Source organism: Tasmannia lanceolata, unplaced genomic scaffold, assembly GCF_043159265.1.
Source record: "Tasmannia lanceolata isolate RefF3 unplaced genomic scaffold, GAP_Taslan_0.1 ptg000018l, whole genome shotgun sequence".
NCBI lineage: Eukaryota > Viridiplantae > Streptophyta > Magnoliopsida > Canellales > Winteraceae > Tasmannia > Tasmannia lanceolata.
Window position 1 is genome coordinate 20645948 of NW_027518695.1, and position 141416 is coordinate 20787363.

Here is a 141416-nt window from a genome sequence, read left to right on the forward strand (position 1 = left end):
CGTAGGATGGGTGCAATGAATTATTCACGCACTGAACGTGATGATATTCTAGAATAGCATGTGGATAGAAAACAAGGATAAGGATATTCTACCCAGATAGGTCCCTACATATGCCCTTATACCTGAGGGGTCATATTGGTCTGTAGGCCTGATTGAATGCAAACCAAATGCCATTGGGTTGCATGCCCAAACCCCAAAAAATCATAGTTGTGAGGCATTCAATCGGTGAGCTAGGTGGGACAACCAATTTTCCTAAAGTGGAAGCGCATTTGAAATATTAGTGATCAAAGGGAAATGTCTCATAGGAAGATTATAAAATCACAACTAATAACATGATCGCAATTAATAACATGGAGCAGAGTTCATGGGAAAACAGAACTGTTATTTCTTGAAGCACATGCTTAAGCTCTTCAACATGGGGTAGGGCAGGTGAAGTGGCTAAAAATCAGGAAACAAAAATGAGGAAACTAGTGTCTCCATGTGTTAGACCGTGTCACACCACTTGTTCTTTTGATAAGAAGTCTTTCTTCCACCCACACGTACCGACGACATTCCCACTTGATGCTATATATTTTCTCCAAAAAAACAGAAGAACGAGTCATCCATGCTACATGTTTCAACGCAGAACAATGCAGTCCATTTATTTGGGGTGAAGTAGACTGAAGCGGGCGTAGTCTTCGTTGTTGTTTGCTGCATGCTTTACTGAAAAACTTTTAAGCCTTTCTGTTCAATTGAAGGGAAGCTTGGTAGTCACATTTGGTTGAGTTCAAAGGAAAATCTTTTAGCGAGCAGTGACAGCCTATTGTAGGACAAGGGATGAATTCAAGAAATCATATTGCAACCAGTTGTTTCTACAACTTGTGGAAGGTCAGACAAGGTTAGATTTTGCCAAATCTGTACCTTCACTTACGTAAGCATGTTTTCCAAGAAGGGAAGTGGATTGGCCATGAAGAGGATGACTTTGAGCATGATCTTACACCTAGATCAGTCCCTAGACACTCTTCATGCACATACAATGATAGATGGTTGGAGATCCCTGAGTTTCATTGGAGAATGTGAGCCATAGAGATCGTTGATTTGATGAGCACAGTTTAATGGGTGTTCAACATCAAGAAGGTCATTCTACAAAGACAGTACCTTTAGCTGCGTCTAGATTTTGAGGCAAGTCCCGTAATTGGTGGCGTACTTTGACACATTGGTGGCGATGGATCGGCGAGCCTTTAATTCAGACATGGGAGGAAATGAAAAAGGTACTTCCGTGGGAATTGATCCCACTTTACTACCATCATCTGGCATGACAAAGGTCCAAGAGCCATGTGCCTATTCCATCACCACCATCGCTAATTAGATACGCCACTACGTCTACTACTCTCAGTGTAGCTTGTCCACCTCCACCTATTACTACTACTATTGTTGACGACGACAGGCAACCAGAGTGTCAGGATACAGTGGAGGAGGTTGTTCTTTTAGAGCCAGACACGGATGGAGAAGAGCTTGGCACTAGGGAGATGACGATGCTAGTGATGGGCCAGATGTTCTTAGTAATGAGGCTGACATTGAAGAACTATTGTTGAGTGGATTGAGTCGGAGCCATTCACAGTGGCAGAGATTGTAGAGATCTATGATGCAGTTGATTCCGTGCAATTGAGTTGCGACCGTTGCAGTTGAGCCTACTCCTCTTATAGTCGCAGGGGTGATACTAGCCGATATGCCTCATGTTGAGACGATCCTGCCCAGTCATTGTAGACGAGACCATTGATGCCTATGGCAGTCCACTACGTCCCCGCCATTGTCAGTCGATCTTTGGTTTGAAGGATTTGGAGGGAAAACTTATTCAAAAGAGGATTTTCTCATGTAATTTTAGACGAAGGGAGAAATTGAGCTCGGAAATCAAAGTCCTCCATGGAATTTCATCATCTTCTACCTTGAAATTCAAGATCTCTTCAATCTTTACCAAAATTCAGCATCCCCTTGTTGAATTTCAAGTTTTTTCACAAAGAAACCGTCAAGGAGATCTTACAAATTCAACATTTTGCCATATAAGTTTCAAAGTTGCTGGAAATTCCAAACTTTCGGCCCATTTCTCTGTTACTAGAGGGTATGTACGGTTTGTGAGAGAGAAAGTTGTGAGGGTGTATATGATCTAGACCTGGCAAACGGGTGGGTCGGGCCAGGTCAACCCGGGGTGATGCGGGTGCGGGTCACACGGGTCGGGTCAGGAGATGACCCTCATTTTTGCGGGTCAGAATTTAGGTGACCTGCGCGGCCCGCGGGTGGGCCGGGTCAACCCGCCGGTCACCCGCAAATTCAAACAGTTGTTTATTATCACTGGATTTTGATGAGGGGGGTATGGCCGGCACCGTGGGATGATCCAAACCGTCCATTAGATGGCCCACAGCCTAAATAGGTTGTGCCCCAAAAATCATTTCAATAGGTTGATCCTAACCCTCTGATCTACAGAGGGTTAGGATCAAGTGATCAACCCTCTAACATTCAAATCGGAGGGTTGGGATCAACCTATGGTGCTAGCCACAACCTATTTATATTCTATGGTGCCGGCCATAACCTATTCAGGCATCAAACACTTAAAAAATAGATTAGCATGACAAAATCACCATCCTTTACATTAGAAAAAAAAAGCCATCTAACTAGATTAGCATAACAAAATCACCACCCTTAAAAAAGTCAAGTGACTTGCGGGTGCCCGCGGGTTGACCCGACCCGACCCGTGTTTTTGCGGGTTGGGTCACCCGTGGGTTAGTTTTGACGGGTCACTAAAACTCAGACCCGTGCCCGCAAATTTGCGGGTGGGTCCGGTCGACCCGCGGGCACGGGTCGCTTTTGCGAGGTCTAATATGATCAGAGAGAGAGAGAGAGAGAGAGAGAGAGAGAGAGAGAGAGAGAGAGAGAGAGAGTTGTTGGGGCTTCAGAAGTGGTTAAAAGTGTAAACAGGGGGTGAATTTATCTTAGTAGGGGGAGAATTTATCTCCGCCCGTTGGCTTTTTGTGAATTTAGTGATATGCGTGTAATTGGGTGGGTCACATTAAAAGGGTTGGCTATTGCTCACTTCATATACGTGTAAGGAAAGTTTTTGGCACAAGCATGTTTTTTTTATATTGGCTCTAGTTCTTCATTGTACACTTTTTAAACCACATGTCAAAGGCTATATGAAAGGAATAGTAAGTTTTTTTTTTTCAAACTCTTATATGCCTTCATTTTTTATACCTTTTTTATAAGCATTTTCAAGCATTTTTAATCGTCCCGTGTGAGGCTGACTTGTGAAATGATTTTATTTCGTCAGGTTCTTTTTAGGAAGCAACACTAACACCATCAAATTAATTCTGATGATAGCTCCCTAGTTAACTTCAGGCCATCCAGCATGAATGTTAGTGGGTGGGTGGTATGTTTATGGGGGAGAATAAAACCATTTTGTACTCCTTCTCAAGACATATATGATGTTTGATTCAAATGAGGTGGAAATCAGGCCTTTCCTTATCTTGAGAATTTATATGGTGGCCGACCGTCAAACAACAAGGGCAGAGAGAAAAAAAACTCTCTCCTTGATTTTTGATTCAGGTCAAATCCCCTCTTTTGACTTTCCCTTTGATAAAAAATCAAGATGGTTGATATTTTCTCTCTCCGCCCTTTGTATGTGAAGGGCGGCCACCATATAATTTCTCCCTTATCAAAACAAGGATATTCAAAAGAACATTTAATGCAACCTTCATCGTTGACGAGTATTTGTCCAATGCAATTTCTTCAGCTAATGGAAGGAGTACGAGAAACTCGAATTTTGCATTTTTATCGATAAAATTGTGAAAAATTGTTGAGGATTAGTTGTATCTTTCAACAACTTTGTACTCCTCAAGCCCTATTTGAAGATTTGATTCAAAGGATGTGAAAATTAGGGCCCTCCTAACCGAAATGAGATGTTCAAAAGAAATATTAACGGACCTCTTATCATTGACGGGTAGTTGTCCAATGCAATTTCTGAGGCTAATGAAAGGACTACAAGACAATGGAAATTTGCATTTTTTATTAAAAAAAAACATGGATAATTGTAGAGGATTTGTTGTATCTTTTTCCTGTATCCCCTACCCGGTTTGCAATCTACATTTGGTGTGTATTGATAAACAATGTATGAGGGGTAACCTATACCGCTCATTGTAAATTTTTCTTTAAATATCAATTATCTTCTTCTCTTGATTATTCAAGGGTGACTTACATTATCTACGTAATGTAACTCTTAATTGATGAACGTTGGCATATTGAAGTTCTTTGTTTTTGTTTCTAGTAATTTGTTTAGGGAAATGTTATCAGCACTACAATGTTTTGATATTTCTGCGGAAGCATCTAAAAGACAAGAAGCTTCTGCGAAAATATCAAAACATTGCAACGCTGATATTATTTCCCTTTGTTTGTTAGTCCAACTATGAGGATAATATCGTCGGGATCAATCTTAACAATCGACCTTTGGGTCATGCATAAGGACATGTATTTGAAATTGTGACAGTTGATCTTGTAGAATATCATGAGGCAACCGATATGTTTCTGGTTCCGTGATGAAAGGACATCCTACTCATAAGGTCCTATGTATTTTGGATTGTGACATCCTATTGTTAGCCCCAAACCGATTATTGGACTAAAAACTAAACGGTTTGAGAGTCGAAATGAACAGTTTGGGGCTCACAATTGGTTGCCACTATCCAAAACGAACAGGTCCCAAGTCCCAAGTTTATACTGCAAAAAAATTATTGAGTCGAATAATCAATTTTAGACTCACAATCGATTCTCAAAATTCAAAACGAACGGGGCCTCGGCTTTTTATGGCAGAACCCTAAACGAGGCTTAATGCATCAACTGCCAGGATCATCCCATCAAGGTCGGGCCCATGATAATGGGCCATACTTATTGCGAATGAACTACATCCAAGGACTAAGTAATCAAAGCCCATAACATATTCTTTTTGGGTCTGAGGAGCTGACCCAATAAAAAAAGAAGGCCCGAGTCCGGTAATCAGAAACCTACTTTCGTCATTAGCATCAGCTAGGTCAAGAACCCAAACAGTCAGCACCAACAAACAATCACATCCACTCATCTCATAAACCAACGGTTCCAAAAGTGATTCTTTAACTAATCAGCGATAGCCGCACGATAAATATCAAATGATGGAAACAGGTTCTTCGATTCTATAAGTAGAGCCATTCCATTCCTCTCCGAACTCGTCAAAATTTAGGGTCTGCTTTGCAATCCTTCGATTTTAGGATTTTAGGGTTAGGGTTTGTCATTCTTCTGCTGAAGAGATTAGTTTCTTAGGATTACGGGTTATTTTTCATCTTCCTTCAGTTTTTAGGTTTTTGGCATTGCTTTTCTTCTTTCATTTTAGCTCTAGGTCTAGTTTTTTTCTGGCTTCGGCGTTAGTTTTCCCTTGTTGCGGCTATAGAAATCGCGTAAGATTTCGGTTATTAGGGTTTATTAGGGTTATTAGGGTTTTTTTTAGGGTTATTAGGAAAGGTAGTTGTAAAATAATAGAAAATTAAATTTCACTAATCTTGAATGCTTACAGAGAGAATCCATTGGTGCTTTTATAGAGCACTTTCATAATAAACATAGAAATAAATCAAGACAAGTATGGAAAGAGATAACACTAGAATATTCTAATCTAACCTAATCAAATCTACTTTCCTAATCTCTCTTGCTTGCCTCTTCTAATCCACTTGGCTAATTTATCTAGTTGCTTCATTTAGCAAACTTACCCAATCTACCTCCAAGATGATATAACGGTGAGATCTTAACCCAATCCAACCGTTGGATCCCACATATTCTAGTAATAGTAGAGAAGGCTACGGGAGGAAGAAACGAGGATGAAAATGGAAATCTTCATTTTTTTTCCCGGCAATTGTGATTTAGATTGGGATTGCGACGATTGGGAACGTTAAGAGAGAAGGCTACGGGATACCTATAGCAATTGTTTTAAACCCTTTTAATCTGGTCCCTCAAAATGATCGGACTGTTCTTAAATGGGCGACGAATGTAATTGCTCTCCGTTGCGATGCATATGAATCGAACTCTTGGTTATGTGGCATAGACTTTTTAGAATAGGGAATAAGTAGTGGGGTTGTCATTACATATAGAGAGTGAGAGTACTCTTTCCATGAAATTTCAAACAAATTTTTAATTAGGTTCTTTTCTTTCCTCTCTCTTCATCTCTTCTCCATTCCTACGTTCTTTTCTATCTCTACTTTTTCGCTGCTTTTGTGATGAATGCAAGTTTTTGAATAGTATTTTTTTAATAGTTTTTTAATGCATTACTTTATTTCAAATTTGACTGTTATTTTTAGATGACTAGCAGGTTTAGGATCGCAGTGGAATGGTATTTGCGTGTAGGACATCATTTCAAGAATTGAAGAGTCAGATAGTCGTGGTTTGTCTAGTTTATCTAAGGCTTGGAAGTTATTTATTTTATTTCATATGGGATAATGTGACGAATTTGTTTAAGAACTTGATGACCTTTTATTATTTTAGATGTGGGTGTTATATGCGGCTAGCGTGTTTGTGGGTCAAACCATAGGCGTGCGGTACTGCGTCCTCATTTCGCATGCTTCCGGGTTGAGGCGCAACAATTTGTCACACTGTTTCCATCACTGAGTAATACATTGTGACTTAAACAACTAAGAATTCTGCAATTTGGCAAAACTATCACATGGATTCTACTAGAATATGGTTGGGTAAAAATAAATCCGCTGAATGTTCAATGCCAGTCCTGGAGCTTCGGGAATAAGCAATTTAGTTTTAGATAGCAATGAAAAATTTTACATTTGGATTCAGATTTTCATGGATTATGGTAATTGAAATATAGCTGGGCCAACACCTTTAAGATAGGCCTTTGACAGCACAAAAGAGTTGGATATGGAGATAGAAGTATGAAAGGTGAGTACCTGCTACCGATACAAATCCTCAATGAAGGGTTGTAAGAAAGAATTCATACCCCAAGGTTTTGTGATCTCCTTGTGCAAAAGACTAAAAACAATTCATACACATGAAGTAGCCAATCAAGCGATAACTATCCATTAAAGCATTGCTTGCCAAATTTCATTTGCCTTCAGTGGATTGATAAACCTCCCCAAGAACTTTATTCAATTCTTGATCGAGGAAGGCGGAAGAGTAAGTCAACACAAATTTTAGAACCAGTACGTATTTAATCTATTTTACGTATTTTCCAACTCAAGAATGCATTTTCAGAAAATGGGGAAAATCATATATTCTAGTCAGTAGCATCTAAGATCCATCAAACATATAATACTTATAAAAAGAGTAAGCTTTTTGGGGATACTGAAATTCAACATAAACCTCATCATCCTCAAGCCCATAACTCTATCTCAGTTCTTTTGGTCGGGTTCTCAAAAACAATTACGAAAGACACATTATTCATTGTTCTAAAGATCAAACAAGGCAACACATAAACAAATTCTGATAGTGATGCCAAAGAAGCACCCTCCTCATACCCATTTTATGCATCAGTATGACTAGAATGTAGGAGGCATGGCAGTGACTGGACGAGATTTAAGGTAAGAACCATTAGCCGAGAGCTCATATTCATAGCCTTGTAGACCTGGAGTTGTGATTCCCTACAAACAGTAATTTGCTATTTAGGGTTTTCAATGTAAAGTAATTGTTAAATAATTTCAAATAAGAGCTCCATGGAAACATTATTGTTTTAAGATTTCGTTTTTGTGCCTTTTTGTGTGTGTGTGTGCGCCTGCGCGCCTGTGAATGGGGGGAGAGAGAGAGAGAGAGAGAGGGAGAGAGAGAGAGAGAGAGAGAGAGAGAGAGAGAGAGAGAGAGAGAGAGAGAGAGAGAGAGAGAGAGAGAGAGAGAGTTACTTGTGGTAAAGAATAGTGGATTGAAGCAAGTCCACTACCATTGCCTGCATAATGTTCAGACCACTGAGATAGATTCACATTGGCATGTCCGAATTCCTGTGGGTGGACAATGTTCTCCTTCACCCCATTGCTTGTGTTGCATCCATTCACATGAAACCCATTTCCATGAAGAAATGTCGGGGAGGCAATTGAGTTTGGGGGTAAGTATTCAGCGAAGGATTGTGTTTGCTCCCTACAGTGCACAGATAGTTCTATATTTAGCTTTTAATTTTTAATTATACAAATCAATTTTTCTTGCTATCATTTCTATCATTGCAATAAGCACCTCAATGGAAGTAAGCCATTTGAATCTGGAAAATCCATGATATGACTTGAATCATTTGTGAGGATCCCATTACCATTTCCATTTCGCGACAGCAGATATGCCTGTTCACCAAACGGGAAAAAAATTGAGCTTCTTTTGGGTAGATACCAAATACAGTTTTGCAACAACAACAAAAAAACGTCAACGTATTTTCTAAGAGTTCTGATCTTAGTTGAATATTATATGGCTTAATTAGTATCATCTTAACAAAATCAGGTCTAAGCAGACTACCAATAAACAACTTTATAACTTTCAAGATAGAGAAAATTTGTGTAAGATTTGAAATGAAAACAATGCATATAGATCTTGCCTTGCGCCTACGAATACGAATCAAGGTTTCTTCCAAGACCTGTTCATGGTGCTGAGCCTCACGCAATGATGTTATCTTCATAGGATCTCCTTCGAAAATGCTAGAAATCAAGCAAAAGTAAGTTTAGTCCTTGATCTCTTATACAGGAAGGAAAGTTCGATTTTTTGGATAGATAAAAAGATGAGTCCTTGATCTCTTATACAGGAAAAGGACTTCACAAGTTAGGGTTTTGTTGCTAGATAAAAGGATGGTGATTGTTACTTCAGTTGTTTCTCCACTTCCTCCAATTGGCATTGACAATGATTAATTTCTTTTAGCAAATCCTGAAATCAAGGAATGATGAGTCTCAATTGAATCCCGACATGGACAAAAGAACATTTCCACACAAGAAGTTGATTTATTTTTGTGTAAATACCTCCATCTGGGAATTAACATTTCCTGGGCTGCTGTTACTACCGTCATAAAAGAATAAAAATAATAAGAAAAGGTGACCGAATAAATGCAAAAACTAGTTATAGAAGAATATAATCAAAGGACAAATGGAAGAAGCCCTTAGGACCTGTTCAACTGAGAAACTAGATCACTCTCACACTTCAACTTTAGCAGGATCCTTTGGAGATACTGTGAAAAAGAAAACCCTTTTATTATAATGCAAAAAAAACATCTCAACAGAAAGATTTGGATGAAGGGGTGTTTGTTTACCTCTTGATTGTTCAGCCTTTTAAATTTCATGACCCCAAACACGAGCAGAAAAGGGAAATGCAAATCGAAAACATGTCAAAAGGAAAAAGGAGAAATTAATTAATCTTCCTCATCAAGGAATAGAGATAAAATGATATATATATCTAAAATCAGAATATGATATTTTTACCTTCCTCTTTCATGCTCTGGGAGATTGACATAGCGAGTAAGAACATCTTCAATCCTGTGAAAAATAATAATAATAAAAATATTCATGCAATGTTTTGGTCATGCGGCCGATCACATCTCACCTCCTCTCTTTTTTACTGGTAAGAATTATATTAATACAATGAAGAAACACGGGGAGAACCCCTGGATCGAGATGATTAAAGGAAGACAAAAACAAATATGAAAATAAGATAACCAAAGTTAACACGCGTCGAAGAACACGCGTCAAAGGGGGAGGAAAATCAAATACTTCCAATTCTGCTCTTGAGGAACCTTCCCTAATTAAACCATCAGCCTCCCTATTTGCCGATCTTCTTGCATGATCAAAAGATATGGAGGTTCCCGCCACTTGTTCAAATATTTCATCAATCCAACGAGCAAACCGCCAAGGATCACATCTCACCTCTTAAATAGTAAGGAAGCAAAAACAGAAAAGAAGGAAAAAAAACGGAGGTAATGTATTTAGAAAATCAAAACTTTTCTTCCCAGAGAACTGGCTAAGTCTTCCAGAAGTAGAGAACATGATGAGAGCGACATCGGTATCACAAAGAATAGAAAGCTCGTAGGCTTTTTTGATAAGCCCATTCCTCCTTTTGGAGAAAGTGACCTGCCTATTTGTGGTGTTCTCGATTTTCTTAATTTCAAGCTTAACTCTCCCCATCTCTTAAAAGAAAGAAAATAAAAGCAACAACCAGAGATGGAAAAAAGAGATTTCACTAATCTTTCAAATATCTAATCCATATCACAAAAATTGAAAGCTGATATAGATGGAAAGAAGCTGAAGAAAAAAAAACAAATGAAAGAAGAAGAAGAAGAAGGGGTTTTAATAGTTTTGTCTTTATTAGGCGTTTGACAGAAGATGACGACAGAGGGAAAACAAAGGCTGTGTGAATAGGTTTGATTATTAGGTGAACTTTTTACTCTTCCAATGGCCTCACAACACGCCTCCTATTTTTTCTCTCATTACATGCAGAATTGCAGACTACTGTTTCTTTACATATCTTTCCCCGCCTTTGTTGGTCTTATACACTCATCTCATTAAATGTTGCCCTAGAAAAACCCCCGGATCGAGATGATTAAAGGAAGACAAAAACAAATAAGAAAATAAGATAACCAAAGTTAACATGCGTCGAAGAACACGCGTCAAAAGGGGAAGAAAATCATATACTTCCAATTCTGCTCTTGAGGAACCTTCCCTAATTAAACCATCGGCCTCCCTATTTGCAGATCTTCTTGCATGATGAAAAGATATGGAGGTTCCCTCCACTCGTTCAAATATTTCATCAATCCAATGAGCAAACCGCCAAGGATCACATCTCACCTCCTAAATAGTAAGGAAGCAAAAATAGAAAAGAAGGGAAAAAAAGGGAGGTATCGTATTTAGAAAATCAAACCTTTTCTTCCCAGAGAACTGGCTAAGTCTTCCAGAAGTAGAGAACGTGATGAGAGCGACATCGGTATCACAAAGAATAGAAAGCTCGTAGGCTTTTTTGATAAGCCCATTCCTCCTTTTGGAGAAAGTGACCTGCCTATTTGTGGTGTTCTCGATTTTCTTAATTTCAAGCTTAACTCTCCCCATCTCTTAAAAGAAAGAAAATAAAAGCAACAACCAGAGATGGAAAAAAGAGATTTCACTAATCTTTCAAATATCTAATCCATATCACAAAAATTGAAAGCTGATATAGATGGAAAGAAGCTGAAGCAAAAAACAGATGAAAGAAGAAGAAGAAGAAGGGGGTTTTAATAGTTTTGTCTTTATTAGGCGTTTGACAGAAGATGATGACAGAGGGAAAACAAAGGCTGTGTGAATAGGTTTGATTTTTAGGTGAACTTTTTACTCTTCCAATGGCCTCACAACACGCCTCCTATTTTTTCTCTCATTACATGCAGAATTGCAGACTACTGTTTCTTTACATATCTTTCCCCGCCTTGTTGGTCTTATACACTCATCTCATTAAATGTTGCCCTAGAAAATCTGTTCACCAAACTTTCATTGATTTCAAAATTATTAAATAAAAAAAATAAAGGTTCGTAGCTTCTAATTCATTTTTACTCAGTTGTTTTTTACATTTCTAAGCAAAAATGAAAAATGAAATCTGGTTTAGAAAGAAACAAGATGGTAGAAACACAAACGTTAAGAGATTGATCAAGATTAATAGTGTTAGATTTCTATCTGTGGAAAGAACTGTAAAACATTAAGATGACGGTCTCTCTCTCTCATGTACGACATTGAGGGACTTAACTTAACCAACCAGGTAAGCATACATTTACCCTGGCTTTTATATTTGGTAAGAAATCATTGAGCCTACCGTAAAACATGTCGCTTGGCACAAAAACCACGGCTCCGTTTGAATGCCGACGGCATCTTAGCGCATGTTCTTTAACCCTTCTTTTGAGCCCTTCTTTGTTTTTTCCAGTTTGCACAGTATGAAAAATTCGGAGAATGGTGTTCTTTGCCACCGGCCGTTCTATTTATTTCTCTAAATCACCGACTAAATGTAGCTAAAAATAGAGTTTGACGAGGAATACTGAGTCGCTCTGCACAATTCTGCTCCACCTGTTTCACCCGCTCTGACATAAATTTACATTTCTGCTCTGCCCATTTCACCCACTCTGACATAAAGTAACAATTCTGCTCCGTTCGTTTTGCCTGCTCTAACAAAAATTATTCAATGAACCCAAATTATTCAATGATAGAAATCATCAATTTATTGTCCCCCGACGTAAGTAGGTTATTCCTCGAAACTCATCTCCATGGGACAATCACAATGTACTAATTTATAAAGGTTTCTATAACCTGGCCTGCTACAAATAGGTTGGTAATCATCCTGTAGAGATAATTTTTTTTCGGGGCATGACCTATTAAAGTTGGGCCTGAAGAATAAATGTTTTGAGTCATTGAATCATGTGGGCCTTGTTAGACTATATGCCCTTAAAGCCAGTCATGATGTAGTGCATAAGGTTGATTGATGAACTTCATGACAATTATTGGGAACATAAAAGGAATATGTTACGTGTTTTATTACATTGACACATATTTGTCCTTAGGTAGCATCGTAGGAATATCATGCTCATAGATTCACAGATCCCAATGGGATGGAAGATATGACATTCTAGTTCTCTACAGACCTAAAAGATTCCTGGTTGGAGTTGAGACTGAACATTTCTTCCTGTACATAGCCAGCATCAGACCTTGCCTTCATCACTCATTGGGGTGGCTTATCTCGGTCACTAGGTAGTGGACCCTAACTACGTAGGATGGGTGCAATGAATTATTCACGCACTGAACGTGATGATATTCTAGAATACCGCGTGGATAGAAAACAAGGATAAGGATATTCTACCCAGATAGGTCCCTACATATGCCCTTATACCTGAGGGGTCATATTGGTCTGTAGGCCCGATTGAATGCAAACCAAATGCCATTGGGTTGCATGCCCAAACCCCAAAAAATCATAGTTGTGAGGCATTCAATCGGTGAGCTAGGTGGGACAACCAATTTTCCTAAAGTGGAAGCGCATTTGAAATATTAGTGATCAAAGGGAAATGTCTCATAGGAAGATTATAAAATCACAACTAATAACCTGATCACAATTAATAACATGGAGCAGAGTTCATGTGAAAACAGAACTGTTATTTCTTGAAGCACATGCTTAAGCTCTTCAACATGGTGATCCAGGCCATCAAAAACCTCAACGTTACATCTTGTCGTAGTGAGACGCAGACTGACACAATAAAATATAGGTTCAACTATGTATCACTATTTCAGTGATGATCATCATTTGTTATGCTTCTTCGAATGATACTTTATCTCAAAAAAGATATTTCTGGTGAGCCTGCCATGTATTTTATCTGGCAAATGCCACACTAAGGGCATGTTCGGCTACCATGAATTTTTATTTTTCACAGTAAACTATTATCTCCAAGTGGTGAGAAAGGGGTAGGGCAGGTGAAGTGGCTAAAAATCAGGAAACAAAAATGAGGAAACTAGTGTCTCCATGTGTTAGACCGTGTCACACCACTTGTTCTTTTGATAAGAAGTCTTTCTTCCACCCACAGGTACTGACGACATTCCCACTTGAAGCTATATATTTTCTCAGAAAAAACAGAAGAACGAGTCATCCATGCTACATGTTTCAACGCAGAACAATGCAGTCCATTTATTTGGGGTGAAGTAGACTGAAGCGGGCGTAGTCTTCGTTGTTGTTTGCTGCATGCTTTACTGAAAAACTTTTAAGCCTTTCTGTTCAATTGAAGGTAAGCTTGGTAGTCACATTTGGTTGAGTTCAAAGGAAAATCTTTTAGCGAGCAGTGACAGCCTATTGTAAGACAAGGGATGAATTCAAGAAATCATATTGCAAACAGTTGTTTCTACAACCTGTGGAAGGTCAGATAAGGTTAGATTTTGAACTCCAAGGTTTGCATCGAAGGCGGGAATGACCCAATTCCGTGCCAAATCTGTACCTTCACTTACGTAAGTATGTTTTCCAAGAAGGGAAGTGGATTGGCCATGAAGAGGATGACTTTGAGCATGATCTTACACGTAGATCAGTCCCTAGACACTCTTCATGCACATGCGATGATAGATGGTTGGATATCCCTGAGTTTCATTGGAGAATGTGAGCCAAAGAGATCGTTGATTTGATGAGCACAATTTAATGGGTGCTCCAACATCAAGAAGGTCATTCTACAAAGACAGTACCTTTAGCTGCGTCTAGATTTCGAGGCAAGTCCCGTAATTGGTGGAGTACTTTGACACATCAGCGATGATGGATCGGCGAGCCTTTAATTCAGGCATGGGAGGAAATGAAAAAGGTACTTGCGCGGGAATTGATCCCACTTTACTACCATCGTCTGTCAGTGTAGCTTGTCCACCTCCACCTATTACTACTACTACTATTGTTGACGACGACAGGCAACCAGAGTGTCAGGATACAGTGGAGGAGGTTGTTCTTTTAGAGCCAGACACGGATGGAGGAGAGCTTGGCACTAGGGAGATTGATGATGCTAGTGATGGGTCAGATGTTCTTAGTAATGAGGCTGACATTGAAGAACAACCAGTGGGAGAGATTTTAGAGATCTATGATGCAGTTGATTCCGTGCAATTGAGTTGCGACCGTTGCACTTGAGTCTACTCCTCTTATAGTCGCAGGGGTTACTAGCCGATATGCCTCATGTTGAGACGATCCTGCCCATAGTCATTGTAGACGAGACCATTGATGCCTATGGCATTCCACTACGTCCCCACCATTGTCAGTCGATCTTTGGTTTGAAGGATTTGGAGGGAAAACTTATTCAAAAGAGGATTTTCTTATGTAATTTTAGACGAAGGGAGAAATTGAGTTCGTAAATCAAAGTCCTCCATGGAATTTCATCATCTTCTACCTTGAAATTCAAGATCTCTTCAATCTTTACCAAAATTCAGCATCCCCTTGTTGAATTTCAAGTTTTTTCACAAAGAAACTGTCAAGGAGATCTTACAAATTCAAGATTTTGCCATATAAGTTTCAAAGTTGCTGGAAATTCCAAACTTTCGGCCCATTTCTCTGTTACTAGAGGGTATGTACGGTTTGTGAGAGAGAAAGTTGTGAGGGTGTATATGATCTAGACCTGGCAAACGGGTGGGTCGGGCCGGGTCACCCCGGGGTGATGCGGGTGCGGGTCAGACGGGTCGGGTCAGGAGATGACCCTCATTTTTGCGGGTCAGAATTTAGGTGACCCGCGCGGCCCGCGGGTGGGCCGGGTCAACCCGCCGGTCACCCGCAAATTCAAACAGTTGTTTATTTTTTAAAATGTTATCACTGGATTTTGATGAGGGGGGTATGGCCGGCACCGTGGGATGATCCAAACCGTCCATTAGATGGCCCACAGCCTAAATAGGTTGTGCCCCAAAAATCATTTCAATAGGTTGATCCTAACCCTCTGATCTACAGAGGGTGTAGAGGGTTAGGATCAAGAGAGAGAGAGAGAGAGAGAGAGAGAGTTGTTGGGGCTTCAGAAGTGGTTAAAAGTGTAAACAGGGTGTGAATTTGTCTTAGTAGGGGGAGAATTTATCCCCCCCCCCCCCCCCCCCCCCCGTTGGCTTTTTGTGAATTTAGTGATAGCGTGTAATTGGGTGGGTCCCATTAAAAGGGTTGGCTATTGCTCACTTCATATACGTGTAAGGAAAGTTTTTGGCAGAAGCATGTTTTTTTTATATTGGCTCTAGTTCTTCATTGTACACTTTTTAAACCACCTGTCAAAGGCTATATGAAAGGAATAGTAAGTTTTTTTTTTTTCAAACTCTTATATGCCTTCATCTTTTATACCTTTTTTATAAGCATTTTCAAGCATTTTTAATCGTCCCGTGTGAGGCTGACTTGTGAAATGATTTTATTTCGTCAGGTTCTTTTTAGGAAGCAACACTAACACCATCAAATTAATTCTGATGATAGATCCTTAGTTAACTTCAGGCCATCCAACATGAAGGTTAGTGGGTGGGTGGTATGTTTATGGGGGAGAATAAAACCATTTTGTACTCCTTCTCAAGACATATATGATGTTTGATTCAAATGAGATGGAAATCAGGCCTTTCCTTATCTTGAGAATTTATATGGTGGCCGACCGTCAAACAACAAGGGCAGAGGGAGAAAAAACTCTCTCCTTGATTTTTGATTCAGGTCAAATCCCCTTTTTTGACTTTCCCCTTGATAAAAAATCAAGATGGTTGATATTTTCTCTCTCTGCCCTTTGTATGTGAAGGGCGGCCACCATATAATTTCTCCCTTATCAAAACAAGGATATTCAAAAGAACATTTAATGCAACCTTCATCATTGACGAGTATTTGTCCAATGCAATTTCTTCAGCTAATGGAAGGAGTACGAGAAACTCGAATTTTGCATTTTTATCGATAAAATTGTGAAAAATTGTTGAGGATTAGTTGTATCTTTCAACAACTTTGTACTCCTCAAGCCCTATTTGAAGATTTGATTCAAAGGATGTGAAAATTAGGGCCGTCCTAACCGAAATGAGATGTTCAAAAGAAATATTAACGGACCTCTTATCATTGACGGGTAGTTGTCCAATGCAATTTCTGAGGCTAATGAAAGGACTACAAGACAATGGAAATTTGCATTTTTTATTAAAACAAAAACATGGATAATTGTGGAGGATTAGTTGTATCTTTCTCCTGTATCCCCTACGCGGTTTGCAATCTACATTTGGTGTGTATCGATAAACAATGTATGAGGGGTAACCTATACCGCTCATTGTAAATTTTTCTTTAAATATCAATTATCTTCTTCTCTTGATTATTCAAGGGTGACTTACATTATCTACGTAATGTAACTCTTAATTGATGAACGTTGGCATATTGAAGTTCTTTGTTTTTGTTTCTAGTAATTTGTTTAGGGAAATGTTATCAGCACTACAATGTTTTGATATTTCTGCGGAAGCATCTAAAAGACAAGAAGCTTCTGCGAAAATATCAAAACATTGCAATGCTGATATTATTTCCCTTTGTTTGTTAGTCCAACTATGAGGATAATATCGTCGGGATCAATCTTAACAATCGACCTTTGGGTCATGCATAAGGACATGTATGTGAAATTGTGACAGTTGATCTTGTAGAATATCATGAGGCAACCGATATGTTTCTGGTTCCGTGATGAAAGGACATCCTACTCATAAGGTCCTATGTATTTTGGATTGTGACATCCTATTGTTAGCCCCAAACCGATTAGTGGACTAAAAACTAAACGGTTTGAGAGTCCAAATGAACAGTTTGGGGCTCACAATTGGTTGCCACTATCCAAAACGAACAGGTCCCAAGTCCCAAGTTTATACTGCAAAAATATTATTGAGTCGAATAATCAATTTTAGACTCACAATCGATTCTCAAAATTCAAAACGAACGGGGCCTCGGGTTTTTATGGCAGAACCCTAAACGAGGCTTAATGCATCAACTGCCAGGATCATCCCATCAAGGTCGGGCCCATGATAATGGGCCATACTTATTGCGAATGAACTACATCCAAGGACTAAGTAATCAAAGCCCATAACATATTCTTTTTGGGTCTGAGGAGCTGACCCAATAAAAAAAGAAGGCCCGAGTCCGGTAATCAGAAACCTACTTTCGTCATTAGCATCAGCTAGGTCAAGAACCCAAACAGTCGGCACCAACAAACAATCACATCCACTCATCTCATAAACCAACGGTTCCAAAAGTGATTCTTTAACTAATCAGCGATAGCCGCACGATAAATATCAAATGATGGAAACAGGTTCTTCGATTCTATAAGTAGAGCCATTCCATTCCTCTCCGAACTCGTCAAAATTTAGGGTCTGCTTTGCAATCCTTCGATTTTAGGATTTTAGGGTTAGGGTTTGTTCATTCTTCTGCTGAAGAGATTAGTTTCTTAGGATTACGGGTTATTTTTCATCTTCCTTCGGTTTTTAGGTTTTTGGCATTGCTTTTCTTCTTTCATTTTAGCTCTAGGTCTAGTTTTTTTCTGGCTTCGGCGTTAGTTTTCCCTTGTTGCGGCTATAGAAATCGAGTAAGATTTCGGTTATTAGGGTTTATTAGGGTTATTAGGGTTTTTTTTAGGGTTATTAGGAAAGGTAGTTGTAAAATAATAGAAAATTAAATTTCACTAATCTTGAATGCTTACAGAGAGAATCCATTGGTGCTTTTACAGAGCACTTTCATAATAAACATAGAAATAAATCAAGACAAGTATGGAAAGAGATAACACTAGAATATTCTAATCTAACCTAATCAAATCTACTTTCCTAATCTCTCTTGCTTGCCTCTTCTAATCCACTTGGCTAATTTATCTAGTTGCTTCATTTAGCAAACTTACCCAATCTACCTCCAAGATGATATGACGGTGAGATCTTAACCCAATCCAACCGTTGGATCCCACATATTCTAGTAATAGTAGAGAAGGCTACGGGAGGAAGAAACGAGGATGAAAATGGAAATCTTCATTTTTTTTCCCGGCAATTGTGATTTAGATTGGGATTGCGACGATTGGGAACGTTGAGAGAGAAGGCTACGGGATACCTATAGCAATTGTTTTAAACCCTTTTAATCTGGTCCCTCAAAATGATCGGACTGTTCTTAAATGGGCGACGAATGTAATTCCTCTCCGTTGCGATGCATATGAATCGAACTCTTGGTTATGTGGCATAGACTTTTTAGAATAGGGAATAAGTAGTGGGGTTGTCATTACATATAGAGAGTGAGAGTACTCTTTCCATGAAATTTCAAACAAATTTTTAATTAGGTTCTTTTCTTTCCTCTCTCTTCATCTCTTCTCCATTCCTACGTTCTTCTCTATCTCTACTTTTTCGCTGCTTTTGTGATGAATGCAAGTTTTTGTATAGTATTTTTTTAATAGTTTTTTAATGCATTACTTTATTTCAAATTTGACTGTTATTTTTAGATGACTAGCAGGTTTAGGATCGCAGTGGAATGGTATTGCGTGTAGGACATCATTTCAAGAATTGAAGAGGCAGATAGTCGTGGTTTGTCTAGTTTATCTAAGGCTTGGAAGTTATTTATTTTATTTCATATGGGATAATGTGAAGAATTTGTTTAAGAACTTGATGACCTTTTATTATTTTAGATGTGGGTGTTATATGCGGCCTAGCGTGTTTGTGGGTCAAACCATAGGCTTGCGGTACTGCGTCCTCATTTCACATGCTTCCGGGTTGAGGCGCAACAATTTGTCACACTGTTTCCATCACTGAGTAATACATTGTGACTTAAACAACTAAGAATTCTGCAATTTGGCAAAACTATCACATGGATTCTACTAGAATATGGTTGGGTAAAAATAAATCCGCTAAATGTTCAATGCCAGTCCTGGAGCTTCGGGAATAAGCAATTTGGTTTTAGATAGCAATGAAAAATTTTACATTTGGATTCAGATTTTCATGGATTATGGTAATTGAAATATAGCTGGGCCAACACCTTTAAGAGAGGCCTTTGACAGCACAAAAGAGTTGGATATGGAGATAGAAGTATGAAAGGTGAGTACCTGCTACCGATAGAAATCCTCAATGAAGGGTAGTAAGAAAGAATTCATACCTCAAGGTTTTGTGATCTCCTTGTGCAAAAGACTAAAAACAATTCATACACACGAAGTAGCCAATCAAGCGATAACTATCCATTAAAGCATTGCTTGCAAAATTTCATTTGCCTTCAGTGGATTGATAAACCTCCCCAAGAACTTTATTCAATTCTTGATCGAGGAAGGCGGAAGAGTAAGTCAACACAAATTTTTAAACCAGTACGTATTTAATCTATTTTATGTATTTTCCAACTCAAGAATGCATTTTCAGAAAATGGGGAAAATCATATATTCTAGTCAGTAGCATCTAAGATCCATCAAACATATAATACTTATAAAAAGAGTAAGCTTTTTGGGGATACTGAAATTCAACATAAACCTCATCATCCTCAAGCCCATAACTCTATCTCAGTTCTTTTGGTTGGGTTCTCAAAAACAATTACGAAAGACACATTATTCATTGTTCTAAAGATCAAACAAGGCAACACATAAACAAATTCTGATAGTGATGCCAAAGAAGCACCCTCCTCATACCCATTTTATGCATCAGTATGACTAGAATGTAGGAGGCATGGCAGTGACCGGACGAGATTTAAGGTAAGAACCATTAGGCGAGAGCTCATATTCATAGCCTTGTAGACCTGGAGTTGTGATTCCCTACAAACAGTAATTTGCTATTTAGGGTTTTCAAAGTAAAGTAATTGTTAAATAATTTCAAATAAGAGCTCCATGGAAACATTATTGTTTTAAGATTTCGTTTTTGTGCCTTTTTGTGTGTGTGTGTGCGCCTGCGCGCCTGCGAATGGGGAGAGAGAGAGAGAGAGAGAGAGAGAGAGAGAGAGAGAGAGAGAGAGAGAGAGAGAGAGAGAGTTACTTGTGGTAAAGAATAGTGGATTGAAGCAAGTCCACTACCATTGCCTGCATAATGTTCAGACCACTGAGATAGGTTCACATTGGCATGTCCGAATTCCTGTGGGTGGACAATGTTCTCCTTCACCCCATTGCTTGTGTTGCATCCATTCACATGAAACCCATTTCCATGAAGAAATGTCGGGGAGGCAATTGAGTTTGGGGGTAAGTATTCAGCGAAGGATTGTGTTTGCTCCCTACAGTGCACAGATAGTTCTATATTTAGCTTTTAATTTTTAATTATACAAATCAATTTTTCTTGCTATCATTGCTATCATTGCAATAAGCACCTCAATGGAAGTAAGCCATTTGAATCTGGAAAATCCATGATATGACTTGAATCATTTGTGAGGATCCCATTACCATTTCCATTTCGCGACAGCAGATATGCCTGTTCACCAAACGGGAAAAAAATTGAGCTTCTTTTGGGTAGATACCAAATACAGTTTTGCAACAACAACAAAAAAACGTCAACCTATTTTCTAAGAGTTGTGATCTTAGTTGAATATTATATGGCTTAATTAGTATCATCTTAACAATATCAGGTCTAAGCAGACTACCATTAAACAACTTTATAACTTTCAAGATAGAGAAAATTTGTGTAAGATTTGAAATGAAAACAATGCATATAGATCTTGCCTTGCGCCTACGAATACGAATCAAGGTTTCTTCCAAGACCTGTTCATGGTGCTGAGCCTCACGCAATGATGTTATCTTCATAGGATCTCCTTCGAAAATGCTAGAAATCAAGCAAAAGTAAGTTTAGTCCTTGATCTCTTATACAGGAAGGAAAGTTCGATATTTTGGATAGATAAAAAGATGAGTCCTTGATCTCTTATACAGGAAAAGGACTTCACAAGTTAGGGTTTTGTTGCTAGATAAAAGGATGGTGATTGTTACTTCAGTTGTTTCTCCACTTCCTCCAATTGGCATTGACAACGATTAATTTCTTTTAGCAAATCCTGAAATCAAGGAATGATGAGTCTCAATTGAATCCCGACATGGACAAAAGAACATTTCCACACAAGAAGTTGATTTATTTTTGTGTAAATACCTCCATCTGGGAATTAACATTTCCTGGGCTGCTGTTACTACCGTCATAAAAGAATAAAAATAATAAGAAAAGGTGACCGAATAAATGCAAAAACTAGTTATAGAAGAATATAATCAAAGGACAAATGGAAGAAGCCCTTAGGACCTGTTCAACTGAGAAACTAGATCACTCTCACACTTCAACTTTAGCAGGATCCTTTGGAGATACTGTGAAAAAGAAAACCCTTTTATTATAATGCAAAAAAAACATCTCAACAGAAAGATTTGGATGAAGGGGTGTTTGTTTACCTCTTGATTGTTCAGCCTTTTAAATTTCATGACCCCAAACACGCGCAGAAAAGGGAAATGCAAATCGAAAACATGTCAAAAGGAAAAAGGAGAAATTAATTAATCTTCCTCATCAAGGAATAGAGATAAAATGATATATATATCTAAAATCAAAATATGATATTTTTACCTTCCTCTTTCATGCTCTGGGAGATTGACATAGCGAGTAAGAACATCTTCAATCCTGTGAAAAATAATAATAATAAAAATATTCATGCAATGTTTTGGTCATGCGGCCGATCACATCTCACCTCCTCTCTTTTTTACTGGTAAGAATTATATTAATACAATGAAGAAACACGGGGAGAACCCCTGGATCGAGATGATTAAAGGAAGACAAAAACAAATAAGAAAATAAGATAACCAAAGTTAACACGCGTCGAAGAACACGCGTCAAAGGGGGAGGAAAATCAAATACTTCCAATTCTGCTCTTGAGGAACCTTCCCTAATTAAACCATCAGCCTCCCTATTTGCCGATCTTCTTGCATGATCAAAAGATATGGAGGTTCCCGCCACTTGTTCAAATATTTCATCAATCCAACGAGCAAACCGCCAAGGATCACATCTCACCTCCTAAATAGTAAGGAAGCAAAAACAGAAAAGAAGGGAAAAAAACGGAGGTAATGTATTTAGAAAATCAAAACTTTTCTTCCCAGAGAACTGGCTAAGTCTTCCAGAAGTAGAGAACATGATGAGAGCGACATCGGTATCACAAAGAATAGAAAGCTCGTAGGCTTTTTTGATAAGCCCATTCCTCCTTTTGGAGAAAGTGACCTGCCTATTTGTGGTGTTCTCGATTTTCTTAATTTCAAGCTTAACTCTCCCCATCTCTTAAAAGAAAGAAAATAAAAGCAACAACCAGAGATGGAAAAAAGAGATTTCACTAATCTTTCAAATATCTAATCCATATCACAAAAATTGAAAGCTGATATAGATGGAAAGAAGCTGAAGAAAAAAAACAAATGAAAGAAGAAGAAGAAGAAGGGGTTTTAATAGTTTTGTCTTTATTAGGCGTTTGACAGAAGATGACGACAGAGGGAAAACAAAGGCTGTGTGAATAGGTTTGATTATTAGGTGAACTTTTTACTCTTCCAATGGCCTCACAACACGCCTCCTATTTTTTCTCTCATTACATGCAGAATTGCAGACTACTGTTTCTTTACATATCTTTCCCCGCCTTTGTTGGTCTTATACACTCATCTCATTAAATGTTGCCCTAGAAAAACCCCCGGATCGAGATGATTAAAGGAAGACAAAAACAAATAAGAAAATAAGATAACCAAAGTTAACATGCGTCGAAGAACACGCGTCAAAAGGGGAAGAAAATCATATACTTCCAATTCTGCTCTTGAGGAACCTTCCCTAATTAAACCGTCGGCCTCCCTATTTGCAGATCTTCTTGCATGATGAAAAGATATGGAGGTTCCCTCCACTCGTTCAAATATTTCATCAATCCAATGAGCAAACCGCCAAGGATCACATCTCACCTCCTAAATAGTAAGGAAGCAAAAATAGAAAAGAAGGGAAAAAAAGGGAGGTATCGTATTTAGAAAATCAAACCTTTTCTTCCCAGAGAACTGGCTAAGTCTTCCAGAAGTAGAGAACGTGATGAGAGCGACATCGGTATCACAAAGAATAGAAAGCTCGTAGGCTTTTTTGATAAGCCCATTCCTCCTTTTGGAGAAAGTGACCTGCCTATTTGTGGTGTTCTCGATTTTCTTAATTTCAAGCTTAACTCTCCCCATCTCTTAAAAGAAAGAAAATAAAAGCAACAACCAGAGATGGAAAAAAGAGATTTCACTAATCTTTCAAATATCTAATCCATATCACAAAAATTGAAAGCTGATATAGATGGAAAGAAGCTGAAGCAAAAAACAGATGAAAGAAGAAGAAGAAGAAGGGGGTTTTAATAGTTTTGTCTTTATTAGGCGTTTGACAGAAGATGATGACAGAGGGAAAACAAAGGCTGTGTGAATAGGTTTGATTTTTAGGTGAACTTTTTACTCTTCCAATGGCCTCACAACACGCCTCCTATTTTTTCTCTCATTACATGCAGAATTGCAGACTACTGTTTCTTTACATATCTTTCCCCGCCTTGTTGGTCTTATACACTCATCTCATTAAATGTTGCCCTAGAAAATCTGTTCACCAAACTTTCATTGATTTCAAAATTATTAAATAAAAAAAAAAAGGTTCGTAGCTTCTAATTCATTTTTACTCAGTTGTTTTTTACATTTCTAAGCAAAAATGAAAAATGAAATCTGGTTTAGAAAGAAACAAGATGGTAGAAACACAAACGTTAAGAGATTGATCAAGATTAATAGTGTTAGATTTCTATCTATGGAAAGAACTGTAAAACATTAAGATGACGGTCTCTCTCTCTCATGTACGACATTGAGGGACTTAACTTAACCAACCAGGTAAGCATACATTTACCCTGGCTTTTATATTTGGTAAGAAATCATTGAGCCTACCGTAAAACATGTCGCTTGGCACAAAAACCACGGCTCCGTTTGAATGCCGACGGCATCTTAGCGCATGTTCTTTAACCCTTCTTTTGAGCCCTTCTTTGTTTTTTCCAGTTTGCACAGTATGAAAAATTCGGAGAATGGTGTTCTTTGCCACCGGCCGTTCTATTTATTTCTCTAAATCACCGACTAAATGTAGCTAAAAATAGAGTTTGACGAGGAATACTGAGTCGCTCTGCACAATTCTGCTCCACCTGTTTCACCCGCTCTGACATAAATTTACATTTCTGCTCTGCCCATTTCACCCACTCTGACATAAAGTAACAATTCTGCTCCGTTCGTTTTGCCTGCTCTAACAAAAATTATTCAATGAACCCAAATTATTCAATGATAGAAATCATCAATTTATTGTCCCCCGACGTAAGTAGGTTATTCCTCGAAACTCATCTCCATGGGACAATCACAATGTACTAATTTATAAAGGTTTCTATAACCTGGCCTGCTACAAATAGGTTGGTAATCATCCTGTAGAGATAATTTTTTTTCGGGGCATGACCTATTAAAGTTGGGCCTGAAGAATAAATGTTTTGAGTCATTGAATCATGTGGGCCTTGTTAGACTATATGCCCTTCAAGCCAGTCATGATGTAGTGCATAAGGTTGATTGATGAACTTCATGACAATTATTGGGAACATAAAAGAAATATGTTACGTGTTTTATTACATTGACACATATTTGTCCTTAGGTAGCATCGTAGGAATATCATGCTCATAGATTCACAGATCCCAATGGGATGGAAGATATGACATTCTAGTTCTCTACAGACCTAAAAGATTCCTGGTTGGAGTTGAGACTGAACATTTCTTCCTGTACATAGCCAGCATCAGACCTTGCCTTCATCACTCATTGGGGTGGCTTATCTCGGTCACTAGGTAGTGGACCCTAACTACGTAGGATGGGTGCAATGAATTATTCACGCACTGAACGTGATGATATCCTAGAAGAGCACGTGGATAGAAAACAAGGATAAGGATATTCTACCCAGATAGGTCCCTACATATGCCCTTATACCTGAGGGGTCATATTGGTCTGTAGGCCCGATTGAATGCAAACCAAATGCCATTGGGTTGCATGCCCAAACCCCAAAAAATCATAGTTGTGAGGCATTCAATCGGTGAGCTAGGTGGGACAACCAATTTTCCTAAAGTGGAAGCGCATTTGAAATATTAGTGATCAAAGGGAAATGTCTCATAGGAAGATTATAAAATCACAACTAATAACCTGATCACAATTAATAACATGGAGCAGAGTTCATGTGAAAACAGAACTGTTATTTCTTGAAGCACATGCTTAAGCTCTTCAACATGGTGATCCAGGCCATCAAAAACCTCAACGTTACATCTTGTCGTAGTGAGACGCAGACTGACACAATAAAATATAGGTTCAACTATGTATCACTATTTCAGTGATGATCATCATTTGTTATGCTTCTTCGAATGATACTTTATCTCAAAAAAGATATATCTGGTGAGCCTGCCATGTATTTTATCTGGCAAATGCCACACTAAGGGCATGTTCGGCTACCATGAATTTTTATTTTTCACAGTAAACTATTATCTCCAAGTGGTGAGAAAGGGGTAGGGCAGGTGAAGTGGCTAAAAATCAGGAAACAAAAATGAGGAAACTAGTGTCTCCATGTGTTAGACCGTGTCACACCACTTGTTCTTTTGATAAGAAGTCTTTCTTCCACCCACAGGTACTGACGACATTCCCACTTGAAGCTATATATTTTCTCAGAAAAAACAGAAGAACGAGTCATCCATGCTACATGTTTCAACGCAGAACAATGCAGTCCATTTATTTGGGGTGAAGTAGACTGAAGCGGGCGTAGTCTTCGTTGTTGTTTGCTGCATGCTTTACTGAAAAACTTTTAAGCCTTTCTGTTCAATTGAAGGTAAGCTTGGTAGTCACATTTGGTTGAGTTCAAAGGAAAATCTTTTAGTGAGCAGTGACAGCCTATTGTAAGACAAGGGATGAATTCAAGAAATCATATTGCAAACAGTTGTTTCTACAACCTGTGGAAGGTCAGATAAGGTTAGATTTTGAACTCCAAGGTTTGCATCGAAGGTGGGAATGACCCAATTCCGTGCCAAATCTGTACCTTCACTTACTTAAGTATGTTTTCCAAGAAGGGAAGTGGATTGGCCATGAAGAGGATGACTTTGAGCATGATCTTACACGTAGATCAGTCCCTAGACACTCTTCATGCACATGCGATGATAGATGGTTGGATATCCCTGAGTTTCATTGGAGAATGTGAGCCAAAGAGATCGTTGATTTGATGAGCACAATTTAATGGGTGCTCCAACATCAAGAAGGTCATTCTACAAAGACAGTACCTTTAGCTGCGTCTAGATTTCGAGGCAAGTCCCGTAATTGGTGGCGTACTTTGACACATCAGCGATGATGGATCGGCGACCTTTAATTCAGGCATGGGAGGAAATGAAAAAGGTACTTGCGCGGGAATTGATCCCACTTTACTACCATCGTCTGGCATGACAAAGGTCCAAGAGCTATGTGCCTATTCCATGACCACCATCGCTAGTTAGATACGCCACTACGTCTACTACTGTCAGTGTAGCTTGTCCACCTCCACCTATTACTACTACTACTATTGTTGACGACGACAGGCAACCAGAGTGTCAGGATACAGTGGAGGAGGTTGTTCTTTTAGAGCCAGACACGGATGGAGGAGAGCTTGGCACTAGGGAGATTGATGATGCTAGTGATGGGTCAGATGTTCTTAGTAATGAGGCTGACATTGAAGAACAACCAGTGGGAGAGATTGTAGGGATCTATGATGCAGTTGATTCCGTGCAATTGAGTTGCGACCGTTGCAGTTGAGTCTACTCCTCTTATAGTCGCAGGGGTTACTAGCCGATATGCCTCATGTTGAGACGATCCTGCCCATAGTCATTGTAGACGAGACCATTGATGCCTATGGCAGTCCACTACGTCCCCACCATTGTCAGTCGATCTTTGGTTTGAAGGATTTGGAGGGAAAACTTATTCAAAAGAGGATTTTCTTATGTAATTTTAGACGAAGGGAGAAATTGAGTTCGTAAATCAAAGTCCTCCATGGAATTTCATCATCTTCTACCTTGAAATTCAAGATCTCTTCAATCTTTACCAAAATTCAGCATCCCCTTGTTGAATTTCAAGTTTTTTCACAAAGAAACTGTCGAGGAGATCTTACAAATTCAAGATTTTGCCATATAAGTTTCAAAGTTGCTGGAAATTCCAAACTTTCGGCCCATTTCTCTGTTACTAGAGGGTATGTACGGTTTGTGAGAGAGAAAGTTGTGAGGGTGTATATGATCTAGACCTGGCAAACGGGTGGGTCGGGCCGGGTCACCCCGGGGTGATGCGGGTGCGGGTCAGACGGGTCGGGTCAGGAGATGACCCTCATTTTTGCGGGTCAGAATTTAGGTGACCCGCGCGGCTAGCGGGTGGGCCGGGTCAACCCGCCGGTCACCCGCAAATTCAAACAGTTGTTTATTTTTTAAAATGTTATCACTGGATTTTGATGAGGGGGGTATGGCCGGCACCGTGGGATGATCCAAACCGTCCATTAGATGGCCCACAGCCTAAATAGGTTGTGCCCCAAAAATCATTGTAGACTGTTGATCCTAACCCTCTGATCTACAGAGGGTGTAGAGGGTTAGGATCAAGTGATCAACCCTCTAACATTCAAATCGGATGGTTGGGATCAACCTATGGTGCTAGCCACAACCTATTTATATTCTATGGTGCCGGTCATAACCTATTTAGGCATCAAACCCTTAAAAAATAGATTAGCATGACAAAATCACCATCCTTTACATTAGAAAAAAAAAGCCATCTAACTAGATTAGCATAACAAAATCACCACCCTTAAAAAAGTCAAGTGACTTGCGGGTGCCCGCGGGTTGACCCGACCCGACCTGTGTTTTTGCGGGTTGGGTCACCCGCGGGTTAGTTTTGACGGGTCACTAAAACTCAGACCCGTGCCCGCAAATTTGCGGGTGGGTCCTGTCGACCCGCGGGCACGGGTCGCTTTTGCGAGGTCTAATATGATCAGAGAGAGAGAGAGAGAGAGAGAGAGAGAGAGTTGTTGGGGCTTCAGAAGTGGTTAAAAGTGTAAACAGGGGGTGAATTTATCTTAGTAGGGGGAGAATTTATCTCCGCCCGTTGGCTTTTTGTGAATTTAGTGATATGCGTGTAATTGGGTGGGTCACATTAAAAGGGTTGGCTATTACTCACTTCATATACGTGTAAGGAAAGTTTTTGGCACAAGCATGTTTTTTTTATATTGGTTCTTCATTGTACACTTTTTAAACCACATGTCAAAGGCTATATGAAAGGAATAGTAAGTTTTTTTTTTTCAAACTCTTATATGCCATCATTTTTTATACCTTTTTTATAAGCATTTTCAAGCATTTTTAATCGTCCCGTGTGAGGCTGACTTGTGAAATGATTTTATTTCGTCAGGTTCTTTTTAGGAAGCAACACTAACACCATCAAATTAATTCTGATGATAGCTCCTTAGTTAACTTCAGGCCATCCAGCATGAAGGTTAGTGGGTGGGTGGTATGTTTATAGGGGAGAATAAAACCATTTTGCACTCCTTCTCAAGCCATATATGATGTTTGATTCAAATGAGGTGGAAATCAGGCCTTTCCTTATCTTGAGAATTTATATGGTGGCCGACCGTCAAACAACAAGGGCAGAGAGAAAAAAAACTCTCTCCTTGATTTTTGATTCAGGTCAAATCCCCTCTTTTGACTTTCCCTTTGATAAAAAATCAAGATGGTTGATATTTTCTCTCTCCGCCCTTTGTATGTGAAGGGCGGCCACCATATAATTTCTCCCTTATCAAAACAAGGATATTCAAAAGAACATTTAATGCAACCTTCATCATTGACGAGTATTTGTCCAATGCAATTTCTTCAGCTAATGGAAGGAGTACGAGAAACTCGAATTTTGCATTTTTATCGATAAAATTGTGAAAAATTGTTGAGGATTAGTTGTATCTTTCAACAACTTTGTACTCCTCAAGCCCTATTTGAAGATTTGATTCAAAGGATGTGAAAATTAGGGCCCTCCTAACCGAAATGAGATGTTCAAAAGAAATATTAACGGACCTCTTATCATTGACGGGTAGTTGTCCAATGCAATTTCTGAGGCTAATGAAAGGACTACAAGACAATGGAAATTTGCATTTTTTATAAAAAAAAAAACATGGATAATTGTAGAGGATTTGTTGTATCTTTTTCCTGTATCCCCTACCCGGTTTGCAATCTACATTTGGTGTGTATTGATAAACAATGTATGAGGGGTAACCTATACCGCTCATTGTAAATTTTTCTTTAAATATCAATTATCTTCTTCTCTTGATTATTCAAGGGTGACTTACATTATCTACGTAATGTAACTCTTAATTGATGAACGTTGGCATATTGAAGTTCTTTGTTTTTGTTTCTAGTAATTTGTTTAGGGAAATGTTATCAGCACTACAATGTTTTGATATTTCTGCGGAAGCATCTAAAAGACAAGAAGCTTCTGCGAAAATATCAAAACATTGCAACGCTGATATTATTTCCCTTTGTTTGTTAGTCCAACTATGAGGATAATATCGTCGGGATCAATCTTAACAATCGACCTTTGGGTCATGCATAAGGACATGTATTTGAAATTGTGACAGTTGATCTTGTAGAGTATCATGAGGCAACCGATATGTTTCTGGTTCCGTGATGAAAGGACATCCTACTCATAAGGTCCTATGTATTTTGGATTGTGACATCCTATTGTTAGCCCCAAACCGATTATTGGACTAAAAACTAAACGGTTTGAGAGTTCAAATGATCAGTTTGGGGCTCACAATTGGTTGCCACTATCCAAAACGAACAGGTCCCAAGTTTATACTGCAAAAAAATTATTGAGTCCAATAATCAATTTTAGACTCACAATCGATTCTCAAAATTCAAAACGAACGGGGCCTCGGCTTTTTATGGCAGAACCCTAAACGAGGCTTAATGCATCAACTGCCAGGATCATCCCATCAAGGTCGGGCCCATGATAATGGGCCATACTTATTGCGAATGAACTACATCCAAGGACTAAGTAATCAAAGCCCATAACATATTCGTTTTGGGTCTGAGGAGCTGACCCAATAAAAAAAGAAGGCCTGAGTCCGGTAATCAGAAACCTACTTTCGTCATTAGCATCAGCTAGGTCAAGAACCCAAACAGTCGGCACCAACAAACAATCACACCCACTCATCTCATAAACCAACGGTTCCAAAAGCATTTCTTTAACTAATCAGCGATAGCCGCACGATAAATATCAAATGATGGAAACAGGTTCTTCGATTCTATAAGTAGAGCCATCCCATTCCTCTCCGAACTCGTCAAAATTTAGGGTCTGCTTTGCAATCCTTCGATTTTAGGATTTTAGGGTTAGGGTTAGGGTTTGGGTTTGTTCATTCTTCTGCTGAAGAGATTAGTTTCTTAGGATTACGGGTTATTTTTCATCTTCCTTCGGTTTTTAGGTTTTTAGCATTGCTTTTCTTCTTTCCTTTTACCTCTAGGCCTAGTTTTTTTCTGGCTTCGGCGTTAGTTTCCCCTTGTTGCGGCTATAGAAATCACGTAAGATTTTGGTTATTAAGGTTTTTTAGGGTTATTAGGGTTATTAGGGTTTTTTAGGGTTATTAGGAAAGGTAGTTGTAAAATAATAGAAAATTAAATTTCACTAATCTTGGATGCTTACAGAGAGAATCCATTGGTGCTTTTATAGAGCACTTTCATAATAAACATAGAAATAAATCAAGACAACTATGGAAAGAGATAACACTAGAATATTCTAATCTAACCTAATCAAATCTACTTTCCTAATCTCTCTTGCTTGCCTCTTCTAATCCACTTGGCTAATTTATCTAGTTGCTTCATTTAGCAAACTTACCCAATCTACCTCCACGATGATATAACGGTGAGATCTTAACCCAATCCAACCGTTGGATCCCACATATTCTAATAATAGTAGAGAAGGCTACGGGAGGAAGAAACGAGGATGAAAATGGAAATCTTCATTTTTTTTCCCGGCAATTGTGATTTATATTGGGATTGCGACGATTGGGAACGTTGAGAGAGAAGGCTACGGGATACCTATAGCAATTGTTTTAAACCCTTTTAATCTGGTCCCTCAAAATGATCGGACTGTTCTTAAATGGGCGACGAATGTAATTGCCCTCCGTTGCGATGCATATGAATCGAACTCTTGGTTATGTGGCATAGACTTTTTAGAATAGGGAATAAGTAGTGGGGTTGTCATTACCGGATATAGAGAGAGTGAAACAAATTTCAAACAAATTTTTAGGTTCTTTTCTTTCCTCTCTCTTCATCTCTTTCTCCCAGTCCCTGCGTTCTTTTCTTTCTCTACTTTTTTGCTTCTTTTTTGTTGGTCATCAGAGAAATTATATGGTGCCCGATCGGGCATGTATAAAATCTCCACAAGTCATGGAAGATCATAATGAAAGTTTAATGTCCCTTTCTACAAAACGGATATCAAACGATTATAAGCTGCAATCGTCTGTCCGTCCAGGATGCGCAGGAAATTTGGTTGGCCTTTTTTTCAAATTTGACTGTTATTTTTAGATGACTAAGCAGGTTTAGGATTGTCGTGGAACGGCAGTTGCGCGTAGGCGATCATTTCAAGGATTGAAGGCAGATAGTCATGGTTTGTCTAGTTTATCTAAGTCTTGGAAGTTATTTATTTTATTTCATATGGGATAATGTGAAGAATTTGTTTAAGAACTTGATGACCTTTTATTATTTTAGATGTGGTGTTATATGAGGCCTAGCGTGTTTGTGGGTCAAACCATAGGTGTGCGGTACTGCGTCCTCATTTCGCATGCTTCCGGGTTGAGGCGCAACAATTTGTCACACTGTTTCCATCACTGAGTAATACATTGTGCCTTAAACAACTAAGAATTCTGCAATTTGGCAAATCTATCACATGGATTCTACTTGAATATGGTTGGGTAAAAATAAATCTGCTAAATGTTCAATGCCAATCCTGGAGCTTCTGGAATAAGCAATTTGGTTTTAGATAGCAATGAAAATTTTTACATTTGGATTCAGATTTTCATTGATTATGGCAATTGAAGCTGCAATATAGCTGGGTCAACACCTTTAAGAGCGGCCTTTGACAGCACAAAAGAGTTGGATATGGAGATAAAAGTATGAAAAGTGAGTACCTGCTACCGATACAAATCCTCAATGAAGGGTTGTAAGAAAGAATTCATACCTCAAGGTTTTGTGACCTCCTTGTGCAAAAGACTAAAAACAATTCATACACATGAAGTAGCCAATCAAGCGATAACTATGCATTAAAGCATTGCTTGCCAAATTTCATTTGCCTTCAGTGGATTGATAAACCTCCCCAAGAACTTTATTCAATTCTTGATCGAGGAAGGCAGAAGAGTAAATCAACACAAAGTTTAGAACCAGTATTTAATCTATTTTATGTATTTTCCAACTCAAGAATGCATTTTCAGAAAATGGGGAAAATCATATATTCTAGTCAGTAACATCTAAGATCCATCAAACATATAATACTTATAAAAAGAGTAAGCTTTTTGGGGATACTGAAATTCAACATAAACCTCATCATCCTCAAGCCCATAACACTATCTCAGTTCTTTTGGTTGGGTTCTCAGAAACAATTACGAAAGACACATTATTCATTGTTCTAAAGATCAAACAAGGCAACACATAAAAAAATTCTGATAGTGATGCCAAAGAAGCACCCTCCTCATACCCATTTTATGCATCAGTATCACTTGAATGTTGGAGGCATGGCAGTGACTGGGCGAGATTAAAGGTAAGAACCATTGGGCGAGAGCTCATCTTCATAGCCTTGTAGAACTGGAGTTGTGATTCCCTACAAACAGTAATTTGCTATTTAGGATTTTCAATGTAAAGTAATCGTTAAAAAATTTCAAATAAGAGCTCGATAGAAACATTATTGTTTTAGGATTTCATTTTTGTGTCTTTTTGTGTCTGTGTGTGTATGCGCCCCTGAATTTAGAGATGGGGGGGGGGGGGGGGGGGGGGGGAGAGAGAGAGAGAGAGAGAGAGAGAGTTACTTGTGGTAAAGAATAGTGGCTTGAAGCAAGTCCACTACCATTGCCTGCATAATGTTCAGACCACTGAGATAGGTTCACATTGGCATGTCCGAATTCCTGTGGGTGGACATTATTCTCCTTCACACCATTGCTTGCGTTGCATCCATTCACATGATACTCATTTCCATGAAGAAATGTCGGGGATGCAATTGAGTTTGGGGGTAAGTATTCAACGAAGGATTGTGTTTGCTCCCTACAGTGCACAGATAGTTTTATATTTAGCTTCTAATTTTTAATTATACAAATCAATTTTTCTTACTTTCATTGCTATCACTGCAATAAGCACCTCAATGGAAGTAAGCCATTTGAATCTAGAAAATTCGTGATTTCGGACTGTGTCTCTCTTTGTTGGAGCCAATCCATGATATGACTTGAATCATTTGTGAGGATCCCATTACCATTTCCATTTCGCGACAGTAGATATGCCTGTTCACCAAACGGGAAAAAAATTGAGCTTCTTTTGGGTAGACACTAAATACAGTTTTGCATCAACAACAAAAAACGTCAACCTATTTTCTAAGAGTTCTGATCTTAGTTGAATATTATATGGCTTTAGTATCATCTTAACAATATCAGGTCTAAGCAGACTACCATTAAACAACTTTATAACTTTCAAGATAGAGAAAATTTGTGTAAGATTTGAAATGAAAACAATGCATATAGATCTTGCCTTGCGCCTACGAATACGAATCAAGGTTTCTTCCAAGACCTGTTCATGGTGCTGAGCCTCACGCAATGATGTTATCTTCATAGGATCTCCTTCGAAAATGCTAGAAATTAAACGAAAGTAAGTTTAGTCCTTGATCTCTTATACAGGAAAGAAAGTTCGGTTTTTTGGATAGATAAAAAGATGAGTCCTTGATCTCTTATACAGGAAGAGGACTTCACAAGTTAGGGTTTTGTTGATAGATAAAAGGATAGTGATTGTTACTTCAGTTGTTTCTCCACTTCCTCCAATTGGCATTGACAACGATTAATTTCTTTTAGCAAATCCTGAAATCAAGGAATGATGAGTCTCATGGAATCCTGACATGAACAAAAGAACATTTCCACACAAGAAGTTGATTTATTTTTGTGTAAATACCTCCATCTGGGAATTAACATTTCCTGGGCTGCTGTTACTACCGTCATAAAAGAATAAAAAGTATCAGAAAAGGTTACCGAATAAACGCAAAAACTAGTGTTAGAAGAATATAATCAAAGGACAAATGGAAGAAGCCCTTAGGACCTGTTCAACTGAGAAACTAGATCACTCTCACACTTCAACTTTAGCAGGATCCTCTGGAGATACTATGAAAAAGAAAACCGTTTTATCATAATACAAAAAAAACATCTCAACTGAACGATTTGGATGAAGGGGTGTTGTCTACCTCTTGATTGTTCAGCCTTTTAAATTTCATGACCCCAAACACGTGCAGAAAAGGGAAATGCAAATCGAAAACATGTCAAAAGGAAAAAAGAGAAAATAATTAATCTTCCTCATCAAGGAATAGAGATAAAATGATATATATATATATATATATATATATATATATATATATATATATATAATCAAAATATGATATTTTTACCTCCCTCTTTCATGCTCTGGGAGATTGACATAGCGAGTAAGAACATCTTCAATCCTATAAAAAATAAAATAAAAAATTATTCATGCAATGTTTTGGTCATGCGGCCGATCACATCTCACCTCCTCTCTTTTTTACTGGTAAGAATTATATTAATACAATGAAGAAACACGGGGAGAACCCCCGGATCAAGATGATTAAAGGAAGACAAAAACAAATAAGAAAATAAGACAAGCAAAGTTAACACGCGTCGAAGAACACGCGTCAAAGGGGGAAGAAAATCAAATACTTCCAATTCTGCTCTTGAGGAACCTTCCCTAATTAAACCATCGGCCTCCCTATTTGCCGATCTTCTTGCATGATGAAAAGAAATGGAGGTTCCCGCCACTCGCTCAAATATTTCATCAATCCAACGAGCAAACCGACAAGGGTCACATCTCACCTCCTAAATAGTAAGGAAGCAAAACAGAAAAGAAGGGAAAAAAAGAGAGGTATTGTATTTAGAAAATCAAACCTTTTCTTCCCAGAGAACTGGCTGAGTCTTCCAGAAGTTGAGAACGCGATGAGAGCCACATCGGTATCACAAAGAGTAGAAAGCTCGTAGGCTTTTTTAATAAGCCCATTCCTCCTTTTGGAGAAAGTGACCTGCCTATTTGTGGTGTTCTCGATTTTCTTAATTTCAAGCTTAACTCTCCCCATCTATTAAAAGAAAGAAAATAAAAGCAACAACCAGAGATGGAAAAAAGTGATTTCACTAATCTTTCAAATATCTAATCCATATCACAAAATTGAAAGCTGGTATAGATGGAAAGAAGGTGAAGAAAAAAAAACAGATGAAATAAGAAGAAGAAGAAGGGGGTTTTAATAGCTTTGTCTTTATTAGGCGTTTGACAGAAGATGATGACAGAGGGAAAATGAAGGCGGTGTGAATAGGTTGGATTTTTGGGTGAACTTTTTACTCTTCCAATGGCCTCACAACACACCTCCTATTTTTTCTCTCATTACATGCAGAATTGCAGACTACTGTTTCTTTGCATATCTTTCCCCGCCTTTGTTGGTCTTATACACTCATCTCATTAAATGTTGCCCTAGAAAATCTGTTCACCAAACTTTCATTAAATTCAAAATCATTAAATAAAAAAAATAAAGGTTCGTAGCTTCTAATTCATTTTTACTCAGTTGTTTCTTACATTTCTAAGCAAAAATGAAAAATGAAATCTGGTTTAGAAAGAAACAAGACAGTAGAAACACCAACATTAAGAGATTGATCAAGATTAATAGTGTTAGATTTCTATCTATGGAAAGAACAGTAAAACATTGAGATGACGGTCTCTCTCTCTCTCTCTCTCTCTCTCTCTCTCTCTCTCTCTCTCTCTCACTGTACGACATTGAGGGACTTAACTTAACGAACCAGCTAAGCATGCATTTACCCTGGCTTTTATATTTTGTAAGAAATCATTGAACCTACCGTAAAACATGTCGCTTGGCACGCAAACCATGGCTCCGTTTTAACGCTGACGGCATCTTAGGGCGTGTTCTTTAACCCTTCTTTTGAGCCCTTCTTTGTTTTTTCCAGTTCGCACAGTAGGAAAAATTCGGAGAATGGTGTTCTTTGCCACCGGCCGTTCTATTTATTTCTCTAAATCACCGACTAAATGCAGCTAAAAATAGAGTTCGAAGAGGAATGCTGAGTCGCTCTACACAATTCTGCTACACCTGTTTGACCCGCTCTGACATAAAGTTACAATTCTGCTCCTCCCGTTTCACCCACTCTGACATAAAGTAACAATTCTGCTCCGTCCGTTTTGCCTGCTCTAACATAAATTATTCAATGAACCCAAATTATTCAATGATAGAAATCATCCATTTATTGTCCCCCGACGTAAGTAGGTTATTCCTCGAAAATCATCTCCATGGGACAATCACAATCTACTAATTTATAAAGGTTTCTATAACCTGGCCTGCTACAAATAGGTGGGTAATCATCCTATTGAGATGAATTTTTTTCGGGGCATGACCTATTAAAGTTGGGCCTGAGGAATAAATGTTTTAAGTCATTGAATCATGTGGGCGTTGTTAGACTATATGCCCTAAAAGCCAGTCATGATGTAGTGCATAAGGTTGATTGATGAACTTCATGACAATTACATAAAAGGAATATGTTACGTGCTTTATTACATTGACACATGTTTGTCCTTAGGTAGCATCGTAGGAATATCACGCTCATGGATTCACAGATCCCAATGGGATGGAAGATATGACATTCCAGTTCTCTGCAGACCTAAAAGATTCCTGGTTGGAGTTGAGGCTGAACATTTCTTCCTGTACATAACCAGCATCAGACCTTGCCTTCATCACTCATTGGGGTGGCTTATCTCGGTCACTAGGTAGTGGACCCTAAGTAGGTAGAATGGGTGCAATGAATTATTCACACATTGAACGCGATGATATTCTAGAATAGGGATAGATAACAAGGATAAGGATATTCCACCCAGATAGGTCCCTATATATGCCCTTATACCTGAGGGGTCATATTGGTCTGTAGGCCCACTTTATGGCTCTAGTCTGCCTAACAGTGGTTTTAGGATCACTTTAGGGTAGTATTGGGTCATAGGGTAACCCATGAGGTCAATACGGATGCCTTTCATGGAATCCTCCACCTCATATATAGAGGAATATCACTTACAGTTTCAATCACAGCATGGGCCTCTAAATTAGCATGGCAAGGCATTTGATAATTGTTTATCAAATGGTTTTCAACATATACATATTATACATTTTATGTTTTCAAAGGAATTTGCAAATGCATTTGCAGACCCAGGCTTGCAGTTCGAACGATATACCTTGGTACGGGCCAAAGGGGTAGTAGGTGTCCAGCCCCTATGGGGCCTAGCCCACCAGATTAGGATATGGAGGAAGCACGTACACTTTGGATGTGACTACGGGTATTAGGATGATCTGATAGTCATCTTCAGAGTAATGTCTTGGTGGGGCCAACTTACCTAAATGCGACCATAGTAGGACTAGAGAGCAAGGCCTTAGTGGGGCTCTCTTAGTCCTGAAGGATCGATCGTCGAATCCATGCAGTGATCCCACTCATTACTCGTTTGACCCTTGAGGTTTTTTGGATAATCCAGGTGTAGATACCCCCATTTTGCTACACTTTAACTTACAATATTCCTCAAATGATCCATAGAATTTTGCTAATTTTCACACTCCCAGAGTCTAAAATGTCCGACGAGCGATGAAATTTACCAGGTAAACTAGTTTGACCTGAAACATTAGTAAAAGGCCCTATTTATAATACTAAGTCATGCGAGACGCCTATTACCATATACTAATATACTTTGGGTCATCTGAACCATGATCCAGTCATACCAATCGCTAATTAGATCCAAAATTAGTTAGGGTATGTAGACATCCCATTTTGACCGAACCCCCAATGATCTGGTTCGATTAGAAATCCTTTAAAATCGATGAAGGTGTTAACCCAAGCCCTTCATTTAGGGGAGTTGTCGAGTCCCATTAGCATTTTCCTTTCTCTTTTAGGAGATTTTCTTAGTCTTTTAGACACTCTTAGATACTAGTTCTCTATCATTGCTAGGGCAATGAGAGAGACATCTAGTGCCCCCATTAGGAGACATACCTTGTCTCATGAGGCAATCATCTTTTGGAATCAAGCCTCGTTGTTTAGAGCCATCTTTGGGAGTATACCTTGGATTTAGTATAGAGTTAACTATTAGGAGACACACTCTGTCTTATCAAGGCGATTCTCCTTTCGAGACAAGCCTTGTCTTTTAGAGCAGATCCCTTAGGGAGGTTATCTTGATTTTGATAGATAGTGTACCCATAGGAGGCATGACTTGCCTCCTTTATAGAGTCCCTCTCTAAGTTGTACCCCAGCTTGTATCCTCTACTAGTTAGAGACCAACTTAGTCCGTTAGTTGCCTAATCCCTTACTTTATCATTGCAAGGCCGATGATATGGATACTTGGAGCCCACCTTTGTGTCTGTGAGACATGCTTTGCCTCATTTATAGAGCCCCTATTTGGAGACAAGCCTTGTCTCATTTAGAGAGTTTCCCCTTTAGGAGGCTTACTCAGCCTCATGTTAGAGTAATCCCTTCTTCTAGAGAGTCTTTGACTTTATTTGCCCTTATTTTGGTAGTGTTATTAGAGAGTCTTTGGCTCACTCGTCCTTTTGGTATTATTATTAGAGGGTCTTTGACTCATTCATTTTTTTAGTGGTATTATTAGAGAGTCTTTGACTCATTCGTCCTTTTGGTAGCATTACTAGATAGTCTTTGACTTGTTTGTTCATCTCCTTAGTGTTATCAGTTAGGAGTTTCTCCTTAGTGCTGTTATCACTTTTCTTTATTAGAGACTAGCACAGTCTTATTAGAGCTTTGCTTGTTTGGGATCTTAGATCATTTCCTTGAGTTTGACACTAACTTACCCAGTTTAGAGGTTTTTCCTGTTAGCCCTAGGGTTTGGCCCAAGATTTTGCTTTGTATATTCCCTAAGGTCTTTGACCAAAAGGGTGAAAACATTTAAAAATCCAAAAACATCTAAAACATTTAAAAATCCAAAGACATCTATCTAAAATATTTTGAAAATATCAAAAACATTGGAAAAGCTTTAAAATTCAAAAAACATTGGAATATTTGAAAACTCAAAAATATCAGAAATTTGAAACATCAAAAACATTTGAAAATATCAAAAACCTTAAGCCATTTGAAATGTTTGAAAGTTTTAGAGAGAGTTCGAGTTTCGAACTGCGTTGGCTTGATCCTCTTCCACGAGGTACGTAGTGGAGCTTGGGATCTTTATCCCAAGTCCAGCCAAACTTTGTAAATAGATTGCATAAAAATCTTTAAAACCTTGTTTTCAAAAAGATCTTCCTCTAGAGTTAGGATTTTGTCCTAGGTAGAGAGTTTTTTTTTTTAGAAATAGGGGTTTGTCCTTAATGTATTGTTTATTTGTTATGTGCTTGTTTTAGAGTTAGGGGTTTGTCCTAGAGTTATAGGAGCGCCTCCGTCCGGTCAGTTGGCGATCCACATCGCCGACTGATGACTAGAATAAGATGCGTTAGTCAGCCCTTTGTTTTCCTTAGGAAACACAGCCTAGTTACACATAGGTTGCAGGAACCACCTGCATTAGCTTAGGGCTAACCTGCATTTAGTTAGAGCATATAGGGTGTCCTAAAATCTACATTTCACTGGAATTTAAATAATCGATCATGAAGCTTTAATAACTAGTCTGGTATTTTAGATCGGGTTTAGGATAGAGGTCTAAGTGTTTTAGGCATCATAGTTTAGAATAGGAGCGAAAAACTATGTTGCTCTGATTCTCGTGGAGGCGGGGATACGTAGGCTTCTTTGGATGAACATCAGACCATCCAAGGACTAGGGCTAAATCGTTTAGAGTTTTAGGATTTGTTGTGTTATTTTGTTGTGTTCTCTTACTTTCTTGTGCAGACTTATACCTTTAGCTGTAACATGTATGTGTTTGTTCACCAGAACTTAGACACCAGTTAGGCATGTCACTCATAACCTAGTTGTCATTAGGTGACACATCTTTTATTTTATTTTGTGTGTGCTTATTATTTTATCCCCTGGTTATGCATGATTAGGTAGACGTCTTCTCGGGATATTTTGTTCCCATTTCACATTATTTTGCCCAAAATTCTTTGAAGTTAATGAAAATGGAATAAGAGACCAAGTGCTTGCACTCGGACGAATTGGGGGTGCTCTTCGGACCTTCTCCATTCGTAATCAGGCATGTGCCCATATATATTTCTGGTTATCCATTGCACATAGGATTTGATTTTGGGGTTCCATGGCCTATCCATAGATGACGGCTCTGAGTTTATTTTAGGTACCTCTTGGTTTAGGGATTTATCCTTAGATCAAGAGGTATCTCATTTATCGTCACTCGTGCTATGCTATGAAGGTGGCATCCGTTTCGAGAGTTCCTTGGCAGAGCTCTCATTTCATGTGGAGATCTTTGATGATGTAGGGACTCGTTTCCTCACCATCCTCGGATCGGGGTCCAGTGGGTCACTTCATAGTTCGAGCCGTAATTCCATTTCGAGACCTAAATTTTAGAAAATCATCAAATTGAGGGTTGAAATTAATTTGGGTGTTCTTACCTATAATTTAGGGTCATTTGATCAAAATTAAATCAATCAGGGTTAATCCCCAATCCCAATTAAGCATTGGAACAGTTAATTAAGCGAAAACCTTTGAAAACCCACGGATCAATGCGAAATTATGAAATCTAATAATTGATAACATGATTTTAAATACAGGTTTCAAAAACATAATTTAGTGGTTGGGATCATTAATCCAAAATTGACTAAGTAGAACGGTTCAATCAGATCGTCTATTTGATAGATTTTTGGGCAAATGGACTGCCGTTAAAAATCGACGGCTTACATAAATCCAAATAATTAAATACGATACCATCGTTTTAATACACTTTGCACTACGTTTCATGGTATTTAAGATCAAACAGACCTTCTAAGTGTCTTTGTCCTGCATCTATAAACCGTGTCTTGCTTAGTACCTGGTTCATTTTACCTACATCTATACACAATTCAACGAGTCCCACTCAACTACACTAATCGAACATAGAATAAGCTCAATGTTTAATCTTTTCTTCATATAGCTAGAGTATTCATACTTTTTCATGACCTTGGCTGCCTAGTGGAGAGTGGAACTGTGGACAATGTTGGATTAGTGTCTAATGATGTAAATATGAGATTTAGTGCGTGTTTGGCGTACCGTTTAAAACACCATTTGGCGTTTGAAATACCGTTTTGGGGCCAAACGGCTGTTTGGGAGTGTTTGGGTGCGCAGCCGCCATTTGAAACACCGTTTTGAACCCTCAAAACGGCATTTTGCAAACGGAGGGGGGAGGGGGAGGTCCGTTTGCAAAACGCCTTTTTGAATGGAGTTTTTGGGCTGTGGGTTTTTACGTGTTTGCCCTCACCAAAACCCATTTTTACGTATATGCGTGCGATTATATTATACGCGTTACGTCAAATACCAAAAAAGTGGGGGTGTTAATATCATTCTTGAGGACACAAATTTGTTAAATTGTTAATATTTAATTCAAAACAAGGGGCTGCTGATATCATTTTATGATCTCTTAATTTTGATTTTTTAAAGACAAAAGAATTAAAAGAAACCCTAGTTTCTTCCTTTCTTTATTTACTTCGCAAAGTTGCAAACCCTCTCACGCCTCACTGCCTCAGCGCTCCACTCGTCCGTCAAATCCGGCCGTTAAGAAGAAGAAGGAGAAGAACCCTAAAGGTATAGCCATTTTTTTTTGGCAACGATGTTTAATTTTAATAGTGTTTGAATGAGATCCTAATGACCTTTTAATATTAGGCCTAATGAGAGAGTAGTGGAGTTACATTGAGGCTAACCAAACAATGCCTTTTTTGGTCATTTTACCACTAAAACTCCGTTTTGAGGAATTTGCAACCAAACACACAATACCTCCGTTTGCCATTTAAAATGCCGTTTTGTTCTAGCGAACCAAACATGAAAATGTCGTTTGGCAAAACTCCATTTTGAACCAAAACGCCGTTTTAAATGCTATTTCAAACGGTATGCCAAACACACCCTTAGAATTGAGAAGGTTTTGTTGGCATTATTTTTCTCGGATACCAAGTTATGCGTATCAAAAGGAAGGTCTGGTTGGTTGCGCTGCATTAGTCAACAAGGAGACAAGCGTTGGATTTGCCCAGAATCACCTCAGAGAATGGTCGTAAGTAGAGTTTCGTTCCGCAGTATAGACTGGGTGTCATTACTGTTACAGAGAGAGAAGAGAGGGAGGGGAGAGCGCCATTTCCAAGATATTTTATACAAAAGTTTACATTGTTTTCTTCGTCTCTTCCTATCTTTCTCTTGGTCCTTACATTCTTTTCTTTCCTACGTTTTTTTTTTCCTTTTTCCAAGATGTTCAAAAGAACAATTAACGGACCTCTTATCATTGACGGGTAGTTGTCCAATGCAATTTCTGAGGCTAATGAAGGGACTACGAGACAATGGAGATTTCCATTTTTTATCGAAAAAAACATTGATAATTGTAGAGGATTAGTTGTATCTTTCTCCTGTATCCCCTACCCGGTTTGCAATCTACATTTGGTGTGTATCGATAAACAATGTATGAGGCGTAACCTCTACCCCTCATTGTAAATTTTTCTTCAAATATCAATTATCTTCTTCTCTTAATTATTCAAGGGTGACTTACATTCTCTACGTAATGTAACTCTTAATTGATGAACGCTGGCGTATTGAAGTTGTTTGTATTTGTTTCTAGTAATTTGTTAGGGAAATGTTATCAGCACTACAATGTTTTGATATTGCCGCGGAAGCATCTAAAAGACAAGAAGCTTCTGCGAAAATATCAAAACATTGCAGTGCCCTTCATTTGTTAGTCCAACTATGAGGATAATACCGTCGAGACCAATCTTAACAATCGACCTTGGGTCATGCATAAGGACATGTATGTGTAATTGAGACAGTTGATCTTGTAGAATATCATGAGGCGACCGATATGTTTCTGGTTCTGTGATGAAAGGACATCCTACTCCTAAGGTCCCATGTATTTTGGATTGTGACATCCTATTGTTAGCCCGAAACCGATTATTGGACTAAAAACTAAATGGTTTGTGAGCCCAAATGATCAGTTTGGGGCTCACAATTGGTTGCCACTATCCAAAATGAACAGGTCCCAAGTTTATACTGCAAAAAATTTAGGGATAATTACATTTACACCCTCTCTAGTTTCTGACACATCCACTTCCACCCTATAGTTTAAAACGTGACAAATACACCCCTGTAGTTTCAATTTGTTTAAGGTTTGCCCCCTCAGCTGAAGGTTCATCCATAGATTGAAGGGTTAGAATGATCTGATGGAGCTGATTTTTTGGGCACACCATATCTATGTTAGGACCCATCAAATGAACGCTTTGGATCATCCAAATAATGTGGGCCCATACCCGAATCCAAACACTACCAAAAAATCATCAAAATAATGTGGGCTCACATTGTTTGGATGATCCAAGCGTTCATTTGATGGGTCCTGACATAGATAGGGTGTGCCCAAAAAATCAGCTCCATCGGATCATCTTAACTCTTCAATCTATGGACGAACCTTCAGCTGAGGGAGCAAACCTTAAACAAATTGAAACTACAGGGGTGTATTTGTCATGTTTTAAACTATAGGGGTGGAAGTGGATGTGTCAGAAACTAGAGAGGGTGTAAATGTAATTATCCCAAAAATGTATTGAGCCTAATAATCAATTTTAGACTCACAATCGATTCTCAAAATCCAAAACAAACGGGGCCTCAGCTTTTTATCACATAACCCTAAATGAGGCTTAATGCATCAAGTGCCAGGATCATCCCATCAAGGTCGGGCCCATGATAATGGGCCATACTTTTTGCGAATGAACTACATCCAAGGACTAAGTAATCAAAGCCCATAACATATTCTTATTGGGTCTGAGGAGCTGACCCAATAAAAAAAGAAGGCCCGAGTCCGGTAAGGCCCGAGTCCGGTAATCAGAAACCTACTTTCGTCATTAACATCAGCTAGGTCAAGCGACCAAAAGTCGGCGCCAACAAACAATCACATCCGCTCATCTCATAAACCAACGGTCCCCAAAGCGTTTCTTTCCCTAATCAACATAGCCGTACGATAAGTATCGAACGATAGAAACAGGTTCTTTAATTCTATAAATATAGCCGTCCCATTCCTCTCCGAACTCGTCAAAATTTAGGGTTTGCTTTGCAATCCTTTGCTTTTAGGGTTAGGGTTAGGGTTTGTCTGTTCTCCCGCTGAAGAGATTAGTTTCTTAGGATTACGGGTTATTTTTCATCTCCCTTCGGTTTTTAGGTTTTTAGCATTGCTTTTCTTCTTTCCTTTCAGCTCTAGGGTTAGGTTTTTAGGACTTCAGCTTTATTTTTAGGGTTTTAGGGTTAATATTTCAGTTAGTAGGGGTTTTTTTTAGGGTTATTAGGGCTTTATTACAGGGATTTGTTTTTTAGGGCTATTAGGGTTTTTTTTAAAGGGTTATGAGGGTTTTTTTTTTTTTTTTTGGGGTTATTAGGGTTTTGTTCCATGTAGATATGTATATATGCCTGTCTTTGAAGATAATGTGACGGGGAAGATTTTCTGGCTGGAAATCTCCTTACCTTGTTGGAGCAAACAAATTGTGTTTGTATATTCCAAAGTAAAACGTCACAGATAAAGCTCTTTGAGCTGATGGTCTTTTTTTGAAGACCACCTCGTTGTAGAGCATTCTCATATTCCATTTGCCTTGAGTAGCAGCGTTGCTGCCATTACCTCTTCGGACTAGCCATGAGACATACATTTTTATTCCTATTTTTCTCTTCACTATTTTTCTTCAGTTAATTAAATTTCATTGGATTCAATCAGTTTCAATTTTCCATTTTCTGTCTTGGGTTTTATATCCTCTTTTGATTCTCTGTGATAGACTTGCATTATCTTTTTTCATTTTATTTCTTCATTGCCATTCTCCCCTTATTTGATCAGGTAATCCCTCATATTTTTTCTTGGTTTTCTTTTAATCCTGTTTGTACAGAGATACTGGATCTACATTTTTTTATCAGCAGCCTAATGTGTTGGCTGGATTCTTTTAGTATTGGTTTCCTTGTAATCCTTTTACTTCGGGCTTTAAATTTGATTGAATTACAATAGATTGCAAATCAGGCTATATGTATCAGTTTTACAGCAAGACCTATCCTTGTTTACCCATGAATTGTCATGGGTATTCATCTAGTCTCTAACATTGTTGGCCTATGATGATATCATATTAAAGAACACCATCTTTCGGGACTGAATGGCTCTTGAAGCCTTGATGTTATTCTGCAATTCTGAGGCCTCTTGTTATCTATTTATGTCTTGATTGTGTATTTTAAAACTTCTGTCATTCTTGTTTTTAATTTGTAAAAGTTAGATAATCTGTTTGAAGTTCCTGTTGTTTTTTGTCCTTGGCAGTCATAGTTAAGCTGCCTCTTGGCTCTTACACAGTTGAAATAACAAATCATGCTTTTCATCTACTACTACAATTTTGTTATTTTTTATTCCCTGTTTTTAGAGTGGTGTTAAATTTCTGTCTTCCCTGTTTGGTAATCTCCTGGTTCGATTGTTGTTATAATCTGTTTCTTAAGATCCTCTTGTGCTTTACCATATAAATTTATTAGTATTAGGCATGATAAGGTAGTTTAGGTAGCTTAGTATGGTTTTTTTGTGTATTTTACTTGTTCTTTTATGTCTTTGTAGCTTAGTATGGTTTTTTTCCATTGTAAGGTTTGCATATAAAATCTTATTTTCCTCCCTTTTGTAATTAGTTTTCTTTTGAATTTGAATTGTATTAGTTCTTATATCTTGAGGTTTGTATTTTGGTGGGGGGTTTTTTTCCATCTTTGCAAGGAGAAGTCCCTTGCCTATTTTTGTGGAGAAGGGTTGGGAGTTGGTTTTGCTTCACTTTTCCTTCAATTTACTGTTATTCTTCCTTTTTTTGTCAAGGAATTCAGGGATTCCAGAATGGTCAAGCGTCTTCTTTCCTAGCTATGACTTTCTGTTTTCAAAATCATCTATGGAGACAGCATTTACTGTTTTTGCTGAATTTTCTTCCAAAGGTGATGGTCTGAATTAAAGTTTGAGTAAGAATCGAGGAGCAAGAGAATCTCCATTCTGGACTGTTCGTGTGCTCTGCTCTTGAACCTGATCCAGCATACATTATCTTTTGTTGCTGGACTGGCAAAGCATTTCACCTTTAAGTGGATTTATCCCATATGATCATAATTCATCTGCTTTAAAAGAAGAAATTTTTGAGAAAATTAGCTTAATGTCTGCTTGTTCATTCATCTTCGGTTTTAGCTGAAGGTTATTACAGACTTTGAATTACAGTTGTTGCTAGTTGAACGCATTATTATCTGGAAGCTCCAGTTATTGGACTTGCTTCATGTTTGGTTGAGAACAGCATATGAATAATTTTGAGTATCAAGTTCTAAAGATCTGATTTGAAGTGTTCTTGGACAATCCTACTTCACATATCAATTTCAAATCGGACAATCCATCACATTGTACACAGTAATGCATGCGGTGCATCAGGTTAGGCACTTGGGGCTAAAGGTTTGAGTAGATGAAGACTGGAGAGTCGAGACACAATGGCAAAATACTGAAAATAATACCAAGTCTGAAAATAATGGCCGTGCATGAATGTGCGCCCAAATTAAAATGGGGTTAACATAATTTTGGCGATCCAAACCAATTATTTGTTGAGCCTTGACATAGCTAGATAGGTCGATAGGGTGTACCCAGAAAATTACTCCATAGGATTAACCTAACAAATTGAAGGGTTAGATTATCCTATGAAGAAGATTTTCTGGGCACACCCTATCAATGTCGGGCTTCATTGGGCCCCATTGTATTTTTGGGCTGCTAACTTGCATGCACGGCAGCCCAAAAGGAGTGCCCTAACGTTAAGGTGCATTGCGAAAGAGATTTTACACATTTTTATAAAGAAATCTAAAAATAGGTGTAGAAGTATTAAATTATTTGTAAAGTTTCACGAACCAAAAAAATTCCGGCAACCAAACGGATTAAGGTAACTCGTTAGCAAAACCCTTCTAATAAAAGAGGCAATTTGCTAGTGAGCCTAAATGGGATTTGCTAGTGACCATACCAAAAGCCATTTCATGGACCGGGTGTTGCATGAGAGAGCTGCCACCTCAGACGAATTAAATGAATAAGACAAACTCTGTTGAAAAGTGAGCCTATGTTACTTGTTAATTTCGGATCCTACTTGGCCATCCAAAATATGTCCATGGATCTCCTTATGTGTTTAGAATCTTAGATCCTATACAGATTCGGATTATAATGGTAATCGGACTGCCTGGGTCCATTTTGACCCCCTCAATGTACAACGAACAAAATAAAGTCAACAAACAGGAGAATGATGAAGACATTAACCCGCAAAATAAACTAAACACCGGAATCTCAACAGAGAAGGCAAAATCGAAGAAACCCATTTCAGAAAGCCTTCAAAACTTATCTTTTACGATCCCCAAAAGCTCCATTTTTCCCAAACCCATTTCAAATCCTTCAAAAGTTCATCTTTTTGGATCCCAAAGAGCTCAATTTTTTGAATCCCTGCCTCTCCACCTCCATTCGCTCTCTGGAACAAAGGGTGAGCTACTTTCTCTCTCTAATTTGACAGCTTGGGTTTATGATAAGCATGAATCGAGATTTTTTTTAATCATTAAAACCCTAGAAATAGATAGATCTTACAGGGAGCATATGATTTTCATTCCAAAGGATCATCTACTTCACAACATGAAAAGATCTTAATTATTCGAACTTTTCTTTTATTTATTCTCTTTTGGAAGCTCTGTGTTGAAATTCTTCTTATAACATGAAATGATCGTGGGATTTCTCGAGATTGGCATCGAGAGTGAGGCTATCGTATCAATTTTGTTGGGATTTAGGCCTTGTTTGTTTTGGATTTTGAGAACCGATTGTGAGTCCAAAATTGATTATCTGACTCAAAATGAAACACAAATTTGGGAAACATTTAGCAACATTATCCCAGTATTAAATGATTGCACATGCACATCCCCATATTTTATGCACTAGAATACTTTGATAGTTATGAATGCAATGGAATGGATTTCCTCGTTATCATTTACCCAAAAATGAACTCAAAACAAGTAAATTTTTTACACACAACTGCAGTCTCCAACAAAGCCAGAGTCCAAGATAAAACATAAAAACAAAAAAGTAGGCAAAAGTAGGCAGTATATAGTAACACTTTCAACATTATATAGACATGGAAACCAATCTGATAATACAAAGTAACCAATCGGGAAATACAAAAAGTGACAATTATAAGGTCCAACAAAGGGGGTTAATGAGAGAGCTTAAAATAAAGGATCAAGATAATTGCCAAGACCAAGGCAACAATGATAGACCCAATGATCCACTTGTTCTTGCTCATCCTTCTTGACATGTCAGTTAAGATTCTCTTACTCTTGCCAATGTTCTCATCTACCCCATGGAGCTGCAAATTAACACAAGTTTAACATTCAATCCACCTGCATCTAACGAGAGAGAGAGAGAGAGAGGGTTGGGTTGTTCAAGATTCGACCAACTTACAGAAATGAAAAGAGAACGATTGATAGATTTATTAGTTTTAGAATTTATCCAAGGAAATAAAGATCAAAGAGAAAAGGGTGCAATTCAAATAATTAGATAAATAAGTAGTAACTGTGTTGCATGGGTACAGAATACAGATGTGTCAAAATCTGATGCGGGTTTCGAGTGTCAAATTCGGCGAAACTCAAAAACGGATTCGTGGATTCAACTAATTTGAATTCTTTTACATATTGAGAATTTTAGTAGGTTAAGTAAATGCAATGTTTTATTTTCACATAAATAACTCATTATTAGATGAATGAAACTCAAAACATGTGATAACTATAAATTTGCCATAGTACTTAGAGAAAAAATAGAGTAAATGAATCTAGAAGTGTGGTAGTGAATCACAAGTATTGGAATCCAACACATGTCCAATAAGGATACTTTATTCAAAACAATCCATGTAATAAAGGTAGCAAGTTGAGTAAAACAGGACAAGACACATCAAACACCCAAGATTTATGACAGTAAGAAACCATAATGTAAAACATTTAAGGCATGGAAATACGCACTGTGTTATGGGCATGCAGGAGAGACTGGCGTTGCTGATGCAAGTCTTGAAGAATAGAGACACCAAGGCCTTCTGTCTCCAGCACGGTTCTTGTACTCTCCTTAATTCTTTCGCTAGACTGGTTCAATCTTTCTGTTGACATTAACAACCTTCCTCTTTGATCAGCAGACACCTGCATCATCCACCGGTACAAAAGTAGTTTTACCAACTGAAGGATGATTATTACCATAAGTACAATGCAGAAAAATCTTGGAGTTTACAGCTAGAAGGATGACAGACCGATGGCTCCAAATATGTTAATAGTGAAGACAAACATAGAGAATTTTTATCCCTTGTAAATGGACAGTAATAAAAGAAAACGAGTATTTGTCAACATTAAAAGAGTAAAATGTACTCCAGTCGGAGAATTATCAAATCAGTGACATTTTGAGCTACAGCTCCTATGGTAGAATCTTTCAGATGAATGGTCCAAATCGAGCATCCACACGTCACTGATTCTAGATTGATAAACCAATATTTTTTCTTTATCCCAGAAGGAAACCAATGACTTTTCCTTTAAATCATAAATTGCACATTTGTACTACTGTATCATGTTCAAGTATTAAAATTGACTTTATAATCAAATAAATGTGGAATTGAATTAAAATAAAGTACATTCCATTGCACCAGCATGGAGAAAGGCAGATCGCACCATCTAACTGGGTCAGTAGAGCAAACACCAAGAAGATCTAGTGCGTTAAGAAACTTGAACTTGCATCAAGCAACCATGAATATCAGCAATGTCATTGTAAATGGAATCAAAGTGTGTACTGTTCTTGAGACCAAGCAGTCCTCAAATCACTTCTAGTTGATGGAGAAACATTTTTGTTAACCCTCACAAAATATATAAAATGACTAAGCATGAAAATGAGGGAAATATGGCCCTGACATACCATCATTGTATCTGCCATTCCTGACTCCAACAATTCGTCTCTTGCAATCTGATTAGCATTAGTTGGCGTGATCCTTTTAACTTCACTTTTTAAATTGTTGAGATCAGATTTGTACTCCCTTAACTTGGCAAGAAGTGTGGCCTTCAAGCTCGGCTGCAAACTTCTAGCCTCAAGATCCATTTTTCGAATCTAGACAAATTCAGGAGAGATTGTAACACATGTGAATATTGGGATGTGAATGTCAACTGCAAATAAAAATTATCATACTATACCAAGGCCTCAGCATCATCAATTCCAGATTTTACTTCTGAGACTTTCTGCTTCTTTTGTTCTGTGAAATTAAATAAAAGAATAATGTTAAGAAAATATTAGAGTATGAAACTAAGGAACAGAGAAATTCTCTTTCTGATCCTTAAAGGTTTTGGTCAGCGGGGGACAAAAATTGCATCAAAATCAAAATACTAAAAGAGGCCTAACAATTGGTTCATGGAGAAGGTATCATCATGCCAAGTCAGCAAATAACTCAATGCATTACATGTGCAATAAAATAGAAAATCAAAATTCTTTAAGATCATATAATTAAAAATATGCCCACCTACAACAACGCACCAAACTAAGAGTGCATTCTCCCACGTGACAGCTGAAGAAGAGCAACTAGACATAGTAGATTGACTTCAAGCATCACTAAGGCTTGTTATATGTATGAGTGGAGGTAGAAACATCTTACAAGGTTTGTCCAATAGGTAAGGATAAACCTTTTAAAAGTAGGTAATTATCATAGTCACTTCAGTGTTACTGGTTGAGAAAGCAACAGAAAAGGAGTGGAGAAAGATAGTTCGAAAAAAAGAAGATAGACAATAGGTAAGAGATGCCATTGAGTGGCTAAGGAAAGAACCGAATGGAAGAAAACAGATATTTGAAGGATGAAAGGAGAAGGGCGACAAACTTGTGAGTAAAACTCCAAGGGTTAGGATTTCACAAGAGAGAATAGTGGAAATTTGGTTAGGATTTCACAAGAGAGAATAGCGGAAATTTCTTTAGGGTTTTGGGCTTTATGATAGAGGGGATTGATGCTATGTGCGCCTATTTTTAAATTCAGGTGCTGAAATGCACCTAACTTATGGCTGGGCCCTTTGTTATGTTAATGTGAGCCTTAACTAATGTGAGGTGCACGTAAGCAGGGAAAAGAGAAGGTGATCGGTTGAAGGAAAAAAAACTTGCAATTTAAGATGGAGAAATGCCAAGGAATTCCATGGATGGAGAAAAGAAAAGAGAAAAATGACGGAGAAAAATATTATATATTTTTTTGATGGGTAAGCTGGGGTTAGGCAGACCCCTACCAGATATATTCCAAAAACAAAGAAAGAATTACACCCGAATGAAGGGAATTCTCAAAGAATCCCGAGTTACAACTTTCAAAAGGGGAGAAGGGAGGGATGAGACTGGAATATCTACCCTTTGCAGGGATATATTCCAAAAATATTATATGAAAGTAGAGAATTAGGATGAAAAGAACAAATAGGATGAAAAAAACATATAAAAAGGTGAAAATAGGGTTGAATAGGCTGAGAAAAAAGAAAGTAAGGTCTCAACGACAATGGGAAGAAAAAGTGAATAGAAAGAAATAGAAAGAGAAGATGTACGTTTGTCGTTGGATCAAATCGTGTCCTTATGTGATCTAGATGTCAGATGCTTTGATACTATGTAAAATCTTGTACAATGATGATGTGAAAACAAAGGCGAAGAAGAGAGAAGAAAGTTCGGGGGAAGAGAGAAGTGGGAAGAAAGTTTAGGGGAAGAGTAGGATGATATTCTCATTCATATGAATAAAAGCTATTGCAATCATAGTTTCAAAACTCCCCCGCATCATCATGGACTCCCCGAGTCGACTCCTTTTTAACTTCGCAGCGTTGTTGTCCGAGTCCGCATTTTGCCCTTGTAGAGATTTACAAGATTTTGGAGGTATAATTTGAATTACAATTAATATGAATTTGAGTTTGATTACGATAAGTCAATCAAAACTACTTTGACTCCTGAATTATGACCGCATCAACCGAGTACCCGACCGCATCGTGCCGAGTCAACTAGGATTTAATTTTTAACCCGCATCCGCATTTTGAAACACTGACTACAATGACTTAGTTATGTACATAAGCAAGTTGCAGGAGTAGCCTTAGTAAAAGCAAATGACCAATTATAACATACGTGTGCAAAAGATCATTTCCTGACTACAAAACCAGAATCAGTCGGTAATGGAAGACGTGTTTATGCTCTCCTATCAAGGTAGCATAATTTCCATTCTACAGGAAATTGATATAAACATACGGTAGGCCAAGTCAAAATTGACAGGTAGATATATCATCTCACTTGCCAACATATAAAGACGTGAAAGAAAAACAACGTTTACAATCTTTACAATTTCGAAGCTAATTTTGAAAAAACAAAGAGTAAAGTCAAGTTAACTGACAAATGACATGGAACGGAACAATGGAAAGACAAAGGGGAACTCACATAATTAAGCTAAGTTACAACAACGATGGGCAGGAAAAAGTGGTATTCTTACCTCCATCAAGAATACTAGCAGATGTACACTTTTTAGACAGATTTGCAGAAAGATCGCAGTATTGGCGCTCATAACTTTCAAATACCTGACTCATCGTGGCCAACAACTCGTACTAGACACAAAAGTATCCTGTATGATAGATAAATGAATATAATTGAATTTCAGTCAAATCATACAAGAAACCCATTTCTAAACAATTAATCATTGAACACCAATTATCTAGAAAAAGTGCCCACACCGTAACCAAGTAGAGTGGCATTATGAATGTATTGAATGATATGATCGTCTGTATTACCCAATTGCAGTTGGGGATTTTTAGAATGCAGAAAAAACATAAAGTGCTACTTAAAAAGGCTCAGAGTCCACCCAATTTGCATTTTGGGTTTACATCCAAATGCACCCAATCCAAAGATGACAAAGGAAAAATTGTTCTCTTTCCAAAGTAAATGCTAAATCAAAGTAAAGAAGAGAACAAATGTAAGGAAGATATCTTCAGTTTAGACTTTAGAGTACTTCTACTCGTCAGTTAAAATAGGTTTTGCTTGTGCAATGTAACAAAATCAAAGCACAGAATCTACACAATGGAAACTAATGAACTTAAAAGATATTGCTCCAAATCGAGGAAAAGAAACTGTTCTCCCCAAATAAAAGCATTTTAAGCTACTTAAATGAAAACATACAAGCATTAGACATGACATTGAGGAGTACCAACAGTTCAATGTATTCTTTCTTTTTTTTCTTTTTTTTTTCTTTTTTTTGAAATGGAAGTTCAATGTAATCTTTGCAGCTAACATTCAAACACCCAATCATCTTCACCACAAGAAACTAAGATTCCCAAGCATGTGGGTTCTTTGCAGAATAGAGGAGAATGCTTATTATCTATGCAACCATAGTGTGATGTAGCAGTGAGAACAGAACTTCCTTCACCAGGGAATTTAAAATTTGTTGGATACTTAAGAGGATTTGTTTGGTATGGCAGAGTGGTCTTTTTGGCATCAAAGAGACAATTTATGGAGACTCAATCAAGTTCTATACTCTGTGGAATGCATACTTAATATTTTAGAATTTCTTTTGTTGCTTCTTTTGGATTCAAAACCTTTTATGGTTACAGCATCCATGTTTTGCCTTGTTTGTGTGGATTCAAAAGGAAAGAAAAATGGTTCAATGTTTCTCAAATTTGTGTTTAATTTTGAGTCAAATCATCAATTTTGAACTCACAATCGGTTCTCAAAATCCAAAACAAAGAAGGCCTAAACCCCAACAAAATTGATACCAAAGCCTCACGCTCGATGCCAATCTCGAGAAATCCCGCGATCTTTTCATGTTAAACGAAGAAATTCAACAGAAAGCTTCCAAAGGAGAATAATTTGAGGAAAATTTCAAATAATTAAGATCTACTAAAGCTCCCAGACGAATAAATAATAAAATAAAGTAAATAGGAAACCCTAGAAATCCACGATCATTGCGAAGGAGATGATCCTTTGGAATGCAAATCATATCCTCCCTGTGAGATCTATAGATTTCTAGGGTTTTACATGATTACAAAAAATCTCGATTCATGCTTATCATAAACCCTAGCTGTCAAATTAGAGAGAGAAAGTAGCTCACCTTTTGTTCCAGAGAGCGAATGAAGGTGGAGAGAAAACAAGTGTGGAGAGAGGAAGGGTTTAGAAAAAATGAGGTTTTGGGATCGAAAAAGATTAACTTTTGAAGGATTTGAAATGGGTTTGGGAAAATATGAGCTTTTGGGGATCGAAAAAGTAAAGTTTTGAAGGCTTTCTGAAATGGGTTTCTTCGATTTTGCCTCCTCTGTTGAGATTCCGGTGTTTAGTTTATTTTGCGGGTTATTGTCTTCCTCATTCTTCTGTTTCTTGTCTTTATTTTGTAAGTTGTACATTGAGGTGGCGTCTTGGGGTCTCAATGGACCCAGGCAGTCCGAACCTGGATAGGATCTAAAACACATAAGGAGATCCATGGGCGCATTTTGGACGCCGGAAGGGGAGCCTGTGAATGAGTTCTATGTGTGTGCTATCTGGTTGGTGTGATGACTTGTGGGTTCATAACAGATGCACTTGGGATCAACTCTATCTTTGGGGCTTTTGTGTTTGGGCTTGTGATACCCAATGGGCCATTGGGTATTTCTTTGATGGAGAAGTTAGAGGACTTTGTGTCTGGCCTTTTGCTGCCTCTCTACTTTGCCATAAGTGGTTTGAGAACAAATGTATATTTGCTTAGCGATTTCTCCACATGGGCTTTTCTGTTACTGGTCATCATCTTGGCATCTGCAGGGAAGGTGGTGGGAACCATGGCTGTTGCATTCTTCTACAAAATGCCTTTCAGGGAAGGCTTCACCCTTGGAATGCTCATGAACACCAAAGGCCTTATTGAAATGATAGTCCTCAACATTGGAAGAGACCAAAAGGTATATAACTTTTCTTTGAGAGTCACGTTCAAAAGTTTGGAAAGGAAAAATATTTCTAAAATTTTCTACTTTTTTTACACACAGACAAAAAGATAACTTGAACTAATCCTATTTAATTTTTTTTTTAGCACGACATTCACTTTATGATGATATCACTCTAAATTAACCATAATCAGATGAATTTCCTTTAAATGATGAAAATAAAATAATTTCCCGTCAAAATATTTTTCTTGAATTTCAGCACAACTATGTTTTGATACATGCGCTCATGTTTTGTCTTTTAGCCTTTAATTGTCATCTAAGTGCTTTTGGGAACCGTAAAAACCCTTTTCCAGCTCTTTAAATATTAAAAGACAAGAAACATGAGCGTCTTGTATCAAAACATGTTTGTGTTGAAATCATTTCGCTTGAATAATTGACTAACCCATCCTTTCTTTCATTATTTGAAGAGCTGTCAAAGATTATTAGTCCCAAAAAAACTCTCAGGAGCCAAATAGAAAAGAAAAGGCAAGCTGAGTTAGTGAAATTATTAAAAATGGTTGTGCTGATATCGTTTCCCTTTATATTTTGTTCATTTATGTATATGTATTTGGGAAAACTGTTTGTGAACTCGAGCTCATATAGCTTATATGAGCTCAAGTGCCACAAACATATAGGTCCCACAATATTTGGGGCATTCATTTGAAAGGCCTTTATATAGATAGGGTGTCTACCCAACCTAATCCATCTAAAAGTGGAGGGAAAAATTGACAGACATTGTTTGTCGACAAATCTGCGCATTTATGTCCTCCACTTTTAGAGGGGTTAGGATGATCCAATGGACTTGAATTTTTGGTACACATTGATTTGGATCACCACAAAAAATGTGGGACCCATGTGTTTGGGAACTCGAGCTCATATAAGCTTATATGAGCTCGAGCTCACGAACAATTTTCCCTATTTATAATGGTTTTTTAGTAATATTTAAAAAGACACTCATGAAAATACATAGGGAAATGATATAGCACTGCAATGTTATGATATTTCCACGGAAGGTTCTTTTAGCATTTAAAGGGCTTGTGAGTGTTTTGGGAACTGTAATAACCTTTTGACAGCCCTTTAAAAAGACAGGAAACTTCCGCGGCAAGTATCAAAACATTGCAGTGCTGAATGCTTATATCATTTCCGAATACATAATATGGGATTTGCTAAAGCCCATCGCAAAAGGCATTTTGCAGATGGTTTGTCGCATGTCAAAGCAGCCACCTCGTAAATGAAGACAAAATATGCTGAAAAGTGAGCCTTGTGGTTGCTCTGACATGCGACATACCATTGGCGAAATGCTTTTTGCAATGGACTCTAGAAAATCACACACAATATTTTGCATCGAACTTGGACGAGTCCTCATTCGCGGTCATGGTGCTCACTGCGGTGATAATGACGGGCATGATTACACAGGTAGTAATGGCGGTCTACCGTCCGACCAAGCACTTCCTCCCTTACAAACACCGAACAATAAAAGGTTTGAAACCCAACACCGAGCTCCGGCTTATGGCGTGCATCCACAGCCCCCGAAACGTTCCCACCATCATCAACCTAGTTGAAGCTTCATACCCATCAAAGAAATCTCCAATTTTTTTATATACCCTTCACTTGGTGGAACTCACCGCCCGAGCGTCGGCCATGGTGATCATCCACAATTCTGGCAAGCCCAGCGGTGACACCGAAGAGAACTCCGACCACATTGCGAACGCATTCCATAACTACGCCGAGCAATCTACGGGTGTTTCGGTGCAGTCCTTAACCGTGGTATTGTGAAACAACCAATTATTCCAAAAGCTTAAGTTGTTAGAGCTGGTGCTATTTAATCATTTATACTTAAACACTTCCCCTCACGTGTTGCCCCTCTATTTTGGGGAGTTGGCCATACACTTGGCACATGTGGCCCCTCTTTTGGGTTTGCCGTATACTTGATTTTTAAGCCATGTGTGGCAACCGGGAATTTTTTCATGATAAATTAGAGTCCCCAATTGGAGAGAAAGAGGTTGGGTGGGTGGGAGGGAGAAGGAGAGAGATTTGAGATGACGGGATTGAGATGATGGTGAGTAAGGGGCTACGAGGGGTAGGGTGGGTGTGAGAAGGAAAGAGATTTGAGACGGCACGATTGCGTTGAGGGTGAGAAGTGGCTCAAAATCAGGAAAAAGATGATCCTATTTTGAGTAGAGGTTTTTTGTTTCCTGAATTCAGCCACTTCTCACCACTTGGAGACACTAGTTTCCTGATTTTTGTTTCCTATTTTTAGCCACTTCACCCGCCCTCCCCCTCTCTCACCAGTCCCCCTCCTGAGACCCTAGTTTATCATGAAAAAAAAAGAATTCATGGTAGTCCAACGTGCTCTTAAATCAAGGAGTTGTTGGGTTTTGATACCATGTGAAACAACCAATTACTCCAAAAGCTCAAGCTGTTGGTGTTATTTAATCATTTATACTTCAACAGGAATCGCCGTACTCGTCCATGTACGGGGGTGAGTCTGACGGTGCTCCGGTTGGTTGTGGGGGAACACGCGGTGGAGCCGCTGGAGATGATGATGCAAAAATATTGATGGTAATAACGGATTACGAGAAGGAGAAACAGCTTGATGATGATTTTATTAGCGAGTTTCGGGTTAAGAATGTGAATGATGAGTCGGTGGTGTACATGGAGAAGGTGGTGAATGATGGGGAGGAAACAGTGGCAGCGATCAGGTACTGTTACTAAGATCCTGTTCGTTTCGGATTTTGAGAATCGATTTTATGTCCAGAACTGATTGTTGGCCGGACTTAAAATTAAACAAAATTTTGTGTCTAATAATCAGTTTGGGACGGAATATAAAATTCTCAAAATCCAAACCGATTATGCCCTTGTTTTGGATTTTGAAATTGATTTTGAGCCCAAAACTGATTATTGGACTCAAAATTAGACACACTTTTGAGTCCAATAATCCAAGTCCGCGGATCAATTTTCAGCTCAGAATCAATTCTCAAAATCCAAAATGAACACGAGCTAAGTGTTTTAAATTCTTAGAAAATAATTTAAAAAATTACCTTTATTTTGGTTTGGGTCTACTAAAAACTCCCCAAGGATCCATTTCTTTTGACCTAAAATGGCGTAAAACAAATTTTATGCACCAAGACTAAGGCTCTGTTGGTTTTGGATTTTGAGAATTGATTGTGAATCTAAAACTAATTATTGGACTCCAAATTAGATTTATGACAGGTTTGGCAATCATGAATTTTTTTTCATGGAATATTAGTTTACCAAGTGTTGCAAGTGTTGAGAGGGTGGTAGGGAGAGTAGGAGAGGGTGTGAATTGAGATGGGATTAGTCACGAGGAGATGATGTTTTTTTTCCTTCCAGCGCTTCCAATGGAGCCTAAGAAAGCCCATCTCGTGGCGCTGCCATCATCTCTTAGAAGGCCACCTATTCCGGTCAGCCTAAATTCTTCAAACTAGAACCATCAAAGTTCAACTTTAGGAACCGGCTACAAGGAGGCTCCCAAGCCCGTGAGATGATCGGCCTTGTCTTGCTTACATATCTTTCCCATACTCAGCCGAAAAACCATATGCTGAGACAAATAGAAAACTAGGCAGAGCTCTAACCAAGGCAACGGTCAAAGCTAGTACTTTTATGAATAGAAGATGAGGGGTGTTCGATACACCACTAAGCACCTTGGCATTTCAATCTTTCCATAATACCAATATGGTGGTTAAGACTTAAGATATCACGTTTCATGAGATTTTACGTCTTCTGCCCCATGGTACATAGGATTTTACCTCTTCTACAACATGGTACAGAAGACCAGCTTTCCACTACCTCTGAAAGCTTGGCTGGGAACACCAATAACATACCAAATGTGCTTCGGATTTTACTCCACACACACCTGGCTATTTTGTAATGTAGGAATATTGGGGTCAACTATCTCTCCTGCCCCTACACAGTGTACACAAGGGTCTATGATCTACATGTGTCGATTACGTAGATGGTCGTAAAGATCTTGTCTAGAGCCGTCGTCCAAGTACAAGGCACACACCCTCAGAGGAACCAGTATGTTCCACACTTTAGCTGTCATCCAAGTGAAGCTATAGGATTTGATGCAATCAAGTTATAGAATGACTTGACACTGAAAGATCCAAAAGAGCACTGGATCCAAAGGAACGCTAGCAATGGTAACAGCCTTGCTGTCCTCTCTAGCTACCTGTCCAAAAAAAAGTTCCTTTTTAAAGCAATCTTCCATGATATCTCCTCCCCTCTCTCTAGGCAATCATTGACCCAAGCCTCTTGGTCCTCTATTTCATTAAACAAATCTAGGAATACCTCTTTCAACGGGACCTCTCCACACCACGCGTGAACCAAAACTTAATCCTCTCCCCCGAATATGCTCTAAACCCGATACCTTCATTGAATATGTTCCTTTGGTATGGATATCCCTCCACACTGTTAACCCTCCATGTTGGAATTTGTCATCTAATACCCATCTCCGTGGTAGTGCTCCGTAGTTTCCTTCAATTACTTTCACCCATAGACGATGATTTTCTTCCCAAAACCTCCATAGCCACTTGCCTAGGAGTACCACATCTTCTGATGCCAAGCCCGCCTGCCTTGGTTTGCATACCTCCTTCCAACACACAGATGCAATTCTTCTTCTTATCATTTGCTCCCTCCAAAGGAATCTTCTTTGAATTTTTTCTATCTTGTTTATGATCACGACACTCACTGGGCATTTGAATACGGATAGTTGACAAATTGAGATATTTACAAGGATTGCCTTAATTAGTGTTATCATCCCTCCTAAAGAAACTAAATTTCGCTCCCACGTAATCAATCTTCTTTCCACCCTTTCCACTATTTGGTTCCACTGATTTTTTGATGGTCGTCCTCCTCCCAGAAGAAGGTGAAAGTAAGATGTCGGACAGAACAAAAAATGGGAAAAAAAAGGAGATGTGTTTAGTGGCTAAAAATTAGGGAAAAGAAAAACTCTATTTTGAGTGGTCTTTCTTTTCCTGTTTTTCCCACCCCTTGATAAACTAATATTTCATGGAAAGAACTTTCATGGTTGCCAAACATGGACTTAATTTCGAATCCAATGATCAGTTTTGGACTCGCAATCAGTTCGCAAAGTCCAAAACAAACAAGCCCTAAGGCCAATTTGGTACTCTATCTTCAAAAGGCAATATTACAGTATGTCTCTAAACTATAATTTGAGAAAAAAAAAAAATTACCCTCATTTTTGTTTGGTTTTTCTAAAGACTTGACTTTGCATTGCAGCATGCCTATTAGCTGTGATTCAGGGTTGACGTATTAATTGATTCACATCCATTTTTGTTTTTCCAACAGGTGTATGGACAGTATCAATGATCTTTATATTGTGGGGAGGGGGCAGGGGACGGTGTCGCCATTGACAACTGGGATGACAGACTGGAGTGAGTGCCCGGAGCTCGGGGCGATAGGGGATCTGTTGGCGTCCTCAGATTTCTCTGCAACAGTGTCAGTGCTGGTGATACAACAGTACGTTGGGGCAGTTCCGAATGATGTACTGGGCACGCCTGATAGCCCCTCGCAACAGATAGAGCAGTACCTTAATAACAACAACGCTCGCCGGATGCCGCACAGAGGACAAGGCTCCTACTTTGGCTAGCTCTTTCTCTCTCTCATTTTTGCAAATAGCTTACAATTTTTGGTGTTCAGCAATTTAGAGCTGAAACAATGATCATGGGTGTATGTTTTTGTTTCCCCATAATTTTTCTTTTTCTTTATCAACAGTGATCAGTGTTATTTTCCTTTTGTCTTGCTTTCTAGTATATGTTTTCTTCCTCTTCTTTTTATTTTTGTTTTTAAGTGAATTTAAGTACAATGAACATTAGAAGGTAATCAAATTTCCTTATAAGAGACTTGATCTCGATAATAGAGAACTTCTTGATCTGCATTCCCTTTTTGTTGTGTGTTTTTAGGCTTGTAAAAAGAAAAAAGACAAGTATAATCTTAAAAGAAATGATATATTTAACCAATTTTGTTTGACATTCCTTTAAAATAAGTTTATTCGCAGGAAAGAGGGTGGAAATTTCCCCAGTGTTAATGGCTCCCACATAGACCTTAATGTCCCATTCATAGATAATATTAACTTAAAATAAATTAATCTTAATTGGAGATGGGATATTATTAAGGCCACTTCGGAAGTCATTTAGAATCATACATATTATAGATTTGTCACATTGGCTGATATTTCAAATTATGATTCTAGTAAATCATATCATATTAGTATCAGAAACATTTAAACAAATGGTCAACTAAGATTACAAAATGAAGCCAACATACAGTTTGCAGAATGGGCAAAAACCTTTATTTCCGGCGACGTGAAGGGGACTTCAGAAAATCCTGGTTGCTTGATCGCGAGATTTGATTCTTCAGGAGAAGATACGATGGAAGAAAATATGGAATAATTAATGCCATTCCCAAGCAGAGAATAGCCATGATTCCGACCCACCAAGCTTTGTGTGGGATCCCAAATGATAGTTCATCACAGACTGCACATTGCATACGGAAGAGAATGAGAAATGAATGCAAAAAGAGCATTTCAATATAATTGTGTCACAGAAACAAGTGAAAGGAAATGGAAGGAGATGTTCAAAGAGACAGGATCATCAGTGAAAACAAAAGCAGAGTTCAAGGAAATCGGCAGCATCCAACTTATCAGTTTTTTTATCGGTTTATATTACAACCATATATCGTCTCCGGTAAAAACTGATCAGCATAAAGCAATATCTCAGCCTATAAATTAGATGAGCTACAAATCAGGGTTATTACATAATAGCCTGGCAAATCATACAAGTTCTTGGAGCAGCATATGGAGAACATAAAGGCAAGGTAGTGTGTCAAAATCAAGTAACTACAGTCGCAGTGAAATGAAACCTTCACTAAATTCTACGATCAATCATCTGGTTTGAAATATTCTGCTATTTTTTCAGGACCTTGATCAACAGGTTTGTGGCTTCATCATCAAGCTCAGTACCACTGTTTCCCAAGTTGCTACCAATCCTGCACTATTTTTTTGGGGTGCAGTTTCTGCTGCCATTACTGATGGGGCTCTTACTTATTTTTTGATTCATATGGTTGAGCTCTGTTTGCAGAAATATACTAAAGCAGGGGTAACAGGCAGGGGTCAACTGTGTTTTTTGGGTCAGAGAGCTGGGCTGTAGCAAGGGGTAATGGAAGAGGGGTTTCATAGAAGCATGGAGCGGGTGACGGTGCGGGAGCAGGAGCAAGTGCGGGGAAGCGTGTGGGTCTAGAAGAGTCTAAGGTTGGGAGTGTCGTGGGAGCGTTAATGTAATATTTTTAGGGAAATGATTTTAGAACAAACATGTTTTGAAACATGCGCTCATGTATCTTGTCTTTTAGTATTTCATTGTCTCATAAGTGTTTTTTGGGAAACATAATAACCCTTTTACAACTTTTTAAATACTAAAACACAAGATACATGAGCGCATGCATCAAAACTTGTTTGTGCTGAAATCATTTCCCTATTTTTTATCATCAACTCAACTCAACTCAACAAAGCCTTTGTCCCAAACTAGTTGGGGTCGGCTAAAATGAATCCTTTCAAAAAAAAATTTATCATGTCGTTCAAAATTCAAGTACATAAAAAATAATAATTTTTAACTACCTTCATATAAATCTTTCAAAATTTAAGTATATCAAAAGTAGTAATTTCTAACCCTCTTCATTTTCATTCCGTCTTTCCCCATGCCTTTTGAAGATTTGCCTCTATGCTTGCTCCAATGAAGTACTTTTAACAGTTAGAGGAGTTTGATGCAAGTAAGTTGGTAAGGGGGTTACTAATGGAGTAATAGAAGTGGATTGGGAGCGCCATGGGACCGGTTTCCATCTCTTCAGGACCGCGCTCCCGGGAAGCTCCTTCCTAAGGAGAGCCGAATCGACGTTCCAAGTCAGGAGCGGCACCCCGAGGGAAGATTCCTGCTTCTATTTGCACTGTATGATTGTTGCGTTGGTGAGACGCCTTGTCCCCTTGAATGTAACCTAATTACTGCTTAATAAAGTCATTATCTTTCAAAAAAGAAAGAAAAAATCTACCATCAAGCAACAACAATCTAGATATCTAAGTGAAAGCTTCTAAATATAACCATATTACCATGTATAATAAACTATTGTTGCTAGTGAATTCAGTTAGTCTCGTCCTGTGTCAAAAATATCGTTCTCGGGAATTTCTCGGCAAGGGAAAATGTTGGGATAGATTAATGATTTTTCATTTTTTTTCGGGTTTATATCGGGGAAAAAATGATAAAATAATTTTTTTATAAATTTATAAATTAAGAAAAAAAATATAAAATATAAAATATTATAAAAATATTATGATATTATGGTGATATTATCACGGTAAATGAAAATACCGTTGTATTTTTTAAATTCTCGGAATTATTTTGAGATTTTGTCGTTTTATCAAAATGCCGCGATAAAATCGCTTTATTTTGAAACGGAAGTGATGTATCCGCCCCTTTTGATTACTTGGGAGTTGGGACACCCAGCAGCAATGTATCAATTACTGCAGAGGGGCTGATGTACTTCATGTCAGAAGGACTCAATGAGGCTGATTGCCATGTACAATGGCCCTGGGTGTCCCATGTAATCAAAAGGGGCGGATATATCACTTCCCATTTTGAAAATATCAGAGATATTCGTGACATAGGTTTAGTTAGCGTGTTACGTCATTGACAATAACTGTTACTCATGCATGAAAAAGAATAAAAACCCCTTTCACACTGTATTTCCACTTTCACTTATTCATCTTCATGACGGCCTAAATATGTGGGGTTATGTGCAAGTAGAGCATATATGTGTTCTTATGCAGAAGACCCACTTGCAGATGCTGAACCACTAGTAATAAATAATTGCGGCTTACCAATATTGAATATGACAAACTCTCTTTCACGTACGGGCTTTGCAACAATCCCAGCAGGCTCCACAGTTACGAGAACATACATCTCACTGTGATCAGAGTGCTGCAAGAAGATTATTAAGAACAAGGCAAGAAAATCTTGCTAAATATAACAAAATATATAAATTGGACATGAATACTAACCAGGTCAAGACTATCAGCCTTGAAAATCAATTTATCGGTATTGAGCAATCTGCGATTCATGTTCAACCAAAGTTCGGATCTGTCTCGCTTCAGTTGAATTGAAAAGCTAACTGGTATCTATTGTTCGATAGCCTTGAGTAAGCTTTCATAAAGAAAATATGAGGGAAAAAAAAAAAGAATGATCGAATAAAAAAATGATACATACGGAAGCTGGATATGATATCTTCACTTCATACCACGTGGATGCTTTGAATCCATGTAGTTGATAAAGGCGACGACCCATTTGTAATGGGAAAGTTTCCTTCCATAGCTCCTCCCCAACATTCAGTACTTTGACATTGATACTGTGACATCATTAAGTAGAAAACATCTTTCTAATTACCAGTACAAAATAATACACAATAAGCACTTACTAGAGATACACAATAAGCACTTGCACAATAAGTACTAATAAATGCTACAGATTTTTGAGTTAAGAAACTAACAGATTTTCATGAGTGAGAGAGAGGCAGGAGAGAACAAGACCATGAAGGTAGAGCAGGATACACACATAATATGCCAATTCAGAAGCCATTGTAATAAGACTGAAATGATTACTGAAACATATGCTGTCCGTCTTGGTCTTTCAAACTCCACATTACATAAGCCATCATGTGATCGATTTAAATGGTTGTGCACCACAAAGAAGAGCGGATAATCGTGGCAGGGTTCTTTAAAATAGGTACATTTCAAGACAATAGGCACCTGGCCGTTGAGATCCAAGAGAAGATGAAGTCACGGCAAACCAAGTACCCAAACAAAGCATCAGTATAAGAAAAGCTGAAGTTGCAAGCCTGAATTTAAGACAAATGGAATAAAGATGAGAACTTAAAAGTCATGGTACTATGTAGATCACAGAAGAAAATTAATAAAATATCATGCAAAAATGTAAAAATTGAAATTTGCAGAGCTCTAATTATCATGATAGCTGTCTTACATATAAATGCTTTTCAAAACTATAACACAGCAATGGAATAGATGTATGGTGTCATAGTTTTCCATGTGTTTACTTCCCACCAAATACTTGATGTGGAATGTCAAGTTTCATCAGAGAAATCTCTATAAAATGCTAATTCGGACAGTGGGAGCTGTGACTGGCACTGCAAGAAGAATTTGCTCAATGTTGTTCTTCTATTCAACATGAACTATTAACCAGTTATGTTCGACCCATTTTCAGCCCACTGATATCGATACGTAGGATCATTAGGTTAGCTGAGATTCTTACCCACGGGCGGCCCCATGTGGGACACACCACTTGATCCATCACTATGCACATGAAAAGCACAATTTCTGGAGGTCGCGCAAGCCACCAAACCAATCCTCAAACAATAATACATGTTTCTCAATAAACTATGGGTTAGTGAACTAGTTCTAATAATTGAAATCAACTAGAATTGCTACTGTACTGCAGTCAATGCTACGGCAATACAGACTCTCTTGGTTTCGAGAGCATTTCACCACTTTTTGGCAACTTGGCGACTACTCAAGTGAATTGATTTCGAGAGCATTTTACCACTTTTTGGCAACTTTCAACCTGATTCACCTCCTATGTGTCCTTTATGCCCAATATTCTAAAGAACACTTCCCTCCCCCAACCTTGCCGAATTTGTTGGCACAGGGTGACAGTTTGGAGGGATATAAAAGCACGAAGCGGGGTGGGGAAGAGTCTAAGTTTGGGAGCACCATGGGAGCATGTATGCAATATTTTCTTTATATATCTTTCAAAATTCAAGTACATCAAAAAATAATAGTTTCTAACCATTTTCATACGTATCTTTCAAAATTTAAGTACATCTAAAAGCTAATTTCTAATCATCTTCACCATCTTCATTTGTGTGCACTCGTTCCTCGTGCCTTCTGAAGATGCACAAGCCTTTGTGCTTGCTGTAATGAAATACTTTGAAGAGTTGGAGGAGTTTGATGTAGGGAAGTTGATGATGGTGGGACTTATAGAGTAAAAGAAATAGGCTGGGAGCATCATTACAGCGGTTCTCGTCTCTCTGGGGTCGCGCTCCCTGGAAGCTCCTTCTTAAGGAGCGCCAAATCGAGGTTCCGAGATAGAAGCGGCACCCCGAGAGAAGGTTCATGCTTCTAAGGATATAATAAGACAAAGACAAAAAAAATTCTGAAGGGATTCGGTTAAGAGTGTATTCAGGGGATCAAATAAGGTTCTGGCTCGACAAGTAGTGTGATCAGTCATCTTTGAAGGAGCTTTTTCTTGACTTATTAGTAGTGGCAGAGAACAAGGAGACTTTAGTGAAAGAATGCTTTGAGTGGAGGCGGCAGAGTCTCATGAAAGATGAACTTCAGAAGAAATTTCTTTGATAAAGAGGTACATAGGGATGGCCAAGTTGATTGAGATGCTAGAAGGGTGCCAAATCAAGAGGACAGCAAGGATAGAGAGCTTGGATCTAGAATTCTTCTAGGGAGTTCACTGTAAAATCATTCTATCATCGGCTTGTGCCTAGCCCTGTGCCTTCACGAGTAGCCAAAGTGTGGGCATTCCAGGCGTCACACATGATATGTGCATTCATTTGGACCACTTTCCTTGACAGGATACAGACGGTGGATCACCTGCGTGACCAGCATATGCCAATTATAGACCACTGTGCCTTTTGCATTGAGGTCGGGGAGAGGGTAGATCACAGGTTCATACATTGTAAAGTGGCCAGGGAGATGTAAAATAGAATCTTGGGTAGATTTAGTATGTCTTGGGTGTTCCCATCCAAGCTCATTGACCTCTTGAACTATTGGCCGTTGGTACCCTGAAGAAAAAAAGGAAAGATGATGTGGAATGTATCATTGCTAGCAACAACATGGGTATATTGGAAAGAGAGGAATGCTCGAATATTTAGAGGTTCCGTGAAGATTGCCTACTTCCTACTCTTGAAAGTGACCCCCCTAACTATCTCATGGGTGAAGACCATTCCATGCTTCAAGTTTGTGTCTGCATTCGATCTATGGAACGGGTGGAAGGAGATTTGCTTTAGTTCAGAGCAGGGGAGCTTGATATCGTAGGAATGGAAGCCACTTGCCTCGGGTTGCATAAGGCTCAACTTCGATGGTTCTAGTTGGGGAAACCCGGATCTCAGAGACGAGACAGGTCAATGAGATGGGCATTCTTAGGACCCATAGGGATCATTGATTCCATTGAAATGGAGGTTAGAGAGCACCGCATTAGGGCATCATTCTTCTGAAGAGAGTATGTTTGGCTCAATGGAGAATTGTCCCCTTTTTTGACACGATCAATGATCGAGTGGGGGACTCAAGTATTCATTCAACCATGTCAGGAGGTCAGTCAATGGTGGTGCTGATAGGGTAGCCAATGAGGGGGTATCCAAGGAGAGTTTGGAGCTGTTTGATTTCATCTTTGATTGTTCTCTTCGGTTGCATCGACCACCTCGTTCGCGGGGTTTTTTTTTTTCCCCTTCCTTAATATTATAGCTTGCTACCATTCAAAAAAAAACATTGGGAAAAAGCATTTGAACATGATCATAATGCATAATCAAAAAAAGTAAGGAAGATGAAAACAAAAGTAACATAATTGTTAATAATCCCCCAAATGAAACGAAAAAGACCCACCATACAACACAATCAAAGGAGGCGGAGAAAAATATTATATATTTTTTTGATGGGTAAGCTGGGGTTAGGCAGGCCCCTACCAAATATATTCCAAAAACAAAGAAAGAATTACACCTGAATGAAGGGAATTCTCAAAGAATCCCGAGTTACAATTTTCAAAAGGGGAGAAGGGAGGGATGAGACCGGAATATCTACCCCTTTGCAGGGATATATTCCAAAAATATTATATGAAAGTAGAGAATTAGGATGCAAAGAACAAAAAGGATGAAAAAAACATATAAAAAGGTGAAAATAGGGTTGAATAGGCTGAGAAAAAAGAAAGTAAGGTCTCAACGACAATGGGAAGAAAAAGTGAAGAGAAAGAAATAGAAAGAGAAGATGTACGTTTGTCGTTGGATCAAATCGTGTCCTTATGTGATCTAGATGTCAGATGCTTTGATACTATGTAAAATCTTGTACAATGATGATGTGAAAACAAAGACGAAAAAGAGAGAAGAAAGTTCCAGGGAAGAGAGAAGTGGGAAGAAAGTTCAGGGGAAGAGTAGGATGATATTCTCATTCATATGAATAAAAGCTATTGCAATCATAGTTTCAAAACTCCCCCGCATCATCATGGACTCCCCGAGTCGACTCCTTTTTAACTTCGCAGCGTTGTTGTCCGAGTCCGCATTTTGCCCTTGTAGAGATTTACAAGATTTTGGAGGTATAATTGGAATTACAATTAATATGAATTTGAGTTTGATTACGATAAGTCAATCAAAACTACTTTGACTCCTGAATTATGACCGCATCAACCGAGTACCCGACCGCATCGTGCCGAGTCAACTAGGATTTAATTTTTGACCCGCATCCACATTTTGAAACACTGATTATAATGACTTAGTTATGTACATAAGCAAGTTGCAGGAGTAGCCATAGTAAAAGCAAATGACCAATTATAACATACGTGTGCAAAAGATCATTTCCTGACTACAAAACCAGAATCAGTCGGTAATGGAAGACGTGTTTATGCTCTCCTATCAAGGTAGCATAATTTCCATTCTACAGGAAATCGATATAAACATACGGTAGGCCAAGTCAAAATTGACAGGTAGATATATCATCTCACTGGCCAACATATAAAGACGTGAAAGAAAAACAACGTTTACAATCTTTACAATTTCGAAGCTAATTTTGAAAAAACAAAGAGTAAAGTCAAGTTAACTGACAAATGACATGGAACGGAACAATGGAAAGACAAAGGGGAACTCACATAATTACGCTAAGTTACAACAACGATGGGCAGGAAAAAGTGGTATTCTTACCTCCATCAAGAATACTAGCAGATGTACACTTTTTAGACAGATTTGCAGAAAGCTCGCAGTATTGGCGCTCATAACTTTCAAATACCTGACTCATCGTGGCCAACAACTCGTACTAGACACAAAAGTATCCTGTATGATAGATAAATGAATATAATTGAATTTCAGTCAAATCATACAAGAAACCCATATCTAAACAATTAATCATTGAACACCAATGATCTAGAAAAAGTGCCCACACCGTAACCAAGTACAGTGGCATTATGAATGTATTGGATTGATATGATTGTCTGTATTACCCAATTGCAGTTGGGGATTTTTAGAATGCAGAAAAAACATAAAGTGCTACTTAAAAAGGCTCAGAGTCCACCCAATTTGCATTTTGGGTTTACATCCAAATGCACCCAATCCAAAGATGACAAAGGAAAAATTGTTCTCTTTCCAAAGTAAATGGTAAATCAAAGTAAAGAAGAGAACAAATGTAAGGAAGATATCTTCAGTTTAGACTTTAGAGTACTTCTACTCGTAAGTTAAAATAGGTTTTGCTTGTCCAATGTAACAAAATCAAAGCACAGAACCTACACAATGGAAACTAATGAACTTAAAAGATATTGCTCCAAATCGAGGAAAAGAAACTGTTCTCCCCAAATAAAAGCATTTTAAGCTACTTAAATGAAAACATACAAGCATTAGACATGACATTGAGGAGTACCAACAGTTCAATGTATTCTTTTTTTCTTTTTCTTTTTTTTTTTCTTTTTTTTGAAATGGAAGTTCAATGTAATCTTTGCAGCTAACATTCAAACACCCAATCATCTTCACCACAAGAAACTAAGATTCCCAAGCATGTGGGTTCTTTGCAGAATAGAGGAGAATGCTTATTATCTATGCAACCATAGTGTGATGTAGCAGTGAGAACAGAACTTCCTTCACCAGGGAATTTAAAATTTGTTGGATACTGAAGAGGATTTGGTTGGTATGGCAGAGTGGTCTTTTTGGCATCAAAGAGACAATTTATGGAGACTCAATCAAGTTCTATACTCTGTGGAATGCATACTTAATATTTTAGAATTTCTTTTCTTGCTTCTTTTGGATTCAAAACCTTTTATGGTTACAGCATCCATGTTTTGTCTTGTTTGTGTGGATTCGAAAGGAAAGAAATATGGTTTAATGTTGCTAAATGTTTCCCAAATTTGTGTTTAATTTTGAGTCAAATCATCAATTTTGAACTCACAATCGGTTCTCAAAATCCAAAACAAACAAGGCCTAAACCCCAACAAAATTGATACCAAAGCCTCACGCTCGATGCCAATCTCGAGAAATCCCGCGATCTTTTCATATTAAACGAAGAAATTCAACAGAAAGCTTCCAAAGGAGAATAATTTGAGGAAAATTTCAAATAATTAAGATCTACTAAAGCTCCCAGACGAATAAATAATAAAATAAAGTAAATAGGAAACCCTAGAAATCCACGATCATTGCGAAGGAGATGATCCTTTGGAATGCAAATCATATCCTCCCTGTGAGATCTATAGATTTCTAGGGTTTTACATGATTACAAAAAATCTCGATTCATGCTTATCATAAACCCTAGCTGTCAAATTAGAGAGAGAAAGTAGCTCACCTTTTGTTCCAGAGAGCGAATGAAGGTGGAGAGAAAACAAGTGTGGAGAGAGAAAGGGTTTAGAAAAAATGAGGTTTTGGTATCGAAAAAGATTAACTTTTGAAGGATTTGAAATGGGTTTGGAAAAATATGAGCTTTTGGGGATCGAAAAAGAAAAGTTTTGAAAGCTTTCTGAAATGGGTTTCTTCGATTTTGCCTCCTCTGTTGAGATTCTGGTGTTCAGTTTATTTTGTTCTTCTGTTTGTTTCTCTTTATTTTGTAAGTTGAACATTGAGGTGGCGTCTTGGGGTCTCAATGGACGCAGGCAGTCAGAACCTGGATAGGATCTAAACACATAAGGAGATCCATGGGCGCATTTTGGATGGCTAAGTAGGATCCGAAATTAACAAGTAACAGAGGCTCACTTTTCAACATATTTTGTCTTATTCATTTAAATTGTCTGAGGTGGCTGCTCTCTCATGCAACACCCGGTCCGCAAAATGGCTTTTGGGATGGTCACTAGCAAATCCCATTTAGGCTCACTTTTCACAGTAATTTGCCTCTTTTATTAGGAGGGTTTTGGATTAAAATAGTCCTTTCCCTAACTAAAATTCCCCGCAAATTCCTCAGGTAAGACCTAACTTGTGGTCAAAACATTCTAGTCTAACTCTTTTTGTGCTCTCTCTCTCTCTCTCTCTCTCTCTCTCTCTCTCTCTCTCTCTCTCTCTCTCTCTCTCTACGTCTTCTTCTTTCTCTCTTCATCAACCTTTTCATTTTTTTAGCTCTTCTTCTATATACCTCTTCTTTCTTTCTCAAGAGGGAATTGTGAGATAGAATTGACCTTGTCATGGCGAGTTTAGACCCGAGAACGCCTCTAGGTAGAAACCAGACCGCGAGGGAGAACATAACGGACACCAATGTGGTGTGTTATGCACCCAACATGGTCACAACCAGAGGGGTTTGGGAGGGAGATGACCCTCTCAATTATGCGCTTCCTCTTTTTCTCTTGCAATTGATTGTTGTCGTCGCAACGACACGCACATTGTTCTTCATCCTCAAGCCCCTCCGACAGCCTCGGGTTGTGGCCGAGATCATTGTAATCTTCTTCCTCTTCTTCTTCTTTTTTAACATGGAAAGAAGCTTTGTCCTCTTTTTCTTCTTCTTTTTTAATAAGGAAAAGAATGCGGACCCAGACCTCGAAATTTCAAATGCAAAACTACAAAGAGGACAAACCGCCCTCGAGCCAAAAAAAAAAAAAAAATAAAGACACCACAAAAGGAAAACCTTGATTGAAGGATAAAAGGAAGACCTCTTATTATTATTAGTATGAGAAAAGCGTGTCTGCCCTGTAGCGCAGGGAGTTTCCCTGCGCTTTAGTGGCTCATAAAGCCTCCCATTGGTTTGTATAGCGGGTCCACCTTTGCGGATCCACAAAAAGTGATGAATGTGAGGCTTTATAAGCCACTAAAGCGCAGGAGCTCCCTGCGCTGCAGCGCAGCAACACTTTCCTCTATTAGTATTATTATTAGTGATTTGCTAGGGACCATTGCAAAAGGCATTTTGCAGGGCCAACTGTTGCATGAGAAAGCAGCCACAAAGGCTCACTTTTCAACAGATTCTGTCTTATTCATTTAATTCATCTGGGGTGCTTCTCTCATGTGAAAGCTGGCCTGCGGAATGTTTTCTGTGATGGTCCCTGATAAACCCTTTTATTATTATTATTAGGGCAGTGATAAATGGACCCCCAAATATTTGTCTCTCTGGGGGGGGAAGGTGTGGGTTCGATTTATCACTCCCCTACTTCATTCTCCTAATTCCCAACCTCGTCATCAAACTTAAGGCCCATTGGTAATGTGGGTATGGTGATCAGAACCGTTCATCTTGTGGGCCACCATGAGATTATTCCATGCATGCGGGTTAGACGGATCCCTATCCCTTGGATCAAGAGAGGGGGAAGGGGATTCTCCAATTGAAGTGGGACCTCGCAGGTGGTACGGGTCTTGTGAAGGTGGCTTACAAGATAAACAGCCAAGAAATCATGATCACCTCAGTCATGTCCCATGTGTAAAGTGGGCCATAAATAAGAATGGAGATGCAAGGAAAGGCACTTGGGTGAAGGTTTTCTTTAAGCCAGAATTTATCTAGACACCCGGGGCCACACCTGAAATTTTATTATTGATAAAATAAAAGAAGTACAAGAGGAGGACATGTGACCTACGCTCTGCAACCCAACCAAAGGGTGAAGGATTTTTGTTATAGTTAAGAGTCCCTCTTTATCATTCCATCCTCAAAGGTTTGATTTTTGTTCTTTGGGTGGTGGTGGCGGCCGTGGTCGTGATCGTAGGGTGGCATACTATTGGGTCCGTCATGTCTAGGACGATGTGCTTGGCTCGCCTCCAAGTTGTTCCCCTTGAGGAGTGTCACAGTAATGGAAACAATGGCTAATGTGGGGCTTCACTACTTCCTCTTCCTAGTAGGAGTGGAGATGGACATTATAGTGATCAAGAGGACGGGAAAGAAGGCAATATTGGTAGCCTTTGCTGGCATGATCATACCCTTCATCATAGGCACCTCCTCGTCTTTCTTCCTAAAGAATTACATATCAAAGAACATCCATCAAGGGACTTTCCTCCTCTTCCTCGGCGTGGCACTCTCCATCACTGCCTTCCCTGTTCTAGCCCGAATCCTAACAGAGCTCAAACTCCTCAACACTGATCTCGGAAGAGTCGCCATGGCATCGGCCATCATTAATGATGTTTGTGCTTGGGTCTTACTTGCATTGGCGATTGCCCTCGTGGAGAACCAAGGGGCAATCTTGGCTTCTCTATGGGTAATTCTCTCTGGGGTTGCCTTCGTCTTATTTTGTATATATGCTATTCGGCCCGCAATCCGGTGGGTCATTCGTCGGACGCCGGAAGGGGAGCCTGTGAATGAGTTCTATGTGTGTGCTATCTTGGTTGGTGTGATGACTTGTGGGTTCATAACAGATGCACTTGGGATCAACTCTATCTTTGGGGCTTTTGTGTTTGGGCTTGTGATACCCAATGGGCCATTGGGTATTTCTTTGATGGAGAAGTTAGAGGACTTTGTGTCTGGCCTTTTGCTGCCTCTCTACTTTGCCATAAGTGGTTTGAGAACAAATGTATATTTGCTTAGCGATTTCTCCACATGGGGTTTTCTGTTACTGGTCATCATCTTGGCATCTGCAGGGAAGGTGGTGGGAACCATGGCTGTTGCATTCTTCTACAAAATGCCTTTCAGGGAAGGCTTCACCCTTGGAATGCTCATGAACACCAAAGGCCTTATTGAAATGATAGTCCTCAACATTGGAAGAGACCAAAAGGTATATAACTTTTCTTTGAGAGTCATGTAAAAAAGTTTGGAAAGGAAAAATATTTCTAAAATTTTCTACTTTTTTTACATACACAAACAAAAAGATAGCTTGAACTAACCGTCTAAATTATGATGATATCCCTCTAAATTAACCATAATCAGATGAATTCCCTTTAAATGATGAAAATAAAAGAATTTCCCGTCAAAATATTTTTCTTGCAATCCAAAAGGGTCTTTGGGTGCAACTTGAGTTGATCTTTGGAAATTTTGGTTTAACTTTTACAATAAACCGGGTCTGGTTTGAGTTTGATTTCAATTCATGTTTTTAGAATTGCTCCCTTAGATTGGACGTGCATGCCCCCATATGGGACTCAAAAATTTATCGTTAGCATCGATCTGAAAGTGATAGCAGGTATTAGTTCTTGAGGGTGTCAATGGACCCAGATGGTCCGGTGAATCTAAAGGATCCGAATGTTAATGGACAGGATTTTGGTACAGTAGCTAGACCTGAATTTGTCTATTGGATTCGTATCCTAAGCTCTGAAATTATTTCGGATGATGATTCAGACATAGGCAGAAAATTCGATGGAGTGTCTTATATCCTAGGAAAAAATGCCAATGGGGGACACACTTTTGAAAAATTGTCAGAGAGGGACGAAATGGAGGTTATCAAGTCTCTAAAAGGGGGTTATCAACCCTCTAAATGGGGTTAACAAACTCTCAAAAGGGGGTTATCAACCCTGTTGAACAATTTTTCAAAAGTGTGTTCCTCGTTGGCAATTCTTGTATTTTGATGTCCCCTATTGGCAATTTTTCCTGTATCTTAAGGAAGGATCCCAATGTACACAAATACGCTTTATATTGGGAAATGATATCAGCACAACCATGTTTGAATAAGGGAAATGATTTCAGCACAACTATGTTTTGATACATGCGCTCATGTATCTTGTCTTTTAGCCTTTAATTGTCATCTAAGTGCTTTTGGGAACCCTAAAAACCGTTTTCCAGCTCTTTAAATATTAAAAGACAAGAAACATGAGCGTCTTGTATCAAAACATGTTTGTGTTGAAATCATTTCCTTTGAATAATTGACTAACCCATCTTTTCTTTCATTATTTGAAGAGCTGTCAAAGATTATTACAGTCCCAAAAAACTCTCAGGAGCCAATTAGAAAAGAAAAGGCAAGCTGAGTTAGTGAAATTATTAAAAATGGTATTTTGTTCATTTATGTATATGTATTTGAGAAAACTGTTTGTGAACTCGAGCTCATATAGCTTATATGAGCTCAAGTGCCACAAACACTGGGTCCCAAACTTTTTGGGGTGATCCAAAGCATTCATTTGAAAGACCTTTATATAAATAGGGTGTGTACCAAAATTCAGGTCCATAGGATCATCCTAATCCATCTAAAAGTGAAGGGAAAAATGTACAGACAGTGTTTGTCGACAAATCTGCACATTTTTGTCCTCCACTTTTGGAGGGGTTAGGATGATCCAATGGACTTGAATTTTTGTTACACATTGATTTGGATCACCACAAAAAATGTGGGACCCATGTGTTTGGGAACTCGAGCTCATATAAGCTTATATGAGCTCGAGCTCACGAACAATTTTCCCTATTTATAATGGGTTTTTAGTAATATTTAAAAAGACACTCATGAAAATACATAGGGAAATGATATAGCACTGCAATGTTTTGATATTTCCACAGAAGATTCTTTTAGCATTTAAAGGGCTTGTGAGTGTTTTGGGAACTGTAATAACCTTTTGACAGCCCTTTAAAAAGACAAGAAACTTCCCCGGCGAGTATCAAAACATTGCAGTGCTGAATGCTTATATCATTTCCGAATACATAATATAGGATTTGCTAAAGCCCATCGCAAAAGGCATTTTTGCAGATGGTTTGTCGCATGTCAAAGCAGCCACCTCGTAAATGAAGACAAAATATGCTGAAAAGTGAGCCTTGTGGTTGCTCTGACATGCGACATACCATAGGCCAAATGCTTTTTGCAATGGACGCTAGAAAATCACACATAATATTTTGCATCGAATAACTTGTTTTATTAAACTATTTTTGCATGGGCAGATCTTGGACGAGTCCTCATTCGCGGTGATGGTGCTCACTGCGGTGATAATGACGGGCATGATTACACCGGTAGTAATGGCGGTCTACCGTCCGACCAAGCACTTCCTCCCTTACAAACACCGAACAATAAAAGGTTTGAAACCCAACACCGAGCTCCGGCTTATGGCGTGCATCCACAGCCCCCGAAATGTTCCCACCATCATCAACCTAGTTGAAGCTTCATACCCATCAAAGAAATCTCCAATTTTTTTATATACCCTTCACTTGGTGGAACTCACCGGCCGAGCGTCGGCCATGGTGATCATCCACAATTCCGGCAAGCCCAGCGGTGACACCGAAGAGAACTCCGACCACATTGCGAACGCATTCCATAACTATGCCGAGCAATCTACGGGTGTTTCGGTGCAGTCCTTAACCGCGGTATTGTGAAACAACCAATTATTCCAAAAGCTTAAGTTGTTAGAGTTGGTGCTATTTAATCATTTATACTTTAACACTTCCCCTCACGTGCGGCCCCTCATTTTTGGGGAGTTGGCCATATACTTGGCACATGTGGCCCCTCTTTTGGGTTTGCCGTATACTTGATTTTATACTTGATTTTTAAGCCATGTCCGGCAACCGGGAATTTTTTTCGTGATAAATTAGAGTCCCCAATTGGTGAGAGAGAGGTTGGGTGGGAGGGAGAAGGAGAGAGGTTTGAGATGACAGGATTGAGATGATAGTGAGTAAGGGGCTACGAGGGGAGGGGTGGGGTGGGTGTGAGAAGGAAAGAGATTTGAGACGGCACGATTGAGTTGAGGGTGAGAAGTGGCTGAAAATCAGGAAAAAGAAGATCCTATTTTGAGTAGAGGTTTTTTGTTTCCTGAATTCAGCCACTTCCCACCACTTGGAGACACTAGTTTCCTGATTTTTGTTTCCTATTTTTAGCCACTTCACCCGCCCTCCCCCTCTCTCACCACTCCCCCTCCTGAGACCCTGGTTTATCATGAAAAAAAAAGAATTCGTCATAGTCCAACGTGCTCTTAAATCAAGTAGTTGTTGGGTTTTGATACCATGTGAAACAACCAATTACTCCAAAAGCTCATGCTGTTGGTGTTATTTAATCATTTATACTTCAACAGGTATCGCCGTACTCGTCCATGCACGAGGACATATGCAACCTCGCGGAGGAGAAGAGGGCAGCGCTAATTATCGTCCCATTCCACAAGGAACAGGCGGTGGACGGCGCCCTGGAGGCCACCAACGCCGGCGTGCGGACGGTTAACCAAAATTTGTTGGCGAACGCACCATGTTCTATCGGGATACTCGTTGACCGGGGGCTCGGCGGGGGCGTGGCAGCATCTACGTCTTCGGCAAGCCACGTAGCCCACCATGTAGTGATGTTGTTTTTCGGTGGGCCCGACGATCGGGAGGCTCTAGCGTATGCGTGGAGGATGTCGGAGCACCCGGGGGTGAGTTTGACGGTGCTCCGGTTGGTTGTGGGGGAAGACGCGGTGGAGCCGCCTAGAGCCGCTGGAGATGATGATGCGAAAATATTGACGGTAATAACGGATTATGAGAAGGAGAAACAGCTTGATGATGATTTTATTAGCGAGTTTCGGGTGAAGAATGTGAATGATGAGTCGGTGGTGTACATGGAGAAGGTGGTGAATGACGGGGAGGAAACGGTGGCAGCGATCAGGTACTGTTACTAAGATCCTGTTCGTTTCGAATTTTGAGAATCGATTTTAAGTCCAGAACTGATTGTTGGCCGGACTTAAAATTAAACAAAATTTTGTGTCTAATAATCAGTTTGGGATGGAATATAAAATTCTCAAAATCCAAACCGATTATGCCCTTGTTTTGGATTTTGAAAATTGATTTTGAGCCCAAAACTGATTATTGGACTCAAAATTAGACGCACTTTTGAGTCCAATAATCCAAGTCCACGGATCAATTTTCAGCTCAGAATCAATTCTCAAAATCCAAAATGAACACGAGCTAAGTGTTTTAAATTCTTAGAAAATAATTTTAAAAATTACCTTTATTTTGGTTTGGGTCTACTAAAAACTCCCTAAGGATCCATTTCTTTTGACCTAAAATGGCATAAAACAAATTTTATGCACCAAGACTAAGGCCCTGTTTGTTTTGGATTTTGAGAATTGATTGTGAATCTAAAACTGATTATTGGACTCCAAATTAGGTTTATGACAGGTTTGGCAATCATGAATTTTTTATTCATGGAATATTGGTTTACCAATTGTTGAGAGGGTGGTAGGGAGAGTGGGAGAGGATGTGAATTGAGATGGGATGAGTCACGAGGAGATGATGTTTTTTTTTCCAGCAATTCCAATGGAGCCTAAGAAAGCCCATCTCGTGGCTCTGCCATCATCTCTTAGAAGGCCACCTATTCCGGTCAGCCCAAATTCCTCAAACTAGAACCATCCCAAATTCCTCAAACTAGAACCATCGAAGTTCAACTTTAGGAACCCGCTACTAGGCAGAGCTCTAACCAAGGCGAAGGTCAAAGCTACTACTTTTATGAATAGAAGATGAGGGGTGTTCGATACACCACTAAACACCTTGGCATTTCAATCTTTCCATAATACCAAAATGGTGGTTAAGATATCACGTTTCATGAGATTTTACCTCTTCTGCCCCATGGTACATAGGATTTTACCTCTTCTACACCATGGTACAGAAGACCAGCTTTTCACTACCTCTGAAAGCTTGGCTGGGAACACCAATAACATACCAAATGTGCTTCGGATTTTACTCCACACACACCTGGCTATTTTGTAATGTAGGAATATGGGGTCAACTATCTCTCCTGCCCCTACACAGTGTGCACAAGCGTCTATGATCTACATGTGTCGATTACGTAGATGGTCGTAGAGATCTTGTCTAGAGCCGTCGTCCAAGTACAAGGCACACACCCTCAGAGGAACCAGTATGTTCCACACTTTAGCTGTCATCCAAGTGAAGCTATAGGATTTGATGCAATCAAGTTATAGAATGACTTGACACTGAAAGATCCAAAAGAGCACTGGATCCAAAGGAACGCTAGCAACGGTAACAGCCTTGCTATCCTCTTTAGCTACCTGTCCAAAAAAAGTTCCTTTTTAAAGCAATCTTCCATGATATCTCCTCCCCTCTCTCTAGGCAATCATTGACCCGAGCCTCGTGGTCCTCTATTTCATTAAACAAATCTGGGAATACCTCTTTCAACGGGGCCTCTCCACACCACGCGTGAACCAAAACTTAATCCTCTCCCCCGAATATGCTCTAAACCCGATACCTTCATTGAATATGTTCCTTTGGTATGGATATCCCTCCATACTGTTACCCCTCCATGTTGGAATTTGTCATCTAATACCCATCTCCGTGATAGTGCTCCGTAGTTTCCTTCAATTACTTTCACCCATAGACAATGATTTTCTTCCCAAAACCTCCATAGCCACTTGGCTAGGAGTACCACATCTTCTGATGCCAAGGCCCCCTGCCTTGGTGTGCATACCTCCTTCCAACACACAGATGCAATTCTTCTTCTTATCATTTGCTCCCTCCAAAGGAATCTTCTTTGAATTTTTTCTATCTTGTTTATGATTACGACACTCACTGGGCATTTGAATACGGATAGTTGACAAATTGAGATATTTACAAGGATTGCCTTAATTAGTGTTATCATCCCTCCTAAAGAAACTAAATTTCGCTCCCAAGTAATCAATCTTCTTTCCACCCTTTCCACTATTTGGTTCCACTGATTTTTTGATGGTCGTCCTCCTCCCAGAAGAAGGTGAAAGTACGATGTCGGACACAACAAAAAATGGCAAAAAAAAGGAGATGTGCTTAGTGGCTAAAAATTAGGGAAAAGAAAAACTCTATTTTGAGTAGTCTTTCTTTTCCTGTTTTTCCCACCCCTTGATAAACTAATATTTCATGGAAAGAACTTTCATGGTTGCCAAACATGGACTTAATTTCGAATCCAATGATCAGTTTTGGACTCGCAATCAGTTCGCAAAGTCCAAAACAAACAAGCCCTAAGGCCAATTTGGTACTCTATCTTCAAAAGGCAATATTACAGTATGTCTCTAAACTATAATTTGAGACAAAAAAAAATTACCCTCATTTTTGTTTGGTTTTTCTAAAGACTTGACTTTGCATTGCAGCATGCCTATTAGCTGTGATTCTGGGTTGACGTATTAATTGATTCACATCCATTTTTGTTTTTCCAACAGTTGTATGGACAGTATCAATGATCTTTATATTGTGGGGAGGGGGCAGGGGACGGTGTCACCATTGACAACTGGGATGACAGACTGGAGTGAGTGCCCGGAGCTCGGGGCGATAGGGGATCTGTTGGCGTCCTCAGATTTCTCTGCAACAGTGTCAGTGCTGGTGATACAACAGTACGTTGGGGCAGTTCCGAATGATGTACTGGGCACGCCTGATAGCCCCTCGCAACAGATAGAGCAGTACCTTAATAACAACAATGCTCGCCAGATGCCGCACAGAGGACAAGGCTCCTACTTTGGCTAGCTCTTTCTCTCTCTCATTTTTGCAAATAGCTTACAATTTTTGGTGTTCAGCAATTTAGAGCTGAAACAATGATCATGGGTGTATGTTTTTGTTTCCCCATAATTTTTCTTTTTCTTTATCAACAGTGATCATTTTCCTTTTGTCTTGCTTTCTAGTATATGTTTTCTTCCTCTTCTTGTTATTTTTGTTTTTAAGTGAATTTAAGTACAATGAACATTAGAAGGTAATCAAATTTCCTTATAAGAGACTTGATCTCGATAATAGAGAACTTCTTGATCTGCATTCCCTTTTTGTTGTGTGTTTTTAGGCTTGTAAAAAGAAAAAAGACAAGTATAATCTTAAAAGAAATGATATATTTAACCAATTTTGTTTGACATTCCTTTAAAATAAGTTTATTCGCAGGAAAGAGGGTGGAAATTTCCCCAGTGTTAATGGCTCCCACATAGACCTTAATGTCCCATTCATAGATAATATTAACTTAAAATAAATTAATCTTAATTGGAGATGGGATATTATTAAGGCCACTTCGGAAGTCATTTAGAATCATACATATTATAGATTTGTCACATTGGCTGATATTTCAAATTATGATTCTAGTAAATCATATCATATTAGTATCAGAAACATTTAAACAAATGGTCAACTAAGATTACAAAATGAAGCCAACATACAGTTTGCAGAATGGGCAAAAACCTTTATTTCCGGCGACGTGAAGGGGACTTCAGAAAATCCTGGTTGCTTGATCGCGAGCTTTGATTCTTCAGGAGAAGATACGATGGAAGAAAATATGGAATAATTAATGCCATTCCCAAGCAGAGAATAACCATGATTCCGACCCACCAAGCTTTGTGTGGGATCCAAAACGATAGTTCATCACAGACTGCACATTGGATACGGAAGAGAATGAGAAATGAATGCAAAAAGAGCATTTCAATATAATTGTGTCACAGAAACAAGTGAAAGGAAATGGAAGGAGATGTTCAAAGAGACAGGATCATCAGTGAAAACAAAAGCAGAGTTCAAGGAAATCGGCAGCATCCAAGTATTTCATATGTTCTCAAACTTGGGTATCTCATATTTGTTCAATAAATATTTAGAGATTTACAGGTAGTACTGGGAAGAGATGACAAACTAAAGATGCAGAAAGTAAAACCATCATAAAAAAAGCATTTGAGTTCCTTGTAAATTCAATACACCGGCTGATACCTCGGATACTATCTCGGTGTATCTCTGTGAGTCTTATAACTGAATTTCTTTTGAGGAAACTGTACGTGGATAAATTACATGTTAATCTCAATCTTGAATTTTGTTGACTGGTCAAAAACTGATTAATCGGCCAACTTATCAGTTTTTTTATCGGTTTATATTACAACCATATATCGTCTCCGGTAAAAACTGATCAGCATAAAGCAATATCTCAGCCTATAAATTAGATGAGCTACAAATCAGGATTATTATATAATAGCCTGGCAAATCATACAAGTTCTTGGAGCAGCATATGGAGAACATAAAGGCAAGGTAGTGTGTCAAAATCAAGTAACTACAGTCGCAGTGAAATGAAACCTTCACTAAATTCTACGATCAATCATCTGGTTTGAAATATTCTGCTATTTTTTCAAGACCTTGATCAACAGGTTTGTGGCTTCATCATCAAGCTCAGTACCACTGTTTGCCAAGTTGGTACCAATCCTGCACTATTTTTTTGGGGTGCGGGTGCAATTTCTGCTGCCATTACTGATGGGGCTCTTACTTGTTTTTTGTTTCATATGGTTGAGCTCTGTTTGCAGAAATATACTAAAGCAGGGGTAACAGGCGGGGGTAAACTGTGTTTTTTGGGTCATAGAGCTGGGCTGTAGCAAGGGGTAATGGAAGAGGGGTTTCATAGAAGCATGGAGCGGGTGACGGTGCGGGAGCAGGAGCAAGTGCGGGGAAGCGTGTGAGTCTAGAAGAGTCTAAGGTTGGGAGTGTCGTGGGAGCGTTAATGTAATATTTTTAGGGAAATGATCTCAGAACAAACATGTTTTGAAACATGGGCTCATGTATCTTGTCATTTAGTATTTCATTGTCTCATAAGTGTTTTTTGGGAAACATAATAACCCTTTTACAACTTTTTAAATACTAAAAGACAAGATACATGAGCGCATGCATCAAAACTTGTTTGTGCTGAAATCATTTCCCTATTTTTTATCATCAACTCAACTCAACTCAACTCAACAAAGCTTTTGTCCCAAACTAGTTGTGGTCAGCTAAAATGAATCCTTTCAAAAAAAAATTTATCATGTCTTTCAAAATTCAAGTACATAAAAAATAATAATTTTTAACTATCTTCATATAAATCTTTCAAAATTTAAGTATATCAAAAGTAGTAATTTCGCACCCTCTTCATTTTCATTCCGTCTTTCCCCATGCCTTTTGAAGATTTGCCTCTATGCTTGCTCCAATGAAGTACTTTTAACAGTTAGAGGAGTTTGATGCAAGTAAGTTGGTAAGGGGGTTACTAATGGAGTAATAGAAGTGGATTGGGAGCGCCATGGGACCGGTTTCCATCTCTTCAGGACCGCGCTCCCGAGAAGCTCCTTCCTAAGGAAAGCCGAATCGACATTCCAAGTCAGGAGCGGCACCCCGAGGGAAGATTCCTGCTTCTATTTGCACTGTATGATTGTTGCATTGGTGAGACGCCTTGTCCCCTTGAATGTAACCTAATTACTGCTTAATAAAGTCATTATCTTTCAAAAAAGAAAGAAAAAATCTACCATCAAGCAACAACAATCTGGATATCTGAGTGAAAGCTTCTAAATATAACCATATTACCATGTATAATAAACTATTGTTGCTAGTGAATTCAGTTAGTCTCGTCCTGTGTCACAAATATCGTTCTCGGGAATTTTCGGCAAGGGAAAATGTTGGGATAGATTAATGATTTTTCATATTTTTTCGGGTTTATATCGGGGAAAAAATGATAAAATAAATTTTTTATAAATTTATAAATTAAGAAAAAAAATATTAAAAAAATATTAAAAAAATATTGTGATATTATGGTGATATTATCACGGTAAATGAAAATACCATTGTATTTTTTAAATTCTCGGAATTATTTTGAGATTTTGTTGTTTTATCAAAATGCCGCGATAAAATCGCTTTATTTTGAAAGGGAAGTGATGTATCCACCCATTTTGATTACTTGGGACCAAGGAAGCAGGATTCTTCCCTGGGAGCCTTCGATTCCCGTTTCGATTCCCGCTTTCGATTCCCTCTCTGGCAACCTTGAGTAGGATTCTTCCCTGGGAGCCTTCGATTCCCGCTCTGGCAACCCTGCTTGGGACACCCAGCAGCAGTGTATCAATTACTACAGAGGGGCTGATGTACTTCACGTCAGAAGGACTCAATGAGGCTGATTGCCATGTACAATGGCCCTCGGTGTCCCATGTAATCAAAAGGGGCGGATATATTCCCATTTTGAAAATATCAGAGATATTTGTGACATAGGTCTAGTTAGCGTGTTACGTCATTGACAATAACTGTTACTCATGCATGAAAAAGAATGAAAAACTCTTTCACACTGTATTTCCACTTTCACTTATTCATCTTCATGACGACCTAAATATGTGGGGTTATGTGCAAGTAGAGCATATATGTGTTCTTATGCAGAAGACCCACTTGCAGATGCTGAACCACTAGTAAATAAATAATTGCGGCTTACCAATATTGAATATGACAAACTCTCTTTCACGTACGGGCTTTGCAACAATCCCAGCAGGCTCCACAGTTACGAGAACATACATCTCACTGTGATCAGAGTGCTGCAAGAAGATTATTAAGAACAAGGCAAGAAAATCTTGCTAAATATAACAAAATATATAAATTGGACATGAATACTAACCAGGTCATGACTATCAGCCTTGAAAATCAATTTCTCGATATTGAGCAATCTGCGATTCATGTTCAACCAAAGTTCGGATCTGTCTCGCTTCAGTTGAATTGAAAAGCTAACTGGTATCTATTGTTCGATAGCCTTGAGTAAGCTTTCATAAAGAAAATATGAGGGAAAAAAAAAGAATGATCGAATAAAAAAATGATACATACGGAAGCTGGATATGATATCTTCACTTCATACCACGTGGATGCTTTGAATCCATGTAGTTGATAAAGGCGACGACCCATTTGTAATGGGAAAGTTTCCTTCCATAGCTCCGCCCCAACATTCAGTACTTTGACATCGATACTGTGACATCATTAAGTAGAAAACATCTTTCTAATTACCAGTACAAAATAATACACAATAAGCACTTACTAGAGATCCACAATAAGCACTTACACAATAAGTACTAATAAATGCTAGATTTTTTGAGTTAAGAAACTAACAGATTTTCATGAGTGAGAGAGAGGCAGGAGAGAACAAGACCATGAAGGTAGAGCAGGATACACCCATAATATGCCAATTCAGAAGCCATTGTAATAAGACTGAGATGATTAGTGAAACATATGCTGTCCGTCTTGGTCTTTCAAACTCCACATTACATAAGCCATCATGTGATCGATTTAAATGGTTGTGCACCACAAAGAAGAGTGGATAATCGTGGCAGGGTTCTTTAAAATAGGTACATTTCGAGACAATAGGCACCTGGCCGTTGAGATCCAAGAGAAGATGAAGTCACGGCAAACCAAGTACCCAAACAAAGCATCACTATAAGAAAAGCTGAAGTTGCAAGCCTGAATTTAAGACAAATGGAATAAAGATGAGAACTTAAAAGTCATGGTACTATGTAGATCACAGAAGAAAATTAATAAAATATCATGCAAAAATGTAAAAATTGAAATTTGCAGAGCTCTAATTATCATGATAGCTGTCTTACATACAAATGCTTTTTAAAACTATAACACAGCAATGGAATAGAAGTAGGGTGTCATAGTTTTCCATGTGTTTACTTCCCACCAAATATTTGATGTGGAATGTCAAGTTTCATCAGAGAAATCTCTATAAAATACCAATTCGGACAGTGGCAGCTGTGACTGGCACTGCAAGAAGCCTTTGCTCAATGTTGTTCTTCTATTCAACATGAACTATTAACCAGTTATGTTCGACCCATTTTCAGCCCACTGATATCGATATGTAGGATCATTTGGTTAGCTGAGATTCTTACCCACGGGCGGCCCCCTATGGGACACACCACTTGATCCATCACTATGCACATGAAAAGCACAATTTCTGGAGGTCGTGCAAGCCACCAAACCAATCCTCAAACAATAATACATGTATCTCAATAAACTATGGGTTAGTGAACTAGTTCTAATAATTGAAATCAACTAGAATTGCTACCATACTGCAGTCAATGCTACGGCAATACAGACTCCTTGGTTTCGAGAGCATTTCACCACTTTTTGGCAACTTGGCGACTACTCAAGTGAATTGATTTCGAGAGCATTTTGCCACTTTTTGGCAACTTTCAACCTGATTCACCTCCTATGTGTCCTTTATGCCCAATATTCTAAAGAACACTTCCCTCCCCCAACCTTGCCGAAGTTGTTGGTACAGGGTGACAGTTTGGAGGGATATAAAAGCACGAAGCGGGGGTGGGGAAGCGGGGGGTCTAGAAGAGTCTAAGTTTGGGAGCGTCATGGGAGCATGTATGCAATATTTTCTTTATATATCTTTCAAAATTCAAGTACATCAAAAAATAATAATTTCTAACCATTTTCATACGTGTCTTTCAAAATTTAAGTACATCTAAAAGCTAATTTCTAATCATCTTCACCATCTTCATTTGTGTGCACTCGTTCCTCGTGCCTTCTGAAGATGCACAAGCCTTTGTGCTTGCTCTAATGAAATACTTTGAAGAGTTGGAGGTGTTTGATGTAGGGAAGTTGATGATGGTGGGACTTATAGAGTAAAAGAAATAGGCTGGAAGCGTCATTAGAGCAGTACTCGTCTCTCTGGGGTCGCGCTCCCTGGAAGCTCCTTCTTAAAGAGCGCCAAATCGAGGTTCCGAGATAGGAGCGGCACCCCGAGAGAAGGTTCATGCTTCTACGGATATAATAAGACAAAGACAAAAAAAATTCTGAAGGGATTCGGTTAAGAGTGTATTCAGGGGATCAAATAAGGTTCTGGCACGACAAGTAGTGTGAGCAGTCATATATGAAGGAGCTTTTTCTTGACTTATTAGTAGTGGCAGAGAACAAGGAGACTTTAGTGAAAGAATGTTTTGAGTGGAGGCGGCAGAGTCTCATGAAAGATGAACTTCAGAAGAAATTTCTTTGATAGAGAGGTACATAGGGATGGCCAAGTTGATTGAGATGCTAGAAGGGTGCCATATCAAGAGGACAGCAAGGATAGAGAGCTTGGATCTAGAATTGGAGTTCACTTTTAAAATCATTCTATCATCGGCTTGTGCCTAGCCCTGTGCCTTCACGAATAGCCAAAGTGGGGGCATTCCAAGCGTCACACAGGATATGTGCATTCATTTGGACCATTTTCCTTGACAGGATACAGACGGTGGATCACCTGCGTGACCAACATATGCCAATTATAGACCACTGTGCCTTTTGCATTGAGGTCGGGGAGAGGGTAGATCACAGGTTCGTACATTGTAAAGTGGCCAGGGAGATGTAAAATAGAATCTTGGGTAGATTTAGTATGTCTTGGGTGTTCCCATCCAAGCTCATTGACCTCTTGAACTATTGGCCGTTGGTACCCTGAAGAAAAAAAGGAAAGATGATGTGGAATGTATCATTGCTAGCAACAACATGGGTATATTGGAAAGAGAGGAATGCTCGAATATTTAGAAGTTCCGTGAAGATTGCCTACTTCCTACTCTTGAAAGTGACCCCCCTAACTATCTCATGGGTGAAGACCATTCCATGCTTCAAGTTTGTGTCTGCATTCGATCTATGGAACGGGTGGAAGGAGATTTGCTTTAGTTCAGAGCAGGGGAGCTTGATATCGTAGGAATGGAAGCCACTTGCCTCGGGTTGCATAAAGCTCAACTTCGATGGTTCTAGTTGGGGAAACCCGGGATCTCAGAGACGAGACAGGGTCAATGAGATGGGCGTTCTTAGGACCCATAGGGATCATTGATTCCATTGAAATGGAGGTTAGAGAGCACCGCATTAGGGCATCATTCTTCTGAAGAGAGTATGTTTGGACCGAGTGATAGTGGAGGGAGACTCTATGAATGTAATCCAATGGCTTAAGGGCTCCTAGGCCTACCCATGGAGATTTGTCCCCTTTTTTTATGCGATCAACGATCGAGTGGGGGACTCAAGCATTCATTCAACCATGTCAGGAGTTCAGTCAATGGTGGTGCCGATAGGGTAGCCAATGAGGGGGTATCCAAAGAGAGTTTGGAGCTGTTTGATTTCATCTTTGATTGTTCTCTTCGGTTGCATCGACCACGTCATTCGCGGGGTTTTTTTTTCTCTTCTTTAATATTATAGCTTGCTACCATTCAAAAAAAAAACATAGGGAAAAAGCATTTGAACATGATCATAATGCATAAACAAAAATAGTAAAGAAGATGAAAACAAAAGTAACATAGCTGTTAATAATCCCCCAAATGAAACGAAAAAGACCCACCATACAGCACAATCAAAGGAAGCGAAGATAGAATTTGAGAACTGCAATGGAAGCTTGAATCAAATGCAGGGGAAAAAAAACTACTGAGAAAGAATAGAGAAGAATTGAGAAAATGGATTGAAAATAAATACCAGCTGATATTTTGACTGCTGTTTTTTCATATGAAAATTCCTTCACTAGATTTTGGAGAGAAGAAGAGGGGATGGTTAGGGCTCTAAGAAGGAACCTGATACTTTTCCCCCACCACAATGTAAATAGTTTGTGCCCCAAAAGTATTTCCGTAGGATGATCACAACCCTACATCTATAGAGGTTGCATAAGATGTAGTTTCTATTTAGATCGGAGGGCTAGGATCAGCCTATGGAAATAATATTTTGGGACGCAACCTATTTACGTTTATGGCCCATCAAATGGACGGTTTGGATTATCCTATGGTGTGGTATTGGAGGGGCCTACGTTGTTCAAAGATGGGCCCACAATTCCACCAACGGTTTCTGTTGGGCCCACCAACTGTTCCTGTTGTGTGTGTGTGTGGCGAGAGAGAGAGAGAGAGAGAGAGAGAGAGAGAGAGAGAGAGAGAGAGAGAGAGAGAGAGAGAGAGAGAGAGAGAGAGAGAGAAACCGGTCAAATGGTGGGAAAACGTTAGCCAGCCGTCCGAGGGGGGGGGGGATATCAGCGCCCTTTTTTCCCTACCCCATCTGGCATAATAATTCCGAGGTTTTAACTTTTAAGTTCGATTTTTTTTTGTCCCCGAAAAAATTAAAGTTACAAGAAAATTTCCAATTTTCTTTCATTTTTACTAACTTTTCTTGCTAATTAAAAATACAGCAAAGATATGATTTTGCAAAAGAAGTCTTCTAGATTGGCAATTTACAAAAAGAGTCATCACAATTAGGATCGTTTTGCAAATTCAGTAATGCCATCCAGGGGTGGACATGGTTCGGTTATAGTTCTGGGGTAACCAAGACTTACCCCAGAACCGAACCAATCGCTATTGGAACCGAACCATGGAACCTCAGAACCGAACCGAACCAGTTCTGGGTTTACCCAACTTTTTAAAAATTTAATATGGGATTTGCTAGCCTCCTTCGAAGAAGCACCTTCACACTCCGTCCTTTACCAGAACCAAACCGAAAAACAACAGTTACAAAATTTTGGGAACCAGAACCATACCACATATTTTTAGAACCGGATTGAACCAAATAGGCCAGTTCGGTTCGGTTCTTCAAGTTGAGGTTTGGCGGGGAACCTTACCGGATTATTAAATAAAAAGAAAGATATTACCTTCACGCATGCTAAACACTAGCCCTATCATAGAACACAAGAGTTAGGGACAACGAAAGGACACCGATGAACCCAGAAGAGTACAACGATGAACTATGACGTTACTGACAACATAGACTTAGATCTTATCTTCTTCATATTACTGATTTTGTTCAAATATTGAAATTCTTAGTGGCCTTTCTTCATGTCTGCATAAGCAATTTGGGGAAGGCTTTGGAAATACGTTTTTCCTTGAAACCTTATGCTAGATTCCTCCTTCTGTGATGTTGGAGTCAGATGAGGAATCCTTCTCCGAATATGTTGGGAGGTCTTCTTTCAATTTTCTAGGAACCCTTTCAGTATGGGTTGGTTCTTTTATGCTAGGAGTTCCTTCCTCTAGCCTTTCGAGGGTCAAAATCAATTACCCATCTCGGTGAAGAACTATATGGGCCTTGTTGACCCCTTTTGTCCTCCTCAATTGATGGATTGTCTGTCTCATCAGTGACATAGTCTGAGGTTGTGAAGTTGTTTGCTTGGCAGTTTTGGTGCCGGTGATATATCTTTTCCAGTGCTCTTTGAGATGGGCTGAGTGGTTTAGCCACTTCTCTCTCAAGATTATTTTCCTTAGTTTTTAAAGTGTATCCACTGTCATAGTTTATATCTTTTTACTTCGCGCCACTCCATCTAGGGCTTGGGGATGTGGCTATAGTCCTTACAAGTGCTGCTAGACTTGGGCTTCCAATCATATTCTAATGGCTGCATCTGGGTGCCTAAGGGCGTATTTATATGGATGGTATCATGTAGGATTTTTCCGATTGTGATCTCAACACAAAGTCTAGCATATTTTAGTCTTGTGCAATTTGTTATCTAGGTATCCATATAGAGGGGCCTTTCTATAGCACTAGCCAACTTGCTGAGGCCACGGGGTCCAATACTTCAAGAGGAGACCAAGGAATCGGATCCAGACTGGGATGGTACTGAGCTTTCAACCGTTCAATGGGATTGTCTGGTGTCCACCTTTGTAAGATCAATGTTGTCCCATTATAGTTGTGGTTTGGAGCTTTAAGAACTTGAACACAATCATCTGGGTTTGTAGCCAATCTCTAATGCAAATAGCTGAAGCTCTCCAAGTAGAATCCATTTACTTGATAGATGATCTCTTATGGCCTTGAAATACGCCCTTCGCCCTATCAAATATCCCAATAAGTAATAGTTCAGAGTTCACCCATTTTTCCTTGGTTCTCTAAAATCATCCTATTCAAAATTGATTGTCATCCTCTCCGTTGGTGCTATATACCCTGTTCGTCTGAGATTATGAAAACCGATTGTGAGGGCCAGACCGATTATTGGACTCAAATTTGAATTTTGAATCTAATTTTTAGACCAATATTCTTGTTCAAGTTCGGGTCTCATCCAAGTCGATTCCCTTTTTACCTTGATTGAGTTCTTGTCTTGAGTCCTTGTTTTGCCCTACCAAGTCAATCAAAAGTCCTTTGACTCGCCCAAGTTAATGAACCACGTCAACCATTGACTCACTTTAGACGAGCCCCTTTCACCTTGGCCGAGTTCTCGTTGAGTCTGAGTTTTGAAATACTGGGTATGAGAAACTCTAGGTTGTTATGTGAGAGAGAGAAAAAGGAAGAATAAAGGAGAGCAAGTGGACGAAAATAAGGAGATTTACACTTTATAGTTATTAAGGTTGAAGAGAAAGGAAAATAGGATAAAGGGAGTGACAAAAAGAATAGATTAATGTAGAGGATCTTGGAAGAAGAGAAGATCGAAAAACTATGTAGGAGAAAGATGGAGAGTAAATGGTTGGCTGTTGATTTTGATCAAATGGTTCTTACACCCTGTAAAATGTGTTGTACATATGAAAATGAGATGAAAGTAGAGAAGAGAAAAGAAATCGTGTTGGGAGTCTAAACTCAGTTTCTTCATTTTGTTCGAGCAGGTATGCCCGGACAACATTATATATGCATATAATATATGTTCCCTCAAAGGAATGGTGTTGCCAGCAGTAAATCTCCCAAATAGCTAATGCCGACTGCTAATGCAATTTCTTGTTCTAATTGTATTTTCTTTATAATTACCTCAATGGCTAGTGAACCTGCTGAAGTTATTTCTGATGAATCACGGCAGAGGCAGGTCTCAGACAGTGGGATCCAAGCATCACAATCTAATCCTAAAGGACCAAATCCTTTGTTCGTCGGTGAAAAATCATCAAAAGATGGGTATAATTGGCGAAAATATGGACAGAAATACATTAAGGGCCCGTTTGAATCCCCCTTGGATTTGGATTTGGAGGTGAATTTGGATTTCCAAAATCCATGGATTTGAAATCAAGAATTTTAAAATTCACAAATTTATAAATAATGTCGTTTGGATGACCACTTATAGATTTGGATTTCAAATCTAAATTAATTTTTTTTTGTTAGGATGCTCTTTGGATTTGAATTTGAAATCTAAAAAAACCAAAAGGCCCTAAAATACTTGATATAGGGGCATTTCAGCCATTTTCCATGATCCAGGGGTATTCTAGTCATTTTACCCTATATGGGGGTATTCTGATCATTTTTTATGTCATAAGGGTGTTTTCGTCACTTTCCATGACTCGGGGTATTTGGTCATTTTCACCCGGTATAGGTGTATTCCGGTCATTTGGCATGACCTGAGGGTGTTCTAGTCATTTTTATCTCATGAGTGTATTTTTAGTCATTTTAGTCATTTTTTAGGAGCCATAAGTCATTTTTACTTGATATAGGGGTATTTCGATAATTTTTCCTGATCTTGGGTTATTTTAGTCATTTTACCCTATATGAGGTTATTTTGATCATTTTTATGTCATAAGGGTATTTTAGTCATTTTGCACTACTCGGGGGTATTTTGTCATTTTTACCTGGCATAGGGGTATTTCTAGTCATTGTACCTAATATGGCATATTTTTATCATTTTTATCTCATGATGGTATTTTTAGTCATTTTTATGAGTCATGGGTCATTTTTACTTGACCTAGGGGTATTTTAGTAATTTTTCATGATATTGGGGTATTCTAGTCATTTTACCCTGTATGAGGTTATTTTGATCATTTTTATGTCATAAGGGTATTTTAGTCATTTTGCACGACTCGGGGTATTTTGTCATTTTTACCTCGGATAGGGGTATTTCGGCCATTTTGCCTGACTCGGGGGTTTTCTAGTCATTTTACCTAATACAATGTATTTTGAGCAGTTTTTAATGTCATGTGGGTACTTAAGTCATTTAACACTTTTTTGGTATATTTTGGTCATTTTAACCCCTTACGGGTTAGATTTAGATTTATAAATAATCTCTAGCAGAAAGGATTTATAAATCCAAAAAATTACACTTACACGAGGAATTTGTAAATCTTGTGGATTTCACTCAAATCCAAATCCAAATGTCATAAAGACTTGCCAAACGCCGAATTTGGATTTAAAAATCCAAATTCACCTCCAAATCCAAATCCAAGGGGTATCCAAACGGGCCCTAAAGGAAGTGGATTTCAACGGAGCTATTACAAATGTACACATCCTAACTGCCAAGTGAAAAAGCAATTGGAACGCTCACATGATGGGCAAATTACAGAGACTTTATATAAGGATCAGCATGACCATCCTAAACCTCAACCTAGTCGTCGATTAGTGGTCGGTGCAATTCTTCAAAGAACTGATGGGTTTTCTTCTTTAATCAGTGCAGAAGATATTGTATATTGTTCCACCGATGATGATATTTTTATGTTTGTAAATCCTATTTAAAAATGAAAATTTGGAAGATTTCACGTGCTATTCTTTACAGAAACGCCATCAAATGCAAATGCCCAGATTGCTCACATTATTGATCCAAATGGTGCCTCTGAGCTCTCCTTTCTCAGTAAGTGATGATGATATGGACGGTGCATGTGGACGATCCAACAAGATTGGTGATGATGTTGTTGATGATGATGATCCAGAGTCAAAGCGAAGGTGCCTTGATATGAATTTACTTGTATGAAGTATGAACTTTACATATAAACAGGTGCATCCATAAATGCTAACTTTTATTCTACTCTCAAATAAAATTGCATGTAGGAAGAAAGATATTGGTGGTATGGATGTTACTTCAATGGGTAAAGTAACCCGATGTACTGTTGTACAAACAATGAGTGAGGTCGATATCCTGGATGATGGATTTCGTTGGAGTAAATATGGGCAGAAAGTGGTGAAATGAAATCCTAATCCTAGGTATCTGTTACTACTTGGGCTCAGACAACTGATAGGCAGAAGTGATTGCATGTCATATTGGCTTTGTCCTCTTACTCTTACCCTTTCCTGGGATGATACTTAGATCATGAGACAGGCTCACAGGCCTCCTCCACACACTGACTACAGACACGATAGTAACTCTGAACTCTTCCTTCGTCTTTATCTGTAATTTTCAGTACTTGCTGGACTGACTTTGTTTTCTTGTCTTAGATTTAGTTGCATTATGGTAACAATTAAAGCTCTTGCCAGTGTGCTGATCCCATTAACTATGTAGAATGTGGTCACCTAAAATGCCCTACTTAGAAGGCAACTTCTATGGTTCATAAATTATGCGGGCGCGTCATTCACTGTCATTATGTATGATTATGCCAGTTTCTTTGCATGGCAATGACTAAATATATTCCACTACTCATGTTTCTGGTGCTTCCTTTTCTAAATCTTTCCAGTTTCCAAAAAAGTAGTCCTTTGAAATCTCGAATTTAGAGAAGTATGTCATCAATTTTTTCAACTGAAAAATCAACTTGTCCAAACTTGCCTGTGGTTCTTCCTGATTTCTAAGCAACTGAATTACTTTTTCTGGCCAAAATGAAGTTTGGAAAGGATATATCCAGTAATAGAGAAGTATTATTCATGTATCTTAGCCTGGTTATACATGTATCTCCAGAAAATGCTTGGCTACTTATCCAGTACAAATGAATGCATATAACTTTACCTGCAATAAATGGTGAAAATGTGCATAGTCAATTCAGGTGTAAGCTTTTGTTTTGTGCATGTTTCGCTTTTAGGCACATGGCTTGTCTTTGTTTCCCTAGGCTAGTATTATCAGATGAGGCTTATTGGGGTCATAGTGTTGTTTCACCTGTCCTCTTAGAGGTGAACACAGCTACTGAACACCTGATAGGTGCATCTTTCTATTTTATATCTGATAGTGGTTAGAGTAGTTTCTTTTTTTATTTTTCACTTGTTTAGGGACTCTTTAGATACAACCATAATCAGTTATGTTTTGCAAATGAGATTACTTTAAGTTAACCTTATTTGCAAATGTGACATTAAGGTTACTTTGGAAGCCATTAACTTCCACCTTTTTTTCTCCACCACACCCACATCTCCCCATCAAACCCCTTCTCAGCCATACCACCTTCATTGATTCCGGCAATCTTGCCGGAATCCCACCATTTCCACCCATTTCTGCAATCCGCCCCTATCTCCGGTCCCCACCTTCTACACCTCCCTCCGGCCATCTTCAACCTCCAAACCCATTTCCAAATCTCATTATCCCCAACCCATATCCCATCTTCTTTTCACATTTTATTAAACCCTAACAACCACCATCATCTTCCACCTCCCTTTACCCTAATCCGAGCCTTATATCAGCCGCCAAGAGAGAGACAGAGAAAGAGCTAAGGGAGGGAGAGAGCCACCAATTCCATCCTCTCTGATTCTATTCCTGCCGGAGCTCCGGCCGAATCCCACCACCTTCTTCCACCTCTTCTTCTCCACCATCTTCTTCAACCCCCATCTCAAACCCATCTCAAACCCATCAACCTCCCCTGTTTTTATGACTGCCATTTATATATTAAATTATATTCAAATACGACTATGCGTAGAAGATTATTTGCAAATATATTTTAGGGGTGTCCAAAGAGCCTCTTAGGTTAAAGTTTGTTTCTTGCATATTCTGTTGTAGATGCATCTCATAACAGTGCTTGTTTTAGTGTGGGGACTTCTCATAATCATGAAATTCATAATAGGATGTCTCAAACGTAACCTGAAGTGACTTCTATAAGAAAGCATAATTTGTTTCTGTAATGAAGTCACTGGACCAGAGTTTACAGTTAAAAATTAATTTAATGCCCTATTTCAACCAGCAACATGGATGTGAAATGATCTTATTCTTGTCATTTATGATATATATCTCACAGCATTTGAAGCCTGTGAAGTTGCAAATCTGCATAATTTAGGTCTTGATCAAGAAGTTCCTTGAAGAGGGCAGTAGAAGGTAAACGAAGACATTTTCATATTTCACACGGACTCATCTTTTCTTGTTCTTAACTGATGGATCTCAGTCAGCACATGCATCTCTAATCTTGAGCTCGTTAACATGGTGCTTTTTTTCTTTTTTCTTTTTCTTCTTATTCTGCACTAGGTACACATTCTTAGGTCCTTTTGGGTAATGACAGGCATCTAAGAAAGCTTCTAGGTTCATATGCTGCCTCCATATGGTTCTTACTAAAGAAAATTATTTTGCTGTCATTGGACTTCAAATCAGCTCAGTGGATGCATGATTTATTGTTTTTTGCAACATTTTCCTTTCTTCTGCAACTAGAAACTCCAAAGCTTGCTTCATAATCTTCTACCTTTGAGATATGTGGGTATTCTTATCCTAGTCATGTATGCAGGAGTTATTACAAATGCACAAACGCTGGATGCCCCACTAGGAAGCACGTTGAGAGGGCATCACATGATCTGAAGGCCATTATAATCACGTATGAAGGAAAACATAACCACGACATTCCTGCCGCAAGGACTAGTAGTCACACCACTCTGGTGGGTCCATGATATTAAACAAAGCCAATGCTCTAAACAGGGTTACATGTACTGACAGCACTACAAAGGCAAATTCCTCAGAACAATCAGAATGCTGTAAAGTATAAATGATCTAATAATTCTTGCGCTCTCAAACCTCTCCTCCTCCTACATGCCCTACCCCTCTCCCCACATAAGAAATTAAAATATCATGAAATTCAGGCCACCTCAAGCTGATATTCATTTTCCGACGTCTGGAAGATGATCATCCGCAGAATGGACTCTCCCCCGTTGTAGCATCGACCGGACGATCCAATCGGTGATCTAAGGTTTTGTACGGGATGAGTCTTCCATATTGAAGGAGAAGAAGATAACAGTTCAAGCAATGGCTAATGGGCGGGGAGGGGAGGTGGATTGGCAGTGCCTACTTTGTCGCTACCATAATTTTGGATGGCGGATTAGATGTAGAAGGTGTCCGATTGTGCGCCTCTTTGGGTTCACTTTTATGGCATCCCATTGCACGCCTGGGCTATTTCAACGGTGGAGGCATTAGGGGGCCTTTTTGGTAAGGTTGTAGAAACCAAGATGGAGGGCAACCACCAGAATTGTATGAGTTATGTCTCGGCCAAGATTATAGCCCCCCGCTGGCTTTTTCCTAATTCCTGCGTTAAGCTCAAAATTTTAGGCCAGACCTATACCATTGGGGTTGATCTTTTGAAGGAAAATCCTTCTTCGCTGACGGATCGATCTTCGGCGAGTAAAAGGCCTTTGCCGGATGAGCCGTTGGGCCCCGTATGGGATTCAAATTTTAAATCTAACCAATCTGTGGACCCCGATCCGAGAGAGGCGGGGGAAGGGCCCCCTAGAAAGTCTCTAGATCGTCCACGTGAAGGAGAGCTCTACCAAGGAACTCTCAAAAGAGTGCCCCTCACAGCATGAGTGGCGATGTAAAGTGAGATACCTCTCGATTCGGGGACTAGCCCGGATTCGAGGCGTACCTTAAACAAAGAAAGAGTCGCCATCCAAGGAAGTAGGCCCTGGATCCCATGCTGTGCTCTGTCGCAACAGATAACCAGAGATACAAAAGGTCCGTGCCTGATGATTAATGGGGAAGGGGTTAGGCGCCCCCAATTCGCCCAAGTGCAAGCACCTGGTCTCTTATGCCATTTATTATTAACTTTGAAGAGTTTTGGCGAAAATCATGCGAAATGGGAACGAATAACCCCGAGATAACGTCTAGCTAATCATGCATGTCTCGGAGATGAATAAGAAGCACACACAAAAGAAATGAAAGACATGGCACTTAAGAATATCTAGGTTATGAGTGCCATGCCTAATTCGTATCTAAGTTCTGATGGGCAAACACATGCATGTTAAAGCTAAAGGTATAGGGTCTGTACATGAAAGTAAGAAAATACAGCAAAACACGCAACACAATACGACTCCACACACGACTCCACACGACAAACCCTAGACTCTAATGCGATACTTGACTCGGACCAAGATGGCCATCCATCCTGGCTGCACTACGTATCCCGGCCTCGGGAAGAATCAGAGTCAACATAGTTCGGCGACCTATGCTAAACTACAATGCCTAACCCTCTAGGACCGCTATCCTAGACTCGATCAACTAGACTCGACTAGTTTTTAAAGCTTCTTGCTATTATTTAAGTTCAAGTGAATTGTAATTTTTAGGACTCCCTGTATATCCTAACTAATACAAACTTTGCCTTATATTAATGCAGGTGGGCCCTACATCCTATGTGTGACTAGGCTGTGCGTCCTAAGAAAAACCATGGGATGTCTAAGCGGGGTTCTAGTCTAGTCATCGGATCGACTAAGTGTCTAGCCGACCACGACTCGAGGCCTCCTAACTCTAGGGACACTCATACGACCAGATACAGTATATCAACACAATCAGGACAGACTCCTAATTCTAAGACACCCCAAGCGCTTAGGACAGACTCTTAACTCTATGGGAAGATCTTTTGAAAATGGCTTGCAAGGTTATTTTGAAGAATTTTTGCATTTTGGGAAGGTTTGAGAGGTTTTGAAGCTTATGGAAGTTTTTGAAGTTGTGACTGAACTCGGGATGCCAGCTGCACGCCTGAGCTGCCTACGTACCCCTCAGCAGGGATCAAGCCATCCGTAGTTCGGACGTTTTCTAAACTACGAAACCTAGGAACATGCAAAGACTGACTCTGAAAGATGGAAGGACGGAATCCTAAACTCTATGAAGGTTGGACAAACTCTTATACTCCATAGAGGTTGGACAGACTCCTAACTCTATAAAGAGTAGGACAGACTCCTAAACTCTATATGACGGTAGGACAGACTCCCAACGCTCTACGACTGCAGTACGAACTCCTAACTCTATGAGCGTAGGACAGACTCCTATGACACTATAGAGGTAGGACAGAATCCTAAACTCTATGAAAGGCAGGACAGACTCCTAACTCTATATGACAGTAAGACAGACTCCCAACGCTCTACGACTGCAGGACGGACTCCTAACTATATGAGGGTAGGACAGACTCCTATGACACTATAGAGGTAGGACAGAATCCTAAACTCTATGAAAGGCAGGACAGACTCCTAACTCTATATGACGGTAGGACAGATTCCCAACGCTCTACAACTGCAGGACAGACTCCTAACTCTATGAGGGTAGGATAAACTCCTAAATCTTATGACGGTAGGGCAGACTCCTAAACTCTAGGGTGGTAGGACAGACTCCTATAACTCTAAAAGGGTAGACTCCTAAACTCTATAGGAGTAGGACAGACTCCTAACTCTATGACGGTAGGACAAACTCCTAACTCTCCCTAAAGAGGAAGAGATCCCTCAACCTGTGAAAGCTCTGATACATGGAGGGAAGGGGTTTGCTCAAGAAGCATTCCGTCATAGCCTTGACCCGACAGACAACCTCTGAAATCGATGAACAACCCCTCGAAAATCTATAGGAACCCTAAGATTTAAGGAAAATCCTAAAACTAAGAGAACCCTCGAAAGGGAAGGAAAGAGGAAGATTAATGTGGGTTCCGAGTAGCCTCATCATAGCCCAGGAGCTCGAAACTCAGAATGGGGTTTAACCACAAGGCCAGACTCTTCTCTCTGTCAACAATTGAGGTTCAATAAATGAATCAAAGAACAAAATTCATTCCTGATCCTTTTCTGATACAAGGATTGAAGTTCCATAATAAAAAGAAACAATACCTCGTTCTCCTTTCTTTTTTTTTAGTTCTGATACTGAAACCATGAAGTAGTGCAATCAAACAACCTAATCGAATCAGTCTTTTGTTTTAGATTTAACTTTGACACTCGAGGATTGTTTTTCAACTAATCCCAAAAGCAGAACCAACAGTAAGCCCAAATGATCACAAGGCTTGCAGAACAAACTCATTAAAATTCAGCATGCAAAAAGGAATAGGGAGATTGATATCAACCTCAACTAAATTTTAATGATTACTCTTCTGGCTTTTTACCATTATACAGATTAATCATAACTGGTATGATTTCCCAAACAAATTGAAAGTCAAAGAATCGCATAGAATTTACTGAGTAATTCAAACATAGATGAGCTGATTTCATTTTGTGTAAGGGAAAGCCTCTTTGACCAGTGATCATTAAGATCTAGAATAACCCTTTGACAATAAAAAAATAAAAATAAAAATATGACAGTGATACAAGTTCGTCTCATTACTAATGCACGGTAGTAAAATACCAAGATCTTCTAGCAAAGGAAACTATGCCCAGATCTATTAACAATTGTTTGGGGCTGAAATGGAACCAAAGGGCGAGATAAGCACACAGGAACCCGAATCAGTAAGGGTATCCCACGGACCAAATGGAGTTCAACGAGTTCAAGTTACTAATTCACCAAGTATCCTAAGAGATTAAGACATATCCATTATTATGGTCGGAGGGTTAGAAGGGTGTTAGATAAATCCTAAGACAGAGACCAAATGAGGGCTTGGAATGAGTATCGACACCAATGATAAGAGAAGTAAACTCATGCAAGGAAATAATGAATCAGGCTTCACAAAATTTGAAACAATAAATGAAACAGCATTAAACCTATCACAATCCCATTTACAAGTTCCCAATATGACCCAATGCCATTGCTAAGATCCAATTACAGTTCACCCAAAGCAACCAAACTAAACAAGATAAGAATCAACTTTGAACAATCACACATGCAATGCAACATTAGAAAGAAGAAGAAAAAAAATTAAGAGGAGATATTAGAGTTACCCAAGTGAAGAGCAGATGGTGGAGATGGGGTGTCAACGAAATGGGGGAGATGGGGCCTCGGTGGATGAAACGGGGTTGATCGGAGAGCGTCCGGAAAGTGGAGCTCGAGCTCCCCTTCTGATTTTTTCTATATAAAAAAAATAAATGAGAAACCCCTCCTCTGCTCACAGAAATGGGGCTCTCTCTCTCTCTCTCTCTCTCTCTCTCTCTCTCTCTCTCTCTGTTTTTCTAATAAAATGAAGTCCCAAACCTGAGATGGTGGCGGATTTGGGTAAACCCAGATTTAGGTAAGAATGGGTTTGGAGTAGGAGCTGATGGGTTTTAATGGTGGCTAGCAAGTGAAGGAAAAAAGAAATGGGTTTGTGGTGGAGGTGGTGGCTGATGAAGGGGGTTTATGGTGGAGGCTTGGGTTTGGATGGGGTTTGAGATGATCGGTGGAAATGGGTGTGATAGGAAGGAGTTCAAAGTGGTGTTAATGGAGGTGGATGGTTGATGAAGGGTTTAATGGGGCTGATTTGGGTAGAGGAGATGGAAAATGGCTTAAAAAAGAATGAAAAAAAACGAGAGTGGGTTCGAGAGGTTTGGGATCCGAAAATGATGGAATGGGTTTAATGGGATACGGTGGCTGAGATTGTGGCTGGGGAGGTTGCAATGGTGGCAAGAGGGTGAGAAGTAGGTCGGATTCCGGCAAGATTGCCGGAATCAATGGGGGTTTGCCGGAGTTGCAGAGATTGGGTTTAAGGTTGAAGATGGGTTTTAGGATCTTGAGAGAAGGGAAAAGGGGAAGAAGAAGAAGGTGGAGGTAAAATGGGTTTTGATGTGGGATTGGGTAGAGGCTGATTTGGGTGGATTTGTGGGTTTTGGGGAGGATGAAGTAGGGCTGGAAATGGAATCGAGGAATGGCCGGAGATGGTGGTGTGGGTGATGGCCGGATCTTGCGGGGAATGATGATCGGATAGGTCAAAATGGGTTTAGTGGATGTGGGTTTTGAGGGCTGCTGTGATGGAGGCAAGAGGGGTGAAGTTGGTGGCTATGGGAAGCAAAAAAATTGGTGATAGAGGTGGTGGTGAAGCGATGGTGATGGTGGCCGGAGACGGTCGGATGGTGGTCCGAGTTGCCGGAGAAGGCAACACATTCTCCTCTCTATCTTGCGACCCTCTCTCTGTGTTCTCCTCTCCCCTTTGATTTCTCTTAAAAATGGAAAAAACTCCCCTACCCTAATCGGTTCTCCCTTCGTATAAAGGGAAATGATATATTTGATCCCCTTTTCTCTCTTCTCTTGGGACAACCCCTCTTAGTGAATCTATGACTACTCTTTTTTTCACCCCAGGGGGGTGACTTGATGGAATCGAGGTAATGAAAATGATATATTTGAGCCCTTTTCTCCTCTTTTCTGGATTGATATGGGCACTTCCCCTATCCTGATATTTCACCTATAAATGTACACAAAAAGCTGCACCTTTCACTAATACCAATACGTTGTCTTCACCCTAGAGCCAGGAAGAGTTTTGACTATCGTGCCCCTGGCGGTTCTTACAATGGCTTAAATCCCCTAGCCAGGGGGTCAAGATCACAGGAAAATTTCCTTATGAATATATTGGGGAATATCTTGGTTTTACAACCAGGATCAAGAGAGATAAACAGCAGATTGTTGAAGCTCCTAAAATTTTATTCCAAGTCTGGTTGGATAGGCCCCATCTGTAGCTAACTCAGTAGCTGTGGATCCTGGGGTTGAAGGAGATTATAGTGATTAAAGCGTTTATGGATGCATTGATTAACTTACCTTCCTCGATAGCTGGGAAGTTGTCTTTTTCAGCCTCCTAGCGTTCTCTTCTAGGAGCAGAGGCTTCAAGGTCTTGGGTTTGGTATTAAAAGGTACCCCCAATCTCATATTTTGAAGACTCTCAAGCCTAAAGATAGATCTCTTCTTCCTGGCTACCATTAACAAGGAGGAATGGCATCTCCTGATGATTCACGAGAATCCTCATCTTGCTCTGGAAGACAGCTTCTCAGGATAGAGCCTCAAGCCGGGCCGTTCACTAGGTATAGACTCTGTGGGATTGTTCTGTTAAAGGACAACCATTTATTCAGGCACTCTCTCTTTAGGATACTTGGGTTCGGAGAAAGGGTTGGGTGGTGGCAAAAATGGGATAAGAATAAGGCGGAGGGTATCCGGCGGGTGGAAGAAAAGCCTACGACCAGCGAACCTTCGGACGTCCTGAACATGATTCCAGAGGTTTTTCTCCTTTACTTGCTAGTGTCCCAGCTACAACATAGCATGGAGGAGGTTCCTTCAGTTTTGACGACTTGCCCAGAAACTCTAACTGAATGACTATCTAGTTGGTGATGATAAGTCTGTTTTGATGAATGCCTTGTCTCCTCCCTGGCTTTGAAAAGATGAGCGCGGGACCTCACAAAATAAAGGGTAGTGGAGGAAGAATTCGAAAGGAAAGGGAAATAGTTGCTCGACAAGGTGGCAGTGTATGGTAGTGTAGACTTCACTGTAGTAGTTGACCCTGAAGATTTTTGGTTTGTTACGGGTTTAGGAGCATGCTCCTCGCCTCCCTTATTTGATTCTATGTAATGTAAGTAGGGACCCCTGGTCCCCAATGTAATTTTCATAGTATCAATCAAATTGTCAATTTAAAAAAAAAATGATCAAAATAACACCATCTCTAACAGCTTAAGCTTTTGGAGTAATTGCTTTTTTCACATGGTATAGAGCTATTGCCTCATGGTAGGTCCTGGGTTCGAAACCCAACAACTCCTCGATATTAAAAATTCACGTGTACAGCCAACCAAAAAAAGAGGGGCTACACGAGGGGCGTGTTGAAGTATAAATAATTATATAACACCATCTGTAACAACTTAAGCTTTTGGAGTAACTGGTTGTTTCACACATAGAGAGCGATGTGATTAGCCTTGAAATTGGTGTTGGGGTCAGCTTAAGTTATGAAAATAGATCAAAAGATACGCATCAAAGACTAGACAAAGAACATATCCAAATCACCAGAATTTCCTGTTGTGGTTAGGTGATTCAAGCAACTCCAATTGCAGCATATTATCGAAGTTTCAAAGATGGCACAGATCATTGTGTGTCTAGACAAGACCAGGGAGAGAACTTTAGGTTCAACACTCCACCTTTAAACCATTCGTCCCACTCTTTTCGGCAAAAGAACGGTGGTTCGGTACTGGGTCCTTAAGATTGATACCTACAGGTTGAAGAAAAAACCAGTATAACAGCTTGCATTCTATGACTGCAAGGTGATCGGCGTTGTTCTTCGCATCTGTTGAAAACTAGTCATTGGTCTTCAGTGGGCAAGGCGAGAATCTCATGTTGTAATATAATTCAGTTAGGAACACACGCTCCTTTCCTGTGCGTTCTGTGAGAGCTTTGTTGCTTCATCCTGTAACTGTCCTTTGAAATAAGCTCTTTCCATGTTTGAAAGCCATTTCTTGACAATGTAAACAGATGGATTGTGTACAAATTATCTCCTGAAATTAATGAAGGCAAGATGTTTTGATTTCCAAAGACAATTCTTTACATATTTTAGATCATTTAAGTAGAATCTGGTAGGAAAGAATCCCTCTTTGTACCATTAAAAAAGAAAAAAAAAAAAGAATCCCTCTTTGCAGATCATCAGCAGTGCTTCACATTCAAACCTTCTCTGCAATAGTCACACAAATTATTTGATGTTACTCTTATTTGTAAATGTGACATTAAGGCCTCTTTGTAAGCCATAAGTTGTTTAGTTTATAAAACCATCATAATCATTATATGCAAATTATCTATTCTGTATAAATGTAAATTTTCCGTTATTTATTGAATACCTGATAAACACAAATTTTTTCACAGATATTATATAAGGGCCCGTTTGGATACCTCATGCATTTGTATTTTGATTTCGATTTGAGTTTTGGATACAAAATACATCAATCATCTTCATGATCATGTTTAGAGAGAGAGAGAGAGAGAGAGAGAGAGAGAGAGAGAGAGAGAGAGAGAGAGAGAGAGAGAGAGGTGGGGGGGCGGGGGGAGAGAGAAACGGATGTCTCGCTGCCGCCGGAGCAACGTCGAGGAGCAGCGACGGGGAAGGAAGTTGCCACAAACATTGATTTCCAAATCTGTCTCGCAGGACAGATTTGAAAATCGGAAATTTTTACACTGTTGTAGCTGATTTAAAAATCTAAGGATATGATCCAGCTCAAAATATCAACTAAATCCAAATCTAAATCTTGTAGGTATCCGAACGTGACCTAAGTGTAAACTCTCTACAACAATTAAATTCCTTACAATTGTAAATTTCTTTGCGCTATTAGGTATCTTACACAACAAACAACAATAATATATTGAAGGGATCTATATCTTAATTATTTAGAACCTTATAAATGTAAATTTTTCTTTATCTGTTAAATATCTTATAAATGAAAATTTCTTTATAGTTATTGTATAGATGTAAATTCTCTACAACTATTAAATATCTTATAAATTTATATTTCTTTTAGCTATTAAAAAATCATATTGAAGGAATTTATATATTATTACATACTATATTATAATGCAGTTTACATATATTCTACACATGGCAGCGAAATCTCATATAAAGAAGAAAACTTAGCTATATAAAAATAAAATGAAGAAAACTAATGGGAAGTTCAACAAGGCTTCTCATTCTCCCCCGACTAAACGGGATGTTGAGAATCTCTCAGAGAGAGTCAGAGTCGGAAAAGGAGAAGATGAGAGGTATAAAGGCAGATGATAAGAGGAGAAGGGAGAGATATAAAGGCAGATAGTCAATTAATCACCATGTGTTACATAACTAGGATGGTGATAAGTTAGATGTTTGTTATTTGATAGGATCGTTTCATGAAGGTAGGATAAGAGTTATTGTGTTAGTTTTTTGGAGTTGTAGGGCTATTTACAATAACAGTTGTTGATCAGCAAGTCTTAGTTGGTCCAGTCTTAATGGGTTTTATAGGATTGGGTCTCTTGGTTGGAAAGTGCTTTAATAACTTATAATCAACCAATTTTCAAAGGATTGAAAATTTTAATTTCAAACCTAAAACTGTTTCTCCCACCAACCGATGGGCCTAGCCAGTAGTGCCCAGCAAAAGTGCTGTGGCAACGTGCTTTTGAAGACGCAATGAGAGATGAGGCCATTTGTGACTCGATGGGGCAGCAATGCCGACACAAGCAGAACATGGCCCAGGGGGACACCTGGGACTGGCCCTTCCCTCGAAGTGGGTCGAGAGGCTGATCTTCCTTCTAAGAAAATCAATCATGTCATGAACTGATATTGATACGTAACACACCGATGACCGAAAAAGGAGATGAGAGACACAAAGTGATAGCTGACCTTGGCCTGTGTGATGCAATGGTGGATCTATTATTGGAACTCAGTAACTGATTTGCTAGAGAGAGAGAGAGAGAGAGAGAGAGAGAGTGAGTGAGTGAGTGAGTGAGTGAGTGGGTATCACCGTCCTTGATGTGAATTAGACATAGGTTTATTTTTTATTTTTTGTTGCTGCCCCCTTATAAGTAGGCCTACACTAGAATTACAGTAATAACAAAGAAATGAACTTTGGTTTATTTTTTTAGTTTTGTACAAGCCCCAAGTAGTAGGGGTGTTCATTCGGTTATAACCAAACCGAATAGACCGAAATTTGATAACCGTATCAAATTTCAATAGCCGAAACCGAACCGAAATGTTCAAAAACCGCACAAAAACCGAACCGATTAAAAATTTGGTTATTCAGTTATAACCATGGTTTTAAATTTCGACCGAAATCCGAAATTTCGGATTTCGGTGGAGACAATTTCCGATTTCGGTGGAGACCGACACCGAAATCAACAAAAACCGACATGGTCATTTATTTCGGCGGAAATTTCGATTTTGCCCGAAATTTAAACCAAAAAAACCTTTTTTATTATTATTTTAATATTTTACCTAAATTTCAACTGAAATTTAATATTGGATAAAATACCATTTTGTTTGTGGTACCGGATTTTAATCGAAATTTCGAAATTCCAGAGTCCGAAACCGAAATTTTAAACCATGGTTATAACCGAATAGTGGGAGAAAAAGAGGAAAAAAAGTAAAATCTTAGTTCGGATCGGAGGGCTAGGATCATCCTATCGAAATAATTTTTTGAGAACAACCTAATTAAGTTGTGATAAATCAAATGGACGGTTTAGATCATCCTACAGAGTGACCATCTAGCACTTTTTTTGGAAAAATAACGGTTTTTATCCATAATTTCGGTTATTTGGTTAACCGAATTTTTTTTGAGATAACCGAACCCGAACCTGAATAACCGAATTTCCAAAAAAATAAATAAATTACAGAAACAGAACCGAAAGGAAAAAAAACTGAACCGAACTGACCAAACCAATTCGGTTCGGTTCGGTTATTCGGTTATAACCGAATAATGAACACCCCTACCAAGTAGTACTACACTAGAATTACAATAATAACAAAGAAAATATCTATCTCTCTCTCTAGAGTGACAATAATAACAAAGAAAAGGTCTCTCTCTCTCTCATGAACATACAATAACATAGAAAGGAAGAACAGCATTAGGATTCCTCACAAACAAATGCTCAAATTCAGCATAAAACTCTCCACTGCTCCCAACTTCCCCAACGCCTTCCTCACACCTTCCTTCAACCTTATCAACCACCTTCCCTGCTATCACCCTACAAACCACCACAGCCCTCTTCACATTCCCCTCCTCCTTCACAACCTCCTCGCAATCCAACATGTCACTACTTGCCCTCAATAGAATCCCATCTCTCTTCTCGTCCTCGGCTTCGGACCCCGATCGGATTATCCGACACACGCCGCACCTGAGATCCTGACAGAGTTCCGACACTTTGGCCGTCTTCCACGAACAACTCATTGTTGTGACATAAAATCTTAAGAGCTCGTTACCATCAACGACGCTTCGTGGGTGCTGCTTATCTAGAATTTGCGCTCTTCTCTTCACCATCTCTCTGTATTCCTCAAATCTTTCCAAGGTCTCAGGCGGGTTCTTCACCTTCAAGACTTTTTCGATTTTCTTGATGCATTCTCCTGGCCTCATCAACGCTGCATGGAAGATCATCTCCACGATATTTCTAGATATGTCTCCAGCGTCGAGCTCTATGTACATGTTATAAAAGAATTTGGTCAGATTATATAACTAAATTCTATGTATAAGTGATTGGGATTATATAATTATAATGCTTCATTGTGGCTCTGTTGAAGTATAAATGATAAAATAATGCCAACTCTAACAACTTCAGCTTTTGGGGTAATTGATTGTTTCACATGCATAACTATACTATATACGGTGAAATTATATGGTGTTCGCATATTGCTACTTGTAATATATGGGGCACGACATAGGTGCCGCCCTTGATATTTGATCCAATGACAGCCTCTGAAAAAATCAGCTGTCATGATATCGAGTGTGGCTCTATATAAAGCAAAGTCCCATTCTACTTCCTAGGTGGGCAATTAAAATAAAAATTATTAAGTTTTACATTCTTTAGATGGACGACCAACAATGTAATCCAAGCCATTGACCTTACAAGCCACCATTTATAGATGATCCAGCCGTTGAGAAAGCCAAACGATCCACAATCAAAGGGATGAAAATTGCACCCAAGTGGAAGCCAACCAAATCAAGGGTACTGATCGTCACACATGTGATCTATGGTTTTGCCATTAACAAAAGAGAGTAGGAATGTTCATCTTACCACACAAGCGTTCCCCGCCGTTGATCTTCTGCGAAAAAATGACTTCTTCGTCCGATTGATCTTCCCTTTCTAGCAACCAATCTCTCGCGGACATCACCTTTCCAATCCCACTTTTCCTCCCCTTCACTTTTTCCGGCAGGTAAACTTCCGGCGTTCTCGCCCTACAGTTCATGACCTTCTTCATTGATAACCAAACTGCATGCATCTCTCTCTCTCTCTCTTTCTCTCTCGTTTGGTTGGTTATCTATAACAAAAAAAGCCATGATTAGTAAAGACTATACACTGACGTCCAGGTGTATAACAATGCATACACAATTTATTCGGTATATATAGTTGATCGAAGGATCTAGTTAGCAGTCTTGAGACATGAGTACATTCTCTCCACAGCCTCTCTGGAATGAGTGATATCTATACACCATAATGTTATATAGTCCTTGAGATGAGTTATTTAATTCATACTTTTCTACACAAAAAAAAAATTGATAAATGAGAAATAGTCATGAGCATATAGACTGTGCAATCCGTGTAGATGGTCCATCAAAGAAAATAGGTATGGTAAGTGGTAACAAGTGGCCGCTATACACGGAAAAATGGTGTATTGTATTTGAGGAAATAATACAATGGATCGGTTTAGTTCTAAGTAAAATGGGTGTAAAACAAATTTTGCACCAAAAATGGGCATGATTTTTGTTTTAAGCTCATTTTACGTGGAAAGAAGCAGTTGAGGGATTGTGATTCCTTCTTCCTTAGTAAAAGGAAGTAGATTTAGATGATTGGACTCTTCGAAGTCCTCTTAACATGTGGATACTCTCGGATACATGTTTGAGCGCAGAAAGAAGCAAAGATATAGCAAAAACTAAGCAGTTACTGAGCACTTTTCTATATTCTATAAAGAAAGCCCGGATCCGAACGAGTACCAATCAATGCTGGCCATAGCTCGGGGAGGGGGTGTACCAAATTATGTTAAGTGCTTTATAGTTTATATAACATTTTCTCTTACTAGTGATTTAATTTACATGTTGCACTTATCACTATAGTAGTTTCAAATGATTACCGTAGCAAGAATAGGATGATCTCCGGCTGATGAATGAATTTCGAGCTCCCTCCGCTGAGCCAATAGATATGAGAACCCTATAGACAATCTATGGAGCTTTATCAAATGTTATGCAGTGAGATAGTGTTGAAATAGCTTTCACGGTGAAAAATGTTCACCGGAGTAGAGGTAGAGAACATGGCGGGGCCTTTGATTCCATGGTAGGAAGAGGTGAAAGACAACAGAAGAATAAATGGGATTTTGTATGTTTGTTGCAGGGCATTTAAGGTAGGTGTTGGATCTCGATAGATGCCAAAGTGTACGAGAAAGGCATAGTTGGAGAGACTAAGACAGGAATAAAAGAAACCTAACGTATGCTTACTTATAATGGAAAAAACAATATTTTCTTTTTTAGGATTCCTTTGTCTTTTAGATAAATTTATTCATGGAAGGAGAGGGACAGCCCTAACCCAACCCAACCCAACCCCAACCTTGGGTTGAGAGGGTCAACCCTAACCAAACCCAAACCTGTCCTTAAATTTTTAAACCCTAACCCAATCTGTTTAACCCAAGTTTTCAGGTTGGTGGGGTTCAGGTTGGCCCGGGGCTCAAGGTGGCAAACGAACAGCTCGTCACGAAAATTCTCAGCCCAACGAGGCCCACGGGGCCATGCCAGCACGCCGCGGGGGGGGGGGGGGGGGGGGGGGGGAGGTTACGACACGGCACTACCCACTCGTGGCGTGCCGTGCCATGTCGGCACGTAACGGTTATTTTTTTTTCAAACAAGTGCGTTATCGGAATTCCGAGAATATGTTTTTTGTCTACTGGAATTTTTCCTGGAATTCCGAAAATATGTTTTTCTTCTATTGGATTATTTTTCGGAATTCCGAAAAAAATCTCGTAGTTCCGAAAAAAATTCCAGGACAAAAAAACATATTCTAGGAATTCCGAGAATGCACTTGTTGGAAAAAATTGGAAAAATTTGCAAGTCATTTATGAAAAATTTGCAAGTCAAATTGCAAGTAATTTAAAAACAAAGATCGATTGTGCCTGAAATATTTATCCAGGAACCCGGGCGGCACCTTAAAATTTTGTTAATATAGAAAATTATTAGAGGAGGACATAGAACCTTGCCTCTAACCCACCAACATACAAGAAAAAAGAAAAAAAAAGAAGTACAAATACATTGTGAAGTACAAGTAGAAATTAATGACTTAAAAATTCGAATATTTATATTTCTTCAGGTGAGTCGGTTGAGTCATCTTCTCTTCTGTCTTGTGCTCTATCATCTGTATCCAACCAGTCCTTGAGGCACACACATACCTCTACTGTTTTTTGTGACATTATACTCTGTGTGTCATCTAAGACCCTGTTACCTGCACTAAAAGCAGACTCCGATGCTACTGTGGACACGAGAGGGGTTAGTAGATCACGTGCCATGGCGGATAGTACTGGATAACTTTTTTCATGTTCTTTCCACCATGTCAAAACATCAAAACTCTCTCATTCATCAGGATTAAGATAGCTTGAATAATCATTTCCCAGATATAATGATAGCTCATCAGAAGATGTACTAGCACTATTTGTAGGTCTTTTTTGATTTATTAGTGACCAAAGTGAGTTATTTCTAGATTGGTAGTTTTGTGAAGAACTCGGTCTTCTATGTCCATGTTCTGTCTCATACAATGCATACATAGAATGTAATAAATTTGTAATATCATCTATACTATTCCCAGATCCAATACCTGCATTTTCATTGCTTGCATCTAAAATGACCTATAAACCTTGTAACTTGATCATTGGGTCTATTATTGTACTTAAAAAATATAGAGGAGGAATTTCTTGAAAATATTTTCTAAATTTATCCTTCATTCTATGTAGTAGACTTCCATTTCGCAATCTCGATCTATTGTTTTTAAAACAAATAGTAATTTTATATATTTGATCCAAAATTAATTGTGAAGTAGGATAGTAAACACCGGAAAGAATCTTAGTTGCACTTAAAAATACTTCTAATAAATCTGCAATAATTTCACAATTGTTCAAATATTCTAGAGATATAGTATGATTGCAAGGTGGGGCATATGTTCTTGGTAAAATGTTGTAATTATAGGTTTGAACTCAAACGATGCTTTTAACGTTTTATAAGTTGAATTCCACCTAGTTTTAATATCTAAGGGGATTTTTTTCTAGTTTTTTACATAAAGCTTTAAATTCTTGTTTTCTATGCCCTGAAGACTGAATAAATTAAAGGCAATTCTTAATAATCTCTATATGTGGTGCAATTTTCGATAAACCATCTTGTACAGTTAAATTTAAAATATGGCATGCACATCTAATATGAAATAGTTGTCCATTTAAAATAGGTTTCAATTGAGATTTTAATAACCCTATTGATGCAGTATTATTACTAGCATTATTGAAGCTAATAGAAAAAAAATTATTTTGAATTTTAAAATCATGAACAGTAGATAATATAGATTTTGATATAAAATGACCATTATGCGGGAATTCTAATTGAGTAAAACTAAGTATTCTTTTTTTCTAACATCCAGTTCGAATTAATATAATGTCCTGTTACACAAATATAGCCTTCATTTTGTTTACTAGTCCAAATATCAGAAGTAAGTGCAATTTTTTCATTAAAATTTTTAAAACTTGAAATCAATTGTTCTTTGCTTTCAATATGTAATTTAAAGGAATCTAATTTTATAGTATTTCTAGTCACCTTTTTAAAAGCAGGATTTAGAGCTTTTTGAATATGTTTTTCAAATCTTTTACTTTCGGCCATAATAAATGGTTGCTCATCTTGTATGATGTATGATGCTAGTTCTCTCCATTCCTATCTTGAAAATAAGAAAAAGTTCCTAATGAAATAGAAGTGAGTCTTAATTAGGTTTGTTTAGGGTCTAAGGGTCTAATGACCCATGCTTTGCACTACAAACAGTGGAATGCCTTGTCAAGTGCCCTGTTCCACCTTTACTCTTACAACTAAATTTTTTTTTACATAATTTACAAATACCTTTTTGTTCTAAAATCCCTTAGAATCCTTCTTTTCTTCAATGGTAAAGAACTTCCATACTAGTGAAATCCTATCTCTGGACGGTTTAGTACTAGGAGCTTGACTCCCACTAGTACTACAAGGTCCTTCGGTAGGTTCATGAGCAATTGGATATTCAGATTCTGGAGTATATGTATCATCATTCCAAGGTTCTACACAAGCCTCCAGTAATTCATCATTTCCCATGATTTCATTTGGTTGAAAATAGTGGTCACTTAAACCGGCCATTTTTAAAAAATTACAAAGATGGGCTATAAGTAAAATTTTAAAAATAAATTCTAAATACCTCAACTTTGCTTGAATCGCCCACGGAGTTGTTAAGCGCCTTCTTGAATACTAATTACCGCAAGTTGTTAAGCACCTCCTTAATCCCTTCTTCTTAATCGCTAATCGAAGTAGGTAACGGAGAGAAGGATTAGAGAGAGTAATAAGAGAGAATGATTAAAGAATTGGATGTAATAAGAGAATTTGATGTGATTAGAGAGAGTAATAAGACTTTTAATATAATAAGTTACCAAAATACCCCAAAAATATAGTTGTTGGGGGGGGGGGCAGGGTTATTTTGGTAAAAACATGTGTAATCCCTAAAGTACCTCCAAATATAGTTGTTGGGGGGGGTTATTTTGGTAAAAATATGTGTAATCCCTAAAGTACCCTCAAATATAGTTGTTTGGGGGTTATTTTAGTAAAAACATGTGTAATATCTAAAGTACCTCCCAAATATAGTTGTTGGGAAGTGATGGGGTATGAAAAACAACAACTAATGAGCTGTCGACATGTGGCCCCGGAAGGGCCCACCACGAAATCGACACCTGCCCAGGGGTAATCCGATAATTACCGGAGAGAAGGTAAACCTAAACCCACAGGAGGGCCGACACCTGTCCTGGGGTAGGTAATCCAACCACCCCAGGCCTCCCTCTATAAAAGGCCTCTTAAGGCTCGAAGTAAGGGGTAATAACTTCTGAACTACCACTCTTAAAAACTCGCTCTGCACTTCTGCTCGTACTGACTTGAGTGTCGAAGGGCCTGTCCAGAGTAACGACTCCGGTTTGGTCTTCTGACCTCGTTTGCTCTTGTGCAGGGCTCAGCTCCTTCACTTCAGCTCCTCGGGTCCTCAAACCCAGCTCTCACGTCACTGCCATATCTGTTACCGATTTTAGGCCTAACAGATTGGCACCATCCGTGGGACCCCGAACTAAAAGCTGTTCGAATCCCCTATACAAAATGGCAGGGCGGAAGAGTGCTTGGGTACCAACTGCACGAACTACCCGGGTCGTAATACCCCGTAGGACCCGGAGCGAGCGAATCGCCTCGCAGGTGGTGGCTCCTTCTGCTACAGCAGAGCAGAGCCCCGCTCATTCGGAACACCTCAATCCCATGCCCACTCCAGATCAAGTTCAACCTCTCTTTCAACAAATGACGGCTCTTGTCGGTCAGTACCTACACTTGATCCAAGCGCCTCCCCAACATCCCCTAGAAGCTCCACGACCCGTACAGGAAAGGTCGAATGCTCACAGGGGAGAGCATTCGCGCCCCAGTAGAGACCAGACCCACCACTCCACAAGGCGAGCCCATCACTCCAGAACCACGCAGGCCCATACAGAACCTCACCACCGTCGGAGGTCGCGGTCCCGCTCCGTGCGAAAGCACCTAGCCCAGGAAGACCGCGCACCGCAGGAAAAATCCCGACCTCATCGAAGGAGTCCGGAAAGTCAGTCCGGCTCTGCGGCGAGCCCATCGGTGGAGAGAAACAAGTCGTTGGACCGAGCAGACCGGAGGGCTGACCCAATGCCGAGAATAGAAGAAATAGATCACCGTATAGAAGAGCTGGCCAAAGATCAGGGCCAGCCCACTACAAAGACGTACTCAAGCAGACCTCCGTTCACAGATAAGGTTATGAACTCGCCGGCGCCCAGAGGGTTCAAAATGCCGACGGTTCCACAATACGACGGAACCACCGACTCTGTGGACCACCTGAAAACGTTCAGGACTATGATGCTCCTCCACGGCGCCTCTGACGGATTCCTCTGCAGAGCATTCCCGACCACACTGACCGGTGCAGCCCGGGACTGGTACTCGAGGATCAAGCCGAACTCCATTAGCAACTTTGAGGACTTTGGGGACGACCTGGTCCGCCATTTCATGAGCAGCCGGAGTCTAAGGAAAACAACAGCATCCTTGATGGCCTTGCGGCAGGAGGATAATGAACCTCTGAAAACATTCGTCAGCCGTTTCAACAGAGAGGCTCTTCAAGTGCCAAACTTGGATCCATCAGCCGCCATGAATGCGCTCCTCACATGCGCCAAATCCAACGATTTCCGCCGACCAGTTGCTCGCCAGAACTCGCACTCACTGGCGGATGTGATGGCAGGGGCCGAGGAATATATAGCCGTGGAGGAGACTCTAGCAGCCTTAGACTCAAACCGGAGGAGAACCTCCGAAGAAAAGAACCCTACCAAGCAGCGTAGGGATGATAAGCCCCCCAGAAGGGAGAGGTCACCCTAGAGGAGGGAAGAAAACTTTACCCCTCTCAACACCTCTCGGAGACACATACTGGCTGGAATCAGAGGGGAAGAATTTGTAAGGTGGCCAACCAGAATGATCTCCAAGGGGAATAAGAGAGACAAGTCGAAATATTGTCGGTTCCACAGGGACCACGGGCACGACATAGACGAGTGCTGGCAGTTCAAGGAAGAAATCGAGCTGCTGATTGGTCGGGGATACTTGAAAAAGTATGTCAAAGATGACGGCCACATAAGAGAGCGTAGGGAGAAGAGTCTCCAGGGCCAGAGCCCCCGACGGTCACAACCGCCCCATGCGCGGAATCAATTTTCCCCGCCATCCAGTCCACAGCCAGAGGCGCGCCGATCCCAGCCCAAGGGGGTCATCAACACAATTATGGATGGGTCAGCAGCCGGGGGCACATCATCTGCTGCTCGAAAAGCTTACGCACGCCGAGTCAACGCCGTGCACACATGCAGCAAAAAGCTGAAGACAGAGAATGATCCTTTTCAGATGCGGATCTCGACAACTTGATACTGCCTCACGACGACGCCCGAGTCCTAACGATGCTCGTCGCGAACTGGGAATTGAAGAAAATACTTGTCGACAACGGGAGTTCGGCCGATATCCTGTACTATCATGCTTTCGAGAAAATGATGATAGGAGACGACCGCTTAAGGCCGGCGAACTCCGATCTGTTTGGTTTCTCAGGGGAGATCGTGAAAGTGGAAGGACAGATTGAACTCCCAGTCCTCCTCGGAGAGCCACCCTGTCAAGTCGCGATGGTCAACTTCCTAGTAGTGAGGGCCACTTCGGTCTATAACGCTATTTTGGGACGACCCGGCCAGAATCTAATCCGCGCCGTCGCTTCAGCATATCACCAGAAGATGAAGTTTATAACGCCAAACGGCGTGGGAGAAGTCAGGGAAGATCAACCACAGTCCAGGGAGTGTTATGCCATGGCACTCAAGGGCAAAAATGCGCGGGAATCGCTGCCGATTGAGCTACTCGATCTGAGAAACGAAGCCCATGGGACTCAGCCCGCCGAAGACCTCATCTCCATCCCTCTGTGCAAAGGCGATAATGAGAAAGTCGTTCAGATCGGCTCCTCTCTAGGCAGTAGCACCCGGCATAGCCTCACCCAGTTTCTTCAAGACAATGCAGACGTTTTTGCATGGGCTCCCGTTGACATGTCCGGCATAGACCTGGAGGTCAGCACGCACAGAGTAGGTGTTGATCCGACCTGCAGGCCGGTGAAATAGAAAAGAAGACGCCCTAGAAAGGCGGCATGCGATAAAGGAAGAAGTGGAGAAGCTCTTGAGAGCTGACTTCATTCGGGAAATTCAATATCCGGACTGGTTGGCAAACATGGCCTTGGTAAAGAAATCCAATGGGAAGTGGAGGACCTGCGTTGATTTCACCGACTTGAACAAAGCTTGTCCCAAGGACAGCTACCCGCTCCTAAAAATTGACCAGCTGATAGATGCCACCGCAGGTCACAAACTGCTGAGCTTCATGGACGTCTTCTCCGGATACAATCAAATCAGAATGTATGAATTGAATATACCAAAGACCTCCTTCATAACAGATCAGGGAACATACTGTTACCGCGTCATGCCCTTCGGCTTAAAGAATGCCGGGGCCACCTATCAAGGGCTCGTCAATAAGCTCTTCCAGAAACAGATCGCCGTAACTGTGGACCCCGATCCGAGAGAGGCGGCGAGGACGTGTGCCCCCACGCGAGTCAGTCTCAGGATCATCCACGTGAATGGAGAGCTCTACCAAGGAACTCTCGAAAGAAGTGCCTCTCACAGCATGAGTGGCGATATAAAAGGTGAGATACCTCTCGATTCAGGGACTAGCCCAGATTCGAGGCGTACCTTAAACAAAGAAGAGTCGCCATCCAAGGAAGTGGGCCAAGGATCCAAGGATCCCATACTATGCTCTGTTGCAACGGATAACCAGAGATTATAAAAAGAGGGTTCGTGCCTGGTTATGAATTCGGAAGGTCTGAAGAGCACCTCATCCGCCCAAGTGCAAGCACCTGGTCTCTTATGCCATTTGTTATTGATTTTGAAGAGTTTTGAGCGAAAGTCATATGAAATGGGAACATATATCTCTGAGAAGACGTCTACCTAATCATGCATGTCTCAGAGATGAAAATTAAACACATACACAAAATAAATGAAAGATGTGTCACCTAAGTAAAACTAGGTTATAAGTGACATGCCTAATGGGTGTCTAAGTTCTGGTGTGCAAACACATGCATGTCACAGCTAAATGTATAGGATCTGTACATGAAAGTAAGAAGACACAGCAAAAACATACAACACAAATCAACTCTATACCTGACTGGACAAAAGGAGTCCTAACTCTAATGCGACCTGACTCGGACCAAGATGGCCGTCCATCCCAGCTGCTCTACGTATCCCGGCCTCGGGAAGAATCGAAGTCAACGTAGTTCGATGCCCTATTCCAAACTACTATGCCTAACCATCTAGAACCGCTATCCTAGACTCGATCCATTAGACTCAACTGATTTTTAAAGCTTTTTTGTATGATTGCTTAAATTCAAGTGAATTGTAATTTTCAGGACTCTCTATATGCCCTAACTAATGTAAGTTGATTAGCCTTAAGCTAATGCAGGTGGGTCCTACATCCTATGTGTAACTAGGCTGTGCAACCTAAGGAAAACCATGGGCTAACTATATGCTTCCTAGTCTAGCCATCGGTTCGACTAAATGTCTAACCGATCGACTTGAGGCCTCCTAACTCTAGGGACACTCACACGACAAGACACACCATATCAATACAAATCAGGACAGACTCCTAACTCTAAAACATCCCAAACAGCTAAGACAAATTCCTAACTCTAGGGGAAGATCTTTTTGAAAAAAAGGTTTTTGAAGAATTTTTGTATTTTTGAAATGTTCGAAATGTTTATTTTTAAAGGTTTGGCTGGACTTGGGATATGAATCCCAAGCTGCACTACGTACCCTGTTGAAAGGGATCAAGCCAACGTAGTTCGGAAACGACTTTCCTAACTACTCCTAAATGACTCAAGATTTTTGAGATTTTTGGTTTTTTTTTAGATGTTTTTTTGTTGTTTTTAAGTGTTTTTTACTCAAGGGGGACAAATCCTATCATCATAAGGGGAGGACAGACTCCTGATATCCTGCAAAGGTTGGACAGCATCCTATGCTTTGCGGGGGAAAAGAACAGAAACACAGCTCTGCAAGGGTTGGACAGCATCCTATACTTTGCAGGAGCGGATAGAAAAAACACATGATGTGATAAGAGGTAGAATAGAATCCTAACCCCTATGATGATAGAATTTGATTCCTGAACAAGAGGATTGACTCTCTAGACTAAGGACGGATTCCTATGCTAGTGGACTATCAAACTAAGATAAAGCTCAACAAGTAATAAGGAAAAAGAGACCTTGTGCATATTTGGCAAAGGTAAAACAACCAGCCGGGCCGGACAGCTACCTAGCCCTAGGGTGCAACAAATGTGCAACCCAATACCCATAAGGGTAAGGGTATGATGCCAAGCCGAGTAGGATGTTCTCCCAAAACCAAAAGACGCACCAAAGAGGAGGTTTAGCAAAAAAATGAGACTAGGTAAGTCTCTTAGACACAGAGGTAGGATAGAGAAAAATGCTAACAAGGAAAAAGAGACCTTGTGCATATTTGGCAAAAGTAAAACACCCAGCCGGGCCGGACAGCTACCTAGCCCTAGGGTGCAACAAATGTGCAACCCAATACCCATAAGGGTCGGGGTATGATGCCAAGCCGAGTAAGGTGTTCTCCCAAAACCAAAAGACGCACAAAGAGGAGGTTTAGCAAGAGAATGAGATTGGGTGAGACTCCTAAACACAAAGATGAACTCCAAGAGAGGTGCTGACGAGACATGGCATGTCTCCTAAGGATGGACTCACTAATGAGACAAAGCTTGTCTCTAAAGGATACAACTTTCTCTGTCTGAGACATAGCCTGTCTCCCTGAGAGGGCTCTAGAGAACTCTTTCATTGCCCTTGCAATGAATGGATTTCTAATTTCTAGGGGATACACACCATAAAGACTTGGACAAGTCTTTTAAGCAAAGAAGGGAGTGCTACTTGGACTGAGCGAGTCCCCTAATGATGGGCTTGGGCTAACGCCTTCATCGCCCTTGCAATGAAAGGGGATTCTAGATAATCGTAAATTCTATTTCTATTCTTATAAAAAAAATCAAGTGCTAAGCAAAGAAGAATTTTCAATAATAAAATATACAATCTATAGCAATCATGAAATGATAAACAACATTAATTAGTCCAGACCAGCCGCTGGATAGCCTAATAAAGTAAAAAACAACATCAAACACTTCTATGCCCAACCACAAGCGCTGCCCCAATATGGGGGTGAAATCAGATGATGCTAAAGTAATCATCTGATTTCACAAATACACATGATAATATTTCTAATCCCGCCTTGAGATCAGACAGTACTCATGTCGATAGTATCGAATAGAGTAGTCATCTGATCTCCTTCTTCCTATTAAACAATTTACTCAAATAGTTTGAGAAAACACACAGTACAAGGCATATATTCACACACAAATGAGACATGGCTTTAAAGTAAAGCTTTGACTTATAAGCTTTAAAGCATGAAGTTCATAATCAATTCCTATAAAGCATAAAGTTCAGAATAAATTCCTGTTTTCCTCATATAATTCTTAACAATTGGATTTAAAATTGAACTAAATTCTATCATCATTAATCAACAGGGAAGTGAAATAAATCATATGGTGACAAAACTTCCAAAATGAGATCAAAATACTACATAAACATATATGTATATACCTTCTTCTCGCTGGATTTAAGATGCTGATGACATTCTTGTTGAATAAAAGGTAATTAAAGCTTGAAATTGCTTATCAAAACAACAAACTATGAGCTACAAACTCCTCTGTCTTCTTTCAGATAGAATATGTTCAAATTCCACTTAAAATCTCTTACTCTAGACTTGAAATTTGCAGATTAGAGCTCAGACAAAAAAAAAAATTTTCAAAAATAATTGCATCTGAGAAGTTCAAACCTCTCTCAATCAACTGATATTTCACAAATTTATAGAGAAAAAAGGTTAATGAAGGTCAGATCCTGAGATTTTCAAAGCATCTAAGATTCAAATCAAGGTTTTAAAGAAATAGATTCTGAAATTGTGAAGAAAGAAAATGATGACAACAAGGAAAATAATCGGAAGCTTTGATTGGTCAACTGGAAATTAATCGGAACTCGACCGAAGACTTACCAGAGAAGAAATAGAAGGGTTAGGGTTTGAAAAATTGGGAATCTCCTCTCTTACAGAGATTTTTCTCTCTCTGCTACTCGAATTTTTTTTTCTTGTTGGATCAAAAAAATAGCTAAATGATGATCACAAAACCAACTAACTTATTCTTGACACCGATGGAATTTGATAAAAAAAAATTGCAACCGGACTCCAAGAAAAATTATCAGAAATGGTGAAGAAAATACAGATCTGAAGTATTCTGAGCAATATAACAGGGTTCATTCATTTTTTTTAAAAAAAAAAAGTAGATCTAAGGCTTGAGGAAGGAGATCATAGATAAACTCATAGTAGACAAGAGAACAATGCAAAAATTGAAGAAAATGAAACATGAAACGAATTGTTACCTTTTCTCTTGAATTCTAACCCCGATCTTGCCTCTTGCTCTAAATTTCTTTCACCTATGCTCGGATTTGAGCCCTTTTTCTTCTTTTTCTTTGCTCTCAGATCACAGATCTCTCTCTGCAATTCTTCAGATTATCATGCTTAGCGTTGCCGCCATTAGAGCTTTGGATTGCGGCTCTCCGATTGAAGATCAGATCTCGGAGAAGATGAGCTTTGGCCTTACCGGAGCTTTAGCAATCCTACCGGAAAAGGTTAATCGGAGAAGAAGAGCGATCAGATCTTAGGGTTTTGACACGGAAAATGACCGGATCTTAGTCGGAATTGGTTAAAGAAGATCGGAATCTTGACCGAAGCTTTGCCGGAGAAGAGGAGACATGAGATTAGGGTTTCAACTTCTCTGTCTCTCTTTCTGCTCTATAAGGATGTATAACCGGAGCTCCACCGAGGTACGATCGGAGAAGATGAAGGTATGCGAGGGTTTTGATTTAGAGATTTCTTTTCTCCCCTCTCTCTCTCTCTCTCTGCTCTCTCTTCTCGAATTAGGGAAAAACACAAGGATGAAAGCTAATAACAGAAACAGATTGTCAAGCAAGAAGGAGAAAATTTATATGGAATAATGGTGGAAATCAGCCGGAGTTTGTGCCGGAGAAGATGACCGGAGGAGAAGAGCTGACGGATCGGAAAAACGATCGAAGTGTTTGGGTTTGGACGAGATCTGGTTCCTCTCTCCTCAGAGTCTCTCTCTCTAGAAAATTAGGAAAATCTAAAGATCTCTCCTGAAAATGAGGGTTTACACTGGTATTTATAGGTTTTTTTAAAAAAAATGATATTGGCACTCATTTGATAAGCGCACACATGCGCGATTCCACCAGGCTAATTCACCCCCTATACTTTTTGATAACAGCACAAACTCCGCTTGTCTTTTTCGAATTTTTTTGTCTGATCTTTCTGGAATTTTGCAGGGATTTTTCTGGGGTCTTAAGGTTTCCAAAAATGTATTCATGGGTACTTAGGGTCTTTGGATGAATGGAATTTTCCTTCAAAAACTCGGATTTTTGGAGAAAATGAAAAACCTAGTGGGCCACCCCCTATTTACACTACACACACCCTCTCAGCCCGATTGCTGGGCAAACGAGCTCCGATCTCGATGAAATTTTGCAGGGGGTTAGAAGAGACCCTCATCCAGCCTAGGGTGAAGTTTGGGACCCTAATGCTGAGATTCGGATAGATTTGGCATGAGCCGGAAAGGTTTAGGGTTTAGTCAAAATGGGGTGTCTACAGTAACATGGAAGTCTATGTGGATGATATGCTAGTCAAAAGCCGAAGTGCGCAAGATCATGTCTCCGACCTGAGAGAAACATTCCAAGTCCTAAGAGAGCATAACATGAAGCTCAACCCCAGCAAGTGCACATTCGGTGTCAGCTCGGGAAAGTTCTTGGGGTTTATGGTAAGCCAAAGAGGGATAGAGGCCAATCCAGAGAAGATCAAGGCCGTGGTGGAGCTCACTCCACCGAAAACCATCAGAGAAGTACAACGGTTAACCAGGATGGTGGCCAAGCTGGGGCGCGTCATCTCAAGGTCCGCAGAGAGATGCCTGCCTTTCTTCAACGCCGTCAAAGGGATCAAGACAGCACCTTGGACAGAGGAGTGCCAGATCGCGTTCGAGGAGCTGAAGCAGTACTTGTCCTCCCCACCGCTGTTGACAAAGCCAGAGCCGGGGGAGGAGCTGCTCCTGTACCTGTCCATAAGCCCCATGGCATTGGCAGCCGTGCTAGTTCGAGAAGAGCACAACCAACAGAAACCGATCTACTATGTCAGCAAGGTCCTGCACGATGCTGAGACCAGGTACCAGCGGGTTGAGAAACTGGCGTACGCCCTGATCATGGCGGCCAGAAAACTGAGGCCATATTTTCAAGCCCACACAATAAAGGTACTGACCGATCAGCCGCTCAGGCAAGTTCTCCACAAACCGGACACCTCGGGGCGTCTTGTAAAATGGGCCGTGGAGCTGGGCGAATTTGATATCCAATACCTGCCTAGGCCAGCCATAAAAGCTCAAGTGCTGGCAGACTTCGTGGCTAAATGCATCATCCCCCGGCAGAGCACCGAATCTGAAACTGTCTTAAGTCCGGTTGTGGAGAAGGTAACCACAAGTGGGGAACGAACAGAAGCCGAGACTGAACCAGTAAGAACAGAAATTGTCCCCGTACCGGCAGAACAGGATCCATCGACCATCGAACCACTCTGGGAAGTGTACGTGGACGGATCTTCGAACAAGGGTGGCTGTGGAGCCGGTTTGATTCTTACCGGGCCTGACAACTTCGCTCTGGATTACGCCCTAAGGTTCAGATTCCGTGCGTCCAAGAATGAGGCAGAATATGAGGCCCTCCTCGCCGGAATGAACCTAGCAGTCCAGACCAGCGCTCAAAGACTGAAGGCGTACTGCGACTCCCAGCTGGTTGCGAACCAGATCCAAGGAGTCTACGAAACCCGCGACGAGCGCATGATTAAATATCTCTCCAAGGTCTGCCAGTTGGCTAGTAAGTTCAAAGACTTCGAGGTCGTCAGGATTCCTAGAACGGAAAATGCAAAGGCGGATGTGCTATCTAAGCTGGCAGAATTCGGTTACACCACTCTAGGAAGTATATGTATGGAGTTTCTGCAGAAATCTAGTATCGAGAATGAGGCCGTCGAGGTAATGCAGGTAGAGCGCGAGCCGTGCTGGATGGACGAAATCGTCGAGTACCTACGTAGCGGGAAGCTTCCCGAAGCGAAGAAGGAAGCCCGCAAAGTAGTACAGAGAGCAGCCCGATTTTCCCTCGATGGTGAGAGCCTGTACAAAAGGTCGTACACCCTCCCATACCTAAAGTGCCTTCGGCCAGGCAACGCCGCATACGCCCTACAAGAGACGCACGAAGGGATTTGTGGGGAACACATAGGGGGCAAGGCCCTGGCAATCAAAGTACTGCTGAGAGGCATGTACTGGCCAACCTTAAGGCGAGACACTCTGGACCTGGTCAAGAAGTGCGAGAGATGCCAAAAGTTCTCTCCCACCATCCACCAACCTGCTATATCCATGGCCCCGATCATCAGCCCACTCCCTTTCGCAGTATGGGGGATGAACATCTTGGGCCCCTTTCCACCAGCCTCCGGAAGACGCGAGTTCGTCGCGGTAGCCATTGACTATTTTACCAAGTGGGTGGAGGCCGAACCTCTAGCTCAGATCACAGAGCAAAACGTACAGACCTTCTTCTGGAAGTCGGTCGTTTGCAGATTCGGGATACCCCGCGTCTTGATAACGGACAACGGCAGACAGTTCGACTGCCGAAACTTTCAAAAATTCTGCTCTGACTTGAAGATCGAACAGAGATTTACTTCAGTGGTGCACCCTCAGACGAATGGGCAGACAGAAGTAACGAACATAATCCTGCTCCAGGAGATCAAAAAGAGGCTAGTCGATGGGCAGATGAAATTTATCATGTCCTATGGGCGTATCGTACCACCCCGCGCACATTAACGAGGGAATCACCATTTAACTTGTCCTTTGGGACGGAGGCCAAAATACCCGTCGATGTGGGCGCCCCGTCTCCCAGAGTCACCAACTTCAATGAACAACTCAATGGAGATGGGCTCCGCGCAAATCTCGACTTACTGGAAGACGGGAAGAGTCCCGAATCAGGGTCGCCGCCTACAAACAGAAAGTGTCCAACTATCATGATTTGAAGATACGCCCCAGAGAATTTCGAGCTGGGGATCTAGTCCTAAGGAAAGCTGCTATCTCCCAACCGAAGAAGGTCGAAAAACTCTCCCCGACCTGGGAGGGGCCGTACCGAGTGAGAGAGGTGATTCGCCGAGAAGTTATAAACTGGAAATGCTTGGGGATCACCTGCTACCCCATGCCTGGAATTCAAAGAACCTCCGAAAATACTATCAATAGATGACCACTTGGCATGAAAGCGAATGTCGTTGTAAGCGCTCGAATATGAATGATAAAGAGGATACTGTTTCTTTGTAAATCTTCGAGCAAACCTACTTGGAAACCCAGTTCACTAAAACTTGGGTACTCGCTGCTTGGTTCGTCCCAGCCCGCCTCCACGAAGACCAGGAGCGCACACCTGGTCAGAAACGGGCCCGGACAGAAAAACCAAACCATCTTGGAAACCCAGTTCACTAAAACTTGGGTAATCGCTGCTTGGTTCGTCCCAGCCCGCCTCCACGAAGACCAAGAGCGCACTCCTGGTCAGGGACGGTCCCGGACAGAAACCAAACCGTCTTGGAAACCCAGTTCACTAAAGCTTGGGTACTCGCTGCTTGGTTCGTCCCAGCCCGCCTCCACGAAGACCGAGAGCGCACTCCTGGTCAGGGACGGGCCCGGACAGAAACCAAACTATCTTGGAAACCCAGTTCACTAAAACTTGGGTACTCACAGCTTGGTTCGTCCCAGCCCGCATCCAGGAAGACCGGGAGCGCACTCCTGGTCAGGAACGGGCCCGGACAGAAAAACCAAACCATCTTGAAAACCCAGTTCACTAAAACTTGGGTACTCGCTGCTTGGTTCGCCCCAGCCCGCCTCCACGAAGACCGGGAGCGCCCTCCTGGTCAGGAACGGGCCCGGACAGAAAGACCAAACAAACCCGGAAACCCAGTTCCCTAACACTTGGGTAATAGCTGGTTAGTTCACCTCGGTTCGCCCCTACAAAAACCAGGGTCAATTAAAGCTTAAATGTCTGCCCGGAGTATTTTTGGTCCACAATGTTAGAATCAAGCAGTATTAGCCAGAGGCAGACATAAGTGGACAGTTGACAACGAAATATAACTTCTATTCATGAAAAAGTAGGGTCTCGAAGGGCCATTACAAAAAGTAGGGCCTCCAAGGGCCATTAGAAAAAGAATCAGGAAGCCGTGCCCAAGAGGGGAAAGAGGGGGAGCTCAAGACACCCTGTGACTACCACCCCGTGATGGATGTGCCCCCGGGACCTCTGCGGCAGCGGTAGTGCCCTGCTCGTCGTCGCCAGCCACCAGCGGATCGGGGAGGACAAGGTCCATCAAGATAACAGCCGGGTTGGATTCCTTGGCCTGCTCAAGACAATCAAAGAATCCCAGCTTGTAGGATTCACTGGACAAATTAATAAGTTCGTCATCTTTCTTCTGCACGGCCTCCTCGACGACCTTTGTCTGCCTCTCCCGGGCTCTTTCCCTCTGTGCATTAAGGGCTTCGGCGGCCTTCTGCTTCTGGGCGGCCATATCATCTTTGAGCCGCTATACCTCCGCGTCCCTTTCCCCGATGGACCTTTGGAGCTCGGTTGCCTCCTGTATCAGTTGGCTGCTCTCCTCCTTGGACTTAGTGATTGGCTCAGAAAACTTCTGGCTCTTCTCCCGAAAGTCATTATAATACAGTCCGATCTGCAGGCAAGCGTTTAAAATAATAAATAAATAAATAAATAAAATAATACAGGCCATCTTACCTGATAGAGTGAAGAGAAGATGGCCTCGTCGGCCGCAACTGGAAGTTCGTTTAGAACCTGAAGCTTGTCTCTATTTAGGAGACCCTTGGTGACGATCTCCACGGCTACCCGGCTCTCACCCAGGCCGGTGTCACTCTTCTGAACGGCCCAGTTGGGCCGAAAAACATTATCCCCAGACTTCGCCTGGGGGGCGGACTCCGGTGGATGCTCCCCCCGACTTAGAAGACCCCGCTCCTCGGCCGTAAGCGCCGACCAGCTTCACTGAAGGCTTGCCCTTTGGGGGCGGGGTGTCCTGGGTCGGAGCAGGCCTCGAGATCTCTGCGGCTTTCCTTTTCTGGCCCTGGTGGGCCCTTACAAAGGCTCCTTGCCTCACCTTCTCCAACTTGGACTGCGTCTGCATCTCTGAAAGTCAACATGGACGAACAAAACCAGTCAGGAGCAAAAAGGAGGAAAAAGAGTTTAAAAGCAAGACTAGCCACATACGTGCCGGGGTCGCAGTACTAATGCCAAGCCAGACCAAAACCTCTTCCCCAGAGAATTCTGCACAATGAATGAGGCCCTCTCGGTGCAGCTCCTCACAGACTAGGGCGAACGTTCCCATATCCTCGCCCTCAAGGAGCGGCTTGCGGCTCAGCGCAAGTGTGTCTGGGGTGTCCCATTTTAGAGGAACTGGCCAGGGCTCGGTGGGCTCCCTGTCCTCGACATAGAAGAACCTGTTCTTCTATAGATGTATGGAGGATGGGATACCAGTGATCATTTTCACCTCAGGGTGCTGGCTAATGTAAATCCAACCCCCGTCCTTGTGCCTCTTCAGGTGCGCACACATGCGGAACAACGGCACAGACAAACTTTTATGAAGCCGGCCCTGGACAAGGTATATGAACCCGATCAGCGTCCTCCATGAGTTCGGCGCGACCTGAGCTGGAGCCAGCCCGTAATATTGAAGGACCGCGACGATGAATGGGTGCAGAGGGAACCTGAGCCCGGCCCTTAACGACTCGTCGTATATACAGACGTCGGAGCTGTCGTTGCAAGCCCTATCTCCCTCTATCGCAGCCCTCAGCCCAAACCTTTGGGGAATACAGTACATATCCCTAATGTCCCCCAGCCTGGACTCATCAAGGATATTCTCCTCGTAAAGAGCCTGGACGTTGTACTGGGGATTGGCATCCATCCGGGCCCTAGCTATTACCTCAACGGCCCAGCCTGAGAGGAATGTTGTGGATGCCTCAGCGACGTCGCTACCAACGCTCGCCTCTGCTCGGAAGTAACTATCCGTTGGGGGCGGAGTATTATTCAGATCCAAAATCACCTCGTCCCCACTATCTATGACCTCTACACTAACGTCAGGACTCGCCATATAGGAGCCGGGAATCCTTGTTGGAATAGTTTGAGTCCTCTTCGACGAGCTAGATGCTGAACTACTAGAGGACCCGGATTCCCCTGAATCATACCTAGAACCGGACTCAGGACTTGAAGCACTACCGGACATAAAGAACGCGGAAAGAAATCAAATAGATACGCTAAAAGAAGGATTACCGGCCTGAAGAGAAAGGCTCCTAACTCGCGGACGACCACAACCCCGGGCTATCAGAGCCGAACTGGCAGAGCAAGGAAAAGAAAAGAAAAGAAAAGAAAGGGAGAGAGCAAGTAAGAAAGTGAAATGTGAAAAGTGAAAACCTCATTTTATAGACCTTGGCTTAAGGTGGTTCGCATTAATAAAAGGCACACGCTTCGAGGGCCCTTACATGGTGCCACGTGGTCCTCATTGATAAAGGGCTCACGTCCCGAGGCGGAAGATGCGCGTGCAATACACAGGCGGAAAACGGTCGGTTATTAAAACTGCTTGAGCGCGGGTACCTTCGGACACAAAAATCTGCCCGGCCCAAGCCGGACAGAATATGACACATTCGCTAGATGACAAAAATCTGCCCGGCCCGAGCCGGACAGAATATGGCGCATTCGCTAGACGACAAAAATCTGCCCGTCCCAAGCCGGACAGAATATGGTGCATTCGTTAAACGACAAAAATTTGCCCGTCCCAAGCCGGACAGAATATGGCGCATTCGCTAGACGACAAAAATCTGCCCGTCCCAAGCCGGACAGAATTTGGCGCATTCGCTAGACGACAAAAATCTGCCCATCCCAAGCCGGATAGAATATGGCGCCTTCGCTGCACGACAAAAATCTGCCCGGCCCAAGCCGGACAGAATACGGCGCATTCACTAAACGACAAAAATCTGCCCGGCACAAGCCGGACAGAATATGACGCCTTCGGTAGACGACAAAATCTGCCCGGCCCAAACCGGACAGACGGCTTAGCCGGACATAATTTCCGGACAGATTTTCAGGTCGGATAGACGGCTTAGCTGAACATAATTTCCGTACAGATTTCCCAAGCCGGACACGGCTTAGTCGGACAGATTTCCCAGGCTGGACACGGCTTAGCCGGACAGAGTTTTCGGACAGATTCCCCAGGCCGGACAGACGACTTGGCCGGATAGGTTTTCCATCGAGCCGTCCCGAACATCGGCTCGTTCTACCATTCAGGAATATAACTCATCACATTTCCCCAAATCACTACAATGACTTGGAGAACTGGGGGGCAACTGATGGGCTATGAAAAACAACAACTAATGAACTGTCGACACGTGGCCGCGGAAGGGCCCACCACGAAATCGACACCTGCCCAGGGGTAATCCAGTAATTACCGGAGAGTAGGTAAACCTAAACCCACAGGAGGGCCGACACCTGTCCTGGGGTAGGTAATCTAACCACCCCAGGCCTCCCTCTATAAAAGGCTTCTTAAGGCTCGAAGTAAGGGGTAATAACTTCTGAATTACCACTCTTAAAAACTCGCTCTGCACTCCTGCTCGTACTGACTTGAGTGTCGAAGGGCCTGTCCGGAGTAATGACTCCGGGTTGATCTTCTGACCTCGTTTGCTCTTCTGCAGGGCTCAGCTCCTTCACTTCAGCTCCTCGGGTCCTCAAACCCAGCTCTCACGTCACTACCGTATCTGTTACCGATTTTAGGCCTAACAGGAAGGGTATTTTTGGAACACAAGAAATTATACAATGTAATTTTCAAAATTACCCCCCTCACTAGCCGTTTTTCCTAACTTTAAGGGGTATTTTTGAGAAAACACAAAAGATTTCAAAAAAAACACAAAAAAACAAAGGCAAAATTACCAATGGGCTAGCAAGCCTAGCCCGGCACGGCCCACGTCACTGTAAAATACAAAAAAAGAGAGAGAAATGATAAATGCGCTCCTTTTCATTACTTGGGACACCCAGCTACAGTGTATCTATGACTGAAAAGGTGCTGATGTACTCCACTTTTGAAGGAATGAAGTGACCTGATTGCCACGTACAATGCAGCTAGGTGTCCCAAGTGATGGAAAGGGGCGCATTTATCATTTCCCATAAAAAAAAATGGATATTGGCGGGTTCAGGTCAGGTCAAGTAAAGTTGGGTTCAAGTCTCAATAAAATCCCAAAAAAATTGTTTTAGGGTTGCCCAATGCCTCAACCTTAACCCAACTGGATTGGCTTTTCCCAACCCAACTCAAGGGAAGGCCAACCCAACCTGAGCTGAATCGGGTTAAACCAGTCGGGGTCAAGTTGGGTCCGACCCAGTTGCACCCTTAATTAGATGGTAACAAATCCTCATCAAATGCTAGAAAATTAAATTTTGATTTTTTACCTAGACTCCAAAATGGATCTAAGTTGCTTCTCTTTCACGATGTCTTTCTTATCTACTTTTACGAAAGTTTCAAATTTTGGGGTTGGGTAACTTGACACATATGGCCAAGTGCAATAAAGAGCCTATCTTTGTTGTGATAAGAGAGGTAGCCATGCAAATCTATTCCTTGAAAACCAAATGGCCTGTAAAACTTCGATAATGCTGTACAGTGACTAGCTTCCTTAAGTATGTGGACTAATGAGATTTTCCAAAGTGACTATGATCCGCTCCGAAGATTCTTATTATCCCGTGTCAGTCCATTTCGTTGAAGAATCACAAAAATATTACCCAAAATTACACTCTCACTGGTTAGAGCTCTACTATGATGGCTAGAAATCTAACACGATGTTTTTATTTATATGGAATTGGTCCCCACTACCATCCATTGACAGGTGATCTAGCCACATTACAAGATCGAAACCGAGAGAAGTATTGGATTAGTTAGATCTAATGTTAGATTAATAAACTTATTTAATTTCTTAGACCAATTACATTAGATGTTTTTTATACTAGATCTAAAGTTAATCTAAGGTATATATGTTTGATATAGTTGTACATTTGGTATAAGAGCAAACCGCATAGAACTAGGATTAAGGGTTTTGCTAATGAGTGCCCTAAACGCACCCGTTAAGGTGCATTTGTAAAATCTCTTTCCCAATGCACCTTAACCATAACGGGTGCCCTTACCCAAGCCAAAGAAGGCTTTGATGATCAGCCCTGGCTGTCACCACCGCCGATGTAAGGCCACCCAATCAAAATGGGCGCAAATTCCAAAACAATTGTTCATGAAAATTATTGACCTGGTGTAGACACCCCATTTTGTTATTCCTCAACTAACTATAGTCTGTTGTGACGGACCTACAACCCCATGTAAAGATCACTCAATATGAAACTATCATCACGCTATAAAAACCACACTCATTATAAACATAAGGCCTTGAGCCTCACCAATCCCTGCAAACCCAATATTTTCCAGAATTAGTGTTTTTAACTAAAAAAACGCTTTAGTAAATTAACCAATCATACAAGGAAAAAGTAAAGTCTCCAACATGAGTAACAGTTTAATTATTTGAAAAAATGGCCCTTTTAAAATAACAACCCACTTGCTCAGCACCGGGTCATGCCCCAACTCGGACGCAAGCGTGCACATGTGTTTGTTTGTTTGTTTTAGTCCATCTTAAAATAGGACCACCCAAATAATTCCAATGCTCCTAGAAGACCCAAGTCTTTCTTCAACCCTACCTTTATAGGTAGTAAAAGTTCTCTTTTTTCTCCATCTCTAATGTGGGACTAAACTTTTTGTCTTTAGTTTAATCCGAGGGTTGCACGCCCAAGCTCAATGTCATGATTTCAAGCCTTTGCAGGACGACAAAAAGACAAAAGCTCAATGTCATGACTTCAAGCCTTTGCAGGAAATATGCACAATGACGCCTTGGATTCTTAGTTGTTGCCTGCTATACTTGATTGAATGCTTATTGACCTAAACAGAATTCATCTGCCATTAGTTCTTCACGACGGTAGTGCCAAAATTTGATAGCAAGAAACAAATGGGAAGTTGCAGACTGGAGCAAGAGTGATAAAGGACATATAACATGTAACCCATATTTGTGGCCAAAGATGTAGCCTAAAGACTTCGTCAGTCTTTAATTGAATGACAATTACTGTGCATTGAATCAATTCAAGCAGAAATCTGATGGGAGGGGAAGATGCATATCAACAGTTTGAATGATGCTGAGAAAGGCCGAAAGATGCATATCATTATGAGTGATTTAAATGATGAAGTGTGAGAAAAGCAAGCAAACTATGTGTGGTAAAAGATCTTACTGTTTCTCCCACCAACCGATGGGCCTAGCCAGTAGTGCCCAGCAAAAGTGCTGTGGCAACATGCTTTTGAAGACGCAATGAGAGATGAGGCCATTTGTGACTCGATGGGGCCACAATGCCGACGCAGGCAGAACATGGCCCGGGGGGCACCTGGGACTGACCCTTCCCTCGAAGTGGGTCGAGAAGCTGATCTTCCTTCTAAGAAGATCAATCACGTTACGAACTGATATTGATACGTAACACACCGAGGACCGAAAAAGGAGATGAGAGACACAAAGTGAGAGCTGACCTTGGCCTGTGTGATGCAATGGTGGATCTATTATTGAAACTCAGTGACCGATCTGCTAGAGAGAGAGAGAGAGAGAGAGAGAGAGAGAGAGAGAGAGTGGGTGTCACCGTCCTTGATGTGAATTAGAACATAGGTTTATTTTTTATTTTTTGTTGCTGCCCCCTTATAAGTAGGCCTACACTAGAATTACAGTAATAACAAAGAAATGAACTTGGGTTTATTTTTTTTATTTTTGTACCAGCCCCAAGTAGGTGTTCATTCGGTTATAACCAAACCGAATAGACCGAAATTTGATAACCGAAATAATTTCGGTTATCAAATTTCAATAACGAAACCGAACCGAAATTTTCAAAATCCGCACAAAAACCGAACCGATTTAAAATTCGGTTATTCGGTTATAACCATGGTTTTAAATTTCGACCGACCGACACCGAAATCAACAAAAACCGACATGGTCATTTATTTCGGCCGAAATTTCGATTTTGCCCGAAATTTAAACCAAAAAAACCATTTTATTATTATTTTACTATTTTATCGAAATTTCAACTGAAATTTAATATTGAATAAAATACCATTTTGTTTGTGGTACCGGATTTTGACCAAAATTTCAAAATTTCGGTCGAAATTTCGCAATTCCAGAGTCCAAAACTGGTACCGAAACCAAAATTTTAAACCATGGTTATAACCGAATAACCGAATAGTGGGAGAAAAAGAGGAAAAAAAGCAAAATATCAGTTCGGATCGGAGGGCTAGGATCATCCTATCGAAATAATTTTTTGAGAACAACCTAATTAAGTTGTGATCAATCAAATGGACGGTTTAGATCATCCTATAGAGTGACCATATAGCGCTTTTTTTGGGAAAATAATGGTTTTTATCCATAATTTCGGTTATTCGGTTAACCGAATTTTTTTTTTTTGAGAAAACCGAACCCGAATAACCGAATTTCCCAAAAAAAAAATAACAGAAACAGAATCGAAAGGGAAAATAATCGAACCGAACTGACCAAACCAATTCGGTTCGGTTCGGTTATTCGGTTATAACCGAATAATGAACACCCCTACCAAGTAGTACTACACTAGAATTACAATAATAACAAAGAAAAGCTCTCTCTCTCTCTCTCTAGAGTGATAATAATAACAAAGAAAACCTCTCTCTCTCTCTCTCATGAACATACAATAACAAAGCAAGGAAGAACAACATTAGGATTCCTCACAAACAAATGCTCAAATTCAGCATAAAACTCTCCACTACTCCCAACTTCCCCAAGGCCTTCCTCACACCCTCCTTCAATCTTAGCAACCACCTTCCCTGCTATCACCCTAAAAACCACCACAGCCCTCTTTGCATTCCCCTCCTCCACAACCTCCTCGCAATCCAACATGTCACTACTTGCCCTCAAGAGAATCCCATCTCTCTTCTCGTCCTCGACTTCGGACCCTGATCGGATTATCAGACACACGCCGCACCTGAGATCCTGACAGAGTTCCGACACCTTGGCCGTCTGTGGACCCCGATCCGAGAGAGAGGCGGGAGGACAAGCCCCACACTGTAGTCTCTGGATCATCCACGTGAATGGAGAGCTCTACCAAAGAACTCTCGAAAGAAGATGCCTCTCACAACATGAGTGGCGATACAAAGGGTGAGATACCTCTCGATTCGGGGACTAGCCCAGATTCGAGGCGTACCTTAAACAAAGAAGAGTCGCCATCCAAGGAAGTGGGCCAAGGATCCCATACTATGCTCTGTTGCAACGGATAACCAGAGATTATAAAAGAAAGGTTCGTGCCTGGTTACGAATTCGGAAGGTCTAAAGAGTACCTCATCCGCCCAAGTGCAAACACCTGGTCTCTTATGCCATTTACTTTAATAATTTTGAAGAGTTTTGGGCGAAAGTCATATGAAATGGGAACGAATATCTCCGAGAAGACGTCTATCTAATCATGCATGTCTCGGAGATGAATAATAAGCACATATAAAAGAAATGAAAGAAGTGTCGCCTGATAATAACTAGGTTATGAGTGTCATACCTAATTAGTGTCTGAGTTCTAGTGTGCAAACACATGTATGCTAGAGCTAAAGGTATAAGATCTGTACATGAAAGTAAGAAAACACAGCAAAACACACAACATAATTTAATTCTGTACATGATTGGACAAGATGAGTCCTAAAACTCTAATGCGACTTGACTCGGACCAAGATGGCCGTCCATCCCAGCTGCTCTACGTATCCTGGCCTCGGGAAGAATCGGAGTCAACGTAGTTCGATGCCCTATTCCAAACTACTATGCCTGACCATCTAGAACCGCTATCCTAGACTCGATCCACTAGGCTCAACTGATTTTTAAAGCTTTTTGTACGATTGCTTAAGTTCAGGTGAATTGTAATTTTCAGGACTCTCTATATGCCATAACTAATGCAAGCTGATTAGCTTTAAGCTAATGCAGGTGAGCCCTACATCCTATGTGTAACTAGGCTGTGCAACCTAATGAAAACCATGGGCTGACTATATGCTTCCTAGTCTAGCCATCGGTTCGACTAAATGTCTAACCGATCAACTTGAGACCTCCTAACTCTAGGGACACTCACGCGACAGAACACACCATATCAATACAAATCAGGACAGCCTCCTAACTCTAAAACACCCCAAATATCTAGGACATACTCCTAACTCTAGGGGAAGATCCTTTTGAAAAGGTTTTGAATGATTTTTGTATTTTTTTTAAGATTTGAAATGTTTATTTTTAAAAGTTTGGCTGGACCTAGGATATGAATCCCAAGCCGCACTACGTACCTCGTGGAAGAGGATCAAGCCAACGTAGTTCGAAACAGTCTTTCTTAACTACTGTCCTAATGACTCGAGATTTTTGGTTTTTCAAGTGTTTTTGACTCAAGAGGACAAATTCCTATCATCATAAGAGTATGACAGACTCCTGAATATCCCGCAAAGGTTGGACAGCATCCTATGCTTTGTGGGGGGAATGAACAGAATAACAACTCTGCAAGGGTTGGACAGCATCCTATACCTTGCAGGAGAATGAACAGAATAACAACTCTGCAAGGGTTGGACAACATCCTATACCTTGCAGGCGTAGATAGAAAAACACACGATTTGATGAAGGGTTGGATAAAATCCTAACCCCTATGATGATAGGACTGACTCCTGAAACTGAAGGACTGACTCTCTAGCTAAGGACAGACTCCTATGCTAAAGACTGACACTGAAATTAGGAATTCTAAAAAGGATGTGCTAATGAGACAAGGCATATCTCTTAAAAGAGATGGAGGATAACTATGACCAATGAGACAAGGCCTGTCTCCCAAAGGGTTTGAATTTTACCACATGAGACATAGCCTGTCTCCCTGAGTGGGTATGACTATCTGCTGAGACGTAGCTTGTCTCCATAAAAGGTGGGCTCGAGATATCTCTTTCATTGCCCTTGCAATGATAGAGGGGATCTAATATCTAGGGGATACACATCTAAAAGACTAGGCAAGTCTTTTAAATAAAAGAGAGGAGTGCTACTTGGACTGAGCAAGTCCCCTAAGAATGGGCTTGGGCTAGCGCCTTCATCGCCCTTGCGATGACACTAAATAGGACAACAAGATAAACGCGAGCCACAACACTTATGAGACCAGTTTGCCTTAATCATAAATCACACATTTAATTCCAAAAATGCATACAGAGTGACTAAAAAAAATCATGAAAACTGATTATGATTACTTAATAACGCCACCTGTATAATATAAATCATCTATAGAATGTCTAAAGAAGAACACTTATCCAATATATAGAACACAAAAAGGTTATATATTTCAACACGATTTACTCAGGCAAACAGAACATACATCAGTTCATCGACTGCATATTACATATGTTTCTGACTGAACATTCTTCTCTGGAATTTATTCAAAGAATAAAAAGATATTATGACATATAAGCAAGATGAACTTATATTATTAGATAAGCAAACCTATAAGCTTATATTATTTTGACAACAGAATAGAACAAATATTATGTAACTTGTAAACCAACATATTCCCTTTTTTTAAATGACAAATTTCTTTGGCCACAGAAAATAAGCCTAATCATGAAGACAAAAAAATTGTTCTCTCTCTCTCTAAACAAAGTTCAGCAATAAGATCCTTTTTCTAATAAAAAAAAAAGTAATACCGAGTCTCATGCAATGAAATCATGCTCACATGCTTTTCCCAATACTCAACCATAATTTTATGCCAATCCAAATTATCTAACAGTCTAAATTTTGCATTGTCTGAGAAAAAATGGCATCCAATATATGTATGTAGAATTTGTAATACTACCACGATAAGTAACAATAAATCATACCATGATGTCTAAGAAGAGAAAATCTGTTGATATTATCCTAATGCCTGGAATGCATATTCTAGTTTAATCTAATAAGTGAAAACCACAATATCTACACAATTTATGATATAAGCACAATAATTATGACCAATAATTTGTAACTTAGTACAATCTCTCTAAATCGAAAGGCAAGTACAAGACACAAAGTGAGAGCTGACCCTGTCTCATTAACGAAATGTGAGAATGCTATGAGTGTCACCACGTCTAAAAAAAATGAGTTATTGCATTATAAACCGAGCATCACTTGGAGCCAATTTTCCAACAAACTGTTTTTACAGCTCGAATTTATTCAGGTTAATTTCCTTAAACAGGTTAGCCAAGCATGCATGACTATGACCCATGGGTATATCAGTATCACTTACATGTGAAATCAGAGAGAGTAATGATAAAGTTCCAAACAAAAGAACTCAAATCAATTATTCAAAACACTTGAAGCATTATGACAGACTTTGCAAAATTCAAGACATTCAGTTTAGGAAGGAGATTAGACTCAGGGAATATCATTATCAATACATAATGTGTACACAAGTTATCAAAGAAATGAAAAATAGAAGTCGGATTTGTGTGAGCTTATCCCTATCATAAAAAAAATCAGCATGGGATTAGAACAGAGGACAAAACTTCATTTTTTTTTATTTCAGCAGAATTTCAAGGGGATCTTATCAACTAAGATAAATCATGAAAATTGTGATAATCATTCAAGCATATGAGTAAGTATATCTTTAAAACTACCAAAGAAGCACGAGTCATCTCATACAATTGAGCACGAGGATCATCTCAACACAAAATTCGAGCAAATATTATCAATTAAAAATACCTGAGTTGATCTCGAGAAGAACTTTTAGCTTTAAAGGAGGAATCCACCTGAACGTTTGAGCTTCAAAAGAAAACTTGAAACCTTCAGCTGATGACAGAGATCTCACGGATCTGTTGAAAATAGTAGATTCTCTTGCTATTGATTTTACGAATAGGAGAAATTTCTAAAAATCACTCTTAAACCTCGATTGACTTTGAGATAGAATTTACAGGCAAAAGAATCAAATAATTTTGAAGAACAAGATCTGTTAGGGTTCGAATTAGGGTTTGATAGCTTGGATTTAAGGTTTAGACGGATTCAATCAACAGAAAAATGAGGTTTATTGAGGCTTGAGTGAAGAAGAAACAATGAGAGCTAGAATTCTGTCGGATTTTTGATCGGAGAATAAGATCTCGATCGGAAAATGAAAAATAACAAGGGTTTGGAATTTAAGAAAATGTGGATCCAAGGTTAAAACACATGAGTTAGGGCTTAGAAGAATGAAGAGGAGAAAAAAAAGGTTTCTTGAGATGAACTCTTCAAATCTGGAACTTAACAGCGGGCTTTAGGCCAAAGAAAATGAGATTTGGCCGGCCGGAGCTTAGGATTCCGGTGAGATCCTCCGAAGAAGGTGATCGAAAAATCCTCTCTTACTCTGCAAAAATCTAGAGTTTTTATGGTTCAAAACAGAAAGGATGTGGATCTAGGGTTTAGAAGACTGGATCTAAGGTCTTAGGCTTTATAGCTAGGGTTTCAAGTTAAACAAAATTCCAGATCTTAGATGAGGGAAGATCGAATCAAATCCCATATCTTGAGGAGAATACACAGTGATCTGTAAACTTGAGGGAAAAGATGATCGGCCGGAGCTCAAGCTCACCGGAGGAGGTGGAATTGCCGGAGAAGAAGACAGGTAGGTTAGGGTTTCAGCAAAAGGGATTTGGGGAAAAAATATCTCGCTCTCTTTCTCTGTTCTGGAAAATGAGTTTTTCTCCTCTTACATGAATTTTTTTTTTTATAAGGAAATATGGGTGGTGATATCGGCACTACCATTTTTTATAAGCGCGCGGTTGCGCGAACCTCTGATGATCGTGCGGAGAAATCTTGTCTTATTCGGCTCAGATTCATCCTTTACAGAAAAAATTCACCCCTCCTTCAGGATAATTTCGCCCCCCTTCTAAACTTGCACCACGAACACCTCTTTGGATCGTTCGCTATACAAACGCGCTCAGATTTCGACGAAATTTTATAGGGACCTAACTGGGATCCTAAGCTAGCCTAGGGTGAAGTTTGGGATCCTAAAGCATTGGTTTGATGGGGTTTTACAGAAAATTGGAAGGTTTAGGGCACGGTCAAAATGGGGTGTCTACACCGTCTTCCACGTGTTGTGACATAAAATCTTAAGAGCTCGTTACCATCAACGACGCTTCGTGGGTGCTGCTTATCTAGAATTTGCGCTCTTCTCTTCACCATCTCTCTGTATTCCTCAAATCTTTCAAAGGTCTCGGGCGGGTTCTTCACCTTCAAGACTTTTTCGATTTTCTTGATGCATTCTCCTGGCCTCTTCAACGCTGCATGGAAGATCATCTCCACGATATTTCTAGATATGTCTCCAGCGTCGAGCTCTATGTACATATTATAAAAGAATTTGGTCAGATTATATAACTAAATTCGATGTATAAATGATTGGGATTATATAATCATAATGCTTCATTGTGGCTCTGTTGAAGTATAAATGATAAAATAATGCCAACTCTAACAACTTCAACTTTTGGGGTAATTGATTGTTTCACATGTTACCTCATAGCAGGTCTTGGGTTCAAAACCCAACAACTCCTTGATATTAAAAATCCACATGTAAGGCCTACTCAAAACAGGGGCCACACGTGAGGGGGAGAGTATGGTATAAATGATTAAACAATGCCAACTCTAACAGCTTAAGCTTTTGGAGTAATTGGTTGTTTCACATGCATAAGCATATAACTATACCATATATCCAAATAAATCAGCATGCATAACTATACTATATACGGTGAAATTATATGGTGTTCGCATATTGATACTTGTAATATATGGGGCACGACATAGGTGCCGCCCTTGATATTTGATCCAATGACAACCTCTGAAAAAGTCAGCTGTCATTGGATCAGATAGCTAGTGTGGCTCTATAAAGCAAAGTCCCATCCTACTTCCTAGGTGCGCAATTAAAATAAAAGTTATTAAGTTTTACATTCTTTAGAAGGACGACCAACAATGTAATCCAAGCCACCATTTATAGATGATCCAGCCGTTGATAAAGCCAAACGATCCACAATCAAAGGGATGAAAATTGCACCCAAGTGGAAGCCAACCAAATCAACGGTACTGATCGTCACACATGTGATCTATTGTTTTGCCATTAACAAAAGAGAGTAGGAATGTTCATCTTACCACAAAAGCGTTCCCCGCCGTTGATCTTCTGCGAAAAAATGACTTCTTCGTCCGATTGATCTTCCCTTTCTAGCAACCAATCTCTCGCGGACATCACCTTCCCAATCCCACTTTTCCTCCCCTTCACTTTTTCCGGCAGGTAAACTTCCGGCATTCTCGCCCTACAGTTCATGACCTTCTTCATTGATAACCAAACTGCATGCATCTCTCTCTCTCTCTCTCGTTTGGTTGGTTATCTATAACAATAAAAGCCATGATTAGTAAAGACTATACACTGAAGTCCAGGTGTATAACAATGCATACACAATTTATTCGGAATATATAATTGATCGAAGGATCTAGTTAGCAGTCTTGAGACATGAGTACATTCTCTCCGCAACCTCTCTGGAATGAGTGATATCTATACACCATAATGTTATATAGTCCTTGAGTTGAGTTATTTAATTCATACTTTTCTACACACAAAAAAATTGATAAATGAGAAATAGTCATGAGCATATAGAATGTGCAATCCGTGTAGATGGTCCATCAAAGAAAATAGGTATGGTAAGTGGTGACAAATGGCCGCTATACACGAAAAAATGGTGTATTGTATTTGAGGAAATAATACAATGGATCGGTTTAGTTCTACGTAAAATGGGTGTAAAACAAATTTTGCACCAAAAATGGGCATGACTTTTGTTTTAAGCTCATTTTACGTGGAAAGAAGCAGTTGAGGGATTGTGATTCATTCTTCCTTAGTAAAAGGAAGTAGATTTAGATGATTGGACTCTTCGAAGCCCTCTTAACATGTGGATACTCTCGGATACATGTTTGAGCGCAGAAAGAAGCAAAGATATAGCAAAAACTAAGCAGTTACTGAGCACTTTTCTATATTCTATAAAGAAAGCCCGGATCCGAACGAGTACCAATCAATGCTGGCCATAGCTCGGGGAGGGGGTGTACCAAATTATGTTAAGTGCTTTATAGTTTATATAACATTTTCTCTTACTAGTGATTTAATTTACATGTTACACTTATCAATATAGTAGTTTCAAATGATTACCGTATCAAGAATAGGATGATCTCCGGCTGATGAATGAATTTCGAGCTCCCTCCGCTGAGTAAATAGATATGAGAACCCTATAGACAATCTATGGAGCTTTATCAAATGTTATGGAGTGAGATATGGCTAAGGATCATATAAAAAGATTAGTGTTGAAATATTCTAGAGATATAGTATGATTGCAAGGTGGGGATTTTAGTTTTGGCAAATGTTGTAATTATAGTTTTGAACTCAAATGATGCTTTTAACTTTT

General features: G+C 40.0%; 10 protein-coding genes, 1 non-coding gene and 1 pseudogene across 30 annotated transcripts; 5 read left to right on the top strand and 7 right to left on the bottom strand.

The window, feature by feature from the left end:
- Positions 1-7284: 7284 nt before the first annotated feature.
- LOC143851088 (agamous-like MADS-box protein AGL66) lies at positions 7285-11936 on the bottom strand. Of its 4 annotated transcripts, none has more exons than XM_077360411.1 (10): positions 11776-11936; positions 9429-9482; positions 9260-9275; positions 9117-9178; positions 8973-9009; positions 8819-8880; positions 8558-8657; positions 8209-8309; positions 7884-8115; positions 7285-7628 (listed from the first exon to the last, which is right to left on the bottom strand). In XM_077360411.1, exons 1-10 carry the CDS (start codon positions 11829-11831, stop codon positions 7527-7529), a joined length of 822 nt encoding a protein of 273 aa, XP_077216526.1. In that variant the 5' UTR covers positions 11832-11936; the 3' UTR covers positions 7285-7526. The 4 variants fall into 4 exon arrangements, with proteins under 4 accessions (XP_077216526.1, XP_077216525.1, XP_077216524.1 ...); XM_077360410.1 differs by lacking the exon at positions 11776-11936 and adding an exon at positions 10861-11165 and having other exon boundaries at positions 8973-9000; XM_077360409.1 differs by lacking the exon at positions 11776-11936 and adding an exon at positions 10861-11164 and having other exon boundaries at positions 8973-9003.
- Positions 11937-19835: 7899 nt separating this feature from the next.
- LOC143851254 (agamous-like MADS-box protein AGL104) lies at positions 19836-24448 on the bottom strand. Of its 4 annotated transcripts, none has more exons than XM_077360611.1 (10): positions 24287-24448; positions 21942-21995; positions 21773-21788; positions 21630-21691; positions 21486-21522; positions 21332-21393; positions 21071-21170; positions 20722-20822; positions 20397-20628; positions 19836-20179 (listed from the first exon to the last, which is right to left on the bottom strand). In XM_077360611.1, exons 1-10 carry the CDS (start codon positions 24340-24342, stop codon positions 20078-20080), a joined length of 822 nt encoding a protein of 273 aa, XP_077216726.1. In that variant the 5' UTR covers positions 24343-24448; the 3' UTR covers positions 19836-20077. The 4 variants fall into 4 exon arrangements, with proteins under 4 accessions (XP_077216726.1, XP_077216725.1, XP_077216723.1 ...); XM_077360610.1 differs by lacking the exon at positions 24287-24448 and adding an exon at positions 23373-23674 and having other exon boundaries at positions 21486-21513; XM_077360608.1 differs by lacking the exon at positions 24287-24448 and adding an exon at positions 23373-23673 and having other exon boundaries at positions 21486-21516.
- An 8467-nt stretch (positions 24449-32915) lies between these two features.
- Positions 32916-36699, bottom strand: LOC143851252 (agamous-like MADS-box protein AGL104). Of its 4 annotated transcripts, none has more exons than XM_077360606.1 (10): positions 36540-36699; positions 35075-35128; positions 34874-34889; positions 34732-34793; positions 34588-34624; positions 34435-34496; positions 34174-34273; positions 33790-33929; positions 33465-33696; positions 32916-33259 (listed from the first exon to the last, which is right to left on the bottom strand). In XM_077360606.1, the coding sequence occupies exons 1-10, from the start codon at positions 36593-36595 to the stop codon at positions 33194-33196; spliced, it is 825 nt and encodes a 274-aa protein (XP_077216721.1). In that variant the 5' UTR covers positions 36596-36699; the 3' UTR covers positions 32916-33193. The 4 variants fall into 4 exon arrangements, with proteins under 4 accessions (XP_077216721.1, XP_077216720.1, XP_077216719.1 ...); XM_077360605.1 differs by lacking the exon at positions 36540-36699 and adding an exon at positions 35586-35905 and having other exon boundaries at positions 34588-34615; XM_077360604.1 differs by lacking the exon at positions 36540-36699 and adding an exon at positions 35586-35905 and having other exon boundaries at positions 34588-34618.
- Positions 36700-44784: 8085 nt separating this feature from the next.
- On the top strand, positions 44785-61569 carry LOC143849624 (cation/H(+) antiporter 15-like). 2 transcript variants are annotated; one of them, XM_077358708.1, is made up of 4 exons: positions 44785-55739; positions 57177-57527; positions 58215-58462; positions 61092-61569. In XM_077358708.1, the coding sequence occupies exons 1-4, from the start codon at positions 55362-55364 to the stop codon at positions 61390-61392; spliced, it is 1278 nt and encodes a 425-aa protein (XP_077214823.1). In that variant the 5' UTR covers positions 44785-55361; the 3' UTR covers positions 61393-61569. The 2 variants fall into 2 exon arrangements, with proteins under 2 accessions (XP_077214823.1, XP_077214824.1); XM_077358709.1 differs by lacking the exon at positions 57177-57527.
- On the top strand, positions 45903-45992 carry LOC143852150 (small nucleolar RNA SNORD96 family). The gene has a single exon (XR_013236715.1). It is a non-coding gene; the product is annotated as a small nucleolar RNA SNORD96 family (small nucleolar RNA).
- On the bottom strand, positions 48771-71748 carry LOC143849625 (vesicle transport v-SNARE 13-like). 7 transcript variants are annotated; one of them, XM_077358712.1, is made up of 7 exons: positions 63467-63760; positions 62092-62278; positions 53318-53446; positions 51027-51085; positions 50755-50943; positions 49824-49994; positions 48771-49174 (listed from the first exon to the last, which is right to left on the bottom strand). In XM_077358712.1, the coding sequence occupies exons 3-7, from the start codon at positions 53409-53411 to the stop codon at positions 49022-49024; spliced, it is 666 nt and encodes a 221-aa protein (XP_077214827.1). In that variant the 5' UTR covers positions 53412-53446; positions 62092-62278; positions 63467-63760; the 3' UTR covers positions 48771-49021. The 7 variants fall into 7 exon arrangements, 6 of the variants coding, with proteins under 6 accessions (XP_077214827.1, XP_077214828.1, XP_077214826.1 ...); XM_077358715.1 differs by lacking the exons at positions 48771-49174; positions 49824-49994; positions 50755-50943; positions 51027-51085; positions 63467-63760 and adding exons at positions 64669-64768; positions 64849-64965; positions 65054-65192; positions 65334-65592; positions 69774-69904; XM_077358714.1 differs by lacking the exons at positions 48771-49174; positions 49824-49994; positions 50755-50943; positions 51027-51085; positions 63467-63760 and adding exons at positions 64669-64768; positions 64849-64965; positions 65054-65192; positions 65334-65681; positions 69774-69904.
- Positions 71749-72121: 373 nt separating this feature from the next.
- LOC143849623 (cation/H(+) antiporter 15-like) lies at positions 72122-81591 on the top strand. Its single transcript, XM_077358707.1, has 5 exons — positions 72122-72469; positions 73718-74716; positions 76792-77211; positions 77913-78472; positions 81009-81591. The coding sequence occupies exons 1-5, from the start codon at positions 72221-72223 to the stop codon at positions 81307-81309; spliced, it is 2529 nt and encodes an 842-aa protein (XP_077214822.1). The 5' UTR covers positions 72122-72220; the 3' UTR covers positions 81310-81591.
- A 206-nt stretch (positions 81592-81797) lies between these two features.
- On the bottom strand, positions 81798-102486 carry LOC143849626 (uncharacterized). Of its 4 annotated transcripts, none has more exons than XR_013235735.1 (7): positions 101182-102486; positions 85672-86019; positions 85393-85531; positions 85190-85306; positions 85010-85109; positions 83687-84008; positions 81798-82189 (listed from the first exon to the last, which is right to left on the bottom strand). XR_013235735.1 is itself a non-coding variant. In XM_077358718.1 (6 exons), exons 2-6 carry the CDS (start codon positions 85758-85760, stop codon positions 82005-82007), a joined length of 630 nt encoding a protein of 209 aa, XP_077214833.1. In that variant the 5' UTR covers positions 85761-85930; positions 101182-102486; the 3' UTR covers positions 81798-82004. The 4 variants fall into 4 exon arrangements, 2 of the variants coding, with proteins under 2 accessions (XP_077214833.1, XP_077214832.1); XR_013235736.1 differs by having other exon boundaries at positions 83687-84015; XM_077358718.1 differs by lacking the exon at positions 83687-84008 and having other exon boundaries at positions 85672-85930.
- LOC143850170 (WRKY transcription factor SUSIBA2-like) lies at positions 92237-97055 on the top strand (annotated as a pseudogene).
- Positions 102487-107644: 5158 nt separating the features above from the next.
- On the bottom strand, positions 107645-110158 carry LOC143849377 (uncharacterized). The gene is made up of 3 exons (XM_077358386.1): positions 109977-110158; positions 108923-109166; positions 107645-108323 (listed from the first exon to the last, which is right to left on the bottom strand). Exons 2-3 carry the CDS (start codon positions 109125-109127, stop codon positions 107722-107724), a joined length of 807 nt encoding a protein of 268 aa, XP_077214501.1. The 5' UTR covers positions 109128-109166; positions 109977-110158; the 3' UTR covers positions 107645-107721.
- A 12578-nt stretch (positions 110159-122736) lies between these two features.
- On the top strand, positions 122737-124913 carry LOC143850171 (uncharacterized). Its single transcript, XM_077359446.1, has 3 exons — positions 122737-123120; positions 123292-124165; positions 124627-124913. Exons 1-3 carry the CDS (start codon positions 122737-122739, stop codon positions 124911-124913), a joined length of 1545 nt encoding a protein of 514 aa, XP_077215561.1.
- An 8761-nt stretch (positions 124914-133674) lies between these two features.
- LOC143850172 (uncharacterized) lies at positions 133675-140302 on the bottom strand. Its single transcript, XM_077359447.1, has 3 exons — positions 140119-140302; positions 139104-139313; positions 133675-133949 (listed from the first exon to the last, which is right to left on the bottom strand). Exons 1-3 carry the CDS (start codon positions 140300-140302, stop codon positions 133675-133677), a joined length of 669 nt encoding a protein of 222 aa, XP_077215562.1.
- Between the last annotated feature and the right edge of the window lie 1114 nt (positions 140303-141416).

Bases quoted from the DNA above. Each gene is read 5' to 3' on its own strand.
- LOC143851088 (XM_077360408.1), bottom strand. From the start codon at position 11,045: ATGGGGAGAGTTAAGCTTGAAATTAAGAAAATCGAGAACACCACAAAT. The intron at 9,483-10,860 runs GTTTGATTTTCT...TATTTTTCACAG, and splicing joins CAGTTCTCTGGGAAGAAAAG to GATTGAAGATGTTCTTACTC. The intron at 9,010-9,116 runs GTCCTAAGGGCT...TTATGACGGTAG, and splicing joins CTAGTTTCTCAGTTGAACAG to TAACAGCAGCCCAGGAAATG.
- LOC143851254 (XM_077360607.1), bottom strand. From the start codon at position 23,557: ATGGGGAGAGTTAAGCTTGAAATTAAGAAAATCGAGAACACCACAAAT. The intron at 21,394-21,485 runs GTATTTACACAA...CCTTGATTTCAG, and splicing joins ATGTTAATTCCCAGATGGAG to GATTTGCTAAAAGAAATTAA. The intron at 21,171-21,331 runs GTAACAATCACC...CTTGATTTCTAG, and splicing joins GAAGTGGAGAAACAACTGAA to CATTTTCGAAGGAGATCCTA.
- LOC143851252 (XM_077360603.1), bottom strand. From the start codon at position 35,770: ATGGGGAGAGTTAAGCTTGAAATTAAGAAAATCGAGAACACCACAAAT. The intron at 34,274-34,434 runs GTAACAATCACT...TTTAATTTCTAG, and splicing joins GAAGTGGAGAAACAACTGAA to CATTTTCGAAGGAGATCCTA. The intron at 33,260-33,464 runs GTAACTCTCTCT...TACTGTTTGTAG, and splicing joins GCCACTATTCTTTACCACAA to GGAATCACAACTCCAGTTCT.
- LOC143849624 (XM_077358708.1), top strand. From the start codon at position 55,362: ATGACTTGTGGGTTCATAACAGATGCACTTGGGATCAACTCTATCTTT. The intron at 55,740-57,176 runs GTATATAACTTT...ATGATTACACAG, and splicing joins ACATTGGAAGAGACCAAAAG to GTAGTAATGGCGGTCTACCG. The intron at 57,528-58,214 runs GTATTGTGAAAC...ATACTTCAACAG, and splicing joins CGGTGCAGTCCTTAACCGTG to GAATCGCCGTACTCGTCCAT.
- LOC143849625 (XM_077358713.1), bottom strand. From the start codon at position 69,867: ATGAGTCAGGTATTTGAAAGTTATGAGCGCCAATACTGCGAGCTTTCT. The intron at 51,086-69,773 runs GTAAGAATACCA...TTAATTTCACAG, and splicing joins TGCTAGTATTCTTGATGGAG to AACAAAAGAAGCAGAAAGTC. The intron at 50,944-51,026 runs GTATAGTATGAT...GAATTTGTCTAG, and splicing joins TTGATGATGCTGAGGCCTTG to ATTCGAAAAATGGATCTTGA.
- LOC143849623 (XM_077358707.1), top strand. From the start codon at position 72,221: ATGGCGAGTTTAGACCCGAGAACGCCTCTAGGTAGAAACCAGACCGCG. The intron at 72,470-73,717 runs GTAATCTTCTTC...TCGTGATCGTAG, and splicing joins GGGTTGTGGCCGAGATCATT to GGTGGCATACTATTGGGTCC. The intron at 78,473-81,008 runs GTACTGTTACTA...TTTTTCCAACAG, and splicing joins GAAACGGTGGCAGCGATCAG to TTGTATGGACAGTATCAATG.
- LOC143849626 (XM_077358718.1), bottom strand. From the start codon at position 85,760: ATGGCTTCTGAATTGGCATATTATGGGTGTATCCTGCTCTACCTTCAT. The intron at 85,532-85,671 runs GTTAGTTTCTTA...ATGATGTCACAG, and splicing joins TCTCTCACTCATGAAAATCT to TATCGATGTCAAAGTACTGA. The intron at 85,307-85,392 runs GTATGTATCATT...ATCGAACAATAG, and splicing joins AGATATCATATCCAGCTTCC to ATACCAGTTAGCTTTTCAAT.
- LOC143849377 (XM_077358386.1), bottom strand. From the start codon at position 109,127: ATGCATGCAGTTTGGTTATCAATGAAGAAGGTCATGAACTGTAGGGCG. The intron at 108,324-108,922 runs GTAAGATGAACA...ACATGTACATAG, and splicing joins CGGCGGGGAACGCTTGTGTG to AGCTCGACGCTGGAGACATA.
- LOC143850171 (XM_077359446.1), top strand. From the start codon at position 122,737: ATGGTGGCCAAGCTGGGGCGCGTCATCTCAAGGTCCGCAGAGAGATGC. The intron at 123,121-123,291 runs GTACTGACCGAT...ATCCCCCGGCAG, and splicing joins TTCAAGCCCACACAATAAAG to AGCACCGAATCTGAAACTGT. The intron at 124,166-124,626 runs GCATGTACTGGC...ATCCTGCTCCAG, and splicing joins AATCAAAGTACTGCTGAGAG to GAGATCAAAAAGAGGCTAGT.
- LOC143850172 (XM_077359447.1), bottom strand. From the start codon at position 140,302: ATGAAGAAGGTCATGAACTGTAGGGCGAGAATGCCGGAAGTTTACCTG. The intron at 139,314-140,118 runs GTAAGATGAACA...ATATGTACATAG, and splicing joins CGGCGGGGAACGCTTTTGTG to AGCTCGACGCTGGAGACATA. The intron at 133,950-139,103 runs GTAACGAGCTCT...TAATCCGATCAG, and splicing joins CCCACGAAGCGTCGTTGATG to GGTCCGAAGTCGAGGACGAG.